Here is a 144179-nt window from a genome sequence, read left to right on the forward strand (position 1 = left end):
TGGAGGCTGGGGAACACTGTTGTGTTCTCCTTGTTGTTGAGTTGCTAAGTCATGTCCAACTCTTAGCAGCCCCACGGACTGCAGCAGCCAGACTTCCCCGTCCTTCATCATCTCCCGGAGTTTGCTCAAATTCATGTCCATTGAGTCGGTGATCTGTTCTTATAGTAATACAATTAAACAATAAAAGGCAAATTCCCCTCATCCTGGAATCATGAGGGAAAAAAAAAAAAGTTATATGTGTGTCAGAGACAGAGCACGTTTTGTGGAAGCAGCTGAAGTAACTCAAGCTTGTATGCTTTTCAGTCCCTGGAGCAAAAGATATCAAATTGCTATGATGCAGATTCACTCCTGGGTGCAATGGAAAATTGTAGATAAAGCAAGCTTTTTCCTTGCTCGACAATGTAATGGCTGTTTTCTCGGTCACCGATACAAAGAGTGGAGACCACGGTCTCTGGTTGGCTTCCCCTGCACTCTCCCTCAGGACAGGTGGGACAAATGCTCAGGCTCTTGGCGCAGCTGATTTAATAGCCTCAAAAGGAGGTCTAGAAACTGCTCTCCAAACAATTGCAGCCTGTTTTCCAAAATAGATAGTGTGTGTCTCAAGCCGATTCACCTCAGAGATATCCGTACGAGCGGCAGAGGGAAAGACGGAACCGGAAGAGGAAGCCGAGCGCCTGCGTCAAGCGAGCGGCCAAGCGTGATGTGGGGGCGGGGAGACCCTCCTGGAGGCAAAGCGCGCCTTCGGCTCAGGACTGTGCTCGCCCTGTGTCCTTGTCTCCTAGCATAGTCCCCACCTCCAGCACTCCGCAGCGCCTCCCACAAGTCCCTGTTTCTCTCACAGAAGGGCTAAGGCTAGCTGTGCACTCTTGGGAGCGTGGCCATATTTTTTTCCCTTAGAACTTACCATGCCACCTAGATCCTAGACTAGGACTCCACATCACCTAGACCCTAGACCTGGAATGCTGCCATCCTGTCCCTCCTTCGGTTCTGAAAGCGTTCAGTGACTTTGTTCTACTTTTAGCTGCAGCAAGTACCTAGAGTGCCAGAGTACAGCCCAAGGTATGTAAAAGTCACCTGCTTTATCACCCAATTCTCTCCTTTAGTGCTAAGGATGCTGATGCCATTGTATGTCAGTTGGCTAGAAACTCTCAGGTTCAGTCACTTCCAAAAAAGCACTATTTGTCAGGGGGCCGTCACTGCCCAGGAAGCCATGTGGAACCACACCAGTCACTCGGTGTAAATGAGCAACACTTTCAGTTAGGGGGAGATTCCTCTCAATGCGGGTCACCAAAATTCACAAGTACCCAATATATCACACCAGAACCAGAAAGGCTACTACAGTGTTTGTGGTTCCCACATCTTCTCAATCTACCTGCAGACTGGAAACCAGCGCACTGTGGGAGAACACCCATCCTCACCCAATGGGACCAGTGTGAGAAACCCACATCTGGACAAGTGCCACCTGTCAGCCACATACAAAGTGCACATAAGTGGGCAGATTTTAGGAATAGAAACGATTTCTGAATGAAAACAATAACCAAAAAAGAGGGAAAAAAAACCATAAACAAAATCTAATAAACATGTTCAGGTAACCGTAGTCAGGTTTCCATAAAGCATAATAAGAGAACCCCCTCAAATTACACAGAATGTCACATCATGTATATTTAACATTCCTAGGCTGCTGCTCGGAGAAGGCAATGGCACCCCACTCCAGTACTCTTGCCTGGAAAATCCCATGGACGGAGAAGCCTGGTAGGCTGCAGTCCATGGGGTCACTAAGAGTTGGGCACGACTGAGCGACTTCACTTTCACTTTCCACTTTCATGCATTGGAGAAGGAAATGGCAACCCACTCCAGTGTTTGTGCCTGGAGAATCCCAGGGACGGGGGAGCCTGGTGGGCTGCCATCTATGGGGTCACATAGAGTCGGACACAACTGAAGTGACTTAGCAGCAGGCTGATGCTAAGCCCATCATGCCAGTTAAGAAAACTAAAAAAGTTCCTCATGTCCTTTTTGTTTTGGTTTCACAATTAAAGCTTTTTCTGGCTTAATACTTACTTTAATTTACCTTCATATGTTAAATTGGACTTCCCTGGTGGCTCAGATGGTAAAGCATCAGCCTACAATTCGAGAGACATGGGTTCAATCCCTGGGTCAGGAAGATCTCCTGGAGGAGGAAATGGCAACCCACTCCAGTATTCTTGCCTGGAAAATCCCATGGACAGAGGAGCCTGTTAGGCTACAGTCCATGGGGTCACAAAGAGTTGGATACAACTGAGCGACTTCACTTTCATTTTCATGTTAAATTATTTAATTATCCTCATAGAGGTGCTTAACATATCAAAAAGATCTCCAGAAAAAAAAAAACTTTCCTAGGAAACAACAGCAAAAGCAAAGATTTTTATTTTGCAGACACAAAACTGCAATATCTAAGAATGAAAACTCGTTTTATAAACAAGTATTTTCTTCAAGGACAATTAGATAAACTGAACATAAGAAGACATGATAAATGGGTATTTATTAACACTTTGTTTAAACTATATAAGCTAAATCAAACTTACTATTTTTCATAAACCAGAAAAGAATCCAAGTAGACAGATTACCCACAGGAAGAGATTCTGAGCCTAAATTAGTTATCACCATCACTACCATCACCATCACACCATTATTGTCCCTCTCTGCCTCTTAATAAACAAAATATGCCAGCAAATTTGGAAAACTCAGCAGTGGCCACAGGACTGGAAAAGGTCAGTTTTCATTCCAATCCCAAAGAAAGGCAATGCCAAAGAATACTCCAACTACCACACAATTGTGCTCATCTCACACGCTAGTAAAGTAATGCTCAAAATTCTCCAAGCCAGGCTTCAGCAATATGTGAACCGTGAACTTCCTGATGTTCAAATTGCCAACATCCACTGGATCATGGAAAAAGCAAGAGGGTTCCAGAAAAACATCTATTTCTGCTTTATTGACTATGCCAAAGCCTTTGACTGTGTGGATCACAATCAACTGTGGAAAATTCTTCAAGAGATGGGAATACCAGACCACCTGATCTGCCTCTTGAGAAATCTGTCTGCAGGTCAGGAAGCAACAGTTAGAACTGGACATGGAACAACAGACTGGTTCCAAATAGGAAAAGGAGTACGTCAAGGCTGTATATTGTCACCCTGTTTATTTAACTTCTATGCAGAGTACATCATGAGAAACGCTGGACTGGAAGAAACACAAGCTGGAATCAAGATTGCTGGGAGAAATATCAATAACCTCAGATATGCAGATGACACCACCCTTATGGCAGAAAGTGAAGAGGAACTAAAAGGCCTCTTGATGAAGGTGAAAGTGGAGAGTGAAAAAGTTGGCTTAAAGCTCAACATTCAGAAAACGAAGATCATGGCATCTGGTCCCATCACTTCATGGGAAATAGATGGGGAAACAGTGGAAATAGTGTCAGACTTTATTTTTCTGGGCTCCAAAATCACTACAGATGGTGACTGCAGCCATGAAATTAAAAGATGCTTACTCCTTGGAAGGAAAGTTATGACCAACCTAGATAGCGTATTCAAAAGCAGAGACATGACTTTGCCAACAAAGTTTCGTCTAGTCAAGGCTATGGTTTTTCCTGTGGTCATGTATGGATGTGAGAGTTGGACTGTGAAGACGGCTGAGTGCCAAAGAATTGATGCTTTTGAACTGTGGTGTTGGAGAAGACTCTTGAGAGTCCCATGGACTGCAAGGAGATCCAACCAGTCCATTCTGAAGGAGATCAGCCCTGGGATTTCTTTGGAAGGAATGATGCTAAAGCTGAAACTCCAGTACTTTGGCCACCTCGTGCAAAGAGTTGACTCCTTGGAAAAGACTCTGATGCTGGGAGGGATTGGGGGCAAAAGGAGAAGGGGACGACAGAGGATGAGATGGCTGGATGGCATCACTGAGTCGATGGACATGAGTCTGAGTGAACTCCAGGAGTTGGTGATGGACAGGGAGGCCTGGTGTGCTGCAATTCATGGGGTCGCAAAGAGTTGGACATGACTGAGCGACTGATCTGATCTGATGTACCAGGTACTCATAGCAACTCTGTTCGGTAGATGCTTTTATTATTGCTATTATGCAGATGAGGAAATTAAGACATGATGTGCAAAATTTACTTAATTTACGTAACCAGTAAGTGGCAAAGCCAAGATCGATCTGATGCCAAGTTCTATGCTCTTCACCACCAGTCTTTAAAGAGCAGAACACTCCACTGTCATTTCTACACAATCCATCTCCCACTGTCTCATTCCCATCCCCACACTCTGACCAGCCAGTATGGCCCCCAGAGTTGGAGGAACAGTAAGGTCCTCTGCTTGTCAAACACTGTTTGGCATCTCAGAGATGTTTAGCCGTGCTTTCAGGATGGGTAACCCTAGGAGAAGTGTGAAACTCATTTCTCCTGAAGGTCTTCTTTGGACCAGATTGTGAAAGGGACTAAATCTTGAAAGACTAGATCTCACTTTCACTGCATGGAAATCCAGTGCTAAATTCTCCCAGAGGCCTAAGGACAGACCTCCTAGCCTGGCTTCACACAGGCTCTGGGGAGAAAGGCATCACTTATCCTCAGGAACTATCCTTCTTCCTTTTCACCATCATTGGAAAGATGGTGACCCAGCCAGTATGGGACACTGTTCTGGGCACTATAGACATCTCAGCAGTGAAGCCAACCCCAGATCATAGAGTTCACTAGACCTCTTGAGAAACCTGTATGCAGGTCAAGAAGCAACAGTTAGAACCGCACATGGAACAATGAAGTGGTTCAAAACTGGGAAAGGAGTACATCAGGCTGTATATTGTCACCCTGCTTATTTAACTTACAAGCATAGTGCAGGCATGCATGCTAAGTCGCTTCAGTCATGGCCAACTCTGTGCCACCCTATGGACTCCAGCCTGCCAGGCTTCTCTGTCCATGGGTATTCTCCAGACAAGAAAACTGGAGTGGGTTGTCATGCATTCCTCCAGGGTATCTTCCCAATCCAGGGATCAACTCCGCATCTCTTACATTTCTGCATTGACAGCCTGGTTCTTTACCACTACTGCCACCTGGGAAGCCCAATATAGAAAGTACATCATGCAAAGTGCCAGGCTGGATGAAGCACAAGCTGGAATCAAGATTGCCAGGAGAAATATCAATAACCTCATAAATGCAGATGACACCACCCTAAGGGCAAAAAGTGAAGAGGAACTGAAGAGGAACTAAAGAGCCTCTTGATGAAGATAAAAGAGTAAAGTAAAAAAGCTGGCTTAAAACTCAGCATTCAGAAAACTAAGATCATGACATCCGGTCCCATCACTTCATGGCAAGTAGACGGGGAAACAAGAAAACAGCGTCAGACTTTATTTTCTTGTGCTCCAAAATCACTGCAGATGGTGACTGCAGCTGTGAAATTAAAAGAAACTTTCTCCTTGGAAGAAAAGCTATGACAAACTTAGGCAGCATATTAAAAAGCAAAGATATTACTTTGCAGACAAAGGTCTGCTTAGTCAAAGCTATGGTTTTTCCAGTTGTCATGTATGGATGTGAGAGTTGGACCATAAAGAAGACTGAGTGCTGAAGAACTGATGCTTTTGAACTGTGGTGTTGTAGAAGACTCTTGAGAGTCCCTTGGATAGCAAGATCAAACCAGTCAATCCTAAAGGAAATTAACGCTGAATATTCATTGGAAAGACTGAAGCTTCAATACTTTGGCCACCTATTTGAAGAGTCAACTCATTGGAAAAGACCCTGATGCTGGGAAAGACTGAGGGCAGGAAGAGAAGGGGACGACAGAGGATGAGATTGTTGGATGGCATCACTGACTCAATGGACATGAGTTTGAGCAAATTCTGGGAGATAGTGAAGGATAGGGAAGTCCAATGTGCTGCAGTCCATGGGGTCACAAAGAATCAGATATGACTAAGCAACGGAACCACAAAGGCCATGAGTGCAGTGTGGCCCTGGGGACTAGGAGTTGGGTCACCTTTCCACCTTCTCAGAGACCATGCTCAAGCCAAGGCAGCTCACCAGAACTGGGGCTCACATAAGGTCTGGGCTGAAGGGCTGTGGTCTGATTCTCTCTGGGGAGGATATGAGCACCCAGAAGGCCTTGAAAACCCCTGTTTCACCTTATCCCCCCCACAGGCCTTATTATGTTGATCTGCCTTTCATGGAGAGTCACTGGGGTGCTGAGAGACATTCCGGATCAGGAATGGAGGCAGAGAAGAGACAGAGAACGCCTGAGGACTGTCAGTCAAGGTCACCAGCACAGAGTCTGTGCTCAGAGTGGCCCCCAGCACCCTTCTGCCCGGCGGTACCAGGCAGGGTGTGGAGCATTCACACGGGGACCTGTTGTTCTGTAGGAAAATGACTGTCCTGCCAGCATCACAGCGAACATGCAGCAAAGCCAGGACCAGACCCCTGTCTGTCTCCAAAGACCTTTCCCCATACAGCTTAGGACATGCCTGTCTCTGTTTGGTTTAATTAAGCAAGCCAAGCGTCTTCTTCCGCGTATGCTTTTCTGGGAGGAGAGCCAGGCTGTGTCTAATGACGCAGAGTATTTTCCATGTTGCTGTTTCTACGGAGCTGATGTAGCTGGTTTCCACATTCATCACATATCTTCCTAAACACCAGTGCCCCCATCAACAGGGTCTTAATCAACAAGGTCCCAAGAGGCACTGGTTGCCATCCACCCCAGCCCCTCCGCTGACGGGAAGCTACAGGTGGCAGGTCTGTTCCTCAATTCCTGGGCAGATGATATGAGGGGTGGGTGGCTGCCCCAGGTGTGTTTCCAGCTTCCTTCAGGTCCTGCTCATCACTATTCTTGCCTGGAGAATTCCATAGACAGAGAAGCCTGGAGGGCTTCCATAGCTCCATAGCTCCATCAGATCAGATCAGATCAGATCAGTCCCTCAGTCATGTCCGACTCTTTGCAACCCCATGAATCGCAGCACGCCAGGCCTCCCTGTCCGTCACCAACTGCCGGAGTTCACTCAGACTCACATCCATCGAGTCAGTGATGCCATCCAGCCATCTCATCCTCTGTCGTCCCCTTCTCCTCTTGCCCCCAATCCCTCCCAGCATCAGTCTTTTCCAATGAGTCAACTCTTCGCATGAGGTGGCCAAAGTACTGGAGTTTCAGCTTTAGCATCATTCCTTCCAAAGAAATCCCAGGGCTGATCTCCTTCAGAATGGACTGGTTGGATCTCCTTGCAGTCCAAGGGACTCTCAAGAGTCTTGTCCAACACCACAGTTCAAAAGCATCAATTCTTCAGTGCTCAGCCTTCTTCACAGTCCAACTCTCACATCCATACATGACCACAGGAAAAACCGTAGCCTTGACTAGACGAACCTTTGTTGGCAAAGTCATGTCTCTGCTTTTGAATATGCTATCTAGGTTGGTCATAACTTTCCTTGCAAGGAGTAAGCATCTTTTAATTTCATGGCTGCAGTCACCATCTGCAGTGATTTTGGAGCCCAGAAAAATAAAGTCTGACACTGTTTCCACTGTTTCCCCATCTATTTCCCATGAAGTGATGGGACCAGATGCCATGATCTTCGTTTTCTGAATGTTGAGCTTTAAGCCAACTTTTCCACTCTCCACTTTCACCTTCATCAAGAGGCTTTTTAGTTCCTCTTCACTTTCTGCCATAAGGGTGGTGTCATCTGCATATCTGAGGTTACTGATATTTCTCCCGGCAATCTTGATTCCAGCTTGTGTTTCTTCCAGTCCAGCGTTTCTCATGATGTACTCTGCACATAAGTTAAATAAACAGGGTGACAATATACAGCCTTGACGTACTCCTTTTCCTATTTGGAACCAGTCTGTTGTTCCATGTCCAGTTCTAACTGTTGCTTCCTGACCTGCAGACAGATTTCTCAAGAGGCAGATCAGGTGGTCTGGTATTCCCATCTCTTGAAGAATTTTCCACAGTTGATTGTGATCCACACAGTCAAAGGCTTTGGCATAGTCAATAAAGCAGAAATAGATATTTTTCTGGAACCCTCTTGCTTTTTCCATGATCCAGCAGATGTTGGCAATTTGATCTCTGGTTCCTCTGCCTTTTCTAAAACCAGCTTGAACATTAGGAAGTTCACGGTTCACATATTGCTGAAGCCTGGCTTGGAGAATTTTCAGCATTACTTTACTAGCATGTGAGATGAGTGCAATTGTGCGGTAGTTTGAGCACTCTTTGGCATTGCCTTTCTTTGGGATTGGAATGAAAACAGACCTTTTCCAGTCCGGTGGCCACTGCTGAGTTTTCCAAATTTGCTGGCATATTGAGTGCAGCACTTTGGGTTGCAAAAAGTCAGACACGACTGAGCAACTAACAATTTCACTTTTCAGCTGTCACCAGACTTTTAGTCTCCAGATAGAAAGCTTGTTGGATCATGGGTGTGGCCTCTGTAAAGTCAAGCAGCTTTCAGAGCCAATGGGAAGCCAGTGGGTGGATGTGGAGATTGGGCAGGAGTAGGGTCAGAGTTCAGAGCTCTACTCACTTACCTGGGAGTCTGAGCTTTTATGCTAAATGAAGTAAGTCAGACAGAGAAAAAATATATATATTCTCACTTATATGAGGAATCTTAAAAAAACAAACAAAAACCTAACTCGTAAGATACAGAGAAGGGATTGGGGGTTGCCAGAGGCAGGACGTGGAGGGTGAATGAAATAGAAGGGGGTCCAATGATACAAATTTCCAGCTGTAAAATAGTAAGTCTCATAAGTCATGGGATGTAATGGACAGCTCAGTGACTATGGTTAATAATACTGTATTGCATATTTGAAAGTTGCTAAGGTAGTAAGCTTACTCCTTTATGACCAACCTAGATAGCATATTCAAAAGCAGAGACATGACTTTGCCAACAAAGGTCGGTCTAGTCAAGGCTATGGTTTTTCCAGTGGTCATGTATGTATGTGAGAGTTGGACTATGAAGAAAGCTGAGCACCAAAGAATTGATGTTTTTGAACTGTGGTGTTGGAGACGACTCTTGAGAGTCCCATGGACTGCAAGGAGATCCAACCAGTCCATTCTGAAGGAGATAAGCCCTGGGATTTCTTTGGAAGGAATGATGCTAAAGCTGAAACTCCAGTACTTTGGCCACCTCATGCGAAGAGTTGACTCATTGGAAAAGATCCTGATGCTGGGAGGGGTTGGAGGCAGGAGGAGAAGGGGACGACAGAGGATGAGATGGCTGGATGGCATCACGGACTCGATGGACGTGAGTTTGAGTGAACTCCGGGAGTTGGTGCTGGACAGGGAGGCCTGGTGTGCTGCAATTCATGGGGTCACAAAGAGTCAGACACAACTGAGCGACTGAACTGACCTACTGAAGGTAGTAAATCTGAAAAAAATTCTCATCACAAGAAAAAAAAAAACACGATAACTGTATGTAGTGATGAATGTGAACTAGATATGGTAGTGATTATTTTGCAAAAACCTCGATTCAGGGAAAGATTGACAGCAGGAGAACAGGGTGGCAGAGGATGAGATGGTTGGATGGCATCACTGCCTCAATGGACATGAGTTTGTGCAAACTCTAGGAGATAGCAAAGGACAGGGAAGCCTGGCACAGTGTAGTCCATGGGGTCGCAAAGAGTCAGATGTGACTGAGCGACTGAACAACAACGACGGTGAAGCATCATGCTGTACACCTGAAAGCAATATAATGTTTTATGTCAATTTTGTCTCCATTTTTAAGAAAGAAAAAAAATTTGTCTGGGTACATGAGGTCTTCAGTGCTGACTCCACACCCAGATGGAAACACCCGCCACCTGGACTGGCGCCCAAGCAGGAGTCAGCAGGCTTTCAGAGTCAAAACGTGAGGCTTTGTGGGCACATGGGCAGTGTCACAGGTGCCCCACTGTGCCCCTGGAGAAGAAAAACTTCCGTAGATGACATGTCACTGAGCGAGCGGGCTGGGCTTTAGTACAGTCACACTTACAGATACAGGTGGTGGCTGGCTTTGAACTGTGGGTTGTGGGCCACTGAGGCTAGAGGTGGTGGTCAAGGTCACAGCTAAAGATCAGCAGCCTCTAGCTGGCATGTAAAGCCAGGGGCTGTTGAGATGCCCAGGCAGGGATGCAGAGAATGGTTCTCAGGATGGAGACCTGCTTCTAGCCTTCAGGGGTAAGTGAGGGCTGCGGGGGGAGAGTATGGCCATGACATGACGCCAGTGGTCAGAGAGGTGGGGCAGAGCGTGAGTGTGTGTGTTGAGAAAGGGCCTGGCCAGGGCACCAAGTTAGGGAAGATGAACACCCAGGCTTTCAGCATCTCTGACACATCTGCTGGGTGCTGCAGATTGAACTGTGCCCCCCAGAAGGACTTACCCCAAGCCCCTGTGCTGTTGTTGCTGTTCAGTAGCTAAGTCATGTCTGACTGTGACCCCAGAGACTGCAGCATGCTGGGCTTCCTTGTCCTTCACCATTTCCTGGAGTTAGCTCAAACTCAAGTCCCTGTGAATATGCCCTTAGTCAGAAATAGGGTCTTTGCACATATACTTAAGTTGCAATGAGGCCATGCTTGCTTAGGGTAAGTGGGTGTGAATCCGATGACTAGTGGCCGTACATGAAGGGGGAAATGTGGACACAGATGCAGAAAAGGAAGACGCCATGTGGTGATGGAGGCTGCCACAAACCAAGATTGCTGGCAACTACCAGGGGCTGGAAGAGGCAAGGAAGCACCCACCCTTGGAGCCTTTAAGGGGGCAGGCATGGGAGATTTTGATCTTTTGCCCTCCCAAACTACTAGGGGATGCATTTCAGCTGCTTGAAGCCATGCAAATAACCTGTTACAGAAATCACAGGAGAATAATCCAGGTGCAGCCTGAGAAGCTGTCTTTCTGACAGTTTTCCAAGTGGTGCTGATGCTGGCAGCCTTGGGAACCCTGGCCTTTGGAGCATCATTGCTTTATGTAACTGCAGACGTCCATCTGCTGGCTCCAGGAGAACACAAGAGTTTCCCAGATATCACAAGAGCCACCTGGCCTGATACTAGGACTAGGAGTGTGTGAAAAGGAAAAGTGAGTGAAAGTGTTAGTCGCTCAGTGGTGTCCGACTCTTTGTGACCCCATGGACTATAGCCCATTGGGCCCCTCTGTCCATGATATTCTCCAGGCAAGAATACTAGAGTGGGTTGCCATGCCCTTCTCCAGGGGATCTTCCTGATCCAGGGATCAAACCCAGGTCTCCTGCATTGTAGGCAGATTCTTTACTGCCTGAGCCACCAAGGAAGCAAGAGTGTATAGAGTCAGAGAAACACAGACTGGGGCTCAGGACAGGCCCAGTATGTGCACAGCAGTGGGAAGGAGAAGGCAGGAGTTTTTGCTTTTCTGACCCCCAACCTCTGACCTCTCACCTCACAAAGGACATCATACGCTTCAAACAAGGGAGACCCATTGCAATGGGGCTTGGTCAGGAAGGATGGCCAGTCTGCAGCTTTCAACCATCACTCAGGTTGGAAGGTAAAAACTGGTCCCCCCAACCCCATGGGCAAGAAGTGGGGGGACCGTGGGATGGCTCAGGGACTCCTCTGCCCAGGGAGTGGGGACATTTGGCAGCCTTCTTCACAATAGGGTGGCAACCTCCCCACCACAACCCGTGTTCCCAAACCCTCCTATCTCTGGTGGCCCAGAGCGGAGCCCTCCTGGTTCATCTTTTCCACTCAGTTCTTGGTCCTATTAAAGCTTCTTTTTCCAAACCATGAAAAGCTGACATCATATCCTTGCAGCTACATGACTTCTTGATTTTGTGTTTTAAATAACGCTTTTGAAATAGCAAGGTGGATTTGAGTCTCATTTATATACTTATAATTTTTTTATCCAGAAAAATGCATCAACATCTTGTTCGGTTTTGGGGGTTTTTAAGTAAGAGCAGTGATGAGCTTGGGCAGGATGAACAGGCAGACAATGAGAGGTGGGCAGGGTGGTCCTGCCACAGGGACAGTGGTCCTTGGGGGACAGGGGGCTGTGGGCGAGCTGACAATTTACCTGAGCCATCTTCACATCAAAGTATTTTGTCAGCAGACTGGGGGTTTTCCGGGTCACCTTTCATATCCTTGGCTGGAAACCAGCCTGGTCATCATTATGGGAGACAGCAGGGACCACCTGCTGGGAGCCACTGACCACATGAAGGGCTGCATGCAAAAGCCCTTGAGGAACTCAAGGGGCATGACTTCCGGACCGCAGGACTGCCCAGAGCAGAGGCACTGGTCCTGGGGCCTGGCCTGCGGACCCGAAGAACATCCCAGGAATACCATGCCTTACGGCCATCTCTCACCCCTCCTCACTCCCCCAGTCACCACCCCCCAACCCCTCTCCTTGGAGCCTCATGATGCTGGAAGAAGGTTCCATCACCAGGGTCAGTGGGGAGAATAAAGACCGCCTCTCTCACTTTTCATGTCAGCTCACAGATTTCCTAATAAGGAGGGTCCTTTGTGTATTGAAAATCCTTGGACTGCAAGGAGACCCAACCAGTCAATCCCAAAGGAAATCAACCCTGAATATTCATTGGAAGGACTGATGATGAAGCTGAAACTCCAATACTTTAGCCACCTGATGTGAAGAACTGACTCATTGGAAAAGACCCTGAGGCTGGGAAAGATTGAAGGCGGGAGGAGAAGGGGGCGACAGAGGATGAGATGGTTGGATAGCATCACTGACTCGACGGACATGAGCTTGAGCAAACTCTCAGGGAGAGGGGCAAACTCTCAAGGCCAGGGAAGCCTGGCAGTCCACGGGGTTGCTGTAGACATGACTTAGCGACTGAACAATAACAACAATATGTACTTACATATAAATTTTGTACACACACACACACACACACACACATATATCTGAATCACTTTGCTGTATACCTGAAACGAATGCAACACTATAAATCAACTGATAAACACACATACAAGTGCATTTCTAGAAAGATGCACAAGTGTCTGAGGGACTGCCCTGAGGGAGCATGAGTCATTTTTCATCCTTTATTGTATTTGGTGGATTTCTCTTGTTTTTGTGCATTACATTTTTAGCTGTTAGAATAAAATGAAATTAATTGTTTAATTCTTTAAAAAGCTTTCCAAGGATGTGTTTTGGGTAAAGAAAAGAAACTAAAATGCATTTATGCTGTACCACTTATGTAAAAGAACACATATAAAAATAAAACTACATTTCTGTTTCTATATAGCTGTTGTTCAGTTGCTAGCTCGTGTTTTACTCTCTGCGACCCCATGGACTGCAGCACACCAGGCTTCCCTGTCCTTCACTATCGCCCGGAGTTTGCTCAAATTCATGTCCTTTCAGCTGGTGATGCTACTTAACCATCTCATCCTCTGTCTCGCCCTTCTCCTCCTGCCCTCAATCTTTCCCAGAGTCATAGAAGACATGTAAATAAATACAGAGGGGCATGGCCGAAGGATGCCTCCCCACCAGTGGGCACTTCTGAGAAGAGGCAGGATGCAAAGAGATTATTTTCACATGTAAAAAAAATCTTCCCTTTGCGATACAATGTGAAAAATAAGAGTGTGTCAGATGAAGGGAGTACACACCTACTTCGCTCAAAATGAGTAACATTAAAAATACTGGTATCATAGTATCATTTCCTAATTTATACACACTTAGGTTTATCCCAATAGAACACTGTTGTACCATAAGACTGTTAATTTCACAAGTGATTTTTAATTCTGTAGCCACAGTTTTACATGACCACATCTTGTTATACTTTTTAAACTTTAGATACAGAGTTTGTTCAAAGGTCAAAAGGAAAGACACATTCTTTCTGAACAATATATCCCATCTAACTTAAAGATGATTAACCTTTTGGATATCAAGAATTGAAATGGCTGAGGTCACCTTTATTTGTAGGTCCCCAAATAGCCCTGAGGTCTAAATAGGAAAATATCTTTTATAAACCGTAACAAAACTCTCACCTCAAAATAAAACGCTATGAAATTTACACAATTATATCCTTATTCAACATTTTTACAATATCCAGAAACCTACCGGATTTTTAGAAATGACAATGAAAATAGTTTTACATTCAGAAAACAAAGCTTATACCAACGTGACATAACCTGAAACCTGGCCCCTGTGCAGAGTGCACACAATTCTTCATCACCCTTGTTAAAGACACGTATCTTCAGACACCCAGCGTGTGCCACGCAGAACAAGGGTTTGAATGAAAAGGATTCCAATGAGATTTGCCTTGCCTATTTGTTTCAATGGGGTCTATTACTCAAATTCCCTGGGATGTCCCAAAGGTTCACAGGGTTGCTGGTAACACTGCCAGGTTTCTAGCATCCTTTTCTGGTTTTCATCCAGTTTTGAAAGAGCCATGAGGTTCCAAACCAGCTTCCAGAACGTCTGCTCAGAAACTGGTGTTAAAGTGCTTCAGTGCAACCTCCCAAAAATCTCATAAAGCATCAGCACAGGCCACTTCTGGGCCTGCCTGGGTTCATTTAGTTTCTCATCCACATTTTCTTCCAAAACAGGAGAAAAATGTCCCGTTATCATGAAGTGATTCTCTCAAAAACCAAACTGCATGAGCAGTGATCAATTAGGGCATCTCAACACTTGGACAGACTCGGGGAATTCTCAGCAGCCTCCTGGTTCTGCTTCTTAGGTCAGCCTGGTACCGAACCATCTGTGACCCCAGGCTGAATACCTGGTGGAGCTTCCCCCAAGAATCCCCTCTGGATTCTGCCACTCCACGCCAGGGACGCAGCCAACAGCAGAGAGGACCCAGGCCCGGCTACACAACCTCGTCCAGGAGCCGCCCAGGCCAACATCACCTTTGGACAAGGACACCTGGGTGATGACACGCTGGTTGTGTTCTGTGCCACAATGGACACACTTGAGGGATCCCGGTGGGCGTCTTGGGCTGTCTCATCCTCAAATACACCAGGTCATAGCTGATGTTCGCTGGCAGCTACAGTGGCAGTCCCCTTTGTGAGCACGAAACCCAAACTCCTTCCTGTGGGTGTGTGTGCACGAGCTCACATCACGTCACACGCCTCCCCTTGCAGCTGAGAGCCGTCAGACCACTGCAGGGCTTGCCTTTCACAAAAGCCTTATTTCAGGCTGGGTCAGGGGAAGGAGAGATTGAACAGCAGCCATCTCATTCAACTGAGTTCCTCAAAAATGAGCTAAATCAAACCAGGTTGTGATGGTTTTGGGAAGTGGGGCGATTTTGTTTGCTTTTCTATTTCTTAAAAAAAACTTCCAGTGAACTTTTTTTTAGCTGCTGATTTTAAATGTTAATGAAGACACATGAATTCATCCCTGACACAAGAGTTGCCCAGAGGTTTGAAACAAATTCTCCATGCTGGAGCTGGCAGGACAACCAGGGTTTCAGGAAGAGCTGTTTTGTTGCAAGTTCTTTATAGCAACAGCCTCCACCCCCACCCCACCCCCCGCCCCCACCATGGTCACGATTATGTATCAATTTATGTATCAATGCCAGTTGTCCAGGTGAATGGGACTTTGTTATTTAATAGCTCCTGATGGATCGTCCCGCTTTCCTTCCCAAGAAGACATGGTCCCCCAGGCCAGGCTGAAAGGGGCTCAGTGTCAGCCTGCTGCCCAGAACAGCAAGGACCAGACACACAAGCCAGAGTCCTGAGGGACCACTGTGAGCCGGGCACCCACAGCCAAGGGCAGAATCCAAATAGTTCCCCGTGGGGCTCGTGAGCGTGGGTGGCGTGTTAGAATGTCCGCAAATACTTAAAAAGTGCCAGCACTTCATTTGATAAAAGACAATTGCAACTAGAAGCTTACAATAGTTCCTGATCAATCTCAGCACTGCAGGGAATACCTGCATGGTATTAGATATCAGGATGGAAGATGAAACAGTGAGGGGTCCCAGGTGAGCCCGGGACTAGGGCTCATTTCGCAGAGCAAGCTCGGGCGAAGGATGCAGAGACGGTCTTCTGTCTTAATGTAGTGTGGGTCAGGGGGGAAAACTGTGCCCCTGCCAGAGGCTGTGGGAAACAGATCAGCCCTTCTTATTAGTCTTGGCTCCTTCATCCATCCCTCAGGAGTGCTTCTCTTCATAGTAACTGGGTACCTGTGACTCTTCCCGGAGACTGAGGGCTCTGCATCCAATTCAGTACTGTGGTCTGACCCTCACCTCGTGGGATTCAGTTTCAGAGCCTCATCTCTACTCAGTGCACCTGGCTGGCCTCTGATGGCCCGGAAGGAAGTGGGCAGAGGCAGCTTGGATTGGCCCGCCCCCTCCCCACACCTACAAATCCCACTTTCCAACTGACATCACAAACTCAACCCTCCACTGCAGAAGGAGCGAGTCGCAGGAGGGCCAGAAGTTGAGATGATGACCTAGTGCAATTTCCACGCCTATTTCTGAGGTTTCTGGTGCCGCCAGGAGCCCGTGGGGAGGCGCTGCAGAAAAAAGCCACAAAGGTTCATAATGTTGCACGTTGCATTCCTTGGGTGTAGCCAAAGACATGAAAGGTCTCTGAACACCATGGTCATTCCAGCTTTTCCCTGGCCTCTCCCGGCAGTGCGCCTGGCACAGGGCTGACTGTAGAACATGTGATTCACGGAGGCAGAGAGAAACACCGTCCTTCTCACACCACACCACACAGGTATCAGACGGGGAGGAACCAGTTCTAGAGGTAAAATCGATGGGTGGCCCATCTGTGTTGTCACAGACACCTCTTCGTACACAGAGGTTGAATTTTTTTTTTTTTCTAAATACAAGGGTTCGCTTCCACGAGAGGCAACTGAGAGGCCCTGAGAAGTGACTTCACATCCACTCCAAAGCCATTTCAGCCGCCAGAGTCCCGAGTTTCTAAGAATCAAGAAGTCTCAATGGGAGGGGTGATTCTCAGACATTGCCCTGGGGAAAAAGCAGCACTGGCATTATCTTAGAAATATTTCTTCTGTCTAGTGTGATAACCACTCACTCAGATGCTAAAAAGTATTAAAATATACTTCACCTTTCCCTCTAACTCTATTTATATATAAATCCCTGAGAAGGTACCTGTCAAGTTGAAATTCACTATTTACAGTTAATAAACATCAGGAGTGCAAAGCAGACACCGGATCCTCCTTGTTCTGTGTAGCAGGGCGGTGCTCTCATCTGTCAGGTGAAACTGAAAGTTGCTCAGTCGTGCCTGACTCTTTGCAACTCCATGGACTATGCAATCCATGGAATTCTCCAGGCCAGAATACTGGAGTGGGTAGCCTTTCCCTTCTCCAGGGGCATCGTCCCAACCCAGGGATCGAACCCAGGCCTCCCTCATTGTGGGCAGATTCTTTACCAGCTGAGCCACCAGGAAAGCCCGATCTGTCAGGAGAGCAAGCTAAATCTCCCTCCCTAAATGAAAAGAAGGTGGTGGGTGGGGCGGAATTCTGCACAGAAGCAGCAGGGGAAATCTGCTGTCCATTCACTCTTGAGTGTCTGGAGAGCACAACATGGTAAGCCATCAGGGACACTGTTGATCTCTCATGACTCCACAGTTTTCTGCTCTTTTTAGACCTCTGAGTAGTGGCACCAGGGATGATCCAGGCATTTTAGCTAAATCTGGAGCAGAAGATAGGCAGAAAACAAAAAGAAAAAGAAAAAGGAGGCAAAGGGGCCAACAGGGAACTTACGTGGTGACAGAGCTGGGGGGGACACTGCCCGTCGGTGCCCCTATTCCCTGACCGACACTGGAGGAGAGGGAGGGATGAGCCCTTGGGGAGGAAAGTGCAGCCAACCATTCAAAGCAACCAAAACATATCAACACAAAACAGGATCTCAATGTAGGGTGTAGACTGGCCCATCAGGGAAACAAAGACGTGTTTCTTTCCACCTCGGGGACCAGCGCTCATCTCATCCAAGGGCACTTGGCCAAGCCCAACTCTTAGGATCAAGGGTGACCCACATTCAACCACATCAGTGATGTTCAAAGCAGGTCCAGACCTCTGGGCCGTTCTTCCTGGGCCCTTCTGTAACAAGGGAGGAATTCACTAAAATCTGACTTTAAAAGATGGATTATCATCACATCTGCCTCCCATTAGCCTGGGTGCAGCCTGATGGTCTGTTCATGGAGGTTTTTGGAGAGATGAGTGTAAGATGCTCAGTGTCTGATAGTGGGGGGCGGGGGGAAAAGGAGGGCGAGCCAGTGCCACGCCACCCACATCATGAGATGGATGGGCACTCGTCACCACGTGGCCAGGGAGCACGATTTCCCCTGTGAATCCAGAGACAGAATAAACAGCTTCCCATTGGTCTGTAATGTTTTAAATCTACGGCTTATACGCAGGATAATATTTAAATAAAGTGCTGTTGGTAGTGCATATGTGAGAGATACTCTGCAACCCAGAGAGCCAGAGATTCTTTAGTATTTCTCAGCTTTTTGGAGATAAAAGTATGGACAGAAAACTCCCACGGAGCGCTCAGGGCCTGGGGCAAACCACACCCGTGCACCGCAGAAGTTCCTGAATCTTGGCAAGTCTACAACGCCTGCATGAGGATGAACTGAACACCAGGGGCTTTCATCAAAGGAAAAATAAAATTCCACACCAGGTATCTGTCAGAATTGAGTCGGGAGGAGGAAGCAACCCAGCTCACTCCAGGAGAATTTGCCAAAAACATGTTTGCTTAACATTCAGCTCTAATCCCTATTTCTCAAAAAATGTATGGCCCACCCATGTCAGTAGTTTTGCAGAACTCTATACTTTTAGCATTTCTTTTTACATCTTAAGGATATTTTAATTCAATTGTCTAAGAGCACATAACTTAATTTTGTATTTCTAGTAATAATTTATTAGTGTTGCCCCCATCTTCTTAAACACTTTTTTTCTATTTTTGAGTATGTTCAAGACTTTATATGCAGATTATCTAAAACCCCTTGCTTAAAATGAGCTTAGTTCTAGCAATAAATACACACTCTTCTATGCAGTCTCATACTTTGACAATTGGGTTTTCTTCATTTTTACCACTGGATGGAAAAGAGAGCTTCACAAATTAAAGGAAATGTGACTCCCCTGTCTTACTTGATTATTTTGCGGTAAAGCAAATGCCTTTATCCAATAGAAATCTTCAACATCACTTAATCCAATTAAGGACGTGTGGTGCTTTTGAGCACCCCCAAGGAGATGGAAAGGCAAAGCCGCCCCAATAAAAAAAGCAAAAGGGGGTCGACAGGAGGAGAATGCCACTAATTCTATGTGAAATCATAGAGATAGCACAAATAATTACTGCTAGAAACAGTATTTTAAACAAAGGGTCTTCAGACAAATGCATTAAGACCGTCATAAATATTTACAAAGAGCCCTATCACTGGTCAAGTGCTCTAAATCTGATCATAACTGAAAAATACAGAACTATACAGAAAATGTCCTTTGGATAAACTGGTCTTAAATTTTTCTGCACTGAGGTTCTAAGGGGGGCTTCTCGGGTGGCTCAGTGGTCGAGCTTTAGGTAGAATGCCCACTACGAGTACTGATTGCTGGGGGAACTGGTTTCAGGCGATTCAATTAGGGCTTGGCCCACTTCACTCTTGGGTGCAGCCTGAACAAACAGGAACGTTTTCTGTGCGCCCTGGGAGGTGCTGTGCGTAAAATGAAGGGGCGCACACTTCCAGGGAGGACCGCATCCAGCGTCCCCTCCGCCTCCCCCGGGGCTCCGGCCAGCTTCGTATGCCCGGCCTGCGGGCTCTGCGTCCTGCCTCGCCCCCGCGCGCCGGACACACCCGCCCTCACGTCCTTTTCCTCCAGGACGACGTCCGCTTTTCCTTCTGCGCCGCGGCCAGCCGCTGCTTCTCCGCCTCCTCCGCCTTCCGCTTCTCCTCCTTGGCCTCCTTGTACCGCCACTTGGGCAACTGCAGGTGGCTGCTGTCCTTGGTGCTGCCCCGGGCCGCCCGCTCGGGCTGGAAGGTGGGAGCGGGCGCCTTGCTGACGCGCACCTTGGGGATGGTCACGCCGGGCCGCACGCTGCTCCGCCGCAACAGCTGCAGGGGCAGGAGGCTGGCCCTCCGGGGGGCGACCGGCGGCTGCGAAGACGCGAGGCCGGCTCTGGGGGCCTCCTCTTTGGAGATCCCCGCGGCCTGGGAGGTCTGGGATTGCGGCTCGGGGCCCTCCCCCTTGTCCCTCTCCTGGGCTTGCATGTCCTGGTCCCCGCGCGACGCCAGGATTTCCTGCACCGCCAGCCGCCTTTTGCCCACACAGGGAGGGCTCTCGGGGCACACGGTCTGGCAGACGATGGCCACGGCGGGGCTGTAGAGGCTCGTGGTCATCTTGACCATGTGGTCCAGGGCTCCCCCGTCCTCCATGCCTTGGCGCGAGCGGGAGGTCAGCGTGGACCGCACAAAATCCGTGAGCTTCTGCAAGCAGCTCTTGGAGCCTGTGGGCTTCTGACCTGCTTCCAGGGCCAGTGGTAGCTCTGGCTTGTACTTTACCCCAAACTGCTCCGGGCAGGGTCGCTCTAGTAGCCTCTGGATGACCCGAACCGCTTCAAACCGTCCAGTGTAGGTAGCCCACTCCTGGGAGGACATACCCCTGCGGGAGTCCCTGGCGTGGACATCCGCCCCTGAAAACCAAAAAGAGAAAATAGGAATGGGTGGGTGCAAGCAGACCTTTTCCCTTCCACAGGCAGAAAACAAAAGACAACAGAAGACAGAGACAGCTGACTCTACCTTGGAGCTGGGCCACCTGGACGAACCCACACCTGACTGTCACCTCTGGCATTTACTATTATAACACAACCCACCTTTAAGTGCCCGACTTTATGGTTTGTGCTGTGCTTAGTCACTCAGTCGTGTCTGACCCTGTGACTCCATGGGCCATAGCCTGCCAGCTTCCTCTGTCCATGGGATCCTCCAGGCAAGAATACTGGAGTGGGTTGTCATTCCCTTCTCCAGGGGATCTTCCCAAGCCAGGGATCAAACCTGGGTCTTCTGCCTTGGCATGCGGATTCTTTACCACTAGCACCACTTGAAAAGCCCCTCTTTCCTATAAAGAAAACCGCCTCAACTCAGCACCTAAATTGTGGGGTTTTTTTAATATAGAAATAAGACTTCATGGCTTTCTGGCAATGGAGAGACAGGTGGTTTGTAACACCTGGCGGATGCTACTAGAATGTTCTAAAAATACTACCAGTAACTGTCACTGGCAAAGCATTTGCTGTCCTATTTATCTATCAACTCTCCTTTTCCTCCAAGATCTCACTCCCCGAGGTTATGGTTCTTATTTTTGCAGGAAGTGTGTGTTTGTTCACTTTTGGTGCTTCAGGTTAGCTGGTCACGGGTCTGTCATCTTTACCAGACTGTGGACTTCCAGGACAGAGGCACATCTTAGTTGTTTTTGCTTCCTGAACACATATCATTCTGATTGGTGGGAGGCATGATTTTAATAAACGTCTGTTACAATGGATGGCAGTCATGGTTGCTGAGGGCACTGCCTGAAGCCTCGAAGCTGATAAGAGAGAAGTGTCCAGACCTGGGTCCTGACCCTCAACAGTCCGCACTTCCCCCTACCCTGCAGGGAGGCCTCCTCCTCTGTGAACTTTCTGTGTCGATACAGCCCAGGTCCTCAGGGATTTAATCCCACAGTAATCTAAGTGCACTGTGAAAGTGTTTTGTACATGCAATCAGCATCCACAATCATTTGACTTTAGGTCAAAGAGATTAGCACCCAAAATGTGGGTGAACCTCCTCCAACTAGCTGAAGACCTTGGAACAAAAGCTGACATTTTCAGAAGAAGAAAGAATTCAGCCTCAAGACTGCAGCATCCACTCCTGCCCAAGTCTCCAGGATCCTGGCATGTCCTACAGATTCCAGGTTTACCAATGCCAATTTCCCTAAAATTGTTGTTGCTGTTCAGTTGCTCAGTTGTGTCCAACACTTTGCAACTCTATGGACTGCAGCATGCCAGGCTTCCCTATCCTTCACTATCTCCTGAAGTTTGCCCAAACGCATGTCCATTGAGTCAGTGACGCCATCCAACCATCTCATCCTCTGTCGTCCCATTCTCCACCCGCCTTCAATCTTTCCCAGCATCAGGGTCTTTTCCAATGAGTTGGCTCTTCACATTAGGTGGCCAAAGGATTCAAGCTTCAGCTTCAGCATCAGTCCTTCCAATGAATATTCAGGGTTGATTTCTTTTAGGATTGATGGGTTTGATCTCCTTGTAGTCCAAGGGGCTCTCAAGAATCTTCTCTAGAACCACAGTTTCAAAGCATCAATTATTTGGTGCTCGGCCTTCTTTATGGTCCAACTCTCACAATCCATACATGACTACTGGAAAAAAACCTCCCTAAAATAATTCTATTACTATATATCTCCCACTTATTCTGTCTTTTTGGAGAAATCTGCCTCCTACATCTTCACAGTCTCCCTTACACAAATCACTTCGTTCACAAATCTCCCCAAACCACCCACTGCCCCTCCTGATACTGCAAAGTTAATCTTCAATTCAACTTGAAATGTTTGTAAGTTTCAGTGAAAGAGAAATTAATAAGGAATTGCTGTTCAGTTAAGCTTGGTCCAATCTCAGCTGCTTTTAACTGTAAAAATCATTCAGGATTTCAAGTCCCCTTAGTAATATTTCCACTGGCAAAACAATGTGGGGAAATAGGGCAGTTATCTAGCCTGCATGCTCTGCAGGGACCAGGCTTGGAAGAGGCTTCTGCATGTACGTCCCACATAGACTGGAGTGTCCGACACTCGAAGGCTGGTGAATAAGCACTGAAAAGAGGAGTAGGGGTCTCAGTGGCTCCCTTGCCCTGCAGCCCCCGTGGCCCACGGCCCAGGCAGACCCAGCTCACCTGAGTTCACCCAGTAACACTCTTAATTCTGTGACACTTGAAAGAATCACCATATTAGAAGAGTGATAATTATTTGAAACTGGAAATCAGGATGGAACTCATTAGCTAGAGTACAATTTATAAACTGACTCAAATGAAAAGGGGGCAGTAAAAATGTCATTGCAAAAAATAGATGACACATTAAGCCTTAATTAATTGCATGTCACTTGAAAAGGAGCAAACTGCAAAATTAAAATCTTAATGAACACTGCCTGAAAGAAACATTTTTCAAATGCTAATGGAAAACTAAAGGAACAGCTGTCAAAAGTTGAGTGTGCCTCTTCCTCTCCAAAATCATCTTGGAAAATACAAACACTTGAAAGAACAAAGGCCATCCTGACTGTAGTGCCGCCCAAGAGTCTTAAGTCCTGCTACAAACGAGGGATTCACTTCCTTAAGAAATCACTGTGATTCAGGGTAATATTAAAGGCCTGGACACAGTCATTAAATCATGACAGACAAGTACTGATGATTAGCATTTTATGCACATACCTCTCAGAGTATGGAGCAGCTCTGAAAGGCCAGTGTACCAGTCTCCTGCCCAGGAGACTCTTGGTATCCTCACCCCCACTCCCCATTGGTTCACCCAGGGCTTCAGCAGTGTAGACAAGAGCTGAGCTCCTGAGAGTTAGTTCATTTGCTACCAAGTTGGGTGCTGTGAGTTGTCTATACAGGATCCTCTATTTTGTTCAAGGCAGCAACTACTCAATTCTAGGCAGTCCATCATCACTGGTCTAACTCTGAGTTTCAAAACCTCGGAACTATTTGAACTGTGGTGTTTGAGAAGACTGAGAGTCCCTTGGACAGCAAGGATATCAAACCAGTGCTTCCTAAAGGAAATCAGTCCTGAATATTCATTCGAAGGACTGATGCTGGAGCTGAAACTTCAATGCTTTGGCCACCTGATTCGAAAAGCCAACTCATTGGAAAAGAACCTGATGCTGAGAAAGACTGAAGGCGGGAGATGAAGGGGATGACATGATGAGACGGTTGGATGACATCACTGACTCAACGGACATGAGTCTGAGCAATCACTGGGAGATGGTGAAGGACAGGGAAGCCTGGCATGCTGCAGTCTATGGGGTCACAAAGAGTTGGGCACGACTGAGCAACTGAACAGCAACAACACTGACATCTGGGCCAGATGACTGTATGTGGTGGAGGCTCTCCTGTGCATTGCAGGACTTTAAACAGCATCTCTGGTGTCTGCCCACTAGATGCCAGTAGCACTCCACCAGCTGTGACAGCCAAAACTGTCCCCCGGGAACCACACACATGTCCACCCCACTGAGGATCATAGCTCTAACCTCTATGACCTGCAATCTTGTTTTCCATTTTCCCAGCCTCCCTTATAACTGGTCAGGGAGCCCCAAAGAGAAGGCCATTGCATCCCTGATCAAAGGGACCCTCGGGACTTCCCTGGTGGTCCAGTGGTTAAGAATCCGCCTGCCAATGCAGGAGTCACACAGGTTCAATCCCCCGTCCGGGAACTAAGATCCCACACCGAGGGGCAACTACACCCTGGGCACCGAGACTACTGAGCGCTTGCTCTAGAGCTACGGCTACTGATGCCCACGTGCTCCAGAGCCCACACTTCGCAACAAGAGAAGCCACAGCGATGAGAAGCACCTCAACTAGAGGGTAGCCCCCGCTTGCTACAACTAGAGCAAGCCCACACATAGCAACAAAGACCCAGTACAGCCATAAATGAACAAATGGATGAAGTTTAGAAAAAGGGGCCACGTTATCAGTGATGCTGCTTCCTGTCCGAGACACGGATGTGAGGCTGGAGCTCCGGTGAGCATCCTAGCTCTTCATTAGGTGACCAGTTAACACACTGGAAGGCGGGGGGGTGGAGAGGTGGAGGGTGTCAGGGCAGTGGTGAGTCAAGAAAAGCATAGAGGAAGAAACCTGGATCTGTGATCTTCTCAGGGAGTCAGGGCCAGCTCTGTTGGGTGACTTCTAGTGAGGTGAGACAAATAGATGCTTGCTTTATTTAATCAACTGTCAAGTTGGGATTTCTGTTACTGGAAGAGGCAAACCTCCTAAAAGGGACTGCTGCTGCTGCTGCTAAGTCGCTTCAGTCATGTCTAACTCTGTGCGACCCATAGACAGCAGCCCACCAGGCTCCCCCGTCCCTGGGATTCTCCAGGCAAGAATACTGGAGTGGGTTGCCGTTTCCTTCTCCAATGCAGTAAAGTGAAAAGTGAAAGTGAAGTCGTTCAGTCGTGTCCAACTCTTAGCGACCCCATGGACTGCAGCCCACCAGGCTCCTCCATCCATGGGATTTTCCAGGCAAGAGTACTGGAGTGGGGTGCCATTGCCTTCTCCCCTAAAAGGGACTAAAGGAAGACAATCTACCTTCTGTTGCTCCTTCTTAGGACCCTTTCCCCCAAGAGTCAAGGCCGGGTCCATGGGACCAGTAGGAGGCAGGCAGAGCCCAGGATGCATCACTTCCTTTCCTATGTCTCTGTAAGCCCCGAATCCCATGTGATGTGCTAAGACACTTCAGTCATGTCTGACTGTGTAACCCCACGGACTGTAGACTCTGTGCAACCCCATGGACTGTTGACAGGTTCCTCTCTCCATAGGATTCTCCAGGCAAGAATACAAGAGAGGGTTGCATGTCCTCCTTCAGAGGATCTTCCCCACCCAGGGTTTGAACCTGGGTCTCTTGCACTGCAGGCGTATTCTTTACCATCTGAGCCACCCCAGGAAGCCTATCCCTGAGCAACCTACCCTTCAAATGAAGGCCCCACTCCAGTTCTACCCACCCCCACCAGAGGCCTTTCTGCTCATGTTAGACAGGAGTGGGTCCCTGCTCCATCCTGGATGTGGCGGGGGGAGGGGGGGTCATCTTTCCCTCCCCACCTAGACACAGGTGATTACAACACACCCAGAGAGCTTCCCCTTTTGTGGTCAAGGACCGCTAAGTTTCCAGCCTTATCAGAACAAAACAAGATAAAACCACCTGCACAGGCCGGCGCAGGCGCGCCGAGATCTAAAAGGTGACTCGTAGTAACCCTGGGTTCATTATGCCCAATTGTAATAAATTAGCATTGCTGTTTGCCCTCCCCCCACCCCCCAACCCGCTGGGGTTTCACTTGGGTGTTTGTGACTAAGCGCCTGCGGGCAAGGAGGAAGTTATACAACCTACAGCTGTCAATCAACCTGTCGTCAAATTACGCAGAAAAGGCGGGATTTTCCACCCTGCAAAAGCAATGCTACCTCCTCGTCGTGGGGCGGCGTCAGGTTTCGCTTCTCTCTCTCAGGCGCGCACGTTTGCTTTGCTCAGTAAAACTCTTGCTCCTTAAAACTGCTCCGTGTCTCTCAACTGAATTCTTTTTCATCAAGAGAACAAGAACTGAGGGAATCAGTCTTGTCTCTCAACTGAATTCTTTTTCATCAAGAGAACAAGAACTGAGGGAATCAGTCTTGTCTCTCAACTGAATTCTTTCTCATCAAGAGGACAAGAACTGAGGGAATCACTGTTTTCTGGCGGTGATGGTCACTCAAGATCACTGTGGACCAGCCCTTACAGGCCTCGTCCTGGGCCACCCCCGGCCTGTATCTCGGGCACTTGGGGTGTAATCAATACGATATATTCAATATGATATGATATTCTATGTGATATTCAATATGATATGCTATTCAATATGAATATCATATATTCAATATATAATCAATATATCATCTTGGGGTATAATCAATATGATATATTCAATATGATATGCTATTCAATATGATATTAAATATGAATAGGATAATTCAATATATTAATCAATATGATATCTTGGGATATAATCAATATGATAAGTCAGGAGGCAAGGTCATCAGGAAGAGCCCTTAAAGGCAGGGGTCCCACCCCATCCCCAGGCACTTCAGTCTGAGAGTCTCAGCAGTGCTGATTCCCACGTGCCCACCTGGTAACTCACATGGCTTGGTTCTTCAGTCTTCCCAGTCTGGCTTCCTTATCCCTGACTGGCTTCCTGGGGTGACTTTCTCAAACAAATACTTGCCCCTGGTCTCACTTTCTAGAACAAGTACTTCTGTGTCCTTGTCTCACAGCTGGCTTTCGTGGGTGCCCAAGCTGAGACTGCACCCTTGGTGATATAAAATCTCTGATTTTTTGCCCTTCCTCTTCTTAATAACTTGAAACTATTCCAACTTAATTATGGGAAATCCATGTTTTCCTCTACAAGCAGAAAGAAACGTCTCTGGGGACATCGTATGCTTCGGCTTTCCGGAAACACACAGTCGGGGCTTGCCTACAACAAGGATGGGGATATGATCAGTAGCGGTAATGCCTCTGCTCTCTGCTCATTAGATGAGCCTCCTCCACCTTCCTTTCTGTCTGTTTTGTTCCCCACAATCACAGGGAAACGCGAGATTTTTGTTTGGTTGTGTTTACTCCCCAAATGCCGCAGGAATGACACACGTCAGGTATGAAAGCCAGCTCTCTTAAGCAAGTCTGGAACCAACCTCCGCCGGGTTCTGCTTCTCTTCAGAGATAATCACATCCTCTGTACAGTTCTCGGAGCCACTTATTAAACAGACCCGTCACTTGGGGGCATTAATATTCCACTGAATTAACAAGGTTCTGCAGTCAGCACCACCCAGCCCCAACCCTGCTGTGATATCAGCAGAGCTGACGGCTCTCCTTGGGAAGCCCAAAACGAAAGAGCCAACAGATCGGCTTTTTAGAACCTAGTTATATTTTTATTAAAAGCCTAAGTTTTGGTAATTCTGACATTACCTTGTTCTGCCTGACAAGGTAAGATAAGAGCTCATAGGCACTCATAGGTTATGAACTATTGGAAAATCTAAACAGTTTACGGGTGGCATTCAATTCAATGATTCATCATTTCTAAAAGGAAATAGTTCTTATTAAATATAATGAAATTCAGCCCAGATTTAGAAAGACACTCAGGTTCAGAAGAATACTGCACTCGAAAAAATGAGAATGAGATACACAATTTTATCCTAACCATTATTATGTAGTAATGCAAAATGCCTTTTGCTTTTAAAATGATCACAGGATGACCTGATTCTGTACTTTGCTCTTAGCTGTACATAAACATCAATCCAAAAGCAATACTCAGATTTTAGGATCTTTAAAGGCTTTAGTTTCTCTTAATAAATTCAAATGGAAATAAGAAGACTTTAAAATATTGATGCCAATTATTTAAATATCTCAACAAGTATCCTTATTGCTATGTACCAAATTCAGAAAAGACATTCAATCACGTATTGTTTTCTCTTCTAAAACAAACACACACACATCTACTGTAAGAGAAAAATGTAACCCACTTTCCTGGGGAAAAGTAGAAGCTAACTTAGTGGCAACAGCAGAAAATGAAAATATTCTAAAGTTAAATAACAAAAGCCTTAGAGGGCAGTCAAAAGCTTCCTGAAGCAGGTGTCAGATTCTCTCTCCACTTTCCCCATCGTTTCCCATTTACATCACATCAGTGGCTTTCAACAACAGTTGACTTTCCCAATAGGGGACGTTTGGCAACGTCCAGAGATATTTTTGGTTGTCCAAACCAAGAGGTGCTACAGTCAACCTAGCGAGCAGCGGCCAGGGGTGCTGCTAAACAGCCTGCAATTCACAGGACAGCCCAACCCTGAAGAATCACCTGGCCCCAGTGTGGACAGGACCAGGATTGAGAAACCCGAGTTAAACGCTCATTACCCTCCATAAGAAAGTGAAGTATCTCATCATAAGGATATTTTCAAAGGGAAAAGTATACCATAGTTTTTCCTTTAACAAATCATATTAAACACACAAAGTCACTAATAACCGACTTCCCTGCTGTTACAGTGGAGGGGAATCTGCCTGCCAAGGCATGGGGCACGAGCTTGATCCCTGGTCGGGGAAGATCCCACATGCTGGAGCAACTAAGTCCATGCACCAAAACTACTGAGCCTGTGCTCTAGAGCCCAAGAGCTGCAACCACTGAAGCCTGCGTGCCCTGGAGCCCGTGCTCCACAGGAGAGAAGCGACCGCGATGAGAAGCCCTCAAACTGCAAGGAAAAGTAGCCCCCACTTGCCACAAAGAAAGCCCATGTGCAGCAACAAAGACCCAGCACAGCCAAAAATAAATGAATTAATTAATTTAAAAAATAATAAAATCCATAATAACAATAATGATAACCAAATCTTCCCTGGTGGCTCAGATGGTAAAGAATCCACCTACAATGCAAGAGACCCTGGTTCAATCCCTGAGTCAGGAAGATGCCCGAGAAGGGAATGGCAACCCACTCCAGTATTCTTGCCTGGAGAATCCCATGGACAGAGGAGCCTGGGATGCAGTGCGTGGGATCACAAAGAGTAGGGCATGACTGAGCAACTAACAGTTTCACACTTTTTACTTTTTCAACCATTACCGACGTGTCCTCCATTCCAGGCAACCGTCCGTGTCATGTGTGAACTCAGTCAGTCCCCATCCCGACACTCTGCAGTAAATACTGACGTCCGCTGAATATTACAGAAGAAACAGGCCTAAGGCAGGAGATGACTGGCCTTGGGTGTAGAGAGGCTGAACGGAGGAGCTGAAATTTGACACCAGGGTCCAGCTGGTTTTATGCGTCTCTCTGCTCTGACCACGTTCAGTCCAGGGATGCGGGCCCTAGAGGTTTGTACTCATGAGGGATTATTCTAGACTGATGGAGTTGTGATCACACAGATGGGAACAGGAAAGGCAAAGTATATGAAACCTAATGCCAAATTTGTTAACCAAATAACAGAGGAAAAGGGGGAAACACATTAGCATTGAATACACTGTCTTAAGCAGACCCATCTCTCCTGAGATCTGAAAAATGGTTCTGAGATCCTGTAACTGCCTGAAACCTGCACCAGACCCAGGAAAAAAGAAAGACAGGAAATCCCACGCAAGGTCTAGAGTGATTAGCAGGCAATTGATCTAAGAGCAAGAGGGTTTGTAATTCAAATGAATTCACTTGGGGAAAATTCCTGGATCGACACGGTAAGTTTTGGGTGGTAAAAGTAAATAGCTACACTCAATTATAAGATCCAGAAGTAGTAAAAGCAGATGAAGGACCCCCCAAACACAAAAGCATCATAATCACCATTTAATTAGGAGGAACCATCCCTCCCCAACGTCCCCGATAAACTTCGTGGAAAATGATTGTTGTTTAATTGCGAAGTCATGTCTGATTCTTTGCGACCCCATGGACAGAGGAGCCCGTCAGGCCCCTCTGTCCCTGGGATTTTCTAGGCAAGAATACTAGAGTGGGTTGCCACTTCCTCCTCCAGGGGATCGTCCCGACCCAACGATTAAATTCAAGTCTCCTGCACTGGCAGGCAGATTCTTTCCTGCTGAATCACTAGGGAAGCCCACTGCTCTTTAAAAAAAAAAAAAATGAAACTGTCATTGAGTCAAAAGCACAATCAATGAAATTAATTTCAATTAAGATCTTTTTTAGTTACAAAAAAGTTTTTCATCTTTGAAGCCTGTCTTTGCTTACAGAATTTATTTTTCTTACAGCATCTCCTAAAACACTCCCGTTAAGTAAAGCAGGAGAAAAAATAAAAAACAATCCAAAGTAGGTTGGGAATCCTCTAACTCCAATCTAATCACAAGACAAGGGTCTTCCCAAGTGTCGCTAGTGGTAAAGAATCTACTTGCCAGTGCAGGAGATATAAGAGATGTGGGTCCAATCCCTGGGTTGGAAGATGCCCTGGAGGAGGAAATGGCAACCCACTCCAGTATTCTTGCCTGGAGAATCCCATGGACAGAGGAGCCTGGAGGGCTACCATCCATAGAGTGGCAAAGAGTCGGACATAACTGAGCGACTTCACACATGCACACACAAGGTACTGAGATGGGAGGGCATGCCTTCTCTCCAGGAGCTCGTAGGGTCCAGCGAGATCAGCTGAAGCCAGTGCCAAGAACAAAACCAAAATAAATTAAGATGATGAAATCAAGTAACAGCAACAACAGCATCTCCCACTGACTGAGATGTTAAGACGCTCTCTCTGTGCCTGACCCTGGGTGCGGGCTTCATGGACATTTCTCACTTAATTGTCAGAATAACTCAAGGAGGCTGTGCTCTATTGACGGGCACTGATTCTCTTTTAGTATGAGGAGGAAAAGATCTTCAATCTTCACTGCAACAGACGGGATCTTTCTAGTTGTGGTATGTGAACTCTTAGATGCGGCATGTGGGCTCTAGCTCCCTGACCCGGGATCGATCCCTGGCCCCCTGCACTGGGAGTGTGGAGTCTTAGCCAGTGGACCAGCAAGGAAGTCCCAACACATTTTTTAAGGAGCACACTCAGCACTGCCTGGGGCCCTGAGACCACAGAAGACAGGTGGGGACGTACCTGCTAGCATCAGGGCTCGGATGCACTCCGTCCGGCCCTGCATGGCTGCTTTCATCAGGGCTGTGAACCCGAATGCGTTCCTCCTTTCAAGGTCAAGACCAGGGAAATAGTTCAACAAGTAGTTGGTGATGGTGACGTGCCCTGCAAAGAGAAATGCACACGTGGATGGACCACCCTCCACAAAGAGTGGGCATCCCAGAAGGGCTTCCTACACACAGAGCGAAATGGGGCAGTGTCCGCATGCGGGGCTGGACCATCTTTGGGAGGGTGGGCAACGTGTGTGTTTGCCTCCCAAGCCACAGGAAAAAATTCTCAGGAGTCCAGGATACGAGGCGACGGAGGACCCTGCCTGGGCCACAGCGCTGCTGCCTCTGGTTCACTTGAGTTCCCTTTTACCGCCCTGCTTGAAGGCCAGCTGTCCAGGCAACCTGTTAAGGAGCAGACATGGGGAGCAGGGAGGCTGCGGGGGTGGCGGGGGCACACCTGAGCTGGTCGCTCACGGATTCTGTCAGCTCCCAGCAGGAGAGGGCAACGCAAAACAGAAAAGGAAGCTCGGAGCCATTTCCCAGAATTCCAGAGCCTCAGGGAGGAGACAGTCTGCATCTCATCACCACAGCAACAGGATGTGTTAGTGCACACTGCCACCCTGGCATGGCTCAGAAGGTCCTTTCTCTTTCTCTCTCTCTCTCTCTTACACACACACACACACACACCTACAGAGAACACAGGGAGTGTTGCTACCCAGACCGTCATCCATTAACCCAAGCAGGTAAGAATATTCATATCAGAATATAAATTTCCCCACTTCACCGCCCTGTACTTCAAAAAAAAGGGCCGGATTTTCTGCTCATTCTCAGAGGATTCTCAAAAAGCCCGCACACTCTTAGGTAGCGGTGAATAAGGAGAACATCATGTGAGAAGCCGTGTTCCCAGGATGCTCCTGGTTCACCCCGAGAAAGATCCTCAGACAACACACAAAGAGGCTCTGGGGTCAAAAGCTGTCCAAAGCCTGCTGTCCAATACCTGGGTCGGGTAACTCTGTTGTGAAGCTGTCCTGTGCACTGTAGGATGGTCAGCCGCCTCCCTGAACTCTGCCCACTAGACATCATAACTACCACACCTTCGTCCCTCCCAGGCATGACAACCGCAAGTGTCTCTGGACCTCACCAAGTATCGCTGGGGGCGAAATCAGCCCTGTTGAGAACCACTGTCCCAGAGGCTCAGATGTCACTGTTTCAGGACCAAGGTGGAGGACAGCCTCCCTTCCTGCTCCCCTTCGCCCTGACCCTGGCACCCCCAGCCCTTCTTGCTTGCCATCTGCATCCTGGCCCTAATGATGGCTAACACACCTCGGGAGTGCAGGCAGTCTGCACGAGGGCCTGGGTACCAGTCTCCATCCTTTTTTGAGGGGGGAGCTGCTCTGGGTCTTGGTTCCTGCATGAGGGCTTGATCCAGTTGCCGTGAGCGGGGACTACTCTCTAGTTGCAGTGCTGGGCTTCTCACTGCAGTGGCTTCCAGGCTCCAGGGCTCAGGAGTTGCAGGGCACAGGCTGAGCTGCCCCTCGGCATGTGGGATCTTCCCGGAGTGGAGAGGAACCCACGGCCCCTGCACTGGCAGGCAGATTCCTCACCACTGGACCACCAGGGAAGTCCCCAGTCTCCATCCCTCTACCCTGAGGATTCAGCTCTGAAACCCCCTCATCCCCACCCCATGCAGGTCCCTCAGAACCCCCTTCACTGTCAGGGCTGCAGGTGTAGGGCCAGGTGGACACTGAACTGTACTTTCTGCTGTTAACTGTGCACCACCGGCTCCTCACAGGGAGACTTCTGCACCTCGAAGAGGCCAGGAAACCTGAGGCTCCTTCCTTGACTGGTACCAGGAAGGGCACTGCGTGAGACTGGGGATATGGCAGAGGAGGTAAGACCTCCCTGGAAGACGGCAGGCACGAGCCACAAGGTGCTTCCTAAGACTCACATACACACAGGCATGCGCGTGCGCGCGCACACACACACACACACACATGCCCTGCAGGCCGGGAGGCCGAGCGAACAGAGGCCCCCAGCACAGCGGCAGGCAGAAGCCCCCTCTCCTGCCACAGTGGCATCGCCTGGGCTCCACCCTGGCCCTGCCAATACATGCACGCCCCTCAGTAACTAACTCCTCCCACGTGGGAGCCCTGTCCTCCCTGTCGTCGCACCCCGATCAAGACAGATGTACAGGTGGGACTGGGTTTCCTTCCTCGAACGGCACCAGATGCTGCAGGCTGCTGGCCGAGCGATAGTACCTCCTTCTCATCAGCCTCCGGGTTAAAAACGAACAAGCAGCAAAAACCAGGGTGTGGACTCTAACAGAAGCAGTGTGGTCTGCTCCCCGTGGCAGACCTCAGCCCGCCTCCTGACCTCATTGCCAACATGAAAAGGTGAAACTTCGCTGACTTTCTGAGATGAGCACTGACTAACACGGTCCTGTCACGGGGTTAACAAGCCAGAAACAAATGAGCGGGACCTTTCCGCTCTGTGACTCACAGATTCCAACCAGAGGCTGACACTTTCTGACTTTCTGCTGTTTACAGAACCCACGGCGCCCCAGCCCCGCCCCCCGCCCCCCGCCGACCCAGGAAGGATGCTGGCTGTCAGATCCCCAAAGCAGCTTAACTGGGGCAAACTGTCAGGGCGGGGGCAGAGGGAGGGGGGGTCTTTTGATCTCAGTTGCGTTTGTGGTCCAGCTAAGCGCTTTGCAGCACCTGTCAGTTAGATTTAGCCTGGGTCGTAGTGAAACAAATTGCAATTTGTTTAGAGCCATTTTTTCTAAAAAACATGAAGGAGTGTGTCGGACGTATTTTCAGCAGGATGTCCTTTGCACTGACATATGCTAAACGCTCTGAACAGGCAGGGAGAAGGAACACCTAGGATCTACAAAGCAAACGGTCATTATATAGATCTGTCCTGTGCGTGGGCTGCAGTCCATGGGGTCGCCAAGAGTCGGACACGACTGAGTGACTTCCCTTTCACTTTTCACTTTCATGTATTGGAGAAGGAAATGGCAACCCACTCCAGTGTTCTTGCCTGGAGAATCCCAGGGACGGGGAAGCCTGGTGGGCTGCCGTCTATGGGGTCACACAGAGTCAGACACGACTGAAGCGACTTAGCAGCAGCAGCAGTCCTGCGCATTATGTAGAGATCGGAAAAACCAACACGCAGCCCATGAGTTCTGACAACTCAGACTCAAGCTGTCATGACCCATGAAATCACTCCCAGGTCCTGCTGGCTTCCCCAGGATGACAGAACAATACCTCACTCAGCTGAAACAGAAGATGGACCCAATGCTGCTAAGAATGAATAGATGTTAACCTTCTTTAAGATGACAAGCTTTCTCCTTGAGTAAGAAAGATAGACAAATGATAGGTAGGTAGATAGATGATAGGTAAGTACAAAGATAGAGGGACAGATGATAGATAGGTAAGCAATAGATAGATGATAGATGGATAGACAGGGAAGACAGACTGATAGGTACATTGATGAATGGATCATAGATAGGTAGATGGATAGATGGTAGATAATTAAATAGAACCCGGCAAGGAGATCCAACCAGTCCATCCTAAAGGAAATCAGTCCTGAATATTCATTGGAAGGACTGATGCTGAAGCTGAAGCTCCAATACTTTGGCCACCTGATGCGAAGAACCGACTCCTTGGGAAAGACTCTGATGCTGGGAAAGAGTGAAGGCAGGAGGAGAATGGGACGACAGAGGATGAGATGGTGGGATGGCATCACCGACTTGATGGACATGAGTTTGAGCAAGCTCTGGGAGTTGGCGATGGACAAGGAGGCCTGGTGTGCTGCAGTCCATGGGGTCACAAAGAGTCAGACATGACTGAGCGACTGAACTGAACTTCCTTATAAAACAGAATGTGTCTCACATTAAAATCTAGTTTGAGCCTAGTCACCATGGACCATATGGAATAGGATTTGGTCCCTGAAGTCCTCAGAGTGGACTTTGACCACGTGCAGCTCAAGAACACCCCCTCCCATGGACCCCGTGAGCCTTACCCTGCCTAAAAGCAGGGCATAAGTGACCCAGGGAATAAGTTAATTCTTGATGACTCAGCTTCAGTGGGGTGACTAAGTGGCCATGCGGACAGAGAACTGAGTACTTAAGAGAGCTGGCTCTGAGAACACCCAAGTTCAAGCTCCGAGCCTGCCACTTAAAATCCGGGTGACCTTGGGAAGGTCAGTCAACTTCACCGAATCTGTTTCTACAACTGGAAAAACAGAGATAATATTAACCTCACAATGGTGAAAATGACAAGAGACAAGGTATGTATAAAAAGTGCCTAACAGACAAATCTCTGGGCAGAAAAACTCCAAATAACTTATGCACATGCTCCAGTCCCAAGGAGGTGACACAGTAGAACCCACTCCTTCACTCGTGAGCTATGTACAGACTCCACTCCGAAGAGTAGACTATGAAGATGGTGGTGGGGGTGGTAATCTTCCAAGAGAGAGGTCTGGCCAACACGACCTCAGCCTGGTGATCGGGGTCAACAGTCGTGTCCAGAGCGTGCTCGGACAAAGATTCTCTGCTGATCAAACTTCAGTCAGGCTCCTGAACCTTCTCCCAGGTACATCTGTGCCCTTCCTTGCAAAATCTCACTTTAGCAAGAACCCAGCTAGTAAGTCAATTGAACTCTGGTTAACTCACCCCTGCCCCACTCTAGTATCTGATCTGTTCTTCATCCTCCACCACCCCACAAGGGATATCCAATCACCCTGGCCCGCCTTCATCAAGAATCTTGCTAGGTTGGTTTGGCCAGAATCCCTCTGATGTTCCGCCTTAGTAATTTCCCATCCACAGACCCCTCCCCTGCCATTCTGCTCCATGGCTAGAAATTCCCACTTGCCCATTGCAATGGTGCTTACACCTGTCTGATGATTCTGAACAAAGTTGGCCTGACATCTATAACTGGTGTCACTGAACACTTTAAAAAAAAGACAAAACCCTTCATGGGACATCATGAGAATAGCACTGTGGTGCTCCTTTGAAAAACCCATAACTCCACTCTAATCATGAAAAAAAACAACAGACACACACAAATTGAGGGACCCGCCCGCTACAGACTACTACCACCCCAGTGTTCTTGCCTCGGAAATCCCATGGACAGGGGAGCCTGGAGGGCTACAGTCTGCAGGGTCGCAAAGTCAGGCATGACTGAAGTGACTTAGCACACACACTGCAGACTACTAGACAAGCACTCCCCAGACTGTCAAGGTCATGAAATCTGAGGAATTGTCACAACCAAGAGCAACCTGAGGGGACACGACAATGAAACGTCATGTGGGACCCGAGCTGGGATCGTGGAACAGAAAAAGTACATTGGCGGAAAAACGAGGAAGTCTGAATTTTAAGAGATGGACTTAAGTTAATAATAAAGATGCATCGATACGGGTTTATTTTGTTCGATAATAAACAAAATTTGTGTCATAATAGTGTAAGATTCTACCACAGGGGTAACCAGGTGTGGGGTTTACTGAATTCTCTGCACAATCTTTGCAGCTTTTCTGTAAGTCTGAACTATTCTAATATCAAAAGTTTGTCTTATGAAAGGGGAATCTAGGCAAGGGCCACTCAATAGACTGCAAGGTAGGGACAGTGATTCTCATCCAGCTGCTAGGTGCGGATCCTATCTACGCCACACACAAGCCTCACGAGTGGAGGGGGAGGGGGGCTCATGGGTGGGCGTGCAATGGACAGAGAAGACGGTGGCTGGACCCCCAGCAGGACAGGAGGGTGGAGAGGAGATGCTGACTCAGAAGGAAGTGAATGGACACATCTTGGTGATTGTTGGGCTGAGCCAAACAACAGAAAAGCCAAAGGTGACTCCTGGGGACACCCCAGCCCCAGGGTTCTGACTCTACTTTGGATATTGCTGCTGTTGTTGATTAGTTGGCCAATGGCGTTTTCTCTGAGAGTACATGAGGGTGGAAAAGTCCATGGTAGCCAAGTCTGACTTCCTATCCCTCTATCTATGTTGCGGAAGAAAAGCAAAGCTCCCTTTGGATCATTGCCGTGGTTTTAAAGAGAAAAGGTTAATATCTATACATTCTTAGAAGCATCATGTCCACCCTTGATTTCCATTGAGTGACGATACCCGAAGCCCCAAGTGGGGAATTTTAAACTTTCCCACTCTCTTTTATTTTTTTCTTAATTATTTATTGTTTGGCTTTGCTGGGCCTGCTGCCACCTGGGCTTTTCTCTACTGCAGTGAGCTGGGGCTGCTCACTAGTTGCAATGCGTGGGCTTCTCTTTGGGGTGGCTTTTCTTGTCTCGGAGTGCAGGCTCCAGGGGCGAGGGCTTCAGTGGTTGTGGCGGGGCTGTGATTCCCTGGCTCCAGGGCACAGGCTCAATAGTTTGTGGTGCGCAGGTTTAGTTCCTCCACCGCATGCGGGATCTTCCCCGACCAGGGATCAAACCCGTGTCTCCTGCATTGGCAGGTGGATTCTTTACCCCTGAGCCATCAGGAAAGCCCTAAACTTTCCCACTCTTACAGAAAACCCCTCTGCACCTCCTACTTCACAAAGGGAATTGAAACCACAGAAGGGAACTCCCTCTACTTTCCCCCCATCACCCCCCAAACTTCCCCACATCCCTCCTAGAAAAGAGGGGAGGATTCTTCTCCTATTGAAATGCCAATCTCTCCTCCCCATCCAGTGCTTTAAAGACATTCCCCATCCACTGCTGGAGAATATATTCATGCTACAAACTACTTCCTCTTTCTCTTCAACCTCTCCCACCTTGCAAATTCATTCCCACCAGACTGTATTATGGCTTAAATTTTTCACCTTTTGCCATGTGGCTTCAACATTCTTCAGTTAAGAACACTGGGACTTCCCTGATGGTCCACTGGTTAAGAATCTGCCTGCCAATGCAGAGGACACGGGTTCCATCCTTGGTCCTGGAAGATCCCACATGCCGCGGGGCAACTATGCCCATGCGTTACAACTACTGAGGCCCTCACACCCTAGAGCCCATGCTTCACAAGAGAAGCCACCACAATGAGAAGCCCTCACCCCACCAGTAGACAAAGCCTTAGCATAGAAGTTAACACCCAGTGCAGTCAAAGAAAACAATGTTGGCCCATTTGACATCTGTGGAAGCTCGAAACACACACGCTGGCAGGACTATCTACCTAAGGAGAACATGCCCAAGATGACGTGATGGTTCCAGGAAGAGGATGAGAAATCCATGGAGCAGAGCGGCCCAGGCAGACGGGTGTGGCTCACTCACAGACACGTGAGCAAAGGCAGTCTAGATCAGCCGGCTCCCAGCCCATCCACAGATGCATCAATTATAAACACGTTAAACTAGGGTTGGAGATTGTCATGCAGCAATAAGCTGGGATCTCCTGGCTTAAAATACACATGACTGTCTTAGTCCATTCGAGCTGCTGTAACAAACTGCCATTGACTGAGTGGCTTAAACAAGAAATATTTATTTTTTCACAGTGTTGGAGGCTGGGAAGTTCAAGGTCAAAGTGCCAGCAGATTCTTTCTGCTGAGAACCCACTTCGCAGCCCACTCCCTGGTTCATAGATAGTTGACCTGTTGTGTTCTCACATGGCAGAAGGGGTAAGGAAGCTCTCTGGGGTCTCTTTTATGGAGCACTAATTCTATTCATGAACGATCCCCTCCTCATGACCTAATTATCTCCCTAAAGCCCCATCTCCTATTACCATCCCTTGGAGATTAGGATTCAACATATGAATTTGGAGGGAGGACATAAACATCCAGTCCATTGCAATGATCAACAATAATCCCTGTGGCCCTGTCTTTGCACTCCAGTCATCTGCCAATCATATGACATCTTTTTAGTCTGAATTCCAGTCACCTGCTCTCACTGTTGCTACTTATACCCCCACCAATTCTCCTGAAACCATCTTCCTTCATTCCCCGATGACTGTCTTGTACCAAAAATCTGACAGTTATGAGTCAGTTCCCACCTTACTAGACATTTCCATAGCATTAACCACATGTCTGCTCCATCCAACACTTTCTGCAAATGTCCTGATAGCTCACCCTTCTGATTTTCTTCCTAGCTCTCTGGCCACCCCTCAATTTTCTTTGTGAATTCTTCTGTTCTCTGCTTTCTGAAATGCCACTGTTACTCGGATGCATGACTAAGCCTTCTCATCTCGTACACCCTCCCTCAGTGATCCTATCCACCCTCATGGATCAAGTCATCATCCTAAAACTTCCAGATCACTCATCTCTAGCTAATCTATTTTCCTGAGTTTCTTACCTAAGTATATATCTACTGGATATTTCATCTTGGGCGTTCCACCAACAAATCAAATTCAACATATAAAATTCAAAACATGTTTCTTCCAAACCTGCTCTTCCCATCCACATTCTTTGTCAATGATGAATATCAGCAACCACCCACCAAAGTGCCCAAGCCAGAAGTCTGGGCTTTCTCTTCAGCCCTCCGCTATCCCATCAACATCCAAGTATGGAGGAATTCTACCAAAGCCACCTCTTAAACATCTTACAAGCCTGTCCATGTTCCCCCATCCCCACTTCTAACCTGGATGACAGCTGCCACCATATCCTTCCTGGGGTCCATTCCTCTCCTAACTGAACTTGTCCCATTTATGCTCCATTTTCTACACTATCAGCAAGCAACTCTTCCAATCAACACAACTACTACTTAAACCCTCTCATGCTTTCTACTCTTTAGATAAATTCTTGACTCTTTAACCAGCTAGCTTCTTTCTATCTAGCCCTGCTCTCTGAAGGGTAGCAGAATATGCCACCCAAAACATGCAACTGTGGCATAAGAATTATTTTGAGCCAAAGACAAGAGAAGAAGCAGATACAAGAAAAGCTCCCTGTCCTCCTCCATGTGCCTAAAAGCAGGACATACATTTTCTTATTCTATTCTTTTATTTTCCCAGGTTTTATTGATATAATTACCATCTAGCACTGTGCTGAATTAAGGAGTACAGCGTAATGATTTGACTTCCATATATTGTGAAATATTACCACGGTAAGTATAGCTAACATCCATCATTCCATTCACATACCCAAAAAGGGGTACGGTTTTTCTTCTTTGTAATGAGACATTCAAAAACTGCTTTCCTCTGTCCTGTCATTTCTCCATAAATATATGGAGATGGCATATATTTCCATCTTCTGTCTTTATGGAAGATGACATATAAGCCAGAGTTCTGAGCCACCTGCTTGAGTTACTCATCTTTAGCTGGGTGTCCCCCACTTACACATGAGGTCCATGTGTTTATAGGTGTCTGGTTTTCTCTTGTTAGTCTTTTATTACAGGGGTCTCACTTGGGAATCCAGTAGGGTAGGGAGAAGGTTATTTTTCCTTCCCTATATCCCCTCTTCATCCTCAGCTCTTGCACGCATGGACTCTGTAATCACACAACTCTCTCTCTTTTTTAAAATTGTAATTTATTTATATATTTGGCTGTGCTGGGTCTTAACTGCTGCTCGGGCTCCTCTCAAGTTGCAGCAGGCAGGAGCTACCCTCTAGCCGCAGCACACGAGTCTCTCATTCTGATGGCTTCTCTCGTTGCGCCTCCTGGGCTCTAGAACACAGGCTCAGTAGTTGCAGTACTCGGACTTAGTCACCCTGCAGCATGTGGGATCTTCCCTGACCTGGGATCTAACCCAAGACCCCTGCATTGGCAGGCGGATTCTTTACCACTGAGCCATCAGGGAAGACAACTCTCTTTCCATTCACCTGTGTGCCATGCTTTCTCTAATCTACTGGTCTTTGTAGTCCCTCTGCCAGATATGTTCTTCCTTTGCTTTTTACCCAGCTACCTGATGGGCCACCCCTTCCAATGGAAGCTCTGCCCTCGTCCCCCAGGATTGAATCAGGCACCTAAACCATAATGCCTCACAGTTCACATTTCCATGTGGCCATGGATTCCCACAGCCACCATAACCCTCATGACCCTGATCGCAAGTCCAAAACTTCCAATGGACAGCACACTTGGTAAATATTTAGTAAGTAAAAAAGCTGAAGGATTCCTACTTCTCCCTTGAAAGATGTTCACGTATCAAAAAAGTTGCTAATTTCAAGTCCCTGGTGGCTCTGTCAGTAAAGAATCTGCCTGCAGTGTAGGAGACCTGGGTTCGATCCCTGGGCTGGGAAGATCCCCTGAAGGAGGTCATGGCAACCCACTCTAGTATTCTTGCCTAGAGAATCCCCATGGACAGAGGAGCCTGGCGGGCTGCAGTCCACAGGGTCTCAAAGAATCGGACATGACTGAACAACTAAGCACAAGTCATAAAAACACGTTATCAAGATCACAGGGCCATCACAATTAATAATTTTTGACTCATTCAACACGTAACCGGTACCAATTATAAGCTAAAAGTCTTGTTTATGCTTTCATTCAAGGAAAGGAAACAGACAATAACCTGTGCTGCTCTAAAAATGGGAAAACATTACCGGATTAGGGTTGTCTAATGGCAATCCACTCCAGTATTCTTGCCTGAAAAATCTCAGGGACAGAGGAGCCTAGCGGGCTATAGTCCAAAAGGTCACAAAGAGTTGGACGTGACCCAGCACGCACACACCAAGACTTGATTGTTCTGACAGCAGGTATTCAGAATGGAATTTCCCAAATGAGGCCAGTAGAGGGAACTGTTGACTGGAAATATCGGGTTCCAGCAGCACCAATGAAGAGGAGAGGTTCTTTGTTCCCATCCAGAAGCAGGGGTGGGGGGCTGCACGTGGGAGCAGCAGTGGCGAGCACACACAGGCCATCCCCTCTAACTGGGGAGCAGGACCATCCTAACTGGGGAGCAGGACCATCCTAACTGGGGAACAGGACCATCCTCTAACTGGGGAGCACACACAGGCCCTTTTCTCTAACTGGGGAGCAGGACCATCCTCTCTAATTGGGGAGCAGGGCCAGCAGCTTCAAAGGAGGTGGCATTGCTGTGCGTGGTCAGAAAGGCTCGGAAAACGAGTTTATGGGAAAAGGCAAGGCAGTGCTAGGAAACCTGAGAGACGTGCCAAGCCCTAATTTATTTTAAACAGAAACTGAGTAAAAGCAAAACACTTCAAAAATCCATAAAAATCACAATGAAGTCAGACTCAAATCATGATCGGGTGTAGTGATAATAAGATAAGATAAATACAATGAAGAGGCGTTTATCCCCGGCTCAGGCCAAGTCATACATTCTCCTCGAAAGTGGGGCCCTCCCCAGATCCAGTTCACAAGTCAAAACACACACGGGCAGCCTGAGACCCCGGCCGCTGCCTGAAGCCTCCTGTCTCCAGCGGCAAGTGACATGAAGAATGTCATGAAGGGCTTCTTTGGGGTTAGCTGCTCAGTTGTGTCTGACTCTTTGCAACACCATGGACTGTAGCCTGCAGGCTCCTCTGTCCTTGGGAGTTCCAGGCAAGAATACTGGAGTGGGTTGCCAGTGACTCGGTGGTAAAGAATCCACCTGTCAATGCAGGAGACATAGGTTCGATCCCTGGTCCAAGAAGATCCCACATGCCATGGAGCAACTAAGCCCATGCACCACAACTATTTAGATCACACTCTTAAAGCCTGGAAATCACAACTACTGAAGCCCAGGAGCCCTAGAGCCTGTGCTCCACAAGAGACGTGACTGCAATGAGAAGGCCTGCTCACCACAGCTAGAAAGCAGTCCCCACTCTCTGCAACTAGAGAAAAGTCAGCACATTGCAATGAAGACCCAGCACAGGCAAAAATACCAAATAAAGAAGTTAAAAAATAATGCCAGACTGGCTCTCAGTGCATTTCCTGCAGAACTTTAAAGATATGTTCAAGGAATAACAGGCTTCAGGGATGCACCAGAGGCTGTGTGTGCTGAATCAACTTGATATTATCACCAGTTCAGAAGACCCCTGTGGTTTTCTGATTTCATCTTACTTCTGCCATTCTGTTAAAGGGGAACAAGAAACAGGAAAAGGAAACACCTAAAGCCATCCAATATTTTGGCCACCTGATGCAAAAAGCCGACTCAGTGGAAAAGACCCTGATGCTTTAGAAAGATTGAAGGCCTGAGGAGAAGGGGATGACAGAGGATGAGATGGTTGCATGACACCATTGACTTAATAGACATGAGTTTGAGCAAACTTCCAGAGACAGTGGAGGACAGGGAAGCCTGGCATGCTGCAGTCCATAGGGTTGCAAAGAGTTGGACGAGATCAAGTGACTGAACAATAAACAAAGCCACCCTCCGAGATGTAATTCATTCCTTCCATTATCTCACTTTATATTTTTGTTAGGGCAAGTCTGGTAGAGGTTAAAATTACTGGTATTACTGATATTTAGGGATTCTTGGAGGCTTTATTTTCATACATTCTCACCATAGAAAAAGCCTAATTCAGGTTCAGTTGTATCTTTCTTTTACATTTTATTTTTTATGTGAACCATTTTTTAAAAGCCTTTATTGAATTTGTTATAATATTGCTTCTGTTTTGTGTTTTGGTTTTTTGACCACGGCCACAATGCATAGGGGATCTAAGCTTCCCGACCAGGGATTGAACCCCCACCCTTTGCATTGGAAGGCAAAGTCTTAACCACTAGACCACCAGGGAAGTCCCTCAGCTGTATCCTGATTCTGCAGAAGAACTTGAGGAGGTTAGGCTTTGAAGAGAACACCGGACAGGCAGATCAGGCATTTGCATCCTAATTTACACTCCGAGGCCAGGCTCCTGACTCTCAGCCAAGATACACAGCTGTGATATCAAATAATACAAACGTGTGGTCACTTCCCAGTCTTCCTTAACCACACAGATTCGGTAGGGGCCAACGCTGACCAGACCAAGTCAACTGGGGTCACTACACCGCCCTGGCCAGTGACTTAATTGGTCAGGGTCGGGCGTGTGAGGCAAGCCTGACAGCTGTAACCAAAGCTGTGCTGGAGGCTTCTGGAAATGCTCTCCCATCTCAGAGAACAGGACACGGACTGGGACTTGCTCTTTCCCGAAGCTTCCTATGCTGTAACGTGAAGCCACGCTGCTTGGAGCTGCCAGGCCATCTTGAGCCCAGAGGGAAAAGGTCAAGAATTTCTGAGAAGCCAGGCCCAGATCCTGACAACACAACACCACAAAATGAAGCAACCACCCTTCACCCCCAACTGTTGCCTTCAGACAGGTCATGTTGCAAGAGAAGGCCGTTTTCTCATCGTGGAAGCTTGTTTCGTTGGACACGCAGGAGACTGCACCCAAAAGCCAGAGCAGATCCTGCTGCTGCTGCTGCTGCTAAGTCACTTCAGTCATGTCCTATCCTAGGCGCCAGTGAAAATCACAGAAACGAAACTGCACCTGTGCCTCAGACGGTAACGACTCCGTCTGCAATGCGGGAGACCTGGGTTCGATCCCTGGAATGGGAAGATCCCCTGGAGAAGGAAACAGCAACCCACTCCAGTATTCTTCTTGGAGAATCCCTATGGACAGAGGAGCCTGGTGGGCTATAATTCATGAGGTTGCAAAGAGTCGGACACGACTAAGCGCTAACACACACACAAGTGCAAACAGTAAGCGAAGTCCATTTGAGCTGATGCATTCTCAGCCCTGGGGGACATGCTGGAAAGTTGAAACTGGCACAGCTTCTCCTAAAAGCCACTTGGTAGGGCCTTCCCTGGTGGTCCAGTGGTTAAGACTCCTCACTTCCACTGCCGGGGGCGCCTGTTCAGTCCCTGGTTGGGGAACTAAGATCCCACAGGCCCTGTGGCAAGGCCAACAACAACAACAGAAAGCCACTTGGCAGGGGCTCCGTAAATGGACAGGTTGAAAACGTGCCGGTCCTTTGATGAAGCAATTGAGTTCTAAGTATCTGTGTGTACATTTCTTCTCTTTCCTTCTCCGCACTGCTCTGACCTCCACAAACCACACCTGCGGGGTCCGTTAGCCCTGAAGTCTCAGGTGTGACTTAGCAGGGGCCCTGTGGAAGGTGCCAGAGGGGATGTGCTTCTGGTCCCCGCCTGCCTTCTAGCTAGGGGGTTCAAGTGACCCAGGCCCCAGCTCCTGGGGGCAGCCCTCCCCTCTCCCCCACCCCCAGGACCCTTCCCTGAGCTCGGGCCCCATCTCCACTCGCAGTCCCCTTAATCGTTGCTCAGTTTAGCCTCTGAGTGCACCTGCTGCTGTACTATACCACCAGGATGTTGGGGGGCACGCACCCCCCCTCCAAACTGTCCCCCTCGCATCCCACCAGCCCCGACCCCAACACGAACGGCTGCACTCCAGCGTTGTCTGTAACCGGCTAATTCAGAAACCCTCGAGCATGAGACTTTAAATTCAGGAGATGGGGTTACGTGGGCCCTTGACCGCCCCTGTAGACCCAGCACTTAACACAGCCATTGGACATGAAGTGACTGCCGGATAAATACGTTTTAAAAGAAGATTTTGTATAGAAAGATGAGCCACAGTTGACTGACTTTCTCAGTTACTGGACGCCAGGGACACGGACGTGAACACACCATCACTCAGGTGTATGCTGTAGGAACCAGGCAAATCTCGTGTCCACTGGTCCATGCAGAAAGATCTCCTAGATCTACTGAGTGAAAACAATTAAAATCAAGTCTCTACAGAATTGCCCCATCCAAGTAAATAAAAGGTGCCTGCACACGCTTTGTGTTTGAAAAGGAGAGACTGAGTTCTGGCAAAGTAACCAGCTGGAATGCGGCCAGTCATATGAGAGACCTGGGGAGAGAGAGAAGGGACAATTCTTTTATTTTTTTTAAACAGTTTTTTAAAATATTTATTTTATTTATTTGGCTGAACCAGGTCTTAGTTGCAGCATGTGGGATCTAGTTCCCTGACCGGGGATCAAACCCAGACCCCCTTGTACTGGGAGTGCAGAGTCTTAGCCACCGGACCACCAGGGAAGTCCTGGGAAATTTCTAATGATTTTTTAAAACAATACTTCTGCAGTGATTTTTCACCATAAGCACTTATTACTATATGTTTTTTGGTAGTAAGAAATCATCAAATAAATAAAGCTGGTTATAGAATTGGATTAAAACGGGGCATCATTTGATTCTATCCACTAAAATCGCAAACAGCCTCTTTGGTTAAAATATCAGTACGTGAAAGTCATAACAGAAGCTCTCAACTGCTGTCCTTTATCCTCGCTGTGATCTAGTGAAGGCTGTGTCCCTGTGATAACATCTCACCCGGCTCCGTGAACCACTCCAGCCCCAGCTCCGAGGCCCGCTGACAGGCACCTGGGCCACCATTCTGTATGGGAACCTCTAACACTCCAGTTCCCAAAGTGAGGTCCCCAGACCTGAAGCACCAGCCTCACCTGGGAACTCGCTGAAACGAACACTGCGAGTCTCACCCCAGGCCTTGCTGCTGTTGTTTACTAAGTCGTTTCCGACTCTTTGTGACTCCACAGACGACAGCTCGCCAGACTCCTCTGTCCGTGGGATTTTCCAGGCAAGAATCCTGGAGTGGGTCGCCGTCTTCTGCTCCAGGGGATTTCCCCACCCAGAGCTTGAACCCGAGTCTCCTGCATTGTCAGGTGGATTCTTTACCATTGAGCCACCTGGGAAGTCCCAGACCTACACAATCCAAAACTCTGGGGACTGGGTCCAGCCATCTGGGTTAAAACACAGATTATCCACCTGTGGGTTATGATGATTCAGCTTGTAACTGAGCAGGATCCTCCGGGGCCTTCCCGGGACAGACACCCCCACCCCGACCACATCCTCTGCCAGCCTCTTCTTTGTACAAAAAAAAAAAAAAAAAGTTAGCCTCCTGCTGCTGCTGCTGCTAAGTCGCTTCAGTCGTGTCCAACTCTGTGTGACCCCATAGACAGCGGCCCACCAGGCTTCCCCATCCCTGGGATTCTCCAGGCAAGAACACTAGAGTGGGTTGCCATTTCCTTCTCCAATGCATGAAAGTGAAGTTCCAAAGAATAAATTTAATCAGAGTAGTGAGAAAATGCAGAAATAAAGGAGAACAGTCAAGCAAAACAAATGAGTAATAGTTTAGCCATTAAATAAAGTCAAGGACCTTCAGTTCCTTCTCAAGGGCCACAGGTGATATTCTGAGCCACGTCCTCTGAGCTGTTTTGCAGATACTGAAACCCCCGCCAGGTGGAAGAACTTAACTGTATGCTGCCCATAAGCACGAGACCCCAGACCGCTTGGAACTAGAGGTTGATGAGGTTGACTTCCAGTTATCTCACCACCAGCCAATCAGCAGAATCTTCACAAGCTGATCGGACACCCAAAACCCCTCTTCCTCATCCTCTCTTTAAAAACCCCTCCCTGAAAGCCTTCAAGGAGTTGCAGCCTTTGGAGCACTACCTGCCTGGATTCTTTACTTGGCGCCAGCAATAAATGCTGCCCTTTCCTTCATCACAACCCAGGGTCAGGAGGTTGGCTTTACTGTGTGCTGGCAAGCGGACCCAAGTTCGGTTCAGAAACAAGCTCAAGTCTGACAACCAAGCTCTGTGCTCCGAGGTCATGATACTCTCAGGGAGGAGGGCAGCAAGTCATCATCCCCAGCTCTATCAATATATTAGGGAAAAATCATGTCCTCACATGGAGGCAATTAAGATAAAGAAGGAAACACTGTTTTCTTTAAAATATAGCACGGCAGAGGATGAGATGATTGGGTGGCATCACCGACTCGACGGATGTGAGTTTGAGCAAGCTTCAGGAGTTGGTGATGAACAGAGAGGCCTCGTGTGCTGCAGTCCATGGGGTCGCAAACAGTCGGACATGACTGAGCAATTGAACTGAACTGAATAGCACAAAAACTACACTCCACCCTTCCCTGTTCCCAAACAATTCAGTGCCAAACCTTGGTGGGCAGAGCCAGGAGGCTCCCTGCAGGCCTGGGTGGGTCAGGGCCCCAGTGGAGGGAGTGGGCACCGTGCCAGGGGGAGGGCAGTCCATACAGAGCATGAACAAATCAGTTAAGTAGGTCAAGGGCTGTGGAAGCCAGGAAAAAGAGGAAATACATTACGTTTTGTTTCTAAAAGAAGATAAACAGAATCCATCGACACGTCCAATCGTTAACAATGGTTCCCTCCAGAAAGTAAAAACGGAAAGACCTGGCAGTGAGGAGCTAAGTGATTTTCACCCTTAACTTTAATTGCTTGTGTGTTTTATTTTCCAAACATTATCTACTATATTTTACAATCAGCTTATCAGAACATCGGCAGGGCTCCGTGGAGAAAGCACCCAGGAGAGCCGCCATGTTGCCAGCCTCCTCCGGCATGACCCAATCTGGGTCGCAGTCCCAACCCCCCACCACACCCCCACCACTGGTACCTGCACACTTCAACACACCCCAGCCATCTGCATCCCACCAGCTGCTCTGCAGTCTAAGCTTTTTGGAGGGAAGGCTCCACCAGGGACTACCAGCTCTCTTGAGGGCAGAGCAGGGAGCCCATGAACACAGGAGTCTGCCCCCTGTCTCCACTTCCCACAAAAGCAACGGGCAGAAGACTTATCTGTACTAGAAACCACAGAAAGACACCATCCACTGGCCAGAATTCCTGGAAGGAATTTCTGTCAAATACAGTGGAGACAGAAGCAGGTTGCAGGCAAGGACAGGGCATTACAGGTATTTGACCTGTAATGTACAGGTATGAGACCTCAGGGGGCTCCACCAGTGTCCCCAGAGAAAGAGGGGCTACAGAGATGCATGGAGAGCCACTGATGCCGTTTCCAACCCCCAGGCACATGAGCCAAGCCCATGGTGCTCCCACGCCCAGCTCCTACTGCTGCAGAGATGACACCAGGCAGGGGGCAGGGGACATTCAACCATGATGGCACAGGCTGCTGGCCCACCCCACGCCTGCAGCCCCGGGTGGGGAGCAGCTGGGGTCCCCTGCCTGCAGCACAGGGTGGGGGAGCAGCTGGGGTCCCACGCCTGCAGCCCAGGGCAGGGAGCAGCTGGGGTGACTGACCCCAGCCTGCCTGGGTTTCTCCCTCTAGGTCCCAGGCTCAGACCCAGAGCCTGGAAAACACACGGAGCCCTTTTCTTCTCTTTTTGCTGGGCCTCTCTCTAACCTTGAAAGGACCTACGCCATCATATTTTTAATTTATTGTTTTTTTATTGGAGGATAATGGCTTTACAATGTAGTGTTAGTTTCTGCTGTACGACAGAGTGAATCAACTCTACGTATACATATATCCCCTCCCTCTTAAGCCTCCTTCTCACGAGGCCCCATCTCACCCCTCTAGGTCATCACAGAGCATCGAGCTGAGCTCCCTGTGTTGTACAGTAGCTTCCCAATAGCCATGTCATCTTTGACTTAAATAAACCAGTCAGAGAAGCACGAGTCCTGCGTAAAGATAATCGAACTTTGTATTCTTCCAAATTCCTATGTTGAAGCCCCAATCCTCACTGTGTCTATACTTGGAGATGGAGGTTTTGTGCAGGTAACTTAAGGTTAAATGAGGTCATATGGGTGGGGCCCTGATCCAACAGGACTGGTGTCCTTACACGAGGAGACACGAGACCCCTGGATCTCCTCTCTCTGCCATGCAAGGACATAGCAGGGAGATGCCACATGCAAGCCAGGAAGAGAGGCCTCCCCAGGAACCAAGTGGCCCAGCACCTTGACCCTGGACTTCCAGCCTCCAAAACTGTGAGAAATAAATTTCTGCTGTTTAAGCTCCTAATGTATGGTAATTCTATTAATAGCAGCCCAAATGGACTAAGACATTAGTATGCTCATAAAGAAAAAACTACATGAGTTTGAGCAAACTCTGGGAGATACTGAAGGACAGAGAGGCCTGGTGTGCTGTAGTCCATGGGATTGCAAAGAACCTGGACACAGCTGAGCGACTGAACAACAACAACCCAATGAATAGTGTTAAAACAAACTAATGAAGTCATGTGGAGCATTTCCAAAGATGTTAAGAGTAAAGAAGAGAAAAGAAAAAACAATGATGACAAAGAGTTTTGAGAGGAGGATCTAAGCTACACCTAAGAGGGAATCCCGGGAAGAAAAAATAAAACAAGGCTGATGCAGTGTTCAAAGAAGTAACAAGAAAGTGTTCCCAAAAATAAAAATATGCCTAACATGAGTCAAAGAGAGAAGGAATGGAAATACACGGTATGGCTGTTTTTGGGTTTCTTTGTTGGCGGTGGTTGGTTGGGTTCTGCGCCCTGTCAAGGATGGGGGGCAGGCATCATCATAGTCTAAAGCACATCAGGGTGTCACAAAGACAAAAATCAGGCTGGACTCGGATTGCTCCTCTGCAACACGGTTCTTTTTTTTTTTTTAAACAGGAAAACAGCAAGTTGTTATTTTCTGTGTGACTACAAAATAAAAATATTTTCAAATAGGCAAGAATTCAGAAAGGGCCTCATGGGTATTGATAGCATAGGCACCACCAATACCCCTACACACACAAAGAGCTCTTGCAAATCTCTAAGTAACCTCTTCTTCCTGTTCGTTCTCATACTCTAGGATGAGACTTGGGCTCCAGTCCATGCCATGGCCCCACTGCCCAGAGATGCCTGCCAACCTGTGGCAATCCCAGAGGGAACTGGAGTCTGGCACTCCACACTCTCCACCGGCCGTGGAGACCGCTTACCTCGATGGCGCAGCATTTCAAAGGCCTGGGACCCAAGTGGAGATGATGTTTCTCCTTTTGTACATCCCTTCATGACCTACCCTTTCATGCACACCTCTTTGAGTTGGCATCACCCACCGTCCAGAAGGGCTGAAAGCCAGCCCAGACCCACCTCTCCCCCTGTGGCCCACCATCTCAACCCCTGGGACCTGAGCTTTCTGCCACACGGCCTGTGTTTCTTCTCTGCTCTGTGCCAAGAACTCCGTGTCCACCAGGGTCATCTTGCCTCCGTCACCACCCACCCAGCCTCATGCCACTCAATGCACCTCCTCACCTTGGATCTAGACCCTTGATCACCTGGTCCTGCTTCCTCATGGGGCCACTTCTTCCCCCATCCTAGAGGCGTGCAGTCCTTGGCCCTTCCTAAGATGAGCCAGCTCCCTCTGGGTTCCTGGGCTTTATGGTGTCCGAACAGGCACTGCCTGCCTCTGACTTCTGCAATGCCCAGCACAGGCCCCCTCCTCCATGACCCCAGTCCCAAAGCACCAGGCTAGATGGGGTGTTCTCACCCCACATCTCCGGACACACCTTCCATCAGAGCCCCATCAGATGGCTATTTAGCTGGACAATTACTCAAGGGCAGAAACGCCCTTCACTTCACTACCCCTGGTCCCTGCCTTGGTCCTTGGTCAGTGGGCGGTTAATGAGTGATAAGGCCTCAGTCACTGAACGCTTCTCACAAAATCCTTTTACTCTTTTGCACCTGGGCTTTCAGAGTCCGGAGTGCCTCCGTATGAGGGAAGGCTTCACGCCCTGTCTTACGACAAGGCGGACAGGTGTAAGTGAGCACAGTCGAAACACCTGGCTGACTCTGGGGGTTTTCCACCTTAGGCGTCTTGATTGAAAAGCAGGTGTGCTCAGACGACTTCCCGTTAAAAGGATGAAATGGCAGGACACTGAGTCTCTGCTTCGCCCGAGCTCCAAGATCAGCCACTCAGGCAGGCTTAGACATGGGAGTCGGTGATGCAGGGTGGGATAGCGAGGTCCGCCTCGGGTGGCCCCCACAGAAGTTCCCTTTCCAGAATCAACATGCAGTCTGCTCCGGGGCATTTTCTGCAGCTTCCCGGCCCTGACTCCAGTTCTCAGCAGCTCTCAGCAACACTCAGCAACACTAAATGGTGGCCCACATTCCTTTCATAGACAAACGCCCTTTCTTCTGAACTCAGCCTGAAGCAATTTCTCTGCTGGAAGCTGAGAACCCAAGTGATGCAATAGATAGAATTTTGAAAGCCAAGAATTTTGAAAGCGGTCAATTACAAACCCAGTTAATGCTACAGTTACAAATAAAGTGTGGGTCTGAAGGAACAAGCATAGTTTCATGTTCGTCTCACAATGTTAGAGTTAAGTTGCTCAGTCCTGTTGGACACTTTGTGACCCCATGGACTGTAGCCTACCAGGCTCCTCTGTCAATGGGGATTCTCCAGGCAAGAACACTAGAGTGGGTTGCCATCCCCTCCTCCAGGGGATCTTCTCCATCCAGGGATCGAACCCAGATCTCCTGCAGTGCAGCCAGATTCTTTACCCTCTATCTGAGCCACCAGGAATGTCCGAGTCCAGTTCCAAATTGGAGAGCTGTGCACAGTTCTCTGGGCAATGCTGGTGTAAGGATGACCTCTGGAGATAAAAATCCTGGGCAGGAAGGATGTTTACCCTTTACAAGGCGCTCTCACTAACAGCCCCGCCTTGCCATGCTGACACCCTCTCAGCAAGAAGCCCCTGGTTTTTCTCTACATCTCCAGGCAAAGTGCAGTTACCTCCTAAATGTGTCCACATTTTATACATTAACTGTCACTAGGGTCTCCCCAATCATGACTTCACCAGCATCTTTTGGACCCTGGGTCTCCGAGCACTGGTGGGGTGTTAGGCTCTAGAAGAGCTGACGTGGAAGCTGGGTGTCCAGTACAGTTTCACGTTCAAAGGCTTCCAGCAGTTGCAGAGCTAATTCCGCCCCACACTGAGTCCCGCACCAGCGGGTAAACTGCACTTGTAACAGAGAACAGGCCTGACTCCATACTGGATCTATTCCTTTCACCGCAACCCTTTCGCTCCGAGGCCTGTGCTTAGTCATGCTGGATCTCCACCTTTTGTAAGACAATGCTGCTTAGAACCTGAACTGTACAGGACAGCCCATTCTCAAGGCTCTGACCCTTATAAGTGTAACACGTTTCCATTCACATAGAGATTAAAGGTGGCAGAGCAGAAAATAATTGTCCTGGTGGAGATTTACAGGAACCTTGTGACCAGACCTGCTCAGACAGCCGCAAGAACAAAGGATTCTAGCACCAAGAAGGTTGTAAGCGACCAGCCACACACCCGCCTCTCCCCTTTTAGTAAAAATGAAGCCTAAATTCTAACTCTGGTAAGATGGTTCTTTGGGATCCCTAGTCCACCATCTCCTCGGTCTTCTCGCTTTTTGAATAAAGTCACTATTCCTTGCCCCAACCCCTTGTCTCTGGACTGACTGTCCTGTCCTGCAGACAGCAGTAGGGGCGTGGACTCAGCAACACACTGTCCCAAATGCACAAACAGAATGTACCCACCCTCAACCCTTTCCTGTCCTTCTCAGCAGTAAAGCATGACCTCTAATCAGTGATACACTTGCGACACCAATCTCAGGAGCTGAGGTCAAGTGCAGGCCCCCCACGGCCTGGGGGCCCTGGTCCAACCTCGTGGGCTCTGGGGAGGGCAGGTGAAGCTGGGTCTTACCTGCCTGGGCAGCCGTGATGAGGGCCGTGTTCCCCTCGCTGTCCTGCCAGTTGACATCAACATGGGGGCACTCTGCTAAGATCACCACAGTATCCACAAAGCCGTGGTAGCAGGCGACAATAAGGCCGGTCTAGAAATGAAGAGGGAAGTGGGTCAGAAGGGCAGAGCGAGCATCATCACCGCAGACCCTGCCAGCATCCCAGTGGGCGGGGCGAGCAGGGGTGAGAGGTCAAGGACCCAGTTCCAGTTCTCAGCATCCAGCTGGAGCAGCCGGCCATGGTCTGTTCGCACGTGTGTGCAGAGCGCTGTGCCCAGACACTTTCCAGTATGCCCTGCCCTCAGGGCACTTGCATTCCTTTCTTTGTTGTTGCTGTTGTTTGTTTTTACATCTACATTTATTTCTATCTTTAGTTATACATCTTGAAAAGTACGAATTCATATCAACAACTGATTTTAACCCAACCTCACTGGGTTCTTTCTAGTTTTTCTTCCTTGCCATGAATGCAATTCCCTTTGTCAACAGTGAGAAAACTGGCTCTCATTATGCTTAAATATTTATTTATTTATAAAATGTCTTGCATTTAACTATTTCTTGCCTTTATCATGATCCCACCTCAACACAGATTTATTTCTCATCCAGCTCCAGAAGCCGGGGCAGCATGCCAAACGGAAGTCTCTTACTTCCTTGCAGAGTTGCCAGATATTGATAATTTGCATTCCATTCTAACCGGAGGAAAAGGGCATCCGCTACAGACCTATGACGTGAATGTGTTATAAAGTAGACTCCTCGGGTCAGGGAGGTTGTGAGACCAGGGTCCACGGTGCAGGGGAGGGTTCACTGAGACGGGACATTGGCTATGGACAGAGGAGGTGGAAGAAGATGCCAAGGGGACGTGGAGGGGGAAGGTGCAGACAGAGGGCCAGGTCTGGCCACCCAGGGACCAGCCTGCAGGTTGCTGACCACAGGTGGTCTCAGTGGTCAGGGAAACACTAGAGTTTGCTCTGAGTGAGATGGGGAGTGATTGGGGCAGTCCGCTGTCAATTACCTGCATTAAATTCTGGCTGTTGGGTAGAAATCAACAGAGTTTTCTATTCAAGTAGTAACAGTTTTCTGTTTTACTGACTTTGCCAAAGCCTTTTGTGGATCACAACAAACTGTGGAAACTTCTTAAAGAAATGGGAGTACCAGACCACCTGACCTGCCTCCTGAGAAATCTGTATGCAGGTCAAGAAGCAACAGTTAGAACTGGACATGGAACAACAGACTGGTTCCCAATCGGGAAAGGAATACATCAAACCTGTATATTGTCACCCTGCTTATTTAACGTATATGCAGAGTATATCATGCGAAATGCCAGGCTGGATGAAGCACAAGCTGGAATCAAGATTGCCGGGAGAAATATCAATAACCTCAGATATGATGGTTGAGATATGATGACACCAACCCTTATGACAGAAAGTGAAGAACTAAAAAGCCTCTTGATGAAAGTGAAAGAGGAGAGTGAAAAAGTTGGCTTAAAACTCAAACTCAGAAAACTAAGATCATGGGATCCAGTCCTATCAATTCATGGCAAATAGATGGGGAAACAATGCAAACAGTGAGAGACTTTATTTTCTTGGGCTCCAAAATCACTGCAGATTTGATTAAAATCAGATCACTTTCATTTAATCCATGAAATTAAAAGATGATTGCTCCTTGGAAGAAAAACTTTGACCAACCTAGACAGCATATTAAAAAGCAGAGACATTACTTTGCCAACAAAGGTCCGTCTCGTCAAGGCTATGGTTTTTCCAGTGGTCATGGATGGATGTGAGAGTTGGATTGTGAAGAAAGCTGAGCGCTGAAGAATTGATGCTTTTGAACTGTGGTGTTTGAGAAGACTCTTGAGAGTCCCTTGGACTGCAAAGAGATCCAACCAGTTCATCCTAAAGTAAATCAGTCCTGAATATTCATTGGAAGGACCAATGCTGAAGCTGAAGCTCCAATCCTTTGGTCACCTGATGCAAAGAACTGACTCACTGGAAAAGACCCTGATGCTGGGAAAGATTGAAGGCAGGAGGAGAAGGGGACAACAGAGGATGAGATGGTTGGATGGCATCACCGATTCAATGGACATGAGTTTGAGCAAGCTCCAGGAGTTGGTGATGGACAGGGAGGCCTGGCGTGCTGCAGTCCATGGGGTCATGAAGAGTTGGACATGACTGAGTGACTGAACTGACTGACCGAAGAGTGGAGGGTCAGGGGTGTGATGTTCCCATTCCCCTCAGCCACACACACAGCTCCTAAGGCTCTTGGAATTCAGTTTTTGTATGCTGATGAGATGACTCACGGTGGGGGTGGGTGCCAAGTGGCTTCAGGTTGGAGCTGGTTTCTAGAACGCTTAGAAGGGTTGATCTGTTAGTTCCACTGCTCCCCCCCACACACCCACTCCTATCTCTGGGGTGGAGTAGAGAAGGATTGAAAACTGAGACCAATCACTAATGATTCAACAGCTGTACAGACCATGCCTACTTAAAGAAACCCCCGTAACATTTGAAACAACAGGGTGCAGAGAGCTTCTGCATTGGTGAACACTTCGCGGTGTTGGGAGGGGGAGCTCCTAGAGAGGATAGGGAAGTCCCACAACCCTGCCCCCACACCTGGTGCTTTTCTTCCATCTGTGCTTCTGTTCCCGAGTTGCAGCCTTTATAAAAAGCAGTAATAGGACTTAAGGGGCTTCCCTGGTGGGTCAGTGGTAACGAATCCACCTGCCGATGCAAGAGAATCACGTTCGGTCCCTGGGTCAGGAAGATCCCCTGGAGGAGGACATGGCAACCCACTCCAGTATGCTTGCCTGGGAAATCCCATGGACAGAGGAGCCTGGTGGGCTACAGTCCATGGGGTCGCACAGAGTCAGACACAACTGAGCAACTGAGCACACACGCAGTGGGACTTATAGCACTTTCTCAAGTTGTGTGAGTTGTTCTCACAAATTACTGAACCCGAGGAAGGGCTGTGGGAACCCCTAAATTTATAGCCAGTCAGTCAGAAGGAGGCCCCTGATTCCTGCGACTTGCATCTGAGGTGGGGGCGGCTTTGTGGGACTGAGCCCTGAACCCACGGGGTCCCCACTGACTCTAGACAGTGTCAGAATTGAATTGGACTGTTGGACACCCTGCTGAGGTTGGAAAACTGGAGAACTGGTGTAGAAAAACAACATGGATTGGTGTCAGAGAAACCCACATGCTTGGCATGAGAAAAAAAGACCCCACAAGGGACTCCTGCAGATGCTGGACAGACGAAAATGCAGGTGGTCACCGTGCAGCAGGATCAGGACAAAAGCCCCACGTGCCGGCACCCTGACCACAGATTTCTAGCCTCCAGAATCCTGAGAAATAAATTCCTGTTGTTGGCCTTCCTTTGTGGCTCAGCTGGTAAGGAATCTGCCTGAAATGTGGGAGACCTAGGTTCGATCCCTGGGTTGGGAAGATCCCCTGGAGAAGGGAAAGGCTACCCATTCCAATATTCTGGCCTGGGGAATTTCATGGATGGTATGGTCCGTGGGGTCACAAAGACCTATTTTATGATGTTTCCTTACAGCGGCCAAAGGTGATCAAGGCACTTTGCAACAAAGGATTCAGTGAGACCCCAAAATAAACCCCAGAGTTAGAAATCAGGAGTGAATAAGCAGGTGACTGAGCCTTGCCAGCCGCACCCACCAGCGCTTGGGGATGCAAAGCTGAAGTTTAGGGCAACCCCACGTGGCCCAGCTCTTTTTACCAGATTTTTTTTTTTTTTTCTACACTGGGTCTTTGCTGATGCACACGGGCTTTCTCTAGTGGCGGTGGGCGGGGACTCTGCTCCAGCGGCAGTGGGCGGGGACTCCTCTCTAGTGGCGGTAGGCGGGGACTCTGCTCCAGTGGCGGTGGGCGGGGACTCTGCTCCAGTGGCGGTGGGCGGGGACTCTGCTCCAGTGGAGGTGGGGGGGGACTCTGCTCCAGTGGCGGTGGGCGGGGACTCCTCTCTAGTGGCGGTGGGCGGGGACTCTGCTCCAGTGGCGGTGGGCGGGGACTCTGCTCCAGTGGCGGTGGGCGGGGACTCTGCTCCAGTGGAGGTGGGGGGGGACTCTGCTCCAGTGGCGGTGGGCGGGGACTCCTCTCTAGTGGCGGTGGGCGGGGACTCTGCTCCAGTGGCGGTGGGCGGGGACTCTGCTCCAGTGGCGGTGGGCGGGGACTCTGCTCCAGTGGCGGTGGGCGGGGACTCTGCTCCAGTGGCGGTGGGCGGGGACTCTGCTCCAATGATGGTGGGCGGGGACTCTGCTCCAGTGATGGTGGGCGGGGTGATGGTGGGCGGGGACTCCTCTCTAGCGGCGGTGCCCAGGCTGTTCACTGCAGTGGCTTCCCTTGTTGTGGAGCACCGGCTCTAGGGCCCTCGGGCTTCAGTAATTATTATTTGTACCAGATTTTTAATAAGAATGTAATTTTTCATGGAATGAGGAGAGGAGGTGAGCAACCCTCCTGCTTATTTCAATAAGGCTCCAAGTTGCCCTCCCAATATACTATACTAAATGTCAAGCATTACAATTTTTGAAGTTTTAAAGAACACTATTGATTCTTTAATGCTGACATTCATACTGCAGCCAAATGAGCTGTATAATTCTCTGACTACAGTAAAGGCTATTTCATTCCCTCTTGCTTATGCATTCTTTGAAACAGGTCATTCTATCTATAGGATGACATATTTCACAATAATTTAATTGAAAGGAGAAAGGAGCATGGAGTCAGCCCAGCCAGGCTCTAACTTACAAGCTTTCTGTGTCTCTGATAACCAGAGTTCACTGCTACCAACACCTCCATCCCACCAGCTAACCTGTCGACTCTCTGCAATGGCCCAGAAGACGTGAGACTCCCCTTGAACCTCTTTGGATGATAGTATTTCTCAAATATTCTACAATCTCCTTCTGACTTACAAATGAGGCATGTTGTACAAAATATAGCCACTTCCTTTTTATATAATTCCATAAGAAGTTCAGATTTACCACAGGAAAAAAAAATCCAAAAATATAGATTAGAAAAAAATGTTTTCAGTCCAGACACACAATCACACACATACTTTAAAAAAAAAATGTAAACCAAAACACAAGACTATTTGCTGTATGTTTGTCAGAAATACACAGTAACAAAAGTACCTGTGTGTCAACATTTCCAGTGGCTGTGGGACATTATACATATGGCAGAATCTTAGTAATTTAATGGATTTCTACTCTTGGACTCTTGAGATTGTTTCCCATTTTTCTCTATTATGAGTCAAACCTGCCATGAAAATTACTAGAGCTGAGGCTGTGTGCATATCATTTCTTATTTTCCTCAAGAGACATTCTTAGAAGTAGTATTTCTGGATTAAAGGAAAGAGTTATTTTGAAAGTTTTTTTCTTTTAAATATATATTGCAAACCTGTGCTTCAGAAACATCTGAAAGGACATCTGCCTTTGCTAATCCTGGCATCCAACGCTTAGGTAAGATTCGGGGAGTTCTCTGGCGGTCCAGTGGTTAAGAAGCCACACTTTCACTGCGGAGGGCTCAGGTTCAATCCCTAGTCTGGGAACTAAGATCCCAGAAGCCATGTGGTGGTGTGGCCAAAAGGAAAAAAAAAAAAAAAGAATTCCATATTAAAAGGAAGAATTTCCTTTGGCAAGTAATGAATAGAGAAATGCTCCCCAGGGTTCCTGAAGTTCTTGATTCTTTCGAATCATCCTCACCCCCACTCTTCTACCCCAACAAGAAGGGTCTTTTCTAGAATCACGATCCTTTCAGCCCTTAAGGTAAGCCTTCCCCAAATGTACATAGGCCCCTCCTGAGAATGGCCTTGGAACTCTTAGCATAACCTTAAGTCAGAAGTGAAGATTATCAGAAAAAAACACAGATAACGAAATATAAGGGCTCAGGATAAAATGGTGGTGAACACAGAAGTAGTAGCTCTAGTCTCCACAGAAACTTCCACAATATTAAAAATCATTAGCTGGGACTTCCCTGGTGGCTCAGAAGTAAAGAATCTGCCTGCCAATGCAGGAGACACGGGTTCGATCCCTGGTCCAGGAAGATCCCACTCACCACGGAGCAACTATCAAGCCCGTGCTCTAAAGCCCAGGTGGGCAACTGCTGAAGCCTGGGGATGCCAGAGCCCGTGCTTCACAGCAAGAGAAGTCACTGCAGTGAGAAGGCTGCAAACCACGACTGGAGGGCAGCCGCTGCTCACCACAACTAGGAAAAAGCCTGCACAGCAAGAAGACTCCGCACAGTCAAAAACAAATACAATTATTTTAAAATAAACCCAAAGCAACAACAACAAAAAATCATTACCTTTTTCTCCTATTTTCTGGGAATCTGTCCCAAATATCTGACATTTGCATTTTTAAAACTAGCATTTAGCTATAACTTAAACTCTTTGGGGGACTTCCCTGGTAGCTCAGATGGTAAAGAATCTGCCTGCAATGCACGAGACCCAGGTTCAATCCCTGTGTTGGGAAGATCCCCTGGAGAAGGGAATCGCTACCTACTCCAATATTCTTGCCTGGAGAACTCCATGGACAGAGGAGCCTGGTGAGCTACAGTCCATGGGGTCCCAAACAGTCGGACACAACTGAGCAACTAACACACACACACAAACTCTGTTTTGTCTGGAGCATCTTGGTACCCCTTGCAGGAAGCTGGAAGGAGAGGTACAGTGGCGACCCCAGACCATGGCCTCCCAACACCATTCAACAAAAGACTTGTTGCAAAGGAAGTACTGTCCCCCTGCTGAATCCACAGAAGCCCACTTGGCACGTGGTTCTCTGAAGCCACAGATAGTTTATTTTTTAAATTACAAGCAAAGAATTTATGAGAATAAAATGTTATTAGAGTAAAATAAAAGTAAGCTACCTACAAGTGGAAGCCCCCATATGGAGATCAGCTAGAAACTCTAGGTCCTCAAAGTACAGCCCTAATTTTCAAAGCCCACATACAGTGAGAAAGACTGAGCAACCACAACCAAAATGTCAAACTGTTTTTGCTTAAAAACTGTAAGCATCTGTACATCAAAAAACAAAGATAAACAAACAAAAACCCCATTCCTTGCAGGAAGAAGGGATGATATAGGTACTTCCCTGGCAGTCTTGTGTTTAAGACTTCACCTTCCAATGGACAGACTGCAGGTCTGTCTTAGCTCAACCCCTGGTCAGGGAGCTAAGATCCCCCATGCCTCATAGACAAAAAACCAAAACATAAAACAGAAGCAAAATTTTAACAAATTCAATAAAGATTTTTAAAAAATTGTCCACATCAAAAAAATTTTTACAAGAAAAAAAAAAAGAAAGGATGTATAACACTAGCTTCCTTGGGTGGCTCAGACAGTAAAGAACCCGTCTGCAATGCAGGAGACCTGGGTTCGGTCCCTGTGTTGGGAAGATCCCCTGGAGGAGGGCATGGCAACTCACTCCAGTATGCTGGCCTGGAGAGTCTCATGGACAGAGGAGCTTGGAGGGCTGCAGTCCATGGTGTTGCAAATTTGACACGACTGAGTGTCTAACATTTTCTAACAACATCATTTATTATATTAACAGACTAAAGGGGAGGGAGAGAAAAAAGATCATCCTCTAAACGTGCTAAACCTCTCAACACACACACACACACATGAAAATGGACACAAAACACTTAGAAGGATTACACCAAGATAAAAGGGGAATGGAAGAGAGTTAATTTTATGTGTACTCAGATATTTCATCAAACATTATTCTAAATATTTCTGTGAAAGCATTTTTTGGATGAGATTAACATTTAAATCAGTAGATGCTAAATGGTGAAGACTCTTGAGAGTCCCTTGGACAGCAAGGAGATCCAACCAGTCCACCCTAAAGGAAAGCAGTCCTGAATAGTCATTGGAAGGACTCATGCTGAAGCTGAAACTCCAATACTTTGGCCACCTGATGCGAAGAACTGACTCGCTGGAAAAGACCCTGATGCTGGGAAAGATTGAGGGCAGGAGGAGAAGGGGACAACAGAGGATGAAATGGTTGGATGGCATCACAACGTGATGGACATGAGTTTGGGTAAACTTCAGGAGTTGGTGATGGACAGGGAGGCCTGGCGTGCTTCAGTCCATGGGGTCGCAAAGAGTCGGACACAACTGAGCAACTGAACTGAACTGAACTGAACCTCCATGATGTGGGTGGGCCTCATCCAATCAGTTGTAGGCCTGAATAGAAAAAGACTGATCTCCCCCAAGCAAGAAGGAATTCTGCTAGCAGACTGCCTTTGGACCTAAACTACAATTCTCCCCTGAGTCTCCAGCCTGCCAGTTAACCTGCAGATTTTGGCTTACCCAAGCTTCCATAATTGTGTGAACCAATTCCTTGAAATAAATCTCTCTATCCCTCCCTCATATATAGAAATACAGACATAAATGGACAGCTATGGATAAATCTCATCAACTATATGGCTATATCTCTCTAAATCAACATGTGTGTATTTATCTACAGAGGAGCCTGGCGGATTACAGTCTGTCCATAGGGTCACAAAGAGTCAGACATGACTGAGCGACTGAGCACACACATCTAACTATGTGTATCTCTATATATCTGTAGATACACACACTCTCTTCTGGTTCTAGCTCTCTGGAGACCCCTGATGAATACAAGGTCAGTGGGGATGGAACATTTCAGAGAACTCATTTCTCTTTTCACTGTTTCAGTATAATTGTTGCGGTTGTTTAGTCACTGGTTGTTCAGTTGCTAAGTCAAGTTGGACTCTCTGCCACCCCATGGATGACACCATGCTTGCCAGGCTCCTCTGTCCATGGAGATCTCCCAGGCAAGAATACTGGAGTAGGTTGCCATTTCCTTCTCCAGGGGATCTTCCTGATTTCAGGGATTGAACCCATGTCTCCCGCACTGGCAGGCAGATTCTTTACCACTCAACCACCAGGGAAACCCTTTGGTACAATTAGAATCCTCTAAAACAAAGCCATATTCATGAGGAACTTACATGAATTTAATTCACAATGAAAAACAAGATAGCAAGCACAGTATTTACATTAATAAGTCTCATAAGGAAATACAGTTTTATCACAACTGTAAACAACTGAAAAAAGAGAGAGAGCACCATCTGTGAAGGGGGGGGGCAGTGGGCAGGAGAAACGGGAGCTCACAATCAGCGAGGGGAGAGACTGAGGCACCAAAATGCACATGCAAACCCCACAGCCATACAGCACAGTAACGGAGTAATTCCCCTGATAATACAGAAGAAAGGGGACATTGCCCATTTCCAATTGTAAGAAAACATTTCGCCATTCATAGTGCAATTCTTTAAAGTTCAGAAGAAAGATAGTAAACGTTAGTTAATCGAAAATTTTTTATTTCTATAAAATTCCTTTCTCCATAATACCACCAATAGGAGCAGGGAAAAGTTTATGTGACCTTATGAAAGAAATTCAGGATTCTGGTCCTCTAAGGATGTTTGTCATTGTTCAGCCACTAAGTCGTGTTCGAATCTTTGCGACCCCATGGACTGCAGCATACCAGGTTTCCCTGTCCTTCACTATCTTCCAGAGTTTGCTAAAATTCGTGTCTAATTGAGTCAGTGATGCTATCTAACAGATGTCCTCCTCTGCCACCCTCTTCTCCTTTTGCCTTCAATCTTTCCCAGCATCAGGGTTCTTTCCAGTGAGTCGGCTCTTCAAGATATATTTCTAAAAGGCGACCATGCATGATCATTATCGTGGGCATAATTTGTTAGGTAAAATGTGTTGGGCATTGTTTCAATAATCTCATTTATGATTAAGCATCATGACAAGAAAGTTAATTCCAGGATGGTCACTGCCAGGTCCCTGGCCCCAAGAACACAGTTAGGCTGATATATCCTTGTTGAATACATAAACTAGTACTAGAACTTTGGTAAACAGTTTCTTTTTAGACGGCAAATGGATTTGAACTTTGCACCATCACTTTCATTGGTGAGGGCTTCCGATGGTAGCGCCAGTGGTAAAGAATCTGCCTGCCAATGCAGGAGACATAGGTCCAATCCCCGAGTCAAAGAGATCCCCTGGAGAAAGAAATGGCAACCCACTCCAGTATTTTTGCCTGAAAACTCCCGTATACAGAGGAACCTGGTGGGCTACAGTCCGTGGGGTCACAAAGAGTCGGAGGAGACCTAGTGAACTAAACAACATCAAAGGAGCCCAGCAGCTATTACATAACATTGCCTTGAGAACAGGAATATTTCCTGCCATATCAGTAAACAAGGACGGCACAGTCACCAGTGATTGCAGCCACCAGGGACAGCAAGTTGGTAAACCCAGGGGGAACTCAGCCAGGAAAGAACACCTGCCATCTAGCAGCCATCAGACTGCAGCCACTCCCTATGGTGAGCCCCGAGGAAACTCAGGATGTGAAAACTCAGGACACTGGCCCCAGACAGCTGAGGTGCCTATCAAAGGAATGATCTCAGGGGGCCCAGACTCTTGCATCTTCCCATACATAGAAAAGCACTAAATTCCATACTTCGGGTTATCTGGTTTTTTTTAATTAACAATAATCTTTTGCTGTTCAGACTTTGTCCTTTGTTGCAAAACTTCTACATAACCTGGTTCCTCCCCGAGGTTTCCTTGAGATGCTCTCTGCCAGGCTTAAAGTCCTATAAATTCCCACCAAATAAAACACAACTCTCAACTTTCAGGTGTGAATTTTTTTTTTTTTTTAATCAACAGCCTGAACTTGCAGACTTTAAATAACTCTCATCGAAACTATTACTTTGTCAGTGTGGGTTAGGCTTCATGTATCTCATGAAACATTGGCAGGAATTCCCTGGCGGTTCAGTGGCTAGGACTCAGTGCTTTCACTGCTGGGGCCCAGGTTCGATCCCTGATTGGGGAACTAAGATCCTGTAAGCCACGAGGTGCAGTCAAAACAACAACAAAACTGCACACAAAACAAAACCAAAACCCACATTTGCTGATACGTGTGACAGGACATTGCACTCTGAGACCTGTTACCAGGTCCCCGGAGCCATGTTTACAGCTGGGATAGCTGATGCGGTCAGGAGGCAGATGGCAGGTGAGCAGTAAAGCCCATAACCTCAGAGAAAGACTGTCCGTGAGCCTGAAAATCTGTCAGACAAACATCATAAAACAGCTGCTGGGCTGGCCTTCTAGCACTAAAAAACTGCAGCAAAGTTTTCCTCTGCCAACTAGAAAGACAATGCAAATTAATATCAGGGCCTAAGAAAAGAATATATTCCACTGGGGGATGAAGGTGGAGATCCATGGTGAAAATAAATTATACTACTTGGTTACAGCAAATACAGTGTTGTAAGAGAGACAAGGTCCCCATGAGGGACTGGCTTTGTGGTTCAGCCTGGCTCAGTGATGTGGACGCAAATCGTGCAAAAAGGCTGACTTGCATTCTCCATTCTGAAAGTCTTTTGAAAACACTTTTTCACCATCTTGTTAAGCTCTTCTCCCAACAAGATTCCGAAGGAAAGGGGTATCTTATAAAGGGCTTAATAAGTCTAATTTCCCATGACATTAGCTCACTATTTCAACATATTATAGAAAGAAATGATGGGTATAAAGAGGCTAAAGAATAGCAAGAAGAGATAAGAAAGCCTTCTTCAGTGATCAATGCAAAGAAATAGAGGAAAACAACAGAATGGGAAAGACCAGAGATCTCTTCAAGAAAATCAGAGATACCAAGGGAACATTTCATGCAAAGATGGGCTCGATAAAGGACAGAAATGGTATGGACCTAACAGAAGCAGAAGATACTAAGAAGAGATGGCAAGAATACACAGAAGAACTGTACAAAAAAGATCTTCACGACCCAGATAATCATGATGGTGTGATCACTGACCTAGAGCCAGACATCCCGGTATGTGAAGTCAAGTGGGCCTTAGAAAGCATCACCACGAACAAAGCTAGTGGAGGTGATGAAATTCCAGTTGAGCTATTCCAAATCCTGAAAGATGATTCCGTGAAAGGGCTGCACTCAATATGCCGGCAAATTTGGAGAACTCAGAAGTGGCCACAGGACTGGAAAAGGTCAGTTTTCATTCCAATCCCAAAGAAAGGCAATGCCAAAGAATGCTCAAACTACTGCACAATTGCACTCATCTCACACACTAGTAAAGTAATGCTCAAAATTCTCCAAGCCAGGCTTCAGCAATATGTGAACCGTGAACTTCCTGATGTTCAAGCTGGTTTTAGAAAAGGCAGAGGAACCAGAGACCAAATTGTCAACATCCGCTGGATCATGGAAAAAGCAAGAGGGTTCCAGAAAAACATCTATTTCTGCTTTATTGATTATGCCAAAGCCTTTGACTGTGTGGATCACAATAAACTGTGGAAAATTCTGAAAGAGATGGGAATACCAGACCACCTGATCTGCCTCTTGAGAAATCTGTATGCAGGTCAGGAAGCAACAGTTAGAACTGGACATGGAACAGACTGGTTCCAAATAGGAAAAGGAGTACGTCAAGGCTGTATATTGTCACCCTGTTTATTTAACTTATGTGCAGAGTACATCATGAGAAACGCTGGGCTGGAAGAAACACAAGCTGGAATCAAGACTGCCAGGAGAAGTATCAATAACCTCAGATATGCAGATGACACCACCCTTATGGCAGAAAGTGTAGAGGAACTAAAAAGCCTCTTGATGAAAGTGAAAGAGGAGAGTGAAAAAGTTGGCTTAAAGCTCAACATTCAGAAAACGAAGATCATGGCATCTGGTCCCATCACTTCTTGAGAAATAGATGGGGAAATAGTGGAAACAGTGTCAGACTTTATTTTGGGGGGCTCCAAAATCACTGCAGATGGTGACTGCAGCCATGAAATTAAAAGATGCTTACTCCTTGGAAGGAAAGTTATGACCAACCTAAATAGCATATTGAAAAGCAGAGACATTACTTTGCCAACAAAGGTCTGTCTAGTCAAGGCTATGGTTTTTCCAGTGGTCATGTATGGATGTGAGAGTTGGACTGTGAAGAACGCTGAGCACCGAAGAATTGAAGCTTTTGAACTGTGGTGTTGGAGAAGACTCTTGAGAATCCCTCGGACTGCAAGGAGATCCAACCAGTCCATTCTGAAGGAGATCAGCCCTGGGATTTCTTTGGAAGGAATGATGCTAAGGCTGAAACTGCAGTACTTTGGCCACCTCATGCGAAGAGTTGACTCATTGGAAAAGACTGTGATGCTGGGAGGGATTGGGGGCAGGAGAAGAAGGGGATGACAGAGGATGAGATGGCTGGATGGCATCCCTGACTCGATGGACGTGAGTCTGAGTGAACTCCGGGAGTTGGTGATGGACAAGGAGGCCTGGCGTGCTGTGATTCATGGGGTTGCAGAGTCGGACACGACTGAGCGACTGAACTGAACTGAACTGAACTGAAGGTCAGCTCCGCAGGCAGGAATCCCTTACATGGGCCTAACCTGGAGTGGGGCTTCCCAGATGGCTCCGTGGTAAAGCCAAGGCAAGAGACCCAGGAGACGTGGGTTCAATCCTTGGGTCGGGAAGATCCCCTGGAGGAGGAAATGGCAAACCACTGCAGTATTCTTGCCTGGAGAATCCCATGGACAGAGCAGCCTGGTGGGCTATAGTTTATGGGGTCTCAGAGTAGGACACGACTTAGTGACTGAGCACCATCTGGAATGATTGTGAGAGAGGGTGCCCTCTGTCGTATGGGAAATACACTCTCAAACACACACACACAAACACACACACCGCTTGTGGAGAAGCCCATCACTGCAGGTCTTAAATTCTTCTTTATGAACGGTGCTGGGGAGGCAAACCCTTGGCGACTGAGCCAGGGCTGCTGAATGAAGTCAACTACTAAGCACAGGCAGCAAGCTTCCTCTCAACTCCCCAGGCATTCAGATTTGCATGCAATTTACATGCTATGACACCAGTTTCCCTGTAAATGCACTTGAGCTGGATTAGTCTCTGCGGAGTGCTGTTACAAGTCTGGAGGAAGGGAAAAGGGCATGTCCAGGTCTGGTGCAGGGGGAGTGGGGCATGGGGGTGACCACTGGCCATCAGGCAGATCTCCAGGGGTTTTCCCACTGCAGGATGTGGCCTCAGCATTCTCAGCAGCCCATCATAGTAAGGAACCCCGCAGGCTTTGCACAGCTCCTGTAACAAACGCTTCCTGAGGGCTGATTGTGCCAGGGATCAGCTTGACTCTGGGGAACCAGATAGAACCAGACACAGCACCTGACCACCTGTTCACACTGGCTACCACCAACCCTGTGGCAAAAATTCCAACACCGAGCAAACTAAAACAGAAATATAACAAACACCTACATGGGATCTAGTTTCCTGACCAGGGATCAAACCCAGGCCCCTCACATTGGGAACCTGGAGTCTTAGTCACTGGACCACCAGGGAAGTCCCCTGGCATGTTGATTTCTGGCAGAAATTTGAAACAATTATGACGAAATATCAGCTTTTGTTAATGTAGCTGATGAGACCTGTGTTTGAAGGCAAACTAAGAGGGCAGCAGAGGATGAGATGGCGGGATGGCATCACCGACTCAATGGACATGAGTTTGAGCAAACGCCAGGAGATAGAGAAGGTCAGGGAAGCCTGGTGTGTTGCAGTCCATGGGGTTGCAAAGAGTAAAACATGACTAACGACTGAACAACAACCACATATGCATATCTGTAAATATGTCAACAGTTACCATCTACAACATAGTAGTATGTATTTATAAATGTGCAATAGTTACTATCTATTTTTTCCTTGGGAAGAATTGTCCTTTAAGATTATGTCTTTACTACTTAATTGGCCATAAAATGTACTTTCCTTTATAAAATAACAGGGATAGGCAATTTATTATTAGCTCTTTAATTTCTTTCCTGGCATGAAAAATGAAAATTTGGTAACGATGTCATGCCACATATTCCAAAAACATCTTACACAAGGCCAGCACACCAGCCTGGAAATCACTGTTCCATGAATACCATTTAGCACCAGAGCATAGGCTTCTGAACTGAGCCCCCTGGTTGGGTTCTCCCCAGGGCCATGCCTTGTAACTACACCTACCTCAGTTTCTTGCCTCGAACCTTTGCAGACCTGCCAGCCCTCCTCACTCAGCCCACCTGTCACTCATCAGATTCTCCTACACATCTTGGGTCAAACCCTTTAACTGCCTATTTTCTGATGCTCTCATTGGACTTCCCCGCACACTCCACTCCTTACTGGAAGATGAACTCAAAACGGAGAGCTCATCATGGAGCTTTTTTAACTTCTCCCCCCGTGCCCGGTATCTACAAGACACTGAATGAACACTTTCTGAATGAATGAAACACCCCTGAGATGTGTCAGAATCTCCCACCAGGGCAAGAACTCAACTTTGAACTGCAGCACTGACATGAGGTGTCATGAGCTCTGGGCTTTTTATCTTACTTCCACCTTTAAGTAAAGAAATGACTCAAGGTCTTGGGAAGACCTCAAAGAAGACAATTGCCTTTAGTGTGGTAAGCATCACCCTAGGCTGGCGCAGCCAGATCTGAGGCTGGATAATATAGATATGAAAGCAACATCCAAAAGCAAAGAAAACGAAAGCAGTTCCCAGAATTCCACTGCAAGGATTCATCTTCAGTTCAGTTCAGTCGCTCAGTCGTGTCCGACTCTTTGCAACCCCGTGAATAGCAGCACACCAGGCCTCCCTGTCCATCACCAACTCCCGGAGTTCACCCAAAATCATGGCATCAAGTCGGTGATGCCATCCAGCCACCTCATCTTCTGTCGTCACCTTCTCCTCCTGCCCCCAATCCCTTCCAGCATCACAGTCTTTTCCGATGAGTCAACACTTCGCATGAGGTGGCCAAAGTACTGTAGTTTCAGCTTTAGCATCATTCCTTCCAAAGAAATCCCAGGGCTGATCTCCTTCAGAATGGACTGGTTGGATCTCCTTGCAGTCCAAGGGATTCTCAAGAGTCTTCTCCAACACCACAGTTCAAAAGCTTCAATTCTTCGGCGCTCAGCCTTCTTCACAGTCCAACTCTCACATCCATACATGACCACTGGAAAAACCATAGCCTTGACTAGACAGAACTTAGTTGGCAAAGTCATGTCTCTGCTTTTCAACATGCTATTTAGGTTGGTCATAACTTTCCTTCCAAGGAGTAAGCATCTTTTAATTTCATGGCTGCAATCACCATCTGCAGTGATTTTGGAGCCCCCAAAATAAAGTCTGACACTGTTTCCACTGTTTCCCCATCTATTTCTCAAGAAGTGATGGGACCAGATGCCATGATCTTCATTTTCTGAATGTTGAGCTTTAAGCCAACTTTTTCACTCTCCTCTTTCACTTTCATCAAGAGGCTTTTTAGTTCCTCTTCACTTTCTGCCATAAGGGTGGTGTCATCTGCATATCTGAGATTATTGATATTTCTCCCAGCAATCTTGATTCCAGCTTGTGCTTCTTCTTAGGGACATCAAAAGTACATCAAGAGATCTATACCTGCAAAAACCTGAAAACCACCCAAATATACATGGAAGATGACTGGCTAGTGAAACACACACACTGTGGGGTACTTGTTGACCGCAATAGGAACAAGGCAAAAAAGCACATGCTGATGTGGAAAGAGCTTCACAGGGTAGCAGTAAGTAAAAAAAGAAGAACCACAGGTAGGAACAGTGAACAATCGGCCCTACATATCCACGAGTTCCACCTCCCTGGATTCAACAAACTTCAGATGGAAAATACTTGGGGGAAAAAAAAATTCCAGAAAGCTCCAAAAGCAAAACTTGAATAGCTATGTTCTGTCAACTATTTACATAGCATTTACATTGAATTAGACATTATACATAATCTAGAGGTGATTTAAAAAGTACATAGGAGAATTGTATTGGTTATAAGCAAATAATACATCATTTTATTTAAGGGACTTGAGCATCCTTGGATTTTGGTAATGAGGGAGGCAGCGTCCTGGAACCAATTAACCCTTGGATACCAAGGGACAACGTTGTATGACATAACCTCTTCTGGAGTGAACTTCTAAAATGTGTGCATGGTGCCTGCAATGATACTGTTAGTAAAAGATCTTTTACTTTTCTGAAAGAGGATATAAGAAATTTAACTGGTCACCTTCAGTACAAACTGGCAAAGAGGAGCCTTCGAGGCTGTATTTTGTATTTGAAACCTGTTTCAATGTCCTTTTGAGGCACACACATTTTCTCATTATACAAAGAAAATGATATTGGCAGTGAGGTTATAGGTGATACTTAATTTTCACTCATCTGCTTTAAATAAAGAGATGCTTAATAAATTGTTTTAAATAAAGAAATAAAACAAATATTACTAAGCACAAAACATAGAAAATTATAGCAGGAGAATTCTCTCAGCAGCAGGGCTTACCTCTAGATTTGTTGTTTTTGTTTAATCGCTAAGTCATGTCCGACTCTTTGGAACTCCCTGGACTGAGCCTGCCAGGCTCCTCTGTCCATGGTGTTCTCCAGGCAAGAATACTGGAGTGGGTTGCCATTTCCTTCTCCAGGGGATCTTCCTGATCCAGGGATTGAACCCATGTCTCCTGCACTGGCAGGTGGATTTTTACAACTGAGCTGCCAAGGAAGCCTCTATTTTCAGATTAGAAACAGATAAATTCAAGATGGTTATAATTCAAAACAACTTCCCTATAGACTAATTTTGCATAAAATGTGAATTTTATTATCAATGCAAACCACTTGTTTGGATTTATAATCTTAGATTGTTAGTGATTTTTGGAAACTACTTTGTTCAATTATATATAGTCTCTTGTTCAAATCCAATTAATTATATATAAAATGTATATAGGAAGCCACCCTGGTGGCTCAAATGGTAAAGAATATGCCTGCAATGCAGGAGACCCAGGTTCAATCCCTGGGTCAGAAGATCCCCTGGAGGAGGGAATGACAACCGACTCCAGTCTTCTTGCCTGGAGAATCCCATGGACAGAGGAGTCTGGTGGGCTACAGTCCATGGGGTTGCAGAGTCAGACACAACAGAAGCAACTTCGCACACACACATATGCATATATATATATATATATATATATATATATATATATCTCCAAATACATACATACAGATACTTTTAGTACTCCAAATACTTTTAATTAGTTTATATACTCCTATTAGGGAAATTAAATGAATAGTCTCGCTTAGGCTTAGAGACAAAGCAGAGCAGGCCTCTGACCTTGCTTCTAACCTGCCTGGACACTGCCCTGACGGTGGGTGACTGTGCCTGCCAGCTGGGACTGCAAGACTTGCAGTGCTGTAGATAAGTTGGGAGAGAAACCTTGAGATTGTTGAGCCCCTGGAGGACACCTGGCCAACCAAGCCCCAGGCTTAGTAACATTCCAAGTTTTACAAGACAAAACAAACAGCATTAACAGGAAACCAGGCTTGCAATTTAGTCACAGATTGATGAAGATATCAGTTTGCATTTCTGTTGTGGAATTACAAATGGGAATCCCAAAGTGCAGTCTTTGAAGTCTCACCTGGGACCCTTTCCCAATTGGAACTCCAGATGTGCAGAGACATGGAACTTCCCAGAACTGTTGGTCAAAACCCAATCTGGTGATATATTCTCTGCTCTTTATAGCTCTCTTTTCTTTTAATGTTAGTAGATTGAAAGCATGCTAGATAATTCTCTAATAAATATTCGTAGTATTTATTTGTATACAACGAGTGGCTTATTTTGTTAACAAATCCTTTGAACCTGAGACGAAAGTGAAAACTTTTGGCAAAACAACTCCTATTCCAAAGGCTATATACCCCAGAAGCTTGTTTAATTTTCTCAATAATATCTGGTTTTAAGACAGTCTTCTTACAAGCATGCAGTATTGGAAAGCCACACCTGCAAACAGTTGACCTGAAGGCAGTGACTATCAATAATAACATGTTCCTCTCACCATTTATTTAGTTAATCTATTTGAACTTAAGCTTGGAATTTTTATGATGGGTATACAAAGCTCAACAGAGATCTTTAAAGAGAACAGAAAGAGCAAAAATACGGAAGACAAAAAGGAGCAGAAACCGACCTCCTCAATGAGAAAGAGCTCACATCAGGGTGGGCTGCCCCCTCACCTGAACACACACCAGGGTCGTAGCCCTCCAGCCCCACTCACCCCTTCAGATCTTACAGCCCCAGCCAACATCTGATATCAACCTCATGCGAGATCTTGGGTCAAAACTGCCCAGCCAAGGTGCCCTTGAACTCCTGAGTCTTGAAAACTGTGAACAAAAATAAATGCTAATTATCTTTTTAAGTGAAAGTCGCTCAGTCATGTCCGACTCTTTGCAACCCCGTGGACTATACAGTCCACAGAATTCTCCAGGCCAGAATACTGGAGTGGGTAGACTTTCCCTTCTCCGGGGGATCTTCCCAACCCAGGGATCAAACCCAGGTCTCCTGCATTGCAGGTGGATTCTTTACCAGCTGAGTCACAAGGGAAGCCCAAGAATACTGGAGTGGGTAGCCTATCCCTTCTCCAGTGGATATTCCCGACCCAGGAGTCAAACTGGGGTCTCCGGCATTTCAGGCAGATTCTTTACCAACTGAGCTATTAGGGAAGCCCCTAATGTCTTTTCAAGTCACTGTATTTGGGGGTGATGTTGAAACAGAGAAGGACCCTATGGTCCTTGTCTCTCATGCCCTCTGCATTCCTTTTGTCTATGGAAAAACTTTGGCCAAAGAGTAAGTTTAATCAGAGAAATGAGAACAGGCAGAAACAGAGAAAAACAGGCAAAGGGGACCACATAAAAATAGTTTCATCATCAAGCGTAGTCAAGGCTCTTTCCTCCTCACGGGCTACAGATAACATTCTGAGCCACCTCCTGTGGGCTGTCTTGTAGATACTGAAACCCCCACCAGGTGGAGAAGTTAACTGCATGGTGACCAGTCTGTAGCCATGACGTAAGCTGCCACAGTTCTGAGAATTGGCCTCAAAGAAACTGGAAGAAAAGGACCCCGGAACTGAAGATTAACTGCACCCGAAACAACCAACATGACGCTGGTCAGACCACCGATGCCCAATTTCAAGATGACTGTCAGAGCTGACTGTGCTGTTTCTGCATGGAGCCCCTCCCTCTGCATATAAGAGCTCTAGCCCCCTGACTGTTGTGGGGGTGGGCGGAGTCGACCTTTGGACAGACGTCCGTTTCCTTTCCACCAACTTGGCCTCTTTATTGGCTTTTAAGTAGTGAGCAGCTGGACCCTACTTTCAGTTTACAACGTCAGGCAGCATTAGATAAGTAATCCAAACACCAGCAAGCCCTAAGGATAGACTTCAAAATCCGATCAGTCTTCTGAAGCCCACACATATGTTAACAAATTCAACCTAAGAACTGGATCCTTAGATTCAGGTTGAACATATGCTTCTACAAAGAAATACATAATTAAATAAAATGTACTAGTATTTCATTAATAACTATTGAGAGCTACTAAATATTATGCCGGTTACAGAGACATACATTAATGCTACAAACCAGCTAAGAATATTTCCCCTTTGGGGCTTAAAACTCATTACACTCTCAGAACGCATGAAAACAATGCCATTTTTTCCCTTTTTTTCAAAAACTTTTTCCTTTAGAAATTTAAAAAAGTTGAAGAACATTTTTATTACATAATCTTGTATGTAATCAAATAATAAAAATGAGGTTATATAAAGATTAATTTCAGTTATGAGGGAAGACTGAAATCATACTATAAAATGAAAATATATATGCTTTAATAAACTAGTCTGTAAAATTATGTATCAATAATGCAAAAAAAGTGGCAGCAAGAATTCAGCAGATTCTGGATGGTGACATACAGGTGACTTCTTTTTCTTTATACTTTTCTGTAGTAAAAAAAGTCCCATGTTTTCCTATTATGACTTTACTTCTATTTAATAATCAGAAAATTTTAAATTTTTAAGGAAGAAAAGTTCTGATAAAGCTTCCCAATCTCCTGCTTACAGTCGGTGGCAAATTCATAGACCAGGAAGAAACTGGAGAAGCAAGATAAAACTGCTACTTATTCCTTTTCTGGAAGGAACTGGGGAGAGTTTACATAACTTTACCATCGAGTAAGCAATCAATACAGGAAAAACCAACTGGACCTTTCAGATCTGTACATTATGATCAGCTTTATGCATCTCTTACAAAAACACCCCATGAGGTCTCAAGAAAGAAATCCAAGCTGTCCATTATGTTGACCTCAAAGAATTGAAACCCTTGTTGATGTTTAACTTACTCAGCTAAGTGCCTCTCACTCCAGCTGCTCTGCTGTAAGCTCTGACAATGGCATGTTCTACTTGTGATAATAAAACTCTACGACTTTTTTCAAGGCCACTTTTTCACAAATATTAGGTCTGTGATACACAAACACGGGTTTGGGGTCACATAGAAGTGATATAAATTGTGCTAAGTACTAAGTCACTTCAGTTTTGTCAGACTTTTGCAACCCCATGGACCGTAGCACACCAGGTTCCTACGTCCATGGGGTTCTCCAGGCAAGAATACTGGAGTGGGTTGCCGTGCCCTCCTCCAGGGGACTTCCCAACCCAGGAATCGAATCTGCATCTCTTATGTCTCCTGCATTGGCGGGCAGTTTCTTTACCATTAGCACCACCTGGTATTAGGACAATCCAATCCAATGCATGAAGAATAAACAACCTGGTAATTATTCCCCCAGTCTACCTATTGTGTTCTGATTGGTTCAGGTTGGACCCTGGCCACTCAAAGTGGGGGTTCTTGTACCAGCAGCAGCATCACCTGAGAGCTTGTTAGGAATGCAAATCCTTGGGCCCCGGCCCAGACCTAATGGGTCAGAACCTGCATTTCACAAGACCACGGTTGGTCCAAAAGACAAAAGATGTGAAGCTCCCAGGGCACAGGCTAGGGCTCTCGAAAGAATGATGGCTGCTATCGCTATACCTGGGAGCCTACGGTACAGACTTCTCCTCCCGCATCCCAGAAACAGGGCTCAGCTTGCTTTCCCTGTTAATGTGCATTCCGCCTGGTTCTGGGAGGCGCATCCACTTTCTTGTCAAGTCCATTCCCGTCATACAGGTATCAAATTCTCACCTAGTCCTGGCCCAGGTGCCAACAGCACTTCCTTAAATGACCCCCTGATTGGTTGTCTGCCACCTGCTCTCTGATCCTTCGCCCTGAGTCATCCTTTGGCAAATTGCATCCCTGGGCTAGGATGGAGGGACCACAGAGAGAATGTGAGATAGCAAGGCTCTGTGGTCTATACCTGCCTGCTAGATTGACTGTTAGCCCTACAGTGCATGAAACAGAACAAGCGCCGCGGAAGGCAGGCTCCCAGGAGAGGAGGATCACACTGCTTCCAGAACTCTCTCTCCCCCAACCATGAGCACTGGTCACCATCCAACAAGCTAGTAACCTCTGCGGGCACCTGGGCAGGGTGGTGTTGAGAAGACAAGACGAACTTTGGAATCAGACAGCCTGCCCCCTTAGGAAATTCAGTCTGGAGAAAGAGACAAGAGAGTCTACGATGATCAGCCTGGCCCCAGGGGACAGAAGACTGGAAACACTTCCAGACCGGGGGGAAGGACTGGCACCCACACGGCTGGGCCTGGTCAGCCAAACAAAGGCGGGAGTCCCAGGGTCCTAGGGAGGATGGAGATGGTGGTCCGAGTGTCAGATGAGCAAAGGTTGGGGACTGACAGCTCATGGGGAATCAGGAAACTCGCAAGCAGATTCACCCAGCTGCCTACGGAGGAGGAGACAGCTCTCCAAGTCCTGAGTGTTGACAGGAGCTAAGGAATCTTGAATTGTGCCCGAAGCACTAGCGGAGAACCACTCACGGTCTGAGGCAGGGTGTGTCATGAGCAGATTTTCCTTCTAAAATCCTGCCTCTCAAATGGGAGGCCAGGTGGGGGGGTGGGGGGCGGTGAAAGGGGAGCTCCTCCTCCTTTTCTGCTGTTTATTTCCAAAATATTCATTAAATCTGTGCCCTCCCCGCTCGCCTTTTGCTCCTTTGTGATTTAAGATGTAATGGAAACTGACATCTGTCTGTCTGACTCATAGCTGTCAGGGCGGACAGCTTCAACAGAACATTCTGGGCTTAGGGATGTCTGTTCTCCAGGTGTTCATAATGTCTTGTAACTTGATTTTTTTTTTTAAACTCAAAAATTTAAATTGTAACCTTTTCCAAATATGAAGGTTCTTGATATCATTAGTCATCAGGGAAATGCAAATTAAAACCCCACTGAGATACCACCATACACCCACCAAAACGACTAAAATTAAAAAGACTGACAACACCCAATGCTGGTGAGGGTATGGGGCGCCCAGCAGGTGGGAGTGTTGAATGGGACAACCATATGGGGAAACTGGCAGTTTCTAATAAAACACACCATACGTCTGCCTTCTGATCCAGCAATTCCACTCACAGGCATAGTCCCAAAAGAAATAAAGTCTACGTCCAAACAAAAAGGTGTACAAGAATGTTTGCATGCTCAGTTGCTAAGTCATGTCTGACTATTTGTGACCCTACGGGACTGTAGTCTGCCAGGGTCCTCTGTCCATGGGATTTTCCAGGCAAGAATACTGGAGTGGGTTGCATTTCCCTCTCCAATGTTTAGGGAGGCTTTAAATCACAAACAATCCAAACATTCATTCAGCAGGGACTTCCTGGCAGTCCAGTGGTTAAGACTCCATGCTCCCAATGCAGGGGGCCCAAGTTCAATCCCTGGTCAGGGAACTAAGATTCCACAAGCCACATGGTGCACCCAAAATAAATAAATAAAATAAAGAGCTGTTATAAAAAGAGAGATAGAGACTGGATAAGCAAACTGTCTTATAGTCAAGCTTAGAAACACCACTCAGCAACCAAAACTAAATTCTGATACAGGCAACAATACCAATAGATCTCAAACTCACTGCTGCTGCTAAGTCGAGTCAGTCGTGTCTGACTCTGTGAGACCCCATAGACGGCAGCCCACCAGGCTCCCCTGTCCCTGGGATTCTCCAGGCAAGAACACTGGAGTGGGTTGCCATATCCTTCTCCAATGCATGAAAGTGAAAAGTGAAAGTGAAGTCGCTCAGTCGTGTCCAGCTCTTCTCGACCCCATGGACTATAGCCTACCAGGCTCCTCCGTCCATGGGATTTTCCAGGCAAGAGTACTGGAGCAGGGTGCCTTGCCTTCTCCGCTCAAACTCACTACGTGATATGAAATAAGCCAAACACAAAAAAGTACATTGCTATTTGTTTCCATTTAATGAAATCCAAGGACAGACAAAATTGATCTATGGTGATAAAAAAACAGTGAAGGGGGTGATTAAATGGGAGAAATTTCCCGGTTAATGGAAACATCGTATATATTGATCTGGATGATATTTATATGCTTATATTCATCTGTCAAAATTTATGGACCCATACCCTTAAGAGTTATGTGTTTCTCCGTGTGCAAACTGTATGTCATAAAAGACAACTTAGCCAAAGATACACAAATGGCCAGAACCACAATGAGATTCTATACTACCCATACCAGGCTACATCTTAGAAGCCTACCAGAATGGTTACAAATAAAAATAAAACAACAAGCAGAAAATACCAAGCGTAATTTCTCCACAGGGAAGGCCATGGAGAAACTGGAACCCTTGGCACAGCCGATAGGAATGTAAAATAGTGCAGGCACTATGGAAAACAGCCGGGGCATTACTCAGAAGGCTAAACATAGAATTATCATATGATCTGGCAGTTCCACACCTGGGTATATGCCCAAAGGGATTTCAAGCAGGGACTCAAACAGATATTTGTATACCCGTGTTCATAACAGGATTATTCACAGTAGCCAAAAGTCAGGACAAACCCAAGAGTCCATTAACAGATGAATGAATAAGCAAAATGTGCTCCATCCACATAATAGACTACTATTCCTTTAAATTAAGTGATGAATTCTAACCCCTGCTACAACATGGCGAACCTTAAAGACACTGTGCTACGTCAAAAAAGCCAGACGTGCAAGGGTGAATGTTGCATGAGTCCGTGTGTGTGAAATATCTAGATTAGGCAAATTCACAGAGCAGAAAGTAGACTAGAGGCTACTAGAACCAGGCGGAGGAGGGCAAGGGGAGTTGTTGCCAAGGTTACAGAGTTTCTGCTTGGGGTGATGACCAAATCTTGGAAACAGCTAGCAGTGACAACTGAACAAGATTGTGAATGCAATTCATGCCGTTGAACTGAAAGCTGGTTACAGTCGTTAAAAACCGGGTTTTATATTCTTTACACATTAAAATTTTTCATAATGGAATATGCCAAAAAAATTTAGTTCTATAGCTTAAGTGGACAAATTATATGGACTATGAATGATACTTCAATAGAGCTGTTGAAAATGAAAAAAGAAAAGAAAGCAGCTTGAGGATACCCATACGTGTGTGTGTGTGTGTGTGTGTGTGTGTGTGTGCATGCTCAGTCATGTCCAACTCTTTGTGACCTCATGGACTGAGCCCGCCAGGCTCCTCTGTCCATGGGATTTTCCAGGCAAGAATTCTGGAGTGGGTTGCCACTTCCTTCTCCAGGGTCTTCTCCAGGGATCGAACCCACATCTCCTGCGTCTCCTGCACTGGGAGGCGGGTTCTTTAGCACTGTGCCACCTGGGAAGCCCGCACACAACCTGGGTCTCAAAGCCATTCTGTCTCACCTGGAAGAAGTACACACTCTGACTCCACGGCCGTCCCCAGGCTGGTCAGACTAGCCCATGGCGATAGAAATCTGAAGGGCGGGCCTGGGTAGGAGGGAATAAGAGGAAACTTACCACAGTGAAGCAAATGCTCTTTATCCAGAGCTGGGGGCATGATTGCACATAGGGCAAGAATGTGTCAAAAATCACCCAGCTGCCCAAGAAGAATCTATTATACACTCTACTGTAAGTAAAGTATGTCTCAAGAAACAATTACTCCCACGAAGCCTGGTTAAAAAGCCGTAAGGCATTGATAGCGCTGGGAAGGGTGTGATGAAGGAAAAACCGGACCAGGGGTGAGAAACCTCCTGAGTCACTTTGGAGGAGGGAACGGCAACCCACTCCAGTATTCTTGCCTGGAGAATTCCATGGACAGAGGAGCCTGGCGGGCTGAGGTCCACGGGTCACAGAGTCAGACAGGACTGAGCGACTGACACTCTCCCTTTCGTTCTGAGTGGCCCGGGTAGATGGGACTCCACCGAGGCCGTGGGAAGCCAGCCCCAGAGTGATGAGGTCACAGGCATGGGGGGCAGGGAGAATGAGAGGAGAGGGAGCTGGCTTCTGACTCGGGGCCCTAAGAAAATATCCGTTATCTGCCAAGAAAAGAAACACATCAAGAGCATTCAGGACTCTCGGTAAACAAATCAAGGCCCAGAAATCTGCTGCCAATTAAAGGAAGCCTCGCAGGGACACACGAGAGACATTCAACTTGAATCAGAGGTTCAGGGTATGGAATACAAAGTCTAGTTAATTTCAAAGGGAACGGACGCATGTGGAGTCGTTTGTTTTTTAAAATATTTATGTATTATTTGGCTGTGTTGGGTCTTTGCACGTGGAGCTGTTTGTTTGGTTTTTTTTTTAACATTTATTTATTGTTTGGCTGTGTGGGTCTTAGTTGCGACACACAGGATCTTCGTTACTTTAGACAGGATCTTTCATTGCACGGCAGGTTTCGTTGCCCTGAGGAATGTGGAATCTTAGTTCCCTGGCCAGGGATCAAACTCACATCCCCCGCATCGCAAAAGGCAGACTCTTACCTGCTAGACCACCAGGGAACTCCCTGTGGAGTCGTTTCGTTGGCTTCTTTGGGTTTGTTTTTTTCCTTCCCGGGAACAGTTGGCCTGACGCATGCCAAAACCAGTATGTTCCCCAGTTCAGTTCAGTTCAGTCGCTCAGTCGTGTCCGACTCTTTGCCACCCCATGAATCGCAGCACACCAGGCCTCCCTGTCCATCACCATCTCCCGGAGTTCACTCAGACTCATGTCCATCGAGTCAGTGATGCCATCCAGCCATCTCATCCTCTGTCATCTCCTTCTCCTCCTGCCCCCAATCCCTCCTAGCAAACAGGGTCACCCTGGGGTCTCCCGTGAGTCAGTGAGCACAGTGTCCTTTGTACCAAGGATCAGAACTCAGGACCTTCCACACCCCAGCATCCTCCACCGTCTCCACCCTCGGCTCCGACCTCATGCCCACCAGTCCAGCAAGAAGGGAAAAAATGAACAATGGCCAGAGTTCCAGCGTCATAATCATCTGGAAGGTGTCGGTGAGAAACAAATGGGACAAAACATCCAGGTGGGACACAGGGATGAGCCCAGAAGGCAGCATCACATTCATCTCTGGGGGGATTGTCAAGACACCCCCACCCTTAGCACACCCTGCCTCCCAGACCCCTCTTCTGAGACGTCTCCTTCCCCTCAGACATCTGAGCCATGACCTCTCTTCCTCACCTACCCACTGAGTCCCCCTCAAAAGATATATCCCCCCAAAAAGAGATATACGCAAGTCCTAACCCCTGGTGCCTGTGGACATGCTCTCATTAGGAAACAGAGTATTTGCAGATAGAATTAGGTCAAGAATCTTGCTTCAGTTTTGTTTTGTTTTTTAATTTTGGTATTTTGGCCTCGAGGTATATGGGGTCTCAGCTCCCCAACCAAGGATCAAACCCGCACTCTCTGCATTGTAAGGTGAAGTCCCAACCACTGACCACCAGGTCATCCTGGAGACTTGAGAGGCAGAGGCATGGCAGGGGAGGCCATGTGAAGATGGGGGCAGAGGTTGGAATGATGGAACCACCAGCCAAGAATGCCCAGGGCCACCAGGGACTGGGAGAGGCAGGAAGGATCCTCTCCTAGGGTCAGCAGAGGACGCGCGAACCCGCTGTCAACTTGAGTCTGGATTTCTAGCCTTGGCATCTGTGAGAGGATGGATTCAGTTGTCTCAAGCATCCAATTTGTGGCCTCAGCCCTAGGAAATGAATACATCAGTGATCCAGCACCACATTTGCCCTGCATCCTCCAAGCATCTCCTCCACTGACCCTCCTTCTCTTCTCCCGCTCAGGTCGGCACCCAGGGGTTCAGCCTCACCCACCTGCCATGGCAGCAGAACCCCAGAAGATCACCCGCCTCCTGGCCTGACTTGACTCCCCTCCACCCTCTACATTCCTATGTTCTCTCAGCTCAAAGAAAGTCCATTCCTTTAACTTCATGGTTCCCCTCAGGAGGAAAAGTCCAGGGTGGGTCCCTGCCCCCGTCCCCAGCCTGAAAGGGCACCAGAGACACCTTTGTGGTAGAGTCAAGTATCGCTTGGTGCATTTGCAAAAATAAGATCCAACCAGGCCGGGCAGTAAAACACTCAACATGCCTGGTAATTTGCTTAACTTTTTGATTCCTCCTGCTACCGGTAACCTCAACTTTTAATAAATGGAAAGAATAGCTGGTTATGGAAATGAACAGAAAGAATAACCTGCAAATAGATTGTAGGTGATACAAATGCTGTTCCTTCAGAGCAGCTGAATGCAAAGATAACCCACCACCTGGGCCACTGACACCATCAAAGTGTATCAATCCACACAAACAGCAAGTTTATGGTTCTCTAGAACATGAGTTCTGAGTGGAGCCCACCAGCTTGCAGCTCACTCACTATTCCAAGTTCCTGGTTCCCTGTTAAGGAGAATTTTACACTCCCAAGAATTATCTACCCACAGGAAGATGCTGCCACAGCATGTCACACACACGCAATTCACAGACTAACAGACGGCTAAGATGCTCTCCTGCCTTATGTGATCCATTCTGGCTTCTGGTCTCTTACTTAAGAGTGACACATGCCTGGGGTCCTTCCAAAATCAGCAGCCTGAAAGTTGATCAAATACTCCAAACACACACCTGCAACATTTTGTTGCTATTGTTGTTTCAATAGATTTTATTCTTTAGAGCAGTTTTAGGGAATTCCCTAGTGGTCCAGTGATTAAGACTCTGCACTCTCGGTGACAAGAGCCGGGGTTCAATCCCTGGTCAGGGAACTAAAATCTCATAGGCTATGCGGCACGACCAAAAAATAATAATGTAAGAATAAAATGAAAAATAAAAATAGAGTAATTGTAGGTTCACGGCCACACTGAATGGAAGGTTCAGAGATTTCCCATGTGCAAAGTTTTATTATCTCAAATGACATCCAGAGAAAAGGAAGTCCTTTGCTACACTCAAATTTCAACAGTACAGCTATAATAGCTAAGACCAGCCTTTTCTTTTTTTTTTAAGAACATAATGGGTCAATAGCTAAAGCTCTACAAAAAACAAATGAAAAGAAATATAGCATAAACAAATATATGCCATTTTTAAATGGGTTATTGCCTAGAAAAGGAAAGGTAATCTGAGCACACTTCAATCTTCAGTTAACAAGAGCTACATTATATAATGTTATAACAGTGAGATAAATGTTACTTGTCTCCGACCATTAGACTCAGTCAACAGATGAAGTCAAGGTATACATAAGAATAATTACAGTCAGAGGGGAAAAAAATGTTATTAATCTTGTCAGGACACAGAGAGAGGTGGTGTGGGCAGAGGAGGTACAGAAAGGTCAGGAATGACCTTCCTTAAAGGAGAAGAAGTCCAGAAATAATGACTAGAGCTGAAGCAAAAGAGGAAGGCTGAAGTAAAATATATGCGTAGGTTCTGGACAGTTAGCTTGACCAGGGTTCAAACCTGTGCCCGCTGCATTGGAAGCATGCAGTCTTAACCACTGGACCTCCAGGGAAGTCCACAACTAGCCTTCCTGATTTGTAACGTAAGTGCCTGACATCAAGCTTTAGACCTCTATGTGTGTGTTAGTTGCTCAGTCGTGTCTGACCCTTTGAGACCCCATGGACTATATAGGCCACCAGGCTCCTCTGTCCATGGGATTCTCCAGGCAAGAATACTGGAGTGGGTTACCATTCCCTTCTCCAGGGGATCTTCTCAACCCAGGTATCAAACCCAAGTCTCCAGGATTGCTGAGACATTCATTAATATTTCAGAGATATCCATCTCAGATAAACACAAGGCCAACAATTCAACTACAAAGAGAGGCTGGAAGTCCCCCACACGATGTTCTGTTTAGAAAGCTTTAGGGGACCTAGATAGCAGCCCATCTATCCAGATGGGCACCCTCCTTCCTACACTTTCATTCCCACTCTTTTGTTTTAAATTCACCAAAAAAGAGTGAACGTGAGAAACCCTGGCCCTTGCCCTGCCAACGAAGCACAATCCCAGGTGGTCATCTCTCTCTCTCCCCACCTGCACCCCGCCCCCCACCATGTGGGCCCAGGCACACCCTGTGCCCAACAGGTCCTGGAAGTAATAAAACTTGCTTTTTCAAAGTTTCCTGACAGTGGTTGCTGAGGTATGTCTTGCAGTCCTGCGGAGAACCACAAGGGCTGGTCCAGGCACAACCTGGGCTCCGCTGGGGAAATGTCTGTGGGGGCCGCCACAGGAAGGATGGGCCCCAGGCCTTTCAAGCTGAGAGCATCACTCTCAATGGGCTGAGGACACAGAAAACAAAGGTATTAGAACCATAAATATAAAAGATGATGGGTGTGAGTGTGTGACTGTAAAGACGGGAGAGAAAAGGGAGTTGCTGTTTAGTTGCTCAGTCGTGTCTGACTCTTTTGTGACCCCATGGACTGTAGCTTCTCTGTCCATGGGATTTTCCAGGCAAGAATATGGGAGTAGGTTGGCATTTCCTTCTCTAGGGATCTTCCCAATCCATAGATGCAACCCACGTCTCCTTCACTGGCAGGTGGATTCTCTACCTCTGAGCCACTAGAGAAGCCCCTAGAGAAAGAGAGCTGTGGGTCAGCAAAAACGTCATCTTTGCTGCAGGCAGTCAATAGTATTGTCCCAAATGGGTCAATCAAAATGCCCGTTACGAGCAAGCTGTCCATCAACAGGGCGCGGCCACCAAAAGAAATGGAAGTGGGGATGGTTATCAGGTCTGGGAAGCAGATGGAAGGGGGAAGGGTCTGGGGTGGGCAGCCGCAGCTGTTCACACAAGCGCATGTGTGAGTAAGATCCTCTTTTCCACTGTGTATGTGTGTGCGATTTTAACAAAAAAAAAGGAGGAAGGAGATCAAAAGACACAAACGTCCAGTTAAGAAATAGATGCGCCATGAAGATGTAATGTACGGCATGGTGACTAGAGCGAACAATGTTCTATTTTTTTGTTCGAAAGTTGTTAAGAGAGAAGATCTTACACACTGTATCATCAGAAGGGGAAAAAAAAGTATCGTGCTTATGTGTGGCGATGGATGTTAACTGGACTTACCGTGGTGGTCATTTCACAAAACAGTCGTCCCTCGGTATCCACAGGGAATCAGTTCCCAGACACCCACAGATACTAAAATCAGCAGAGTCTCAATTCCCTTATATGAAATGGCAGTGTTGGATACAACCCACACACATCATCCTTACACTTCAAATCATCTGTAGATTCCCTCTAATACCTAACACAATGTAAACGCTATGTAAATAGCTATAAACACAACGTAAATGATATATAAATGGTTGCCACCTGGCAACAAGATCAAGTTTTGCTTTTTGGAACTTTCTGGAATTTCTTTTTCCAAATATTTTTGATCCATGGATGTAAATCTGAAGATTCAAAACCCACAGATACAGAAAGATGACTGTATATAAAAATATTTAATTTTTATTTTGTACACTTGAAACTAATATAGTCTTATATGTCAAGTATAGCTCAGTGTTTTTTAATGGGAAGAGGAGAGCAAAGTACTAAGAATGAAAAACAAAGGATCTTAAATGGTAAAAACTAAGCAGATGACCCAAAATAAGATCCTTGTCAACAAAGGTCAAGGTGTACTTAAGGAAGAATCTGGACAATGGATAGGTTATTTAACCAACATCGTTGGAAAAATTGATTATTAAGCAGGAAACACACATTCCATGTATCAAGACACAGATTAAAAGGACTAAAAAATTAAGAGCAAAAAGAAATATAGACAGATACATTTATATTCTATAATGTTAACTGATGAGACAGGAAAGATTTCAATAGCATGCTGCTACTGCTGCTAAGTCGCTGCAGTCGTGTCTGACTCTGTGTGACCCCATAGACGGCAGCCCACCAGGCTCCCCCATCCCTGGGATTCTCCAGGCAAGAACACTGGAGTGGGTTGCCATTTCCTTCTCCAATGCATGAAAGTGAAAAGTGAAAGTGAAGTCGCTCAGTCATGTCCGACTCAGCAACCCCATGGACTGCAGCCCACCAGGCTCCTCCATCCATGGGATTTTTCAGGCAAGAGTACTGGAGTGGGGTGCAATCGCCTTCTCCGTTCAATAGCATAACAATGAATAAAATAACAAGTAAAAGATAAAAGTTTTATTGTACACAAAAACTACTTTCATTTACAGAAAGAGTTATAAGGAAGATTAAAAGGAAATTTTAAAATACCAACCAAGTTATTAACACAGGATTATTTAAGTAATCATACAAACATTACTTCTTGGCCTTTTGGCTAAGATCAAGTGTAGTATGGGGGCTTTCTAGATGACACAGTGGTAAAGAATCCACCTGCCAATGCAGAAGATGCAAGAGACGCAAGTGTGATCCCTGGGTTGGGAAGATCCGTGGAATAAGAATCAGCAACTTGCTCTAGTATCCTTGCCTGAAAAATTCCATGGACAGAGGAGCCTGGTGGGCTATAGTCCACGGGGTCACAATGTGTCAGACATGACTGAGCAACTGAGAAGCACAAATGTATTAAATATCAATATAAATATACCAAAAGCACAACATTTTAAGTGGATAAAGAACAGAAAAATTAAAAAAAAATTACTAATTAGCAAATTAAAATATTAATGAGACACCACATACTTAACAAAAAAGATTGCATTTCAGACATTCGTAGAAGATGGATTACTCAATTAATGGTGTTGGACAAATGCCCTGGCCACATGGGAAAAGATAAGGTTGGATCTTTACCTCATGTCTTATGCCAAAGTGAGTCATTAAATAATATACAACCATAAAAACGCTGGGAGAAAATTTAGATAACTATTTCTACAAAACTGCTTTAAAAAAGCATTTTGAAGCATGATAGCAAAGCCAGAAACCATAAAGAAAAAGAGAAATCTGACTAAACAGAAATCTATTCCTTCTCAGCAAAACAGTCTAAAGAAAGTAAAAGGCAAATGACAGGAACTTTCCAGTCCAGCCATGACAACCCTGCTTCAAGATATCCATTCTCCCACTGAAAACAATGAGTAAGAGGAAATAACTTGTTTTTAAATCTATCTGGAGGCATCAGACTTCCAAGACAACTGCGACCTGTGGGCCTGACATCCCAGAAAGAAGGTGAAAGCTCTGAGATAAGCTTCCACTCTCATATCTGTTCCCGTCATGGTATTTGCTGATTCATAAAGGCAGAGAGGGGCTTCCCTGGTGGCTCAGTGGTAAAGAATCCACCTGCCAATGCAGGAGATGTGGGTTTGATCCCTGGGTCAGAAAGATCGCCTGAGGAAGGAAATGGAACCCACTCCAGTATTCTTGTCTGGAAATCCCATGGACAGAGGAACCTGGTGGGCTACAAGTCCATAGGGTCACGAAGGGTCAGATACAACTTAGCACCTAAACAACAACAAAAGCTGAGAGACAGAAGAGAAACCAAGCAAAGAACAACAGCGATGACCAAAGGTGTTAGGCAGATGGTAAACCACCATCTCAGGGACTAAGGAGACGCCATTGGAGTCCATGGCCTCCCAAGGGTGACAGGCCTATTGAACATTCCACGTTCTCTTAGGAAGCCCAATGGGCTAGGCCCACAAGAAAGGCAAGCCAGAGACAGACCAGACCTTACAGAGACCTACATAGCCTATTATCACCTGTCCCACTCTAGCTGCCAGAAGCAAATTAAATCTTCTCCGGAGAAAGACGACACCACCTAGATTTTTCACTTACAGTACCTAACGTTAAAAAAAATTACCAGAAGTATCAGGCGAAAGGACCAAGAGAAAAACAGACAGCAGAAAACCTCTCTAAGAGCTGTATATTGAAGGTATGAGGCTGTAATTCACATGTAACAGACTGTAGCCTGCCAGGCTCCTCCGCCCATGGGATTCTCCAGACAAGAATACTGGAGTGGGTTGCCATTTTCTTCTCCAGGGGATCTTCTCAACCCAGGGATCGAACCCAGGTCTCCCGCATTGCAGGCAGACGCTTTAACCTCTGAGCCACCAGGGAAGCCCATATGTAACAGAACACAATGACAAACAGAATTTTAGCAGAGAATCTGTAAAGAAGAACAAAAAATTTTAGAAATAAAGTATATAGTAACTAAAACTAAGAATTTTAAAAGGAATGAAGAAGTAAAGTTAAGAGGGAGTTAGTGAACTGGAAGATGAGTTAATAAGAAATGCCCAGACAGTGGTGGTGGTGGGAGCAGAGGGGGAAGGATGGAAAAGATAAGGGGGAAAAAAATGGATCAGGGTAGAAAGTTCTAGTATATTGGAATGTGGTGTCACAGAATGGGGGAGAAAAGGAGAATGGGACAAAACATTATTTGACACGACTGTGGCAGAAAATTTTCCAAAACTGACAAAAGATATCGAGCCATAAATTCAAAAAATTCTGCAAGCCCCAAATAAGATTTAGAAAATAAACCCAAACTGGAAAAGCAATGTGGAACATATGGTCGACAAAGAATAATACTTTTAGCATATTTTTAAAGTTCTTAGAACTCGGGAAGAAAAGACAGATTAACAACAACAAAAAAGCAAAGGATATAAAGAAGTAAAAGAAAGACATGTTTAACCTCAGCAGTCATCAAAGACACACATATTAAAGTGAGTTATCATTTTCTGACCATGAGTTAGAAGAGATTAAAAAGGGTGAACATAACTAGCTTTGGTAAATGGGAGAAAAGGCACTCTTGTAACTTGCAAGCCGGTTCACTGTTCTGAAGGCAATCAATTACCATGTGTTACAGCCAGCCAGTCAGGATAAGTAGGTTGTATGGCAGTAACAATCAGCCCCCAATTTCAAAGGCTGATGACAAAAGTCCACTTTCCCACAGGACGTGTCCCCTGCAGGCGGGCTCTTTCCCAATTGTTCTCCCTTTGCTTGCAATACTATGGGTCTCATCACAGAGGGAAACGAAGGTATGGCAAGTCATACGCTGGGTCTTAAAAATCATGACCAGAGTTACACAAGTCAGATCTCACACTGAATTTGCCAAAGCAAGAGGCACACCCAAGTGAGACGCCACAGGAAAAGAAGTCTACCCCTGCTCCAGGGAGAAGCAGGAGTATGTGTGAAAATAATAGAACCCACCATGTGGCTCCAAACTCAAGACCCAACAATTTCCTTAAAAATAATTAGATCAATTGGCAAAGATATATGCAGACCACTATACTGCCCATAAATGACAAACTACAAATCACCTCTTAATGTGTTTAAGTAAAATAGTTCTAATCTTTCTGCTTTTGTAAAAGTTGAATGTATTTATCCTCATTCTCACTTTCCCTCCTGTGTATTTGCCTGAGCCAGAACTCACAGAAACTGACTGTGAATCCTGCACCAAAGACTAATTATGACTCACTTCTTATGCCGAACTCTAAAAAAAAAAAAAGGAAGTCACGCATTTTCTAAAAATGAAAACTATCCAAAAAACAAGGTATCTTGCAGTAATGAAAAATAATGATGTGTATATGCAGACATGAAAACATAGCCTCAATAAGCTGCTAAGGAAAAAAACAGATGACAAGTATTATAAGAAATGACTCAAGGTATATCAAAAATTTAATTTTTCTGGATCAGTGATTTTCATATTTGACTACCTACCTATGTTATCTGACTATAAGCGTGTACGACTCTTAATGTTGCAAAGACCAATAAGTCATTTCAACAGTTTTGATAATCAATGTGCTGTATGATGAGGACTCGGCAAAAGAGGCAGGCAGTTTTATAGTGTGTGGGTGGAAGGAGAAATTAGTACAATCTTCCTAGAAAGCAAGATGGCCTTTAAAAGGCACATACTCATAAAACTAATAATATACCTTCTAAGACTGATCTAAAAAGGAATGCTCCAAGTGCCAATAGAAAATATACTAAAACATCCATTCGTCAGGACATTATTCATAAATCTCAGAAACCACCAAAATACCCCAAAATGACTAACAAAACGATGCCGTATACAGAAACAGGTTTTGAAAACTCAAGATTCTAAAGTACGTTTAATATAGAAATGAGCTCAGGGTATGCTCATTAAAAAAAAAAAAAAAAGCAGGGTCCAGAACTGTATTTATAAATCAACTTTACAGATACACAGACTGACAGATCGCACCAAATGCTAACAGAGGTTGGTGTGATCATTCACAGGGAAAAATCAAGTTCTATCCCGAAAAGCCTTCACAAATTACTTGTATCAGAAGCATCAGCCACAGTGAAAACTTCTGGGACCCCCAACTTCAGTGCCCCTGGAAATCCAACAAGCAGAAGATTTTCCCAGCCTCTGAGCCAAGCACATACTGCTGCTGAAAGCCAGGAAGCAAAGAATAAATGTCCAGAGATGTACATTTATTGGAAAAGGCCCGCATTTGCACTGAAAAAATCCTTCCCTATTTGAATCTGCTGACTACAGGAGACCAATAGCAATTTCCTCAATTATACATTAAGAGAGCACACCAAAAAACTTGGCATGAAAAAACGAGAACCATTCGGTTGGTCTAATGTTGTAATGAAGTGGATGGAAAACAGAGATAAGAAAGCATTTCATACATACATACACACACTGAGTTACAGGGTCCCATACACACGGTGTTTTCACAGTGTATCAGGTTCAGACAATGATTTCCAACCAGCTAAAGACTGGACATGACTGAGCGACTGCACTTTCGCTTTTCACTTTCATGCATTGGAGAAGGAAATGGCAATCCACTCCAGTGTTCTTGCCTGGAGAATCCCAGGGATGGGAGAGCCTGGTGGGCTGCCGTCTATGGGGTCGCACAGAGTCAGACACGACTGAAGCGACTTAGCAAAGACCTCCTGGCTCTTTCTCCTTCCTGCAGAGCCGCACGATTCCCACTGTCACAAGATGGAAAAAAGAAATACAGCTGACCCGACAACACCACGGGTCTGAACCGCACAGGTCCACTTTTCTGGAGCTGTGTTGTTGTTTAGTCCCTAAGTCATATCCAGCTCTTTGTGACCCCATGGACTGTAGCCTCCCAGGTCCTCTGTCCATGGGATTTCCCTCTGAGTCATCTGGGAAGCCCCAGGTCCACTTACACACGTACTAAATACAGTTCATAAAGTGTATATTTTCATTTTACAGATCTTGAAATCAAGTAAGCGTGAGTGGAAAGTTTCTGTCCCATGAGACATCACAATATATGGAAGCAAAACAGCTAGGGTATGAGTGCAGACTGTCCAGACCGTTTCATCTTCCTGCACTTGGGTGAGTCACTTATCAGTTCCTTTGTTTTTGAGGCAGAGATGGCAGGTGCATGCGAATTTTTGACGGCACAGTGGGTGGAGCTGCTAACCCAGCATTGTTCAAGCGTCAACCATACTACTCAGCATGGCGCTGAGCCAAAGGACAAAGTTTTCAAACCACTTTCTCATTGATCCTGTTCCTTGAAGACAGAGCCCAAGGACATGTAGCTCTCCAGACCTCAGGACTCCTGCCCAGGCCCCGACCCTGAGAAGGCATCAGGAAGCATCCATGCAGGTGAGCAAGGAGGTGGGAGGGGTTCGCTGTGCTCAGAGGTGCCTTCCTGTATCTCTGGCCCCAGAACTATCTCTGTGCTTGATGCACGCATCTGAGCCCTCAACCCCCGGTGGAAACTCATCAAACACAAGGTCCAGCAACTCCCCTTCCGAGGGGGCGCCCACCATACCTCTCAGGCAGACAGCCTCTGGGCAGCCAGGCCGCAGGCCGACCGAAGAAGCCACAAGCTCCCAGGAACTGCTTTCTAATTTAAGGGGGTTTTCTCGGGGTTTTCTTTCACAAGAGCGAAGCCTTGTGCCCCACCCAAAGACTCACATAATCACATTCTCAGATTTGCTGTGTGGAGTGGAAATGACGACCCAGACCTGAAGTGAGATCTGAGAAGCCAGAGCTTGCAGACTGGAGGACGGGGGAGTTTGGAGGAGAATGGATACATGTGTATGCACGGCTGAGTCCCTGCCTTCCCCACCTGAAACCATCACAGCATTGTTCGTTCATCTGCTATCAGTTCAGCCCAGTCCCTCAGTCGTGTCTGACTCTTTGCGACCCCATGGACTGCAGCAATCCGTGGTCGAACCCCGCATTGTTCAAGGGTCAACCATAATACTCAGCATGGCGCTGAGCCGTAGGACAAACTTTCCAAACCACTTTCTCATTGATCCAGTTCCTTGAAGACAGAGCCCCAGGATGTGTAGCTCTCTGTGGCCTCGGGACTCCTGCCCAGGCTCTGACACCAAGAAGGCTGTCAGTCTGAAGGCCTTGTGTTGGGCCAAAAAAAATAATAGAAAAATAAAACTAAAAGCCAAAGCTTAAGGATACTGGATGGCAAGCCCAAAAAGGGATTTGTCAGTCAAGGACAGTGTTTGAGGAAGGTAGTTTCCAAATGCTGTATGCACCTGTGAAATACTTGATGATCTGGGGACATGAATATTGAAAAAGCATCAATCCAGTTAAGTATAATATAAGAGGCAAGCTCACCACCAGTCCTTATGAAGCTCTAGCCTGGAACACTCTGTCCTCCTGAAAAAGCACCAGTTTCAGGGAGATGTTACTGAAACTTACACTTCAGAGTGGAAGCAAGTCTTTTCTCCTCTAACACGTTGCCCAAATCTGCCTCTGAGTGAGGTCACCGGTCACTTCTCATCTCTGCTCCTAGTGGCTCCACCACTTCATTCTGCTCTAGCCTCTCTGGCCTCCTGGCTGTTCCAGAACATTCCAGGTCCTCCACCTCATAGCCTTTGTTCCTGCTGCTCCCTCGGCCTGGACCACTCTTCCTCTAGATGCCCATGTCCGAAGATTTTCAGTTCCACAGTGTCTGTACTCAAAGGCTGTCTCCAGAGCATCCACCCGACGCTGTGTAACCCATGACCTGCTGGTCTACTCCTGGTGGTGGTGGTTTAGTCGCTAAGTCGTGTCCAACTCTTGAGACCCCATGGACTGTACCCGCCAGGCTCCTCTGTCCATGGGGATTTTCCAGGCAAGAATACTGGAGTGGGTTGCCATTTCCTTCTCCAGGGGATCTTTCAGACCCAAGGATTGAACCCAGGTCTGCATCGCAGGCAGATTCTTTACCGACTGAGCCACAAGGGAAGCACCTCTCTTCCTGCCCAAAAGCACGGGAGCTCCATCTGAATGGGAATTTCCCCTTTACTCAGAGCTCAGTTCCCTAGAAGAGTGCCTAGTGCAGGGCACGCACTTTATCCTGATGTTTCTTTTTAAAGGAGGAACTGCTGCCCAGCGTCTGCTTGTTCTCCTGATAGAATGTGCCACACGCTGTCCTCTAGGCGTGAAATGGCCATCTCTGGCTCCTCATATGCTTCATCAGCAATTAAATCTCCACCGAGCATGTGGGGCCCTCCAAGGTCCTCCTGGCTCGAGGATAAAGATGGAGTCATCATCATGATCGGCAGGCTCGGTGGATATGGAGTGGATGGGTCACGCCTCCCGGGGAAACCTCCTCGTATTACATGTTTAAAAGCACTACTTGTCCAATTACGAGTATTTTTCAAGAGGAAAATAACAGTCAAATGTCAAGATTCTAACAACAAACACTCCAAATAAGAAACTGAGAAGTGTTTACAAGCGCTGGGCATTCTACTCATAGGTTTCTTTCTCATGGAATAGGAGCTCTCAGAAGAGCTGGTAAATACAAATCTCCTACTAAGTCACTTTAGTTCAGTTCAGTCACTCAGTCGTGTCTTACTCTTGGCAACCCCATGGACTGCAGCACGCCAGGCCTCCCTGTCCATCACCAACTCCCAAAGTTTACTCAGACTCAGAGTTTACTCAGAGTCGGTGACGCCATCCAACCATCTCATCCTCTGTCATCCCCTTTTCCTCCTGCCTTCAATCTTTCCCAGCATCGGGGTCTTTTCAAATGAGTCAGTTCTTCGCATCAGGTGACCAAAGGATTGGAGCTTCAGCTTCAGCATCAGTCCTTCCAATGAATATTCAGGACTGACTTCCTTTAGGATGGACTGGTTGGATCTCCTTGCTGTCCAAGGGATTCTCAAGAGTCTCCTTTAGCACCACAGTTCAAAAGCATCAATTCTTCAGCGCTCAGCTCTCTTTATAGTCCAACTCTCACATCCATACATGACTACTGGAAAAACCAAAGCTTTGACTAGATGGATGTTAATTGGCAAAGAAATGTCTCTGCTTTTTAACATGCTGTCTAGGTTGGTCATAACTTTTCTTCCAAGGAGCAAGCATCTTTTAATTGCATGGCTGCAGTCACCATGTAAATTCTTTAACTTTAAAAAATACCAAAAAAAAAAAAAAAAAAAAAAAAAGCCCTCCAAAAAACACCTGACAGGGAATCAGGAAATTCCCTGGTGGGCCAGTGGTTAGGGTTCCAGACTTTTGCAGCCAAGGCCCCAGGTTCAATCCCTGGTCAGGGAACTAAGATCCCACAAGCCGCATGGTGAGACTGAAAAAAAAAAAATGTATACAGAATTAATTCTCTAGCTTACATATTTCATATAATGAAAATTGGCAAGTAAACAAAATTTTTTTAATTTAAAAGATAAAAAGCATCTGACAAAACTTTCACTGAGAAGAGGGAGGAGAGAGCAACCAGGCTTGCCAAATACTCTAGATCCTTCTACAGCCTCAAGAATTTCTCCATATAAAAAAGCACTCATGTCTACATACAGTTCAAACAATTTTGGTGCCTTTATTCTCTATTTCAGTAATTTTCAAGCAGGGAGTAGTTTTTCCCTCTGTCCCTATCGAGGGACATTTGGCAATGTCTGGGGACATTTTTGGTTGTCACCCTGGGGCAGGACAGGTATGCTAGCGAGTGGAGGCCAGGGCAGCTACCCGCCAACCTGCAATGCACAGGTCAGCTCCCACAACAAAGAATCAGGCATCCCCAAACATCAGTACTGCCAAGGTTGAGAAGTCTCAATACAATAAATGCCATTTATAAGAAACCCATAGCTAACATCTTAATCAATGGGGTTAAAATGAAAGTCTTTCATCTAACTTCTGATACAAAGCAAGGATGACCACTCTCACCGTATCTATTCAAGACACTACTGGAAGTACTAGCCAGAGGTAGCAGACAAGAAAAAGAAATAAAAAGCATCCAAATAAGAAAGGACCAAGTAAAATTATCTGTTTGCAAATGGTTTGATTCCCGGGTCAGGAAGAACCCCTGGAGAAGGAAAGGGCAACCCACTCAAGTATTCTTTCCTGGGAAATCTCATGTACAAAGGAGCCCAGGGGGCTACAGTCCATGGTGTCACACAAGAGTCAGACATGACTAAACAGCAACAGTAAAATGATCTTATATAGAGAAAGCCCTAAAGACTCCACAAAAAAAAAAAAAAAATTGTTAGAATAAACAAGTCCAGTAAAGTTACAGGATACAAAAATCTACCTGCAAAAATCAATTGCATTTATTTATATCAACCAAGATCTATCCAAAAAAGGAAATCAAGAAAACAATCCTATTTACAATGGGATCAAAAAGAATAAAATACATAGGAATACATTTAATCAAGGAGGTGAAGATCTGTACCTTGAAAACTATAAAACTTTGGTGAAAGAAATTGAAGAAGACACAAATAAGTGGAAAGATACAGAAGCATTAATGTTGCTAAAATGTCCACGCTATCCAAAGTGACATACAGATTCAACAAAATCTCTATAAAAATCCTAAAGGCTTTTTTTTTACAGAAATAGAAAAACAATCCCAAAATTTGTATGGAACCACAAAAGACCCCAACCGGCCAATTCAATCTTGATAAAGAAGACACAGTTGAAAGCATTACACTTCCTGATTTCAAATTCTATTACAAAGCAACAGTAATCCAAACAGTATAGTCCTGGTACAAAAACAGACCCATGGATCAATGGAAGAGAATAGAAAGCCCAAAATAAACCCAACCATGTGTGAAAGTGAAAGTGAAAATCGCTCGGTCATGTCTGACTCTTCGCGACCCCATGGACTATATGGTCCTTGAAATTCTCTAGGCCTTGAGTAGGCAGCCGTTCCCTCCTCCAGGGCATCTTCCCAACCCAGGGATCGAACCCAGGTCTCCCACATGGCAGGCGGATTCTTTACCACCTGAGCCACCAGGAAAGCCCAAGGACACTGGAGTAGGTAGGCTATCCCTTCTCCAGTGGATCTTCCTGACCCAGGAATCAAACCAGGTCTCCTGCATTGCAGGCAGATTCTTTACCAGCTGAGCTACCAGGGAACTCCAAACAGGTATGGTCAACTAATTTTAGTCAAAGACACCAGTGGAGAACACACAATGGAGAAAGGATAGTCTCTTTAATGAATGGTACTGGGGAATGTGTTCACTTGCAAAAGAATGAAATTGGGCCCTTATCTTACACCAACCACAAAAATCAGTTCAAAATGATTAATAACTTAAATGTAAGACCTGAAACTATTTTCAAATCAAGGTTCTATAACTGGCAGCAAGACACAGTAGCCAAACTTGATCCAACAGGCAGATACAAACCACCTACTGCAACTAACTCTGCTTGACTCAAGAGAACACAAGCTGAATGAATGAGGCCAAGGACTTCCCCTCATGGAGCTCATCAAGCGTAGAGAGAGACAATATCAACCAATCATTAAAAAACACAGCAGAAAGAAAGGAATCTCATGAACAAATTGCAAACAGTGATGAGATTCCAGCCTCAGAGAGAAGCCACCCAGCGAGGGGGGTGGGAGTTCTCAGAGAAGGTGGCACTGAGACTGCCTTGCAATAGTAGAGAGGAACGTGTCTGTCCTCGGGAGAAGAAGGATCGGCCGTGATCCTGGGGACAGCACGTCACCTGCTTCTGTGACACAAAAGGAAACAGTGGAAAATCAAGTATTGCTGGGGAACTTTCAAGGAAGGGCCGCTGCTTCGTTATTTTTTAACCTTTTTTTTTGGAGGCACTGGGTCTTAGCTGCTGCAGGCGGGCTTTCTCTAGTTACAGACAGTAATCTTCTAGTAACCTTCGTTGCAGTGCGTGGGCCTCTCGTTGTGGTGGCTTCTCCTGCTGCAGAGCACAGGGCTCTAGGCACGCGGGCTTCAGCAGTTGTGGCTCACTGGCTCTCGAGTACGGGCTTCGTAGTTGAGGCGCCCGGGTTTAGCTACCCCATGCCATGGGGAATCTCCCTGGACCAGGGATTGAACCCATGTGTCCTGCATTGGCAGGCGGATTCCCACCCACTGAGCCCCTGAGAAGTCCAAGAAAGAGCTTCTGAAGATGATGCTGTTGTAACACAAGCTACACAAATGAAAATAAATCCAGTGGTAGCAGAACAGACTGATAAGTGGTGAGATGCGGTGGGGAGACCCACGGGGAAGTACCACGATTGTTAAGGTGAGATGTCTCCAAGCCCCAGATTAGAGAGGCAGTGAGACCCCAGTGAAAAGTGGGACACCGTCACCAGAGACGGTGCAGGGCTGAGAACATGACTGTATATGAGAGATGAGTGAGGCTGGGTCAACTGCTGGATTGCAAATGTGAGCAGCCAGCAGCATGGAGCAACCAGAGTCAGCTACGTAATTTGCAGTCCTGATGCCAAGGGAAAATAAGGAGCCCCAGATTCAAAATCATTAAGAATTTCAGGACAGCAACAGCAGAGCAGTACCCCAAACATGGACCCTTTCAAGCACAGAGCCCCGGGGCCGCGGTGGTTATATGCTCACAGAGGCTTGGAAACAGAAGCAGTGCCAAAAAGCTGGGGCTGAGGGGTCACGATGAGTTCACGGAAAGTCTGAGCTGCTGGGAGGTTGGCGGGAGAAACCCTGCAGCTGATCTTGACTACAAGGCTGACTTCGGGAGCGCAGTCATGGGCTGAGAGCTGGCATCAGCTAGACCAGCCTGGGGGCAGGGTGGGGGTTCTGCCAGCAGGTGAGATTCTCAAGGAATGGCTTCTGCAGAGACAGAACCAACTGGGGATAGAGACACAAAGAAATGTATTTTAAGGAACTGGTTCACATGATGGCGGGGGCTGGCAGGCTGGAAACTCAGGCAGAGGCCAATGCTGCAGGCTCACAGCTGAAATTCTTTTTCCCCAGAAACCCAGTTTTTGCTCTTGAAGCTTTCAACTGATTGGACGAGACCCACCCAGATCATCAGTGGTCATCCTGAGTTCAAGCCAGAAGATGGTGGCTGTTAAGCATGTGCACAAGATACTCGGAACAACACTAGTGTGGTTAAATGACGAGGTGGGATAGCCTAACCACGCTGACACTTAAAAATAACCACAGCCGGGGAGTAAAGAGAGACAAGCTGGTTAAAAGAGCCTCAGAGCAAAGAAGTAGAAACCAGAAGGTCCAGGGGAGACTGGAAGTGGGCAGTGTGCGGGGGACCCAGGAGTCTCAGGAGGTGGCTTTGGGGGGTGTGATCCCAGCCTCAGGGACCGGATACTGTCATCCCAGGTCAGGCCACGGACAAGATCATGCAGTGGGCTGCTCCCACCATGGGCACACTACCCCACCCCTCAGCTCCCCAGGGAGGGGTGTCAGTTTTGGATTCCAAAATGCTGGTGGTAGGGACGGGGACACGAGGCACAGGCAGCCCTGTCCTAGGCCAAGGGTGGGTTGGGAGGGAAGAAATCAGAGCTTAAGAGCGTGAAGCCAGAACCCAGGAAAGGATGCTTTCTGACGCCCAACAATGAAACTGCAGACTGAGTGGCAGGGGCAACCAGAGAAGGTGCAGGAACAGCCCCCCAGCTCCCGGGGCGAGGCTGGACATCAGTCACCAGGGCAAGTACCCACCAGCTCCACATGCCCTTGGCTTTCAGAAGCAGAGGAATTTTAGGTGCCTGCGAGCAAGTGAATCATGGGTTTCTTTGATTTGGAGTTTGTGCGTGTGTGTGTTTTCTTTTTTAGGACCAGAAAGATCCAAAGATGTTGCAAGAAGAAGGGAAAGAACTAGCACAGGGAAAGGTGGAAAAGGTCATGAGAGGCGGTGAGGGACAGCCGCCAAGGCAGGAGCAAGTGGGGACCAAGTCCACCCTGGAAGGGGTTTCTCTCAGCGGGGCAGGGATGGCGGTGACAAGCCATCCACGGCCTTCACTGAGCACTTCCCAAGTCCTCGGCCCCGGAGACCCGGTCAAGGACAAAACCAGGCTGGTCTTGCTCTCAACACAACCATTATCCCCTGATGCAAGAGCAAAAAAGGTGGGGAAGCCAGACAAGCCTGAGGACGCGGACCTCCAGCCTCTCTTCAGACCAGACAGCGAGGCCGTGCCCAAGCACAGACTCTTCCAGGAGGAGTTGGCAGAAACATTAATGGAGATGGAAATGCAGTCCACCAGGGGTACCCAGGGTTTCCCTGGTGACTCAGATGGTAAAGAATCCACCTGCAATGTGGGAGACCTGGGTGTGATCCCTAGGTTGGGAAGATCCCTTGGAGGAGGGCATAGCAACCCACTCCAGTATTCTTGCCTGGAGAATCCCCATATAAGTCCATATAGTCAAAACTATGTTTTTTTCCAGTAGTCAGATACAGATCTGAGAGTTGGACCATAAATAAGGCTGAGCCCTGAAGAATTGATGCTTTCAAAATGTGATGCTGGAGAAGACTCTTGAGAGTCCCTTGGACAGCAAGGAGATGGAGTCAGTCCTAAAGGAAATCAACCCTGAATATTCATTGGATGGTGAAGCTGAAGCTCCAATACTTTGGCCACTTGATCCAAAGAGCTGACTCATTGGAAAAGACCCTGATGCTGGAAAGATTGAGGGCAGGAGGAGAAGTGGGTGACAGAGAATGAGGTGGTTGAATGGCATCATCACCTCAATGGACATGAGTCTGAGCAAACTCCAGGAGATAGTGAAGGACAGGGAAGCCTGGCGTGCTGTAGTTCATGGGGCCACAAAGTGTCAGACACAACTGAGCAACTGAACAAGGAGTACCCAGAGTGCACATCAGAACTCCCTGGAGGGCTGTGAACACAGTGCTGATCCCACTCCAGAGTTCCCAGTTCCCAGGTCCCCACGGACACTGCTGCACGGGGGCCACACTTTGAGGACCTCAGTGACAGATCAGCAAACGCAAGCAGAGGTGAATAAAAGGACAGCTCCGCCCAAGGCTCACTGTGACATGGCTAAAATTTGGGGCTTTGCATACTCTTTTTAAAAATGTGATTTCTTACCATATACCGTAATTTACCAGAAATTTGCAATTAAGATCTTGAAAGGAGATACTAGTTGCTTAGGGTTGGAGGGGACGGGGAATAGAAGGGAACAGCTGACGGGTACAAGGTTTCTTTCCTCGATGGATGTTCTAAAGCGGACTGTGGTGATGCCTGCACACATCTGTGAATATACTAAAAAGCACTGAACTGTAAACTTTTAAATGAGTGAATTGTATACTGTGTGAATTATATATCAACACTTTTAAAAAAAAATACATTTTCTTCACTTTCCTTTTGATTACTTCCTTTAATTTTGCGTTTTGGGGATTTCCCATCACGTAGAGCTTCAAAGGTTTAGTTTCCTTTGAGAATTTTTTTTTCTACTTCTAGGCATCTTCTGACCACTTCATTTTGAACTGTTTCATTTTACGCATCTAAACTTCTGTTTAAAATCCCAGAAAAGCAGGATTCTCTATTTTTAGAGAGGGAGATTCTCTATATGTAAACCCATCCCATGGTCCACATACAGACTCTGGAATTTTTTGAGTAAAAGACCTGCACAAATATTTCCACAAATATTTAAAAAAAAAAAAAAAACAAAACTATGTGCCTTTTCTGCAAGTGGAAAGACACTTTAAATGCATCAGCAGTTGATGTGTTTTGCTATAGTTTAAATGTCTGTGTCCCCCCAAAATTCATATGCTGAAATCCTAACCCTCAGGTGTGATGGTCCTAGGAGTGGAGCCTTTGGGGGATTAGATCATGAAGGTGGATGAGTATTCTTATAAAGAGACCCCACAGGGCTCCTCCCCTGACTCTGTCAAGTGAAGATGCAGAGAAGATGACCATCTGTGAACCAGGAATCGAGCCCTCACCAGACACTGAATCTGCATGGCCCTGATCTTGAATTTCCAGCCTCCAGAGCTGTGAAAAATAAATATCTGATTTTTATAAGCCACTCGGCCGGGTGTTCTCTCACAGCAGCCCAAATGGATGAAAACAGGTTTTAATAGCTAATATTCAGTAATATCTACTTCTTTGGGGGTGGGGAAAGGTCTCGTTTCTTCCTGCCTTCGTGCCTGCTAAGTCGCTCAGTCGTGTCCGACTCTTTGCGACCCCATGGACTGTAGCCCTTCAGGCTCCTCTGTCCATGGGTTTGTCCAGGCAAGAACACTGGATAGGGTTACCATGCCCTCCTCCAAGGGGATCTTCCTGACTCAGAGGCTGAGCCCGCATGTCTGATGTCTCCTGCATTGGCAGGCGGACTCTCGACCACGAGCACCACCTCTGCTAGAGACTTAAGAAGAAAAAAGTCCCTCTTTTCTTCTTACTTTGACTCTCTTCTAAAGTACTCATGTCATTGACAAGGAAACATGAGCCTGCACATATTTGCTAAAACTTATGTTGAGGGATTTCCCTGGCAGTCCACTGGTGAAGAATCCACCTTGCAATGTAGGAGACACGGGTTTGATCCCTGGTGGGGAACTAACATGCCACAGGGCAACTAAGCCCTCAAGCTGAAAGTACTGAGCCCCCATGCCACGACTAGACAGCCCGCCCACCCGCTGCAACGGAAGATCCGGCATGCTGCAATGACCATCCTGAATGCCACACAGCTAAGACCCAATGCAGCCAAACAGGTAATATATATAAAATAAATATATTTTTTAAGAAACACGTTGAAAGCAAGCCATCTGCAGATTGATAGAACTTTCCAGATGCAAACAAAATGTTGATGAGTTTTCAGTTATTTTCAAAGGCCCCTCAAGCCAATTAACCTTAGGTAACTTTAAGAAATAATGTAACAGTACCTTAAGTACCTTTTGGGCCCAATGATATTATTAGTAGAATCACTGTGAGTCACTGCCTTTTACAAGTGAAGTAGGTTAACGCACTGCACTTGTGAGTGAGTGAAAGTTGCTCAGCCATGTCCAACTCTTTGCAACCCCTTGGACTGTAGCCCGCCAGGCTCCTCTGTCCATGAAATTCTCCAGGCAAGAATCCTGGAGTGTGTTGCCATTCCTTTCCCCAGGGGATCTTCCCGATCCAGGGATTGAACCGAGGTCTCCTGCATTGCAGGCAGATTCTTAATCATCTGAGCCACCCGGGAAGGCCCCCATGTACTTGTACCTCATTCTAAATAAACCAAAGGATTTAGATTTGTTTACGCCAGACATTTTAAAATCGTTATTTCTGTTTAAAACAAATTCACCAGAGATTTCCTGGTGCATTTTATGACAAGTAGCTGAATTTTTTAAATTTTATTTTCTAATTGGAGGAAAATTGCTTTACAATGTTGTGTTGGTTTCTGCCGTACACAGTGCAAATCAGCCATAATTATCCATGTACCCCCTCCCTCTTATGCCTCCCTTCTCTCCCCACCCCACCCTCTAGGTCATCACAGAGCACCAGGCTGGGCTCCCTGTGTTACACAGCAACTCCTCACTGACTGCCTACTTTACACATGGTAGTGTATATATGTCTATGTGATTAAGTCACTCAGTTTTTTAGAGAAATGCACTTATTCTGCTTTCCAGGTATAGCAGTGGAGAGTAACCCCACTCCAGGGCCTCCTGCCCTGGGTCCACCCAGATCAAGGGCTATGTGATTAAGTCACTCAGTTTTTTAGAGAAATGCACTTATTCTGCTTTCCAGGTATAGCAGTGGAGAGTAACCCCACTCCAGGGCCTCCTGCCCTGGGTCCACCCAGATCAAGGGCTCTCCGGTCTCCCAAAATCCTCCCAGGAAGATGCATCTGTGCTGTGTCCCCCATGGCTGACAGCTCTCTCGTGAGATCAAAGGACCCAGTCTAAGCAACTACATTCAGGCAGATGCTTTCCTCTCAGTGGACGTGCCCCAGATACTACTGTTGTTTAGTCGCTCAGTTGTATCCGACTCTTTGTGATCCGATGGACTGCAGCGCACCAGGGTTCCCTGTCCTTCACTATCTCCTGGAGTTTACTCAAACTCATGTCCATTGAGTCGGTGATGCCATCCAACCATCTCACCCTCTGTCCTCCCCTTCTCCTCCTGCCTTCAATCTTTCCCAGCATCAGGGTTGTTTCCAGTGAGTAAGCTCTTAGAATCAGGCGACCAAAGGATTGGAGTTCAGCTTCAGCATCAGTCCTTGCAATGAACATTCAGGGTTTATTTCTTTTAGGATTGACTGGTCTGATCTTGCTGTCCAAAGGACTCTCAAGAGTCTTCTCTAGCACCACAGTTTGAAACATCGATTCTTCGGCACTCACACTTCTTTGTGGTCCAACTAGAACTTAATGAACAGCTTTCCTCCTAAGTAGCTTTTCCAGGTTCTGCTGAAGGAGGAATTCTGTGGTCAGTGGCCTTTCAGCTTCTGTGAGGTGACACTTTGTGTGTGGCCCCAACAAACACACACACATCCCAGGCAGGATGACGGGCCATCCCGGTTGGCCAGGGGCACAGGGGTTTCCCAGGATGTGGGACCTTGATGCCAACACAAGGAAATTCTGGGCAGACCGGAGAGACCCGATCCCCCTTCAGCACCAGTGGGTGCTTGCCACCCACCAGCACACATGGAGAGTGAGCCTGGGGGCCTCAGAGGTGGCCTGGGCCAGCACCCCTCAACAGAGTTGGGCCTGTGGGTAATGAGGCATCAGTCACTCCCTCCCCTGCTTCATGGCGTCCTCCATGTCCCTTTGCACTGCGGAAGCACAGGCTCCCCAAAGAACTGGTCCTCTGAAACAAGATGGTCAGCAGGCAGGAGCGTCTCTGGGTGATACCAGGACTCCTCGCCCTGGTCAGCCGTCGGACCATCCCGGAGCTACAGTACACAGAATTCATTTCCTAGAAACCCACCCATTTCCTATGACCAAGGAAAAAACGCCCGACTCACAGATCCACAAAACCATCCAGGCGGCTATGTCACTGCTGCTATTTTTAGCACATGACCACTGTGTTTCCAAATACAAAGGCTGGAAGGTCTAGAAGGAAGCAATGCAGCCTGACCCTCCTGCCCGGAGCAGGCAGGGCCAGGTCCTTGGGGATGCCCGGGAGGTGAAACAGAAGTGGAAGGGGACTTCAGGAACCCACCGCAGCTGCTTGTTCACAGCAGAATGTCACAACTGGGTCAGGCACTGAGAGTCCCAGGATGTACCAGGGCTCCCAGCCAGGGCTCTGCATGACCATGAACTCACAGGAAATGAGTTTGGACTCTGCCCATTCTCCTTCAAGCTACCACCGCCACCGCCCACAGTCAAAGGTGCTCCCGAGATGGGGTCCCAGTCCCCTGCCCTCCCCCACCTTGCTTCACCTGCACCCATGGCCCCACCCGCCACTGTCCTCATGGTACGAATGCATAACCCGAGATCTACCCTCTGAACTAACGTTTACATTTACAAACGGGCCCTTACCAAGTGACAGACACACTATTGGCTTGACCGCTCCTCTTTGGCTAGATGTTTAATTTGCTCCCACCTTTTCCCTTGGCCGAAATTGAAGCTGCAGGACTAGAAACCCATCTTGAGGTTAATTCACCCACAGAAACAACAGCTGCCCTCAATGAGCATCCCCTGTTATGCCTAAGTCACTGATTTATTCTGCCTAGAACTTCCATGAGGTTATTGTAAGCCTCATAAAAAGCACCCCCTTTTCTAGATGGGCATCTAGAGGAAACTGAGGCTGGGAAGACCATGTGACTTGTCCAGGTCATGTGACCAACCTAAGGCTACCATCTTTGGCCACCACACTTGCTTTCTCCTCTCAGAATAAAGTTCCATAGCTCTTTCCACAAGTGAACATGCCCATCACCAAGAGCGCAGACTCTGGTTCTGTATATCTAGGGAGGGCCTGCAATCCTGCATTTGGGGAGAAACCCTAGATGAGCACCTCATTGAACCACACTTGAGTAGCAACATACAAACACCCAATATTCCCATCAGTCCCATCTCCCCATATTAACCATATCTGATCTTGCTTTAGCTTCCAAAATCCAGTCTATTCATGTGGTAGGGCTGCAGATAAAAGGCAACGCATACCTCCCCTCATTTGTACTAAATTTTTGATTTTGAAATAGTGGTCAACTGACACGAAACCACCCCTTCAGCCTGTCTCCCCAGTATCGACATCTTGCATAAGTACAGTGCAAGAGCATCATGAAAGGGGCACTGCTGTATTCCACAGAGCTTGTTCAGGGCTCCCTGGTGTGTGTGTGTGTGTGTCTGTATGTGTGGTCCTCTGCCATTGTAACCCTCGTGCAGCTCCAGGTAACCACCACCACGATCTAGAAGCAGGCCTGCCCCAGCCAGAGTACCATCCACTCCTCCCCGTAGAGCCCTAACCCAGCAACCCCCAGTCTGTTCTCCATCTCTGAAAGTGAAAGTCGCTCAGTTGTGTCCGACTTTTTGCGACCCCTTGGACTACACAGTCCATGTAATTCTCCAGGCCACAATACTGGAGTGGGTAACCTTTCTCTTCTCCAGGGGATCTTCCCAAACCATGGATCAAACCCAGGTTTCCCACATTGCAGGAGGATTCTTTACCAGCTGAGCCACCAGGGAAGCCCAAGAGAAGGTCTCATCTCTACAACTGCATTACTTCGGGAAGATTACGTAAATAGAACCACATGGCATATAATCCTTAGAGATTTTTTTTTTTTCCACTCAGCCTGATTTCTCCATCTTCCTTCCTTCCTTCCTTTATTCATTTCTTCAGCTGTGCTGGGCCTCCACTGCTGCGTGGGCTTTTCCCCAGCTGAAGCAGGCAGGAGCTCCTCTCTGGTTGTGGGGCACAGGCTTCTCGCTGCCCTCTTGCTGCAGAGCATGGGCTCTAGGAAACAAGCTCAACCCTCGGGGCTCACAGGCTTAGGTGCCCCGAGGCATGTGGGGGCTTCCCAGATCAGTGATCGAATCCATGTCTCCTGCACTGGCAGGCGGATTCTTTACCACTGAGCCTCCAGGGAAGCCCTTCATTTTTCAACTGAATTCACGTGTCTTTCCTTATCCCAGCAAGTGTGCTGCTACAAATGTGACACCCTTTACTGGCGGGCACCAGCCCTGAGCAGAGGTCCTGCCTCTCCCCTGGCCTCGCCTCCACACCTCTCTCCGCTGGGATGTCCGTGAGACCTCTCGCCCATGAGCCAGCTACATTTCAGAAACAGAAGCCAGAGGGAAAGGCTTGATTCCTTCATCTCCCCCTACCCATCACATGCCTGCCCTGGATCTGAACTCATTCGGAGCTGACATCGATATGCCTTTAGAAGCATACACTGCTTTTCTGATACATGGAAATTGCTCTCAAATCCTACTCTTCCAATCCAATTCTGCCACCTACCCAACTGGCACTCGGGATTTCACGTCTCGCTTCATTTCCGTGTCTCTGACTTAGTAGAAATAAGTAAATGCCACCTTCAACTGTCTTTAAAATTCAGAAATACCATTAAAAAATAGTCTCTATTCTTTTTGTACACACACACAGAGTGACAACAAGGATTTTTAATATCCTACTTCATCATAAAATCTGAACTCATAAACACACACACACGCCATACATACACCATTATTCTACCAACTGTCTAAAAGAATTACTTCCCAACCATCTAGAATGAATATTTCCTTTGTTCACATATTTCCTTTGTTCACATAGTTTAACAACTTCTCTACATCCCTCTTATTTCTTTTAATTAAAGGAAATTATATATATTTTTACATATGGAATTATTTTGACTTAATTTGGAGAAATTATAAAATATCACATGGTTATGATTTAGATAGTTGGGGCTTCCCTCATAGCTCAGTTGGTAAAGAATCCACCTGCAATGCAGGAGACCCCCAGTTTGATTCCTGGGTCGGGAAGATCTGCTAAAGAAGGGATAGGCTACCCACTCCAGTATTCTTGGGCTTCCCTTGTGGCTCAGCTGGTAAAGAATCCGCCTGCAATATGGGAGAGCTGGGTTCAATCCCTGGGTTGGGAAGATCCACTGGAGAAGGGAAAGGCTACCTACTCCAGTATTGTGGCCTGGAGAATTCCATGGACTGTATAGTCCATGAGGTCGCAAAGAGTCGAACATGACTGATCGACTTTCATTATGATTTAGAATTACTGGCCCAATAGGCTATAAAGTCAGTCTCAAAAATTTTCAGAGTATCACACAGACCATAGTCTTTGAATCAGGCTTCAAAGGTTATTTTATATAAAGCCTAACAATATATATTTAAAAAATTAAATACCATTCTAAATAACTTCTAGGTCAAAAAAAAAAGAGGAAATCATTAATATAAATGAGAACCTAACAATAATAAAATGTTACATACCAAAACTTGGGGGGGGGGGAATGAAAGTGATACTTTGAAAGTTATATGTAGAATAAAGCTGAAGGAAGGAAATAATAAAAGGGAAAGCAGAAATTAATGAAACAGCGAACAAGGAAACAGATCCAGAACAAAAGTTGATTCTCTGAAAAGACAATAAAATATTTTTGAAGAGACAAAGTCGGACGCGACTGACTAAGCAACACCACAAGAGAGAAACAGCTTAAATGCAAAAAATGCAAAAAGACAGGATATAATATGTTATAGCAGAGATTAAAAAGAGAATTCTGTAAAAAGCTCATACTACTAACCTTTAAAACTTAGGAGAAAAAAATGGAACAGCTTCCTAGAAAAACAGAGATTATCATAATGGATTCAGGAAGAAAGAGAAAATCAGAATAATCCTATAACCATCAGTTACTGACCTAAAGGTCTGGTCAGAGGAATTGAATTTTAGTAACTTAAAATTAGTTAAATCACACTTAAAGCTTTCCCTATACTGTAAAGCCTTCCCTATACTGTAGCCATATCTACTAGAAGTTGTCATTCAAAATAGTTTTAACTAATAGCTCACTTATCATATTGACATGAAGGTTGGGCAAATAAATGAGATTCCAAAAGAATTTCTAAACCCTCTTACTGCTTTAGATTTTTATAACACCTCTGTCTTAGTCTTCCTTTACAAACATAGGTTGGAAAAGAAATCAACAGTATAAAATCAGCACACAGAATTTCTGGGTAGCCCATTCCTCAAGTGCAGCCAGGAGGCAAAGGTGGAAGGCTCAGAAACCCCTTGGGGAGGCTCACAGGGGTCAAAAGGCAGGCCATGAACAGCTGCCAGGTCATTCTAGAACCCAGCTCTCCTGACATATCTACAGGTCCTCTTCCCTGAGCCCCACTTTCTTCTACTAAAAAATGATAGGGACCACCAAGCTCCAAAATCCATCCCGGCTTCAAGACTCCCTGATAATGCTTCTCCTAGGTTTCTGAAACCTATACACACACACACACACACCAAAAGCAGCATTAAATATAATCCTGTCCATCAAAATTAAAACAGGCCTTCAGGAGCTAATACTCACTGAGGCTGGACGGTTAGGACATGGGAGGTTCTTGATACCTTCTCCTCAGGCACCTATCTGAAATATTCCTCAATAAAGATAAATTTTAAATAAACAGAAATGCTGAGAGTTAGTGAACGGCATCGACTACAAGCAAAAGCAAGTTCACACTTAGAGGGTAAATCCATGCTTGGCTTTGTAACCTGCTTCAGCAGAACTGACGCTGAACCTTTCTTGCTCTGCTGGCTCCCTGGCAACTCTGCCCCTGCCTCAGAGAACAGGCCCAGACCAGCCTGCTGCAGGAGGAGAAACCACACAGACCAAGACCAGCCACCCCAGCCAAGACCGTCCCCATCCTGCCATCTGCAGCCAACCCCCAGCTAAAAGCATATCCAGCTGAGATGGGCTGGGCTGGGCCACCCTCAGCAACATGTGACTGGTGTGTACACCCCTAAGGTTTCAGTTATTTGTTATGCAGCATTGCTGTGGCCATAGATAACTGATACACTTACATGAAGAACACAAGGGACACTTTATGGTACTACAGTGGTGAATATGAGTCATTACACATCTGTCCAAACCCACATAATGGCAACCCCCTCCAGTATTCTTGCCTGGGAAATCCCATGGACAGAGAAGCCTGGCGGGCTACATCCAGCTCATGGGGTCCCAAAAGAGTCGAACATGACACAGAAATGAAACAACAATACAGTGTCCAACACCAAGGGTAACCAAGGTAAACTGTGGAGTTTGGCTGATTGTGATGGATCAGTGTAACTTCATCAGCTGCAGCAAACGTACCACTCTGGTGGGGGATGTCGGCAATGGGGTCAGGCGGATGTGCCTCGGGAGAGTAGAGGATATAAGGGAAATCTCTGCTCCTTCCCCTCAATTTTGCTGTGAACCTAAAATTATTCTTTAAAAAATTGTGTCCTTTTTTTTTTCCTCCCACTTTGTGTTTTTTCCCCACACCTCACAGAATGTGAAATCTTAGTTCCCCAACCAAGGATCAAACCTTGCCCCCTGCAGTGGAAGCATGAAGTCTTAAGCACTGGACTGTCAGGGAAGTCCTGTCCTTTTTTAACCAGAAAATGAAGGAAATGGGGGACCCACTTGGCGGTCTAGTGGTTTAGACTCTGTGCTTCCACTGCAAGGAGCACAGGTTGGATTCCTGGTCAGGGAACTCGATTCTACATGCTGCAACTAAGACCTAGCCCAGCCAAATAAATAAACATTTTAAAAATATATCACTTCCTCAGTGATCAATGCAAAGAAGTAGAGGAAAACAATAGAATGGGGAAAGACTAGAGATCTCTTCAAGAAAATTAGAAATACCAAGGGAACATTCCATGCAAAGATGGGCACAAAAAAGGACAGACAGAAGCAGAAGATATTAAGAAGAGGTGGCAAGAATACACAGAACTATACAAAAAAGATCTTCACGACCCAGATAATCACGATGGTGTGATCACTCACCTAGAACCAGACATCCTGGAATGCGAAGTCAAGTGGGCCTTAGGAAGCATCACTATGAGCAAAGCTACTGGAGGTGATGGAATTCCAGTTGAGCTATTTCAAATCCTCAAAGATGATTCTGTGAAAGTGCTGCACTCAATTTGGAAAACTCAGCAGTGGCTACAGGACTGGAAAAGGTCAGTTTTCATTCCAATCCCAAAGAAAGGCAATGCCAAAGAATGTTCAAACTACAGCACAATTGCTCTCATCTCACACGCTAGTAAAATAATGCTCAAAATTCTCCAAGCCAGGTTTCAGCAATACGTGAACCGTGAACTTCCAGATGTTCAAGCTGGTTTTAGAAAAGACAGAGGAACCAGAGATCAAGTTGCCAACATCTGCTGGAGCATTGAAAAAGCAAGAGAATTCCAGAAAAACACCTACGTCTGCTTTATTGACTATGCCAAAGCCTTTGACTGTGTGGATCACAATAAACTGTGGAAAATTCTTCAAGAGATGGGAATACCAGACCACCTGACCTGCCTCCTGAGAAATCTGTATGCAGGTCAAGAAGCTACGGTTAGAACTGGACAAGGAACAACAGACTGGTTCCAAATTGGGAAAGGAATACATCAAGGCTGTATATTGTCACTCCGTTTATTTAACTTATATGCAGAGTACATCATGAAAAATGCCAGGCTGGATGAAGCACAAGCTGGAATCAAGATTGCTGGGAGAAAAATCAATAACCTCAGATATGCAGAAGACACCACTCTTATGGCAGAAAAGTGAAGAACTAAAGAGACTCTTGATGAAGATGAAAGAGGAGAGTGAAAAAGCTGGCTTAAAACTCAACATACAAAAAACTAAGATCATGGCATCTGGTCCCATCACTTCATGGCAAATAGATGGGAAAACAATGGAAACAGTTAGAGATTTTATTTTCTTGGCCTCCAAAATCACGCAGATAGTGACCGCAGCCATTCCTGAGCCAAGTGAGGAAATGGGTGAAGCGGTCTTTGAAACATTTCAGCAAGAGGAACTGGAACGTAAACATGTGAGAGAAGAATCCCATTAAGAGAGGAGGGGGACTTCCCTGGTGGTCCAGGGGTTAAGGCTTCTGCTTCCACTGCTGAGGACCCGGGTTTAATCTCTGGCCACGGAACTAAGTTCTGATAAGCCACGTGGCATGACCAGAATAAATTTAATTATTTTTTTTTAAAGGAAGGAGTACAATATTTTCAAGGTAGCAGCATTGGGCCTAAGTTGGTTCAAGAGCTGTCTGACATTCAAACCGCCGTTCTGTAACAATGAACACAGCACAAACATTTCCTTTGGTTGCAGTCCTCCCTGCAGAGTTGTCAGGGCCTTACCTCAGGAGAGAAGTGAAGAATTAACAAGGAGAACTGTCCCCGAGTCAGCGGGAACAAAACAAGCATAAATCTACAAGACAGCAGAGCACACTCTGAATACTTCTGAAGGATTGTTTGACAAATATTTACATGTTGCATATTTAGTTATGCAATCCTTTTAGAACAATAAATATTTTAGAAGGAGACTCTGCTGAGCCAGGTCCAAAATTCTACCGATCTCAGGAGCCAGGAAACAACAGACCTTTTTTTTTTTTCTTGGCCATGCAGCGTAGCACAGGGGATCTAGTTCCCTGGCCAGGGATCAAGCCCTTATCCCTTGCATTGGAAACCTGGAGTCTTAGCCACTGGACCACCAGCAAAGTCCCCAGAACACACCTTCTTAAACAAAACAAGTCTGATCCTTAGTTAACTCCAGCCAAATGAAACCTTACTCATCTCGGCAAACTCTCTTCTTAATGGACCAGAGATCAACAGTTCAATAAACACAACCCCTAAAAAGCCTTTACAGACATTTTCCTTCTGGGAAGCTGCTATCTGCAGCCTGTGAGCAGTTCAGTTGTTGTTATCTAGTCACTCAGATATCACTGAGTAACTTATTCCAACTCTGTGACCCCATGGACTGCAGCCTGCCAAGTTCCTCTGTCTGTGGGATTTCCCAGGCAAGAATGCTGGAGGGGGTAGTCATTTCCTTCTCTGAGGGATCTTCCCAGTCCAGGGATGGAACCATCGGCTCCTGCATCAGCAGGTGGATTCTTTACCGCTGACTCACCAGGAAGGCCTGAGTAGTCTGCTAGTTAATGCAATTCCCCTTGTCCTCCAGCAAAAACGCTCAGACTTTCCATAAGCTTTTTACTGCTACTGATCACAGACCAGCCCCTGAACAGCTCCTGCCTCAGGACCTGTGCATTTGCTGTGCCCTCTTCCTGAAGTGCTCTTTCCGAGTTTTCTTCTCTGCATCTTTTCGTTTTAAATAATGTGACTCGGGTTGTTGTTTTTTTTTTTTTTGGCTGTGCTGGGTCTTCATGGCTACGATCAGGCTTTCCCTACTTGCAGCGCGCAGGCTTCTCACTGAGGTGGCTCCTCGTGTTGCACAGCACAGGCTCTAGGGTGCTCGGGCTTCAGCACTGTGGCACATGAGCTTAGCTTCCCCGTGACATACGGAATCTTCCCGGGCCAGGATCAGCCCGTGTCCCCTGCATCGGCAGGGGGATTCTTGACCCCCAAGCCACCAAGGAAGCCCTCTTCTCTACGTCTTTGCTAGAACGTCACCAGTTCTCTCGAATGACCACCCTACCTACCACTGCAGCCCTCAATTGCTGAACACCCGGACTGTCCTCCCTTGGCTCCAGGAGCTGCTGGCTTGGCTGGGGATGGGAGGAAAGACTTCCCTGAGGAGACGCCCTGAAGACCTGAAGCTGAAGGCTGTGAGCGGCCGAGTGGTGTGGCCATGTGTGGAGGGATATCACGGGCCCGAGGCCGGATACCTGCATGGTGAAACCAGATTTCCCAGCTTCCCATTTCTTAACCAGCAGCTCCAGGCCAGCCCCTCAGCAGCCAGCCCTGGAAAGCCCCTCTGGCTTCAGCGACCACATTGTCCCGCACCGTGACCGACCACCGCCTTGGAGCCATCTGCCTGCCTGGAAGGTCCTCCCACCAACACCTCCAAAAGTCGCCCTTCACTGGGCTTCCCTGATTGTCCTCACGTCCCGGCTTCCAAGACATTTGCTCTGCACTGCTATAGAGCTCCTCTCACATCCTGCCTCTGGCTATAAGCACTGGGTGCTATTACCCTCTAAGCACTGGGCACTAGTACTCTCTAAGCACTGGGCACTATTACTCTCTAAGCACTGGGCGTTATTACTCTCTAAGCACTGGGTGCTATTACTCTCTAAACACTGGGTATTATTGCTCTCTAAGCACTGGGTACTATTATTATCGTCTAAGCACTGGGTACTATCACTCTGAGTTCTTCCTCAATTAAAAGGTGAAGACTCTCAAGGCAGAGACCCTTTAATTCAGGAGACCCTGCAGTGCCCACTCGTGCCTGGCACACAGTGGGTCTGCAGTGAACGCTCATCAGTGACTCACTACCCCATCTGCTACAGGGTTGTGTTTTGGTCCTTGTGACACCGCATTCTTTCAAAGTGCTTCAGAAAGACAGAGGCTGTTTGATAACAAGATCAAGAAGCCACCAGGAAGAACAGAAGCTCTCGCCTCACTCCCTCAAAGCCCAGAACACAGGACCCGCTCCTTCTGATCAGAAGATAAAAGGGCTTGATGGGCTGTGGGCCTTTGTCATTGATGGGCTGTGGGCCGTTTCTCCATCCTGATTTGGTGGGGAGCAGAGAGGAGGCTCAGAGCGGAAAAATGAAGGGAGACTCTGTAATCAAGGGGGAAAGCACAAAGAAAAATAGCTTTGCCTGATCCCAAGAAAAAAAAAAACCTGGAAGATGTCTCTTCTGAGCATGGAGAAGGTAGGTGAGTGAAAAACAGGACAAGACAGTAAACGCGGCCACGTCCGAGAGCTGTGCGCTAGGGATCAGCCCCACATCACAGTGGGGAAACTGAGGCAGAGACCGGAGCTGGCCACCCCTGACTCTGCACTGAGGGAGAGGCTTTCACAGTGAAAGTTGCTCAGTCGCATCCGACTCTTTGCAACCCAATGGACTATACAGTCCCTGGAATTCTCCAGGCCAGAATACTGGAGTGGGTAGCCTTTCCTTTCTCCAGGGAATCTTCCCAAGCCAGGGATCGAACGCAGGTCTCCCGCACTGCAGGCGGATTCTTTACCAGCTGAGCCACAAGGGAAACCCAATACTGGAGTGGGTAGCCTTTCCCTTCTCCAAGGGATCTCATCGACACAGGAATCGAACCCTGGTATCCTGCATTGCAGGTGGATTCTTACCAACTGAGCTATCAGGGAAGCCCTCGAGGCTTTCACAAGAGGCCGCAAAACTCAGTACGACAGACCCAAGCCCCTTGGGGATGGTCCACGTTGTCCTCAGTGGTCTCCGGTACAGCTGCTTTCCAACTTTTATTTTTTGCCCTCAAAGGAAACACAACAAAGCACAGCCTAGTGGAGCTGTGCTCCTAATGGAGCCCAGAGTGAGGGCTGGGCAACCCAGGCCCCAGGAGACCCCAAGCTGCCTCCAACAGGGGAGAGATCCATCCCATCCCTGACCCTTCCTGACCCTTGTGGGGCTTCCTTTAAGGCAGCCCCCAGTTACCTGCTTCAGGAAACTGAGGTCTCCTGTGAACATCTGTGTAAAGTCACCTTGGTAAAAGCGAAAGCAGAGCTGCACAGTCAGCCGGGGCCGCCTGGCAGCCAGAGGGAGGGCTGGGGTGCAGGCATCCCTGGGGTGTCCCAGGGTCACCGGGGTGATGCTGCCCACGCGGGCCCCTCTCCAGCTCTGGGAGCCTTCGACATCTAGGGGCCAGCACCACCTGACACATTACACCAAGCGGAGAGCCCTCCCTAAGTTCAACTGCGGTGTCAAGTTCGACCATACCTGCATGAGCTCCAGTCTGCCAGAGCCGGGCCCAGACCACAGGCAGGGGAGGAACACCCCCGCCCCCACAGCCCCACCCCCCGCGATAAGCCAAAGGCACCCGGCTCCCCCGGTTTCCAAGGAGACGCGCATTCTTCCCATCAGTGTGGGACCTCCCCAGCAAAGGCACCTTCTCTCCGGCTGCGCGCCAGGCAGGGACTGTCCATCCCGCGGGACCCGGGGACCGTAACAGGCAGGGAGACCGCGGCCACTGTCCGCTGGGCACCGACCACGGGCACCTAGCCGCTGCGCTCACCCTGCAAGGCTTTTCTCCTCCCGCGGCTTTGGTGGGCTGTGTTCCGAGAGCCAGTCCTTCTCGAGCCAACTTTTCTTTCTTTTTTTTTCTCAGTGTTTCTCATCGTCCCTGAGTCTTGTCATGACTCATGGATCCCTCGTGCTTCTCCCCACCCCCACGCCCGCCTGCCCTGCGGGTGTGCTCCTGCCACCCGGCTGTGTTCCCCTGCAGGGACCTGCCCAGGGGAGGGGGGCGCGCGATGGCCCTCGGCTCTCCGCGGTGACCGTTAGGATAGCCCAGTCGGACATCGCGCTGGCCGGCCACCGCGTGGGTCATCGGGCGCGGCCGCGCCTGGGCAGGGGGAGGGATGCGAGGAAGGAGGGGGTCCCAGAACCAACTCCGAAACTGGGAGGCGAGCAGAAGCCGATCCGCGCTCGGGCGTGAAAGGCAAAGCGCTGGGGCAGCGAGAGGGCCGAACCCTGGGGGCACTGGGGGCGACTGGGGCATTTTGCAGAAGGGGTTTCCCCTGCAGGCGAGGAGGGTTGACGGTCAGAGGGGACCCGGAGTGAAAGCACCCGCGAGACACCCCAACTCAGATCCCAGCGCGGGCCCCAGGGGAGCATCGTTAGACTCCGCGGGCGGGAAACTAGAAGGGGCTGCGGTGAGCACGCGCGTGGGTCTGGCGACGGTTCCCGAGGCGCTGTGACCACGGAGCAATTGTGCGGCTCCATCCGGCCAGGGATGGGCAGGCCGCCCAGGGCGCCGGGCGTGCCGCGCTCCCACGGAGCCGGGAAACGGCGCTCTCGGCCTCGGCAAAGTCATCGCCGGGCCAGGGCCGAGGAGGGCGGAGGGGCCCCGAACCCCGAGCGGGCGCGCTCTTACCCGGCCGTTGCGATCGGTCTCCTGCACCTCCTCGGCGCTGGGCCCCCGCCGCACCAGCGCCCTCAGCAGCCCCACGTCGTTGGCGCAGGCGGCGCGCAGGAGGGTAGCCGCCTCCGGGACGCCCTCCGGAACAGCCTCCGGAGCGCTCTCCGCGCTCACCGAGCTGTACTCCTCCTCATCTCCGTAAGGGTAGAAGGAGTCGTCCGAGGCGATGCTGCGGGTGTCGGGCAGACTCGAGAAGTCCTCGTACTCCTCGTAGTCAGCTGGGTCCTCCCCGGCCTGCGCGTCCCGGGGTGAGGACGGTGGCTCTGGGGACACGCGGCGCGCCCCGCCGCCCTCCGGCCCGGGCCCGGCCAGCAGCACCATGCCGGCGGCCGGGGCGCGGGCCGGGGGGCCGGGGAGCGGGCCGGGAGCCGGGGACGCCGGGCGCGCACCGAGGTCACCGCCCCTTGTCCCCGGCGGCCCCAGAAAAGCAGGAGGGCTCTGCGCGCTCCAGCTCGGCGGAAACGCGCGCCGGGCGGCCGCGCTCCAAGACTCGTGTCACCGGAGGCTGGAGAAAGCCCCTCGGGGGTAGGAGGAGCCGCGGGGGCTTTCCGAGCGCGGCGGGCGGGCGCGGGCGGGCGCGGGCGGGCGCGGACCGCGCGGGAAGCGGGCGGGGGTGGCCGAGCCCGAAGAGGCGCGCGCCCCGGGGTCCCGCGCCGCACCGCCCCCCCCCCCCCGCCCACCACCACCTGGCGTGATCCTGGCAAAAGTTAAGAGCCAAGCAGGGGGCGCCTCGGCCCCACGGGTTCAGTGCAGCCGGCTGCTGTGCCCAGGAGCTGAGAAATGCGCACGCGGGAGAACCAGAAGCGACAACTAAAGAACCCGAACGCCCTCGTGGCTGGTGGCCCCGCCCCTGCTCTCGGGATGAGGGTGAAGGTGGGGGTCGGAGGACGCAGCGGGCTGAGCCGTCGGGAACACCAAATCCCTGGGCCCGGAGCCGCCCCGGGCGTCAGGCCTGCGGGCTGGGGTGGCGGGGTGGGGAGGGGGTTGGGGGGTCCAGTTTCTCAGCGTCCGAGACTCCCAGCCTGTTTGTGCATTTTTTCCGGGAGTCTGGACTCCGAGGCCAACTTCGCTCCCGGGTTAAGAAGGCCCTGGGCACGGAGGACGGGTGGATGCGTGGGAGATGGTGTCCAGCTGGGGACCCTGCCCCTCTGAACCGGGAGCTCCGGGCTGCCCCCGGGGACATCCCACGCCGAGGCGAGGCGGGGGACCCGGGAGAGGACCCGGGCCAGCGGTCCCTTTCAGATGGCTTCTCAACGAGCGCCTCGGAGCCGCTGTCCTGGAGCCGCCGGGGTTGGGGGAATGACATTTGCGTGGGAAGGGGCGGCTCCAGGTCCGAAGGGTACCCCCCTCCCTCACCCCTGGCCAGGGTCCCTTTATCTGCGGAGTCTAGACGGATGCACGGGCGGAAGCCACCAACCCGGCTCAGACTCCGCTGCTGCTTGCCAAACACAGAGTCGGCCCGCAGCGATGGCCAGGGTCCCATCCCCGAACCGTCCCCCTCAACCCCGGTCCCCCCCACCCCGGCCGGAGCCTGGCCTACCCCCCCACCCTGCCCCGTCGGTCCCAGCGCAGAGGGTGAAGCCCCGCCGCGGGGAGCCTCAGGCCTCCTACAGGAAGACGCATCGTGGGACCGTGGGCCAAATCCTCATGGAAAAAGCTTTTAGGATGGGGGAGATGTGGCGTGAAGGTTGGGGCCGTCGGGGGACGTCGCATCTTGGACAGAAACCTCAGGTCCAGAGGCGGACGCGGAGCCCATGGGTGAAACAGCGCTTCTTTCTGTCTCCTCACCCTCCTTTCCTTCTTTAATTTCCACCGCTCTGGACAGCGTGCCTACCCGGTGCCAGCGCCTGAGAGGCCCTCGGGGCACAAAGGTGAACAAAACCGGGCGGCCGCTGGAGCTGGGGACAAACTAGAAGATTCCAGGCCTGGGCGGGCAGGCTGAGGGCCACAGTGGGGAACGCGGTCAAAGACACCACCGGGGATGGTTGGCGGGGGCCTGAGTGAGGTTCCAACTGCCTAGGCCTCTGCATCCTGTGGCCCTGGCGTTCTGTGCGACCTGCCCGTGGTGATCCCCGGGGCCTCCAGTGTCCTCCGGGCTGACCGGGAACCTGGCACCCCCGAGGTCGGGAGGACGGGGTGGGGCTGCGGACAGGAAAGATGGACGCCCGAGCGAGCCTTGAGCCGAAAGTGAACCCGGGCGCATCGGCCTTCTGTAGTCCGGGGCTTTCTCTCTGAAGCCAAAAATACCCTGGGTCATAGTTTGGTTTTTCTTTTCTAAGTAGTTATATTTACATAAATCCCCACTGGAAATTTCCACCTTTCAAGACTGACCGCTGTTTTTGGTGTTTCCAGAGGCTAAATGAAGTCAGGGGATTTTTACAAGTTGAAGTGACCCTCCCCCTCTGCCCAGGCAGAGAGATGAGTTTGCTAACCCTCCCCTCCTCTAATCCCAGGCCGGCTGTGTGGTATCGAAGTACCCAGAGGGCTGGGACAGGGGTCCCCAGGGATGGGGCTGTGGTCCTGGAGTGGGGAAGTGGACCCCCAGGAGTGGGCAACCCCTCAGTCCTCATCCCTCGGTATTTCACCACCAAAGTTAAGCTCTATCTTCAGAGTTCCCCACTTCCTCCTTTCCTTCCTTGGAAATTTGGTTGCAAATATCACTACATGGTGTAACCTTTAAAGGTAAACTTCTGAAATGGCCAGCTCCAAATAAAAACTAGCCTTTTGTGAGGGATCCAACTCCAAACCAAACTGGTTTTCCCTTTTAGAAATGCTCCCCTTTTACCACAAAGACAAGAGATGTTCAGTGTTGTGAGAGAACACACAATTAGGCCTTGGGGATTTTAAGTCAACATTACATATACAAAATCTACCCAAGAAGGAGAAAGCAGCTTATCAAAACTGCCAACACACTCAGGAGAACTCTTAAATAGGTAACATTTTACAGAACTGTATTTGATTCAAGATAGTTAAGTTTCAATGGAATAGCTAAATTCAGCTGTTTTGATTGATGATGTTTAAGCTTTTTAATATTAATATTCTATTATTTCTTTCTCTTGAGCTTTTTATTTTGTATTGGGGTATAGCCGATTGACAATGCTGTGATAGTTAAGTTTTATATATGTATGGCAATTAAACAGCTGGTTGATTCAGTTGAATAATTTGTCCTTGGGCTATTTAAAAAAAAAAATCACTATTTTAGTTATATTTCTCAAAGAGGCCACCTAACTGTAATAGCTATAACAGGAAGGTCTTTAAAAATTACAAGCAGTGTATTTAAAGACTGAAAACTGAATGCACCTGTAATGGCACACTCCCCACAAAATTTGTTTAGAAAGCGAAGTGAGATGACCTAACGGTGGAGCCATGCATGAACCCTCCCCATGCATGTGTGTGTGCTGAGTCACTTCAGTCACTTCACACTCTTTGCGACCCCATGGACTGCAGCCTGCCAGGCCCCTCTGACCATGCGGATTCTTCAGGCAAGAAATACTGGAGTGGGTTGCCATGCCCTCCTCCAGGGGATATTGCCAACCCAGGGATCAAACCCACGTCTCTTATGTCTCCTGCATTGGCAGGTGAGTTCATTGCTCATCAAATAACCAAGGTCCCAACCTCTAAAATAGAACAAATGGCAGAATGATCTTAAGCATTTCATATGTTTGAAGTTTAGCACGTAGTAACTGTTGACTTTCATTATTATGAAAATCCATTCGCTGTATGACATAAACTCCTCTGCAGCATCGGGTGCTCCAAATGTGTTGCCCTATTTGCCGAGAGAACTACCCATGTGAGCTGAATGAGAAATGCTTTTCATTTTTTCTTTTGGAAGGCAGTGTACCCTGGGGTTAAGTGCAGACTGTGCTATCTGACAAACTGACTTCTGATGACATCCCCACTGTTGAGTTGCAATCATATTAGTTCTAGATCTTGACTGAGTTACACATGTATTTGACCAACTCCTAGTCTTGATACTTAGGATATTCCCAGAATTTTCCTACTGTATCTGTAAAGAAAAAAAATGTTGCTGGCCATTCCAGTTCTACAAGGATCAGGTCATAAGGCATTGCAGTCACCCACTGACAGGGGAATCCAGATGGAAAGGAAAAAAAAGGAAATATTGTGTGCTTTGGCTGTCTGCCCCTAGATGGTTAAGATACACATCTAAGGAAAAATTTCCATGATCCTAGATTCTTGCATCTTTCCATACAGAGAAAAGCACTAAACTCGTTCATTTGAGATGTCTGTTCTTTGTGATTCACAGTGATCTTTTGACATTTGGGTCCATGGTTTTTTCCCAGCAAATTATACATATAGGTCCCTCAGACAGTAAAGAATCTGCTTTCAATGCAGGAGACTCAAGTTTGATCCCCGGTTCAGGAAGAGCCTCTGGAGAAGGGAGTGACTACCTACTCCAGTATTGCCTAGAGAATTCCATGGACAGAGGAGCCTGGCAGGCTACAGTCTATGGGGTCACAAAGAGTCAGACATGACTGAGCGACCAACACTTTGACTTTCCTGTTCCACTCCGTACCTCTTTCAAAGCAGTTCCTCGGAGTTATCTGAGAGGCTGTTTCCCAGACTATATCCTCAGTAAGGTCTCGATAAAACTTAATTCACAGATTTTACATTCTGTGCTTTTATTTCAGCACCTGAAACAGGAGGCAAGGAGGGTGGGCACAACCTTTGGAAGGAAGACACAGCCATGAAGACACAGCAAAAACTGGTTAGAACCAAGTAGGTCCAAGATGGCGGAAGATCCAACCTCCAGCGGAGCGTGAGCCTCGCCATATGTTCATTGTAATATGCATGCATTATGCGCATTATGCACTCATGTGCTCATGGCCAGGCTTCTCTGTTCATGGAATTTTCCTGGCAAAGATGCTGGAGTGGGTGGCCATTTACTTCTCCAGGGGATCTTCCTGGCCTAGGGATCGAACTTGGGTCTCTTGCATTGCAGGCAGATTCTTTATCATTTGAGCCAACAAGGAAGCCCCCATTATAATACATTAGCATCTAAGTGACACCCCTACCAGCACCATGAAGTCACTAGCCTACCAAGGTTGCCATTTCCTTCTCCAGGGGATCTTCCCAACCCAGGAATCGAACCCTGGTCTCCCGCATTCCTGGCAAATGCTTTACCCTCTGAGCCACCACGGAAGCCAGCACCATGACAGTTCTTCAGAGGCTAACCATAAAAGACCCAAAATTGGGGGTATCCCTATTCTTGAAAACTCTCAACCCTTCACTGAAACAGAATAATTCTCCCACTCCTTCACTTACGGAAGTATTCAGCCCATAAAAACTAACCACCCAAAATTTCCAGGCCTCTCATCTTCTGAGATGGTCCACACTCTGTGAGATGTATTTCTCTCAGGGCCCATCTTGCCTTTTGAGGTCGACTACATTCTGTCTATGAAATGTGTATCTTTCTAAATAAATCCAATTCTTACCTATCACTTTGTCTCTCACTGAATTCTTTCTGCTACAAGACGTCAAGAACCTGAGCTTGGGGAATTCCTTGGTCCAGTGGTTAGAACTTTGTGCTGCCACTACAAAGGCCATAGGTTCGATTCTTGGTTGGGGAAGTAAAGGGTAACTAAGCCCACACAACACAACTAGAGAGTACAAGGCCTGAAATGAAAGATCCTGCATGATGCAATGAAGCTCCCCTGTGCCAAAACAAGACCTGATGCAGACAAACAAATAAAACAGGTACATAAAATATTTTAACAACAATAACAAAAAGACTGCACCTTCAAGTCCCAATCTGGGTTTTGGCTGGGTTCCAGTCCCACCCCGTGGTTCAAGTCCCATCTGATTTGCTTGGTTTCAGCAATGAAATAGAAGTAACTTAGAAATAGAAGTAACTTAGAATGTCCTTAAGTCCATCTACAGAATGACTGGGCCAGATTATCCATCTGACCTACTTAGAGATATAAGGAGCAGCCTCTTGTGTATTTCTGGCTCTCCTATTAAAGAGATTAACCGCCCTCTGCCTCTAACTCCTTTCAGTGGACAACGATGAGATCCCTCCCACTGTAATCGGGACTGGTGCAACCATTTAAGAACTCATTTTCTTTTAGGGAGGATTTCTGCCCTTTGGGTAAATATGTGGAAGAAGCGTGTGCATGTATGCTCCTCACTGCCAACACTTCAGCCTTGTTCCTGCTCTTGATGGGAATTAGAGATAAAAGGGTATAACTAGAGAAGCCATCCCATGGACGGAGGAGCCTGGTGGGCTGCAGTCCATGAGGTCGCTAAGAGTCGGACACGACTAAGGGACGTCACTTTCACTTTTCACTTTCATGCATTGAGGAAGGAAGTGGCAACCCACTCCAGTGTTCTTGCCTGGAGAGTCCCAGGGACGGGGGAGCCTGATGGGCTGCCGTCTATGGGGTTGCACAGAGTCGGACACGACTGAAGTGATTTAGCAGCAGCAGAGAAGCCATGTTTCCTTCAAGGACAAAAGTTCTTGGCTCCTCATCTGAATAAAAGTGGTTGGATTTTTAAGGTTAACTTAGGGAGTCATATGTGATATAAAAAGCTATTCAAGGAATTACTCAGCAGAAGACTACACAACCCACCCTGGCCTTCTACCCTAGGAACAGGGCAAATATCTATTTTCCCATCATTACCCCTTTGTTCAGGCACTTATAATACTTTCTGTTACTGTTTTCCAACAATTTTTTTGCAAAACTGTCCTCCTTTTTATAACTTGAGAATTCTCAAAATTCAAGAACCAGGTCTTACTAGGTGATTTTTTTTTTTTTTTGAGGTATAGTTGATTTACAATGTTGCATTAATTTCTCCTGTACAGCAAAGTGATTCTGCTATATAGACATTCTTTTTCATATTCTTTTCCATTATGGTTTATCACAGGATATTGAATATAGCTCCCTGTGCTATACCGTAGGAACTTAATTTATTACTGGTTTTGAATCTCCAACATCTAAGAGGATGTCTCACCATCTTGATTGAAAGTGAAAGTGAAGTTGCTCAGTCGTGTCCTGCTCTTTGTGACCCCATGGACTGTAGCCCACCAGGCTCCTCTGTCCATGGGATTTTCCAGACGAGAATACTGGAGTGGGTTGCCATTTCCTTCTCCAGGGAATCTTCCCGACCCAGGGATTGAACCCGGGTCTCCTGCATTGCAGGCTTTCCATTCTGAGCCACCAGGAGAAGACTTAGCATCCTAAACCAGCCTCTGCCATCTCTTGGGACCTTCTGAATTTAGACAAGATCAGGTACCGAGTAGCAACCTGAACTTGTTACTTCTAAGTCTTCAGACCTTCAGGAATTAAAAACCAACATATCATCAAAGGTAGGAAGACACAGTGTTTCAGGAAAGAAAAATGAGATGTTACAAGATGGTCACATCCCAGACCTTGGGTGAGTCCCTGGGGCAGGCTACCAAGTTAGCATCCTTGACTTCATGCAGTAAAGAATTCAAGAGCAAGCCATAGTAAAGCAAAAGCAAGTTTATTTAGAGAGAGACACATTCCATCAACAGAAAGTGAGAGTGACCCCAGGGTGTGGGGTTGTTAGTTTTTATAAGCTGATAATTTCATAGGCTAAAAGTGGGAGTGTTATTCCAATTAGTTGGGGCAAGTGGTGGGTATTTCCAGGAACTGGACCACCGCCTATTTCCTGGCCTTTTATGGTCAGCTCCAGAACCATCTAGGCACCTGTGGGTGCATCATTTAGCCTGCTGATGTGTTACAATGAGTGTATGTTAAGGCTCAAAGGACTTTCCTTCTGACTCAGAGGTAAAGAACCCGCTAGCAATGCAGGAGATGCAGGTTTGATCCCTGGGTTGGAAAGATCCCTTGGAGAAGGAAATGGCAACCCACTCCAGTTCTTGCCTGGGAAATCCCATGGACAGAGGAGACTGGTGGGCTACAGTCTATGAGCTTGAAAAACAGTCGGATGAGATTTAGTGACTAAACAACAGCAACAACAAAATACTAAGGCTTAAGGTGTCTTGGAAGTCAAATTGACCATCATCTTGGACCTAGCTGGGTCTAACCAGTTTATGTCGTATCCAATGGCTATGTCGTTTTTTTTTAAAGGTTGTGCCCTACTCCCTTCCTGTCTAAATAGGACCCTGGGGGTATGTCTGGATTTTGTACCAACTTCTGACTATCAGTGGTTCTCTATAAAGCCAGATTAATATCTTGCCATATGTAACCATCATACTCAGACTGCTGGGACCACACACGAAGGAGACTCAGGTCTCACCCAGTGCTGGTGGTCCCGCCTCTAGAGGTGCATCTTGTCAATCAGGAGGAACGGGGTGATACACACAGCTCTGAGCCTGGACCCACCAGTCCTTAGGGCAGGGTCTCCAGGCCCCATCACTGTCCCAAACCAAGTATAAATCCCATAATCAAAGCAAAGACTAAATCAGAATTTTAAGTACCATCAATCATTCTGTATGGCTTACACCTATCACTTGGCCTAACTCTGGCTGGGTTTCCTGTCAAACCATGCCCAGGAGGTCAAAGCTAAGGGCCGAGAGAATTTAGGCTGAACATGAAGTGCTTGATGGTAGTCATTGGGCAAATATTTTTAAACTGAAGTAAAAATTAGTTCCCTGCTACATTAGTTTATTTACAGTACTGCTGTAACAAAACACCACAAAGTGGGCGGCTTAAACACTAGGAATGTGTTCTCTCACAGTTCGGCAGGCTAGAGGCCTGAGATCAAGGTGTCAGAAGGTGAGTTTCTTCTGAGGCTGTGAGACAGGATCTGCTCTGTGCTCTCCCCGGGTTTCCGTGGATTTGCTGGCCCTCTGATTCTCTTGGCTTCTAGAAACATCACCCCATCCCTGCCTCCATCTGTGTGTGTTTGGGGATCTGAATCTCCCCCCTTTTTAAGGGACACCAGTCATGCTGGACTAGGGCCCACCCCAGTGGCCCCATCTAAAGTAATTAGATGTGTCACTGCCCTGCTTTCAAAGCAGGGCACATTCTGAGAACAGGGAAGTTAAGCCTTCAACATTAGGGGGACGCATTTCAGTCCATAACTCCTGCCTTTGGGGTGCTCCCATTCTGTTGGGGAGACATAGAATAAACAACATAAGTACATGAAATGCATAGCATGGGAAATAGTGTTACGGGCCGAGAAAAAAACTAAAATGAGGAGAGGAAATGGAAGGATCCAGGGGTTAGAGTTTGAGTTGAGAGAGCTAGAGAAGGTCCCGCTGAGGAAGGAGCTTTGGAACTAAGACAGAAAGGAAGTGGGAGTGTGAGCTATGCCAGCCGTGGGGTCCTCATCCGTTCATGCCTCCTGTTCCTGAATGAATAAATAAGAGATGGCTGAGCAATCTCGATCCCAGCTTTCTCTAGCTCCTAAACCTAAGACAACCCTCCCAGCCTGCCAGACCTAGATTATCCTACCAAACCCGGAAACAATCAGCTCATCAATTCCGAAGACCAGACACCCTGGGCACAGGTTTTGGGGAACCACACGCCCCCCCTCTTACAACAGGAGGTGCAGTCGACAGTTAGAACTTTTTATCAGCTCATTTTCACTCTTTGGCTGTGAGGGTATAGGTTGTCTCAAGAATTCACCACATTTTGGCATTTTATTCTTGGACTAAAAGTATCCCCCCAGTTTATGATGCTAAAAACCCCACAGTTCTGTTCTTCCCTTTCTCATCTGCAGTTACTCAGTCATCTGGTTTTACTGAGGAAGCAGACGCACACCCAGCATCTCAATCTGCACATTTTATTGCAGTCTCCTCCCCGCTGGTGACTCCGCCCACCGTCCCTGCGGCAACGGTCGGCTCGGAGTCCCCCTCACCAGACTGCAAGGATGCTTACAGGGATCGGCACCCCTTCGAGACCTGGTTCTGGTTTCTTCTCTCTTAGCACAGATCTCTCTCTTCCCCTGCCAGCCCTCACAAACATCCTCCTTGACAGAATTTCTTTTTTTTTTTTTTAATATTTATTTTTATTTAGGTACTTAACTTGGTTGCGCCGCGTCTCAGTTGCGGCATACAGGATCTTTGATTGTCATAGGGGCATGCCGGTCTTTCGTTGTCACTGTTGGGGCATGTGGGATCTAGTTCCCCCACCAGGGATGGAACTCGAGCCCTCTGTGCTGGGAACTCAGAGTTTTAGCCACTGGACCTCCAGGGAAGTCTGTTGACAGAATTTCTTTCTTTCTTTTTTTTTTAAATTATTTGTAATTGGAGGATAATCGCTTTACAATTTTGTGTTGGTTTCTGTCCTGTACTAGCATGAATCAGCCATAGGTATACATATGCCCCCTCCCTCTTGAACCTCCCTCCCACCTCCCACCCCATCCCACCCCTCTAGGTGGTCACAGAGCACTGGGGTGAGCTCCCTGCATCATACAGCAAATTCCCACTGGCTATGTAATTTTGCATCTGGTAACCGTGTATGTTTCCTTGCTACTCTCTCCATTCGTCCCACCCTCTCCTCCCCTCCCTGTGTCCACAAGTCTGTTCCCCATGTCTGCAGAATTTCTTGAGAATATAAGTGTCAGTGGAATGAGAGGGATAGAACAGCCTTGGAAAGCTTGCAGTTGCTTCTGACAGTAAGATGCCTGAACCTGTTGATATGCTCACGACATATGAAGCGAATGTCCCAGAGCTACCAACCACTGGGGCTGTAGATAACCCAGACTGGAAGGGTTGAACAGTATCACAGAGCAGAACCTCAAGAAAGTTCTCTAATTTATTTTGGAGGTCAGGGGAGCAAATTATTTATGAGGTAAATGAAGGAACTTAAGTAGATGCTTTTTCCTGCTTCTAGAAAAGCTAAAGGTAACCCCAACAACACATGCACTGCCTTGGTGACCAGGTCACCCCCATGTCTATGGGAAACCAGCGTAATGCTTAGTTAGCTCTTGACATCACCGTCTCCCAGGATGCACTTGTCAAAGTGACCCTCTGCCGTGCCAGAGCCAGGACACTTGCACAAGTTGCTAACGTGGTCACCCAGTTCTTTGATGGATTTCACCTGCTCATTCAGGTCACGAGTCTCAGTGAAGTTACCCAAAAGTGAAAGTGAAAGTGAAGTCGCTCAGTTGTGTCCGACTCTTTGCAACCCCATGGACTATAGCCCACCAGGCTCCTCCATCCATTGGATTTTCCAGGCAAGAGTACTGGAGTGGGTTCCCATTTCCTTCTCCAGAGGACCTTCCCAACCCAGAGATCGAACTTAGGTCTCCTCCATTGTAGGCAGATGCTTTACTGTCTGAGCCACCAAGGAACTCCTAATGGGAGTTATTTTGTCAATGGCCAGTTTGTGCAGTTCTGGTAATGACTGGTTTACAGTTTTCTTTCCCAATGTAAAAAGCATGCTCCAGTGGATTCTTGCTTCCCTGATGGCTCAGTTGGTAAAGAATCTGCCTGCAATGCAAGAGAATACCTGTAGCACAGGAGACCTGAGTTCAATCCCTGGGTCAGGAAGATCCCCTGGAGAAGGAAATGGCAACCCACTCCAGTATTCTTGCCTGGAAAATCCCACGGACAGAGGAACTTGGCAGGCTACAGCCCATGGCATCGAAAGAGTTGGACACAACTGAGCGACTAAACCACCAGCAGATTCAGCTTGTTCTCCCAGTCATCACGGCCCAGTTTCTTGACCTCCTCGAGGAAGATCTGGCCACCTCGTTGGCTCTGTAGCTTCATCAGTTTCTCACTCTCCTCACGGGAGATCAGTGAAGAAAGTACTTGGCAAAGTTCTTCCAAGCTACATCATCGGGTCAAAGTCGACAAGGCACAGATGGAGGCGGGGAACTCCAGGTTGACCCGGAATCTTGTTGTCTTTGCTGGTGCACCAGGGGCATGTGGGTGTCCTGGTGGCGACGGAAGGTTCCCGGGAGCAGGGTGATGGAGGTCTGGCTCTGAGGGACCAGCTAGGGTGGGGGACAGGGGCCCGATGCTCCAAGCACAACTGAAGCAGGAAACCATGGCAACTCTCCCACAGAATCTGTCTCCGACTCAGACAGTAGAGCCCAGCGAATACTTGTCTTGTGGCGGAGCAGCCCAATCAGAATCTTTATGACCCAAACTGGAGGCAAGGGGGACAGACAGTGGCTGCCTCGCCAGTTGACTGAATGAGTGGGCATTAGATCTGGAAGAATAGAAGAGAGTCGGTATTTCAACTCCCTTCAACCTCAGGGGAGCCTCAGCTTGTGTGTGTCTGCTGCTGAGTCATGGAGGACCTGGGTCCTTGCTGTCTTGTAGGCAGATGGACTCTGGCTGTCCCCACCTGCCTTGCCCCAGACCTTCCAGTCTCAACCAGAAGAGCTTTTGTGCTGAACTGGCGAGGGGAGTATCTTTCCCCTGAACCCCACCCCCGCAGCATAGAGGCCAGAGACCCCAGCAGTTCTGACCATGATTCTCTGCCCCTCACCATATCAGTCTGCACTCACTCTCCAAGCCCCAGGTCTTGGACCCAGATTGCCTTTCACGAGATCGTCAGGGGAATGGAACCAAATCGCTCTCCAGCCGGAGCGTCTCAGATAGTCTCTCCTTTTAAAGATATCTGAACTATATCCCTCTATTCTTTATATTTATCTTTGGCCATTGCCACGTACCCTGTGGGATATCAGTTCCCAGACCAGTAACTGAACAGGTGTCCCCTGCAACATCAGGGTGTCAATGCTCAAACTCATGTCCATTGAGTCAGTGATGCCTTCCAACCATCTCATCCTCTGTTGTCCCCTTCTTTTCCTGCCTTCAACTTTCCTAGCATCAGGGTCTTTTCCAATGAGTCAGTTCTTTGCATCAGGTGGCCAAAGGATTGGAGTTTCAGCTTCAGCATCAGTCCTTCCAATAAATATTCAGGACTGATTTCCTTTCGGATGGACTGGTTGGATCTCAAGAGTCTCCTCCAATACCACAGTTCAAAAGCATCAATTCTTTGGCTCTCAGCTTTCTTTATAGTCCAACTCTCACATCCACACAAGACTACTGGAAAAGCCATAGCTTTGACTATACGGATCTTGGTCAGTGTATATATATATATAATTTTATTTGTTATATATATAATTGTATTGTTTATTTTTGGTTGCACCGAGTCTTCGTTGCTACTCTTGGGTTTTCTCTGGTTGTGGTGAGCCAGGGCTACTCTCCTTTGCACTGCAAGGGTGTCTCATTTCAGTGGCTTCTCTTGTGGTGAAGCACAGACTCTAGGGTGCAGGGGTTTCAGTATTTTTGGTACATGGGTTCAGAAGTTGTTGCTCTCGGGCTCTAGAACACAGGCTCAATAGTCATGGCACACAGGCTTTGTTGCTCCATGGCATGTGGGATCTTCCTGGATCAGGGATTGAACCCGTGTCTCCTGCATTGGCAGGCAGATTCTTTACCACTGAGCTACCAGGGAAGCCCTGGGGATGACTCTTGCCAGGGGGAAAATAGGACTGCACCCACACAACAGAAAATCGGAACATGTCTCTCTGCCCCCAGGCACCGTGTGCCCGAGCCTCAGATCTCTTGAACAAAGCAGGATTGTCCCCTTGCAAATGCTTCCAGTGACAATACTTCACCTGGTTCTGCCACAGGGTCATGTGTGAACGCTTGCCACTCAGCTGGAGAGTAAAGTTAAAATGCTGCAAAAACGACTTGACGTTGAGATCGTAGAGTTCTACACATTGGGTGGAACACATTTGCTGTAAGTCTAAGGCTGCCTTTTTTTTGTTCTAGCTGTGGACACTCAGGCAGTCTCATTCCTACCCCAGCTCTTATGCCTCACTTGATCTGGTTCCTAGACCTTACCAGACCCCAGAACCCTCCAACCCCTTCTTGGTTCACCCAGCACTGCACTGTCATTCCCGCTCTTTCTTCTTTCCTGGTCTCAGGTCACTTTTACGAGGTCTCACCCAAACTCTTCTCGAACCAGACTCTGCCTCCAGATCCTACCTTGACTTTCCACACCCACAACCATTTAATCTTTCCCTTGGGGTCATGCCCACCACCCCTCACCCATACCATCACCAAGCCTGTTGAGTACCACCCGTCAAGGGGTCTTTCCAATGTGGGTGTGGTCTCCACCCTGAGTTGGACATGGGTCTTAGAGCCCCTCAATAATCCTCTGTCCAATCCATGGCCATTCTAGACACTCACCACTTTCTCCCCCTTGAAGCCTACCTGGTCTCAGCAGGCACCCTGACCCTCCAGGGTCAGGGATGCCCAAGGCTCTTAGCTCTGTATCCATCCTCTCCAGGTAATCACATCTTCCCCCTGGATTTCTCCCACACACGGGGCTCCTGAGTTAAGCTTTATGAACACACAGAGACTTCTGTGCTCTGAGTAGTACCCCCTGAGGTCCCTCAGCATCTCAGGACTTTTCCTGGGCCATCCTGAACTCATACTTCTCTCCCCCAAACTGGCTCCTCCTTCTGCCCTTCTTACGCTTAGTGACACCATTGCCGCGCAGACATCCAAGTCAGAGACCCGATCCTCCTCCTCACCCCCAGGCCTTCCCTAGCATTACTTGTGCTCCCCACCCCTCCCTCTCTGCTCCTCCCACATCAGGACACCTGTTTGGGGTCTTACCTCTATATCCCCAGCGTGGTGCTGGTCCATTCTGCACGGGGTGGGTGTGGGGGGATCACGGCAGGGTGATTAAGTTTAGGGTTGGTACATCAGGGTTCAAAATGCTACTTAGAATCAACCCTCTGGCTCAGTAATTCAACTCCTGGTTATGTAACCCGCACAACGTGCAGATGTCCAATATGGCACAGACTGGGTTCTTCAGAGAAGCTTTCTTCTTCATGGGAAAGAGGAAGAAGGAAGAGAAGGAGGTGGGAAAGAAAGAAGAAAGCAAATGTTCACCAACAGGAGACTGGGTACACTTAGTTGTTGTTGTGGTGGTTGTTCAGTCGCTAACTCGTGTCTGACCTCATGGACGCAGCCTGCCAGGCTCCTCTGCCCTCCACTATTTCCCAGAGTTTGTAGAAAGTTGTGGCTATTGAGTTGGTGATGCTATCTAACCATCTCATCCTCTGCTGCCACCTTCTCCTTTTGCCTTCAATCTTTCCCAACATCAAGGTCTATTCCAATGAGTTGGCTCTTCACATCAGACGGCCAAAGTATGGGAGCTTCAGCTTCAGCATCAGTCCTTCCAATGAGTATTCAGGGTTGATTTCCTTTAGGATGGACTGGTTTGATCTCCTTGCAGTCCAAGGGACTCTCAAGAGTCTTCTCCAGCACCACATTTCAAAAGCATCAATTCTGCAGCACTCAGCCTTCTTTCTCATCCAACTCTCACATCCATACATGACTACTGCTATTCTTATTATTAGCCCTCAGTAAAGATTTATTATGAAAGGAAGAATAAACTCAGAGTCCCAACTCTCTCCCCACCCCAGAAATTCCTTTAATCCCTGTAACAGGAGGCTGTGCCCCTCAAGAAGTCCTCCTGGGAACCTTGGGGGGTACTGCCCACTCCGCCTCTTACCTCCCACTGAGAATGGAATTCGTGTCTCCACCCCACTCAGTGGTAGAGTGGCATGAGGTGGGGCCCTCACACCTCCAGGTCTTCTGGGGGTCTGGAATTCAAGACTGTTTCTAGTGCTACTCATGGTTCAGGCATTTCTCTTTGGCTTGGAAGCTTAACCATTCCTCATTCTACTCATATTGTTGTTTACCCCAAATTCCCCAAGGCCAGGTCACCGGTGAGAGGATGCTAGTACCGTGTGTCCCTTTGACCTATTACCACACATTTTAACCCAAAGAATGACATTGACGATGAAGACTGTGCCCAGCAGCTCCCCATCCTCAACAGGCCCACTGGAAATAAACACTTCATCTTGTTAGGGGGACATTATGAACCCCCACCCCACCTAAAGGAAACAATGAGCTCCCCTTGACAAGTAGGATAGTCTTCCAGCTACTGTTTAACCTCTTCATACTTCAGTTTCTCTGTCTGTAAAGATGAGAATAGTCATAGTGCCTTCTTTATAGCTTTCTTAATGAGGAGTAAATGAGCTAATTTATGTAAAATGCTTAAAACAGCACCTGGCACATAATAAGAATATATGTGTTAGTGTTGGCATTACTGTTGTTGTTCTTCAGAACAGAAGCTCATGGTTCCTCCAGTTTAACTGTCCTAAAGGGTGAGCTGTGGGCTTCCTCTGCTCCAAATAGACTCCAGTGGTCCCAGATTCTGGAAGAAGGGACTGGAGATGCAGACTGGATCTCGCCAAGAGTATCAGCCACCTGAGACCCAGGTACAATCCGGGAAGACCGAAAACCGATTGCACAAGATGGTAAAGAGATTAGGCAGGAACGTCATCGTCATGGGCTTCCCCAAAGACTCAGCAGTAAAGAACCCACTTGCAAATGCAGGAGATGCAGGAGACTCAAGTTTGATCCCTGCATTGGGAAGATCCCCTGGAGAAGAAAATGGCAACCCATCCTGAATTATTGCCTGAAAAACCCCTTGGACAGAGGAGCCTGGCAGGCTACAGTCCGTGGGGTCACAAGGAGTCAGACATGACTGAGCACACACTCATATCATCATCATACCCTCCAAACCTCCAGTGCCATCAGGTGCCACAAAATTGAGGGGACCTGTCCTGGGTCATCTCTGTTGCTGAGTCCAAGCTCATAGTGCTTACTGCATCACAGGCCAATAAACCAACAGATGAGTTTTGAGGGCAAGGAACAGAGCTTCCAAGAAGTTGGCGGACTAGTGTCCCAAAGAACCATCTTGCCTGAGTTAGAATTCAGGCTTCTTCTATACTAAAAGGGTGGGGGTTGGGGAGTAAACTCAAACATTCCTGGTTCCAGTCAGCCTCCAGAGGGAATGTGTTAATTTCCTCCTCCCCATAGTTATTCACAAGTGGGCTTGGTCAGAATGTTTCCTGTGAGCTAAACAAAGATATTTTAGCTTAATGCTCATTACCTGGGAGGCAGGGCTCCCAGAGATAGGCTGTTTTGTATAATATAAATTTATAGGCAACGTCCCTTTAGTGATTAACTTAGAGGATGAGATAGGTTGGATGGCATCACTGAAGCGATGGACATGAGTTTGAGCAGGCTCTGGGAGTTGGTGATGGACAGGGAAGCCTGGCATGCTGCAGTCCATGGGGTCGCAAAGAGTTGGACATGACTGAGCGACTGAACTGAATTGTATAACAGAATACAAAGGTTCCTTCCTATACCTCGAGGGAGCTCATGGCCACCTCCCAGCAGCTGTGGCAAGTGGTGTCACTTTCCTTAAGTAGGTCCCTCTTTAACACAACCCTGGCAATCCTTCCATACTTGGGCATAGCTGTTCAGTGGGACATGGTCACCTCCAACCTGCCTGCCTTCTCTCCGTGTGGCCCAGAATGCGAGCACAGAAATACATAGAAAAGCTTCCAGAACCTTCCACACTTTTGTAACTACGGGCCAGATCTGGAGTTACCAGCTCCCTCCTACCATTAAACCCAGAAGCTCCGGTGACTTCCTACTCTCAGCTTTCAGTGGGGAAACTGAGTCTCTGACCTTTCTCCACTCGCTGACAATCCCTTCCTGGGGCAGACCTAGTCTTTCCTGCCAGAGGGACTGCTTGCCAACCCTGAAGATGGAAAAGCCACCCAAGGTGCAACTACGGATATTCCCTGGGCTTAAGGCAGTTTTAGCTCTTTGAAACGTTCCAGATGCCAAATCCACTTCTCTGACTCTAACCCCATATATGTGCTGTGCTTAGTCACTCAGTCACGTCCGACTCTTTGCAAACCCATGGACTGTAGCCTGGCTCCTCTGTCCACTGGATTCTCCCAGCAAGAATACTGAAGTAGGTTGTCATTTCTTTCATATTATATTACATTCAGCACTGTCTTTGATTTGTTCAATGTATTAGAATAATCATTTTGATAATAGGGGGAAAAATAATTTTTTTTAAAAAAGTAATACCATGAGTTCACATACATATTAAATTAAATGCTTGTTAAAGATATCACCCAACAAATGAAGGAACCAGGCACACATGAGAACCTGTTTAAAAGAGACTCTGAAGAGCTGACCTTCTTATAGATCAAGAATATTGAAATGAATGTGCAAATGAAGGAAACACTGGTTGTTCCAGGTGCAGGGAGTGAAGGCAGTTGAACCTCTTCTGAACAGGACAGACTTGCATGTCTGTAAACACAAACTGTTTGCATTGCTCTCAGTTACTGTGCCTGGCTGAAGAGCATACACCAAAAACTCACCTCTACCCTGCACCTGTGAATGGGCCCTTATTTGGAAAGAGGACCTTTTCAATGTAATCAAGTTAAGATGAGGTCCTCCTGGATGAGGGTGAGCCCCGAATCCAATTTGACTTCTATCCTCAGAAAAAGAAGAAGTCTGGACACAGATGCTCAGGAAGAACTTCATGTGAAGTGGAGACTGTAGTGATGCGTCTATGAACCAAGGATCACCAAGCGTGTCTGGTGGCTGAAGTGAGAAGCTGGGAGAGTTGGGGAGAGGTCTTCCAAGGCTTCAGAGTGAGTGCGGACCTGCTGACACCTTGATTGCTGACTTCTAGCCTCCAGAGCTCTGAAACAACCCATTTCTGCTCTAAACTACTTAGTTGGCAGCACTTTGTTACAATAGTCCTGAGAAATTAACATGGGAACCTACAACTTACTGAGATAGAAAACAGCTCCAAGACTATGAGAGACTAGAATCAGACAACCTGGAAAGTTGTACTGTTGGTAGACAGGGTTTTCCTATATTCCATTAAAGTTCCCTGCACCTTAGCATCCAAACTTGTGGGCAGCCTGCTTTTAATCTACCTGAGTCCTTGATTATTATGTCAATTCCCATGTATATAGGACACTGGAGAGATACCCTTTGTAACATATTGTTTAATGGAAACATGATTCTCCACACCAAAAAATAAAAAACTGACAAATTGTGTTTTGATACATGTCTCTCTTCCTAACCTGAGAGTTGCCTACTTTAAAATTTGGTTTTACGTCCATTTAAAAAAAATCAGGGTAGTTGAGATTCACCAGATAACTCTTGGTTCTCTGAGATTCATTGCTGGGTCATTCCATGTTAAGCACAGTTTTTTGTTTTTTTGTGGGTTTTTTTGGCCTACACTGCATGGCTTCTGGGATCTTGGTGCCCCAGTAAGGGATTGAACCTGGCCCCCTGCAGTGGAAGTGCGGAGTCCTAGACACTGAGTCACCAGGGAATTAATTCCCAAGGACTTTCTTCAGAAGCGTTTAGTGGGAGTTGGAGAGAATGTCAGAATAAGGGCTGGCAGGTATGAGAAATTTGGTGAAACATATTAAGTAGTCTAATCTAATGTTATATTTGAGAAATTAAAAACATATTTATTGCATAATACAAATTACAGAGAACAAATAAGTCTCCTGAATGGTGCATATAGGCAGAAAATAAAGCAAGAAAGGCTTTAGAGGAAACTCATGTGTTAAACTGTCTGCTTGCAATGTGGGAGACCCGGGTTTGATCCCTGGAGAGGGAAGATACCCTGGAGAAGGAAATGGCAACCCATTCCAGTACTCTTGCCTGGAAAATTTCATGGATGGAGGAGTCTGCTAGGCTACAGTCCATGGGATCTGCAAAGAGCTGGACACGATTGAGCAACTTCACTTTCACTTTTCACTTTCATATGTTAACACCATATATTCTGTTCACCTGGATTATAAAATCTAACTTGTTCTGCTGCTTACTACTTCACGGTATGTGAGTCTGCTGTTTAAATATGAGTGTGCCTATATTTTTAAAAATGTGTGTGTGCTCAGTCGCTTGGTCGTGCCCAACTCTTTGTGGCCCTGTGGACTGTATCCTGCCAAGCTCCTCCATCCATGGCATTTCCCAGGCAAGAATACTGGAGCGGGTTGCCATTTCCTCCTGCAGGGGCTCTTCCCCACCCAGGGAGGGACCCCGCTTCTCATGCATCTCTTGCATTGGCAGGTGGATTCTTTACCACCAGTTCCACCTGGGAAGCAGCCCCTTGCCTTTTTTTAATTTAAGTAATTCCCAGGCAGTCCAGTGGTTAGAACTCCATTCTTCCACTGCAGGGGACATGAGTTTGATCCCTGGTCAGGGAACTAAGATTCTGTAAAGCATGTGGTGCGGCAAAAAAAAAAAAAAAAAGCAATAATAATAACATTGGATTTTATAGATACTATAATAAAGTATGGAATTAGACTCCAGAATAAAGAAAAAAAAGGAGACTCTGGGACTGTCTTCTGTTTAAGTTAGTGCTTGTCCTTGAACTTGAGTGGGCAACATTAGACTACTATCCAGAGAGATTATTTAAATCTTGCCATGGTGACACTCAATGTGGTGGACTTAGGCCAAGGACACAGTGGACATGAATTTGAGCAAGCTCTGGGAGATAGTGGAGGACAGAGGAGCCTGGCGTGCTGCAGTCCACAGGGTCAAAAAGAGTCGGACACAATTAGCGACTGAACGACAACAGTGTGACGTCTAATGCGGTGGACTTAGGCCAAGGGCATGGTGCTCGGAAATTGAAAGTGATCTCAGCATTCTAAACCTCAGACCTCCCTGGAGGTCTGGACCCACCGCCACACCCCTCGTCACTCTGCAAGTGAGGGACCAGCTATTTCCATCAACACCTTTCATTTTTGCTTACTCCCCTTTTTAACTTTGGGTGACTGAAGATGGCATCAAAACTTTTTGCCAGCGTTTACTGTCATATACGGATTCACGCAAAGGGGTGGAGTATTTTTTTTTCCAGTACGTTGGAGTTCCAGAAATACTGTGTAATTATGACAGAAATTCTTGATTTAGATGATATTTTAGTCAAAATATTTTCAGAGGACATTTATATTTATCCATTTATTTTTCCTTCAAAGGAGAACTTTCAGCTGCACATAACTGGACAGATTGGACAGAACTAGAATATAATATCGGGAATCGACAAAGCACAGGTTTTGTATGATTCAGCTTTTTCCATTACTAAGATTAAAACAACAATAACAACCAAAGCCACCTTTCATGGTGAAGAAACTCGTGAAAATTTGCATTCTGACTGCTGCCCAAGTTTCCTTTGGAGAAGAATCTAAGAAAAAGATTCAGATTGCTGTTCATGCCAGTTCAATTTTTCAATCAAATAATCATTAGCGAATGAGCTTAGGACATCAAACTTCACATTTTGCAAAATATTGATTTAATGACCCTCTTTTCCTTATTACTTAAATCAATCGAGGAAAATGAACTTAATAATATGGTTAGACATAATGGCTTGAGATACTGTTGGAAAAGAGCTTAATAATTTGATGAGGCACAACAGCTCAAGATACTGTTGGAAAAGAAATGTGGTTTTAGAGATCATCGAGAAAGCTGATGACAGTTTTGAAGCTGTGTAAAAATTCTCCAAAGTAAATGATTCAAACTGCAAAAAAACATCAGTGAGGTTCTGCCCTGGTGGTGCTCCCGAAATACTGGGCTTTGCAGATACAGAGTGAAAATCAAAGGAAATCACTCATTTTTGGAATGCTCTGTATCGCACATCACCAGCGTTACATTTCAAAGTTCTGCCCAGGAATTGATAAGCAAAACTCAGCTAACGGTAATCAATTACATGAACAGCTATGCATCTGAGGGTTGCCTCCGATGATTTGCTTTGCTCTGTATGAAGATTTGAATGCCAGTCACAAAGTTCACTGAGGTTTGATGATTGGCAAAGGGAAATAAACATTTTTACCTGCTGAAGAGACGGGTGTCTTATGTGTGGAATACGAGGGTAAAAACATACGACTGTAAACTTCTTAAAATGATATCCTCGAGCAAATCTTGTCCTATCTGACAACTATACCTGCAAGTTTGAATATAAATTTCCCCTTATTAAAATACTTACCGCCCCAACCAAGTCCATTTCTCAATGGAAGTTGAAAAATCATGGCTAAAACTGTCTTTTTATATTTTTTCAACCTAAAATTTTCAAAGACAAGGTTCTGAAAAATATTTCTTAGAGGGCTCCCCTGGTGGCTCAGTAGTAAAGAATCTGCCTGCCAATGCAGGAGACACGGGTTCAATCCCTGATCTGGGAAGACCTGCATACCATGGAGCAATTAACCCAATACACCGCAACTATCAAGCCTGTGCTCTAGAGCCTGGGAGCCGCAACCACTGAAGCCTGAGTCCCCAGACCATGTGCTCTGCTCTAAGAGAGAAGACCGTACTCACCACAGATAGAGAAAAGCCGCTCAGCAACAAGGACACAGCACAGTCAAAAATAAATAATTACATTTTCTTTTAAATATTCCATGAAAAAATTTACCTTGCATCTAGTGTGTGTCTAGGCTGAATTCAGGAACTACTTTCTAGGTGACATGGCTGAACAATCTCATTTCAGAGTTCATTGAGAAATTCCCTTTTCCCCTCATATTCCATATCTGCCAGAAAACATCACCAAGGAAAAATGCTTCTTGTTCAGGCTTCTGCCAAAGGTAACTTCCAAAAATCACAACAGAGGTCCTGGCAGTAGATCACCTTTCCTCCTTTCTAGGGGTAACAGATTTCACTGGGGTGCACGCCCTCTGTCCTGGGGAAGCCTGGTGTTGGGGGTGGGCTGGGGATACCATGTCCAGAGGCTGGGCTTTGGTTAACCAGCACAGCATCCCGGTCACACCTTGGGACCAGCAATAAGCCTGTGATGGAAACTATCCAATCACGGGACCCACCGTGTCTCCTACTGGACGTGAAGGAGGAAGAAGATGGCTTTGACTTCTACAAGTCCACAAGGGGAACAAAACTTGGGACAAAACGGTCTCCACAAGAGGAAGACAGCTGCGGTTCCCACATCAACCTTCAGGAAAATCTGCGCACCTCTGGACTTCCATTATGGGAGCCACAGAATCCCCTGGGTCCTCTCAGCCTGATTTCTAATTACTTGCCACCTAAGGAATCTTTGCTAAATCTGAATTTCACGCCTGGGGGCGAGTGTGGCAAATTCAGAAACTGTAAGACACCAAACTGCCTGGAGAGAAGGGCGCCAGTGGTCTTTAGCCCAGTTTTGAAACGGCTCTTGCTACATGCTTGCAAAATGGTCAAACTGTCTTTAATTACATCTTGGGAAACTGGCCATGTGTCCACCGAGATAGTATCTGGGAACTTAGTAGGGAATGTTCTGAAATGTGTTGGCCGATTTTTATAGCCTCTTGTAAGTTTATAAAAGGAAAAACAAAAACAAGAAATACAGCTCAGGTTAAAGGTGGACCAGGAGGAATGAGACACTATAATCCCTGTTAATCATGACAGAATCTTCACTGCCGTGATGACTTTGAACACTTGGAGGTAAAATATCTTTAAAAAATATGAAAGCATTCCTATTGTGACCTCATTTTTCACCCACACGTATTTCATTATTTTTTTCTTTACTACAGACTTTGAAAACAAAACAGCACAACAGACCTGGTGTCTAAAGGTCATGATGAGCTCCGGTCTCTGTCTCCTATAGGATGGACAAAAACTGCAGTGTTATATGAGCTGACAATTTTTAAAATGCGTCTTTAGAGACAAAAGCATCCCTTTCTTCTACTATTACCATTTGTATTGGTTGGATCTTTTTTAATCATGTTATTTGTTTTGAAATTTCCAATAACATTAAAGGAAAGCATATGATTTTTTTCCCCTCAAAAATGAGGTTAGATTTTGAAGTTTGAGAATATTGTGCTGGATAATCTGGAAGCAGGAAAACTCAAGCTGCTTGGATATATTGTCAGAGGGAGCCCAGCACCAAAAATAATTGAGAGATCATAGAACAGACAGCAATGTTTGACTGAAGAAGTAAGGAGGAATTCAATTTACCAAGAAAAAAAAATCACTTATCTTTAACTTTTATAGAACTTGTCTATTTTAAAAGAAGTAATTGAACTGATTTCCACTTTTAGCCACCTCCCTGCCAAAGTTCTCAAAGCTTGTTTTTTTCTCATGATGATAATACCTGTACCTTGCCTTTTAGTAGCTCCAGGGAGTTTTGCAGATATGATCTCATTAGTTCTGATTCTACCCCTAGACATTTTATGCACATTATCTTGCCTTTGTAAAATGACTGTGCTTCAAAATGGAAAATGACACCAAACCTCCTGCAGCTGTTTTCTTAAATGCTGTAAGTATGTAAATGTGTGCATTCATCTAGGTTGTTGATTGCAAACAACCAAACTCCCACTGCAGCTAGCCTAAACAGAAGAGGGCTTTATTGAAAGGTACTGAGTAACTCACCGGAATGCCTGGAGAGCCGCAGTTCTGGTTCACAGACTGGCCATCCCAAACCTCATTCCTGCAGGGTTCTTTTTAACAGGTTTTACTTTTTAGAACAATTTTAGATTTACAGAAATGTCGAGCAGAAAGTACAGAGTTCCTATAAGACCTGTACCATTTTCCCTATTAATAAAATCTAATATTAGAATCCTAAAGGAAATCAACCCTGAATTGGATGGACTGTTGCTGAAGCTAAAGCTCTAATACTTTGGCCACCTGATGCGAAGAACTGACTCATTGGAAAAGACCCTGATGCTGGGAAAGATTGAGGGCAGGAGGAGAAGGGGACGACAGAGGATGAGATGGTTGGATGGCATCACCGACTCAGTAGACATGAATCTGAGCAAACTCTAGGAGGTAATGGGAGATAGATGAATCCTGGTGTGATACAGTCCATGGGACTGCAAAGAGTCAGACACGACTGAGGGACCGAACAACAATAGCATTTATTAAAAATAATGAACAAATATTGATACCTATTATTAACTGATGATTGTAGATCATTCAGATTTCCAAAGATTTTACCTCATATTCATTTTCTGCTGAAAAATCCCATCTAGGATTCCCCACCACGTTCAGTTGTCAGGTCTCCTCAGGCTCCTCTCAGCTGTGACAGTTTCTCAGACTCTCCTTGATGGTGATGACCTTGACAGTTTTGAGGAACTCCTCAGGCTGACTGTAGGATGCTCACCTATCAGAATTTGCCTGATGTTTTTCTCAGGATTAGACATGGAGGGTGGGCTGAGGGAGGACAGACACGGAGGTAAATTCCATTTTCATCACCTTCAAAGGTCCCCGCTGTCAGCATGACTTATCACTGTTGATGTTGACCTTGGTCGCTCGGCCAAGGAAGCATCTGTCAAGTTTTTCTCCTGTACTATTACTCTTCCCCTGTCCCCCTTTCCACTGTGTACTGTTCTTATTTAGTCTGTTTTTCCAGAGATCAGAGAACTGTAGGTGATAAAGTGCTGCGACCACTAACACCAGCTTCAGGGCCCCCAGGCCATCTGCCTCCCTGGATGCCACCTGCGCTGGTAGAAGGTTGGCACTGCAGCTCCATCATCCCTGCATCTCCCACAGGCTCTACCCAGTGCCCTGCACACAGTAGGCACTTGATGAATCTTTGAAGACTTGGAATAGAACTGGGTTTTAGCTGACAGTTAATAAAACCAATCCGGATGCTGGTAGACGTGTAAGGACAAGAGCTGCAGGAGCCGACCGAGATGGGCTGGGCTGATGAGTATCCATCCGCAGGAGTGGCCAGAGGCCAGGGCTCTGATCTTTTTTCTTTTTTTTCCACATCTCAGAGACACAGAGAAATCTGCTGAGCTCTGATCTTGACTGACCTCGTCCCATTCTGCATTTAAAAATCCTACTTGGCAGAAGTTGACTTAGGTACCTGGGTTTTACTTACTCCCGCCCCGCCCTGCCCCCCAACCCCAACCAAGAAGCAGAAACTCTTTCAGGTCCCTCAGGTCAGGGGGGTGGAGTTTATTGTCACAGGGGCAATGAATCTCTTTTGCAACCCAGAGACTGCAGTCCACCGGGCTCCTCAGTCCTTGGGATTTCCCAGGCAAGAATATTGGAGTGGGTTGCCATTTCCTTCTCCAGAGGATCATCCCGATCCAGGGATCAAACTTGCATGTCCTGCATTGGCAGGTGGATTCTTTACCACTGACCACCAGGGAAGCCATAAAGAAAGAAAGTGAAATGGCTCAGTCGTGTCTGACTCTTTGCGACCCCATGGACTGTAGCCCACCAGGCTTCTCCATCCATGGGATTTTCCAGGCAAGAATACTGGAGTGGGTTGCCATTTCTTTCTCCAGGGAATCATCCCAACCCAGGGATCAAACCTGGGTCTCCCACATTGTAAGCAGATGCTTTACCCTCTGAGACACCAGGGAAGCCACGGGATCTGCTAGAAGTCCAAGGCCAGGACACATGTTGGGCTGGGCCTTGGCCACACTGGAACTGGCCTTGGGGATGCCTGTGGCAGGTTGGCCATCTCTCTCTTATCTCCCCATAGCCGTCCGCATCACTGGATTCTTTACCTTGCACCCCACATCCTTCTCTGGTCCTCCCCCCTCCCCCCTCACTCCAATGAACCTGGGGCCCCCATGGCCCTGCCCCACCAGCTGATGACATCTTCACCTTGACCTTTAGCTCTGCTGGATGAATTCCAGAAACCAGGAGGCTGATCAACCTGGGGCTGTCTTTGCATCAAGGCCCTCCATGCCGATCCTTTTGCAGACAACCAGAGGCACTTCTGTTGTGTCGGCAGCCCGCTCACCCTTGGCCAACTCGGTTGAGGCCCCAGAAGGCAGTCAGCAAGGGCCTGGAATGGGGGCAAGTTCCCTGAGACAGCAAGCGGGCTTACATGTTACCTGAACACCTAGAAACAGCCTGGCCTAATTTGCAGCTGAAATTCAGTCACAAAGCTTTTGGAATTATCTAGAGAAGTCAGAGGAGTGTGTGTGTGTTGGGGGGTGGGTGGGGGGGAGCAACCAGCAGGGCGGTCCACTGTGAGATTCTGCCTGCAAACACCTCAACTCCATCACCTCTCCATTCAACTTCCTCCAACTTCCTCCATGCAAAGTTAACCTCCGTTCAACCTGTTTCAGGGAATCTGCTTTGATAAAATCTGCCGAAGCTAACTGTCTACTGTGAGCTCCTCCAGACGGGATTTTATCAGCCTGTTCTTAAAGGAGTCCTTTTGCATGTCTGTGCCTGTGAAGTGGGGATGAAAGTGAAAAGTGAAACTGTTAAGTCGCTCAGTCGTGTCCACTCTGCGACCCCAGGGGCTGCAGCCCACAAGGCTCCTCTGACCCTGGGATTCTCCGAGCAAGCACACTGGAGTGGGTTACCATCTCCGTCTCCAGGAGATCTTCCCGACCCAGGGACAGAACCCGGGTCTCCTCGCATTGCAGGCGGAGTCTTTCCGGTCTGAGCCACCAGGGGAGTGGGGGTGAAGGGACACCGAGCGTGTTTACAGAGACTCCTTGGAGCAGCGCACCGTGCCCAGTAATAAGGATCAACACTAACCCGCAGGCAGGGCCGCGGGGGGCGGCTCCCGCAGCCGGCTCTTGCCTCCGCGGCGGCAGCGGCCCCTCCGGCTGCCAGCATCGCGCGCGCGGGCGGCCGCGTGGGAGCGGCTGTTTGTTCCTTTCCACTCGCACAGCGCGTTCTTCCAGCAGGAACTTTATTCCCTTCTTAGAACCAGCGCTTCCTGGCGGGCGGGGCTCGGGGTCCATCCCCTGTCCGCCCCCCTCTCCCTGCTCCCCTCCCCCATCCTGAATCCTCTCTTGGTCCTTGGGAGGCAAGAATAAAAGCAAGGTGCGGGAGGAGGGAACACCCCCCAGCTCCCCAGCTGGACCTCCCAGCTCCCAGCCCCGCCTTGCCTCTTCTCCGCACTTTCGCCTTCCCCACCCCGGCCCGCAGTGATGCTCTCTCTACCCCCTCTCACCCCTTCTTCCCTCCTCTCTCCCCTTCTGGCCCCTCCCGCCCTTCTCTCCAGGCTGCTGTAGCCAAACTTCCTGAGTCACAAGCATCTGAATTTGTCTTTCTTCCTCCCCGCCCCCCTCCCCAGTGGGTGCCATTCCCCGCCCCCCCCCCGCCACCTCCTTGAATTTTCTCCTTTCTAGGCTTGGCCGCCCCCAATCCCACCCTCCTCTGAGCCTCACACAGCTCAGAGCAGGCTTGGCCAGGGCAGAGGAGGCTGAGCCCAACTTTCACGAGGTCTTTATTGCAGAAGGACAGTGGGACATCTAGGGGGGATGGGGGCGGCGCCTGGGGAACTGCCAGGGAAGATTCCCCCTGGGATGTGAGTATCCTCACCTAGAGCAGCAGCAAAGAGCCAGAGACCCAGGGCCCCCAGGGCCACTGGGAATATAGCCCAGTTGGTAAAGAATCTGCCTGCAGTGCAGGCGACCTGGGCTGGATCCCTGGGTTGGGATGATCCCCTGGAGAAGGAACTGGCAACCCACTCCAGTATTCTTGCTTGGAGAATCCCATGGACAGAGGAGCCTGGTGGGCTACAATCCATGGAGGTTGCAAAGAGTCAGACACGACTGAGCGACGACCACTGCCACGATGATGATGTGTGCTGAACCAAGGGTGATGATGGACCGGATTCTGTAAATCCTTGCCCCGCTTCTCTATCCATAGGGGTTCTCCAGGCAAGAATACTGGAGTGGGTTGCCATGTTCTCCCCCAGGGAATCTTCCAGACTCAGGGGCTGCATCTCTTATGTCTCCTGCATTGACAGGTGGGTTCTTTACCACTAGCCCCCCATGGGAAGCCCCAGAGGAGGGACTTTGATTCACCCTGAA

The 144179-nt window shown here is 47.4% G+C and overlaps 1 protein-coding gene across 1 annotated transcript; it reads right to left on the reverse strand.

Annotated features, from left to right (window-relative positions):
* Window positions 1-15407: 15407 nt before the first annotated feature.
* ANKRD33B (ankyrin repeat domain 33B) lies at window positions 15408-116307 on the reverse strand. The gene is made up of 4 exons (XM_055555161.1): window positions 115593-116307; window positions 53470-53599; window positions 31151-31291; window positions 15408-20525 (listed from the first exon to the last, which is right to left on the reverse strand). Exons 1-4 carry the CDS (start codon window positions 115956-115958, stop codon window positions 19696-19698), a joined length of 1467 nt encoding a protein of 488 aa, XP_055411136.1. The 5' UTR covers window positions 115959-116307; the 3' UTR covers window positions 15408-19695.
* Window positions 116308-144179: the final 27872 nt, after the last annotated feature.

This window comes from Bubalus kerabau, chromosome 18, assembly GCF_029407905.1.
Source record: "Bubalus kerabau isolate K-KA32 ecotype Philippines breed swamp buffalo chromosome 18, PCC_UOA_SB_1v2, whole genome shotgun sequence".
Lineage (NCBI taxonomy): Eukaryota > Metazoa > Chordata > Mammalia > Artiodactyla > Bovidae > Bubalus > Bubalus kerabau.

Excerpts from the sequence above, each read along its gene's own strand:
- ANKRD33B (XM_055555161.1), bottom strand. The coding sequence starts at position 115,958 with ATGGTGCTGCTGGCCGGGCCCGGGCCGGAGGGCGGCGGGGCGCGCCGC. Across the intron at positions 31,292-53,469 it reads CATCACGGCTGCCCAGGCAG|GGCACGTCACCATCACCAAC; the intron begins GTAAGACCCAGC and ends TTCTCTTTGCAG. Across the intron at positions 20,526-31,150 it reads CCGAGCCCTGATGCTAGCAG|GGGCGGATGTCCACGCCAGG; the intron begins GTACGTCCCCAC and ends TTTGGTTTTCAG.